The sequence below is a fragment of the Sphaerodactylus townsendi genome, linkage group LG17 (genome assembly GCF_021028975.2).
Source record: "Sphaerodactylus townsendi isolate TG3544 linkage group LG17, MPM_Stown_v2.3, whole genome shotgun sequence".
NCBI lineage: Eukaryota > Metazoa > Chordata > Lepidosauria > Squamata > Sphaerodactylidae > Sphaerodactylus > Sphaerodactylus townsendi.
The window spans coordinates 3,902,271-4,044,857 of NC_059441.1; the positions used below are offsets into that span (position 1 = coordinate 3,902,271).

General features: G+C 51.0%; 1 protein-coding gene across 1 annotated transcript; it reads left to right on the plus strand.

Annotated features, from left to right (window-relative positions):
* The first annotated feature begins 57,324 nt into the window (after positions 1-57,324).
* Positions 57,325-120,713, plus strand: SMAD6 (SMAD family member 6). The gene is made up of 4 exons (XM_048482084.1): positions 57,325-58,015; positions 69,677-69,733; positions 77,549-77,626; positions 120,373-120,713. The coding sequence occupies exons 1-4, from the start codon at positions 57,334-57,336 to the stop codon at positions 120,711-120,713; spliced, it is 1,158 nt and encodes a 385-aa protein (XP_048338041.1). The 5' UTR covers positions 57,325-57,333.
* Positions 120,714-142,587: the final 21,874 nt, after the last annotated feature.

A 142,587-nucleotide genomic window follows, 5' to 3' on the forward strand; every position in this document is an offset into this window, starting at 1 on the left:
GGATCCACAATTTCCATCAGTTTCTGTCCAGCATGGCCACTGCGGTGGCCGTACGGTAGGGGCTGATGGAATTGTAGTTCCTGAACATCTGAGCGCTGGTAGGTCTCTACCGAGAGCCGCATAGTTCCCCACCCCCGATCATGTTGGAATCCAGTGTTCACATCGAAAGCCCTTGGAGTTTCTTTGCTAGGAGTTTCTCAAACCCACTCTGCAAGCAAAGAAGAATTTTGGGACTCTGGCAATATCGCAGACTGTGGTAAATATATGAATTTGAAAATGCAAACTTCTAACAGGACTGCAAAGTAACAATGCTGCTAAATGTTTGCGCGTGTTATTTGGAGTTAAAGAGATAAAGTGTTTTGTTTAGAATTTGGTTCTTTGCAAACTCCTTTCCGGCACCTCGCTGCCCACAGAACCAAGAGTTTCGCGTGGGAGGTCATCAATAGATCCCTGATTCGCCTCAGTCGTACCTCAAGGTGTGAATCGGCCAAGCAAAGCTTCTTGCACCAAGATTTACCTGCTGATTCAGGTGGGGGAAGGTAACTTCTGCTGTTGAATTCAGCAGAAGTTACCTTCCCCCACCCGAATCAGCAGGTAAATCTTGGTAGTTCACAGGGTTTTACATTTCATAACTTTGGTGCTGCTGCCGCCCAAACCTCCTGCAAACTGTAGGTGTGCGCAGCTTTAATCTGGCGAATGTGTTTTTTAAAGAAATGTTTTGAAATAACAAAAGCCTCCACACTGGTACATGAGGTGAGAAGATGCATTTATTTCCGAGAGCGATGGTTGTATCATTGTGTGGGTTCCCTTTGCACAATAAAATTGTGTGTGGGTGTGTTATTGGTGTGAAGGGAACCAAAAGAAAAGCTCCCTGTGCAAAGCAGAAAATCAGGCAGGAACGCATGGCAGGATGCGTTCGGCAATAACTGTTTGGCTCGGAATCCAACGGAGTCTCTCCAAACATTAATCCTGTTTCTCAGGTTAAACTTTCTGTCTCCCCCCCCCCCCCCCCCAGAGATGTTGATAGTGTTGCAAACCTTTGCCAAGGAGCAGAGTCCCTTGCGAGGAGAGCAGGGGTTGTTTAGAAAAACACTGGCCTTAGACCGAGTGTTTTTGGTGGCCACAGCGGCAAGGCTTGGACAAATTTCACAGCAAGGGAATCGGTTTCAACCTGGATGCCAACACATGCTTCTGGTTTAACCCCAGCTGTTACAGCTAATAACAGGAAAGCAAGAGGTGTGCATCCAGATTATGCAAGCCAGGACTTAGGACATAGGTGCCAAACTCGCGGCCCTCCAGATGTTACGCGGACTGATTCCGTCATCCCCCTACGCTGCGCAGATGATGGCAGGGGATGTAGTCCATGAATCAGCATCCGGAATGCTGAAGCCAGCAAAATTCCGTGACTCTAGGATGTTTATGCATTTTACCACTACCTCAAGAGCTGTTTCTTTTGCATTGGGGTTTCCCTGCATTTTTTTCTTTACGCATAGGATTTTCCTCCTTTAGAAAAGGTCCCTGCGTTGAAGCTGATCGGCTTTTACTTCACTGCTACATAGTGTAGCGTTAAGCAAATGCTGAGAGCAGAAATGTATACTAATCGGAAGGACAATTCACTGCTACGTTGGTGGGGATCCAAAAATTTTAGTAACAGGTTCCCATGGTGGTGGATTCAAACTGTATGTAGGGCCAATGGGGCTTTGGCGGGCACGATCACGGGCGGGCGGCGGAGCATTCTGGTGGGCTGGGCATTTCCTGGGCGGGGCTGTGGCAAAGGTCATTAAGGCGGAAACGAACGGCGACGCAGGCGCGCAGGCTGCCACGCCGCGCCGGTGCACCTCCTGCCAGACTGCTTTCAGTTCTGGGCAGCTACCGTTGAAAGGAGTGGGCGAATAAGAGCGTAAAATCACGTGGTGCAAAAATCACTCCATTAGTAACCCTCTCGGCACAATAAATAATTAGTAACCTACTCGGGGAACCTGTAGCGAGAACTCGCTGGTCTCACCTCGATCACAAAGTGTGTAAATGGTGTTAATTTCGGTACCACAATGCAGGGCCCAAAACTTTTAGCCCCGCGAGCAGCTTTGGAATTCTGAACAGAGGGTAAGAGGTTTCAGAACTCAGAATGGCTGCCATAGGACATTCTGGAGAATCAGTCACAAAATGGTCATGCCAATAGAGGGCCCCCCAGGTGGTCCAAGTGCAGGAATGAGAAGAGTAATTCTTTACAAAGGGCTTGGACAGATTTATGGAGGAGAAGTCAATTCCATAATAACAATCTTGATCCTCCTTTGATCTCAGGATTGCAGAGTACTTGTAGCAGACCAGGGTGCTCAGGAGCAGCAGCAGCAGCAGAAGGCCATTTGCTTTTCACCTCCTCCCGCAATATGAGAGCTCCCAAAGGCACCTGGTGGCCACTGCGAGTAGCAGAATGCTGGACTAGATGGACTCTGGTCTGATCCAGCTGGCTCGTTCTTATGTTCTTAAAAAACTGTAAAAAAGTGTGAGAGAGAATAAAACCAACACCATGGCAATAGCTGTCTCGGGAACAACATTATTTCTTTTCTTTAAAAAAAAATTTATTGTATCATTTGACTATTACATTTTATATTAATACTTTTCTTCATTTGTTTTCAAACAATACTTTCCTCTATATTCCCCCCTCCCTGTATTTTCTTCATCATTTTGTCAAAAACAAACAAAGGTGAAGTTTATTCTTTTGTCGGTCTTCTCCATTTCTCCTCATCGGTTCCCGCTTCTTTCATCCAGTCCTTTTGAATATGGTCCAAATCTTCGGCGATTTCGCCTCTGCTTATGCCTTTGCCACAGTTGATTAGTTCATTCCTCGCTCATTACGTAGTAATGCACTCTTCAAACTGCTTTCAGGTGCTCCTTTTGAAGTCGCGAATAGCGTGGCAAAATCCACTTCTGCAAAACAGTTGTGAAAGTGGGTTTGAAAACGCGATTATTTTGCTGCGTAGTGCTGGAAGGGATGGCCTTTATTGTTATTAAGTGCGTCAAAGTAATGTCCGGAGCGCCACTTGTTCCCAGATTGTATTCCAGCCGTTTCTGGATTGTCCATTTCTTTCCGTTTTCCAGCCTAAAGCTATTGTTGCATGTGCTGCTTTTGATCATTATTTTTATAATGAGAAGGCATTTTGCCTCGTCTACCTTTCTATCCTCCATTATCATTGCACCTGGCACTTGAAATCGTTAGAGTCGTTATTTATCCCAATATTAATCATCACTAGTTTCTCGATCCATATAACATTACAGTTGGGGAACGACATTATTTCGATCTGGCGCGGGCAAATCTGGTCTCCAATTACAAATCAAAGCCCTGTTGGGCAGAAGTGTTCCACCACAGCCCACCTATTATCTAGAAATCCATTGTGGGTGGAGTTACCAAGAAAGGTTTGTATGGTGCCCTGGCGTCGGTTGTTACAGAAAAGTCACCTGAGGAAAATCCTCCAGGAGCTTTCCGCACCACAGAAGGGAGTAAGGCTCCACTCGGTTCCCCTTCAATTGGGGGCGATTCCAGGCTGTCCTCACATTGTACCCATTTCAGCCCCTGGAACCGAAAGCTAAGTGGGCTGGATCATCTTTGGTGCCTGTTTCTTCCTCGATCGCGGATTGGAGCTTTTGTGTTACCACATGGGAAGCGGAGCCGCTTCTTTTTTACAGTTTACAATTTACAGTTATACATGCCTGCCATCTATATTTTGCATATGCCACAAAAGCTGCTTTCGATTGCCGTTGAACGGATGAAAGTGTCGCTTTACGCGCCCCGCGACTTCAAAGCTCGCCGGGTATCAACCTTGTTCCAGCTTAAGAAAGGTGCAGTTCCTTAACCGCGATAGGGATGTCGCATATTCTGGAGGGGGGGGATCTTAGAACAAGAAACAACGTTGAGTTCGCCGCAAAAGCCGAGGATACACTGAGGTGAACTGTGATAGAAACCGAGGTACAACTCTTCTTGTCAGTAAGCGAAAGCTCTTGAGTTAAAGCCTTGAAGCCACACTATTAGGGGAAAGGGTATTTAGGGCATGAACAATCTTGAAAGCGGTATTACAGCTTTGATTTGCCCTTCCAAGGACCTATGTAGTTGCATGCAATACGACGACTGGTTATTATTTTATTTATACCCTGCCCGCCCTTGGCCAGGCTGGACTCCAGGGCTGCAACCTGGAAGGGGAAGCGTCTATAGGCCTACAAATTATTTCAGCTGCGTTTGTTTGTTTGTTTTGCATGATTATCATTAGAATTACTCTTTGCAGCCTTCATCGCTATCAACAACAACAGAGAGGCTTCTGGTGGGGAACCAGTTGGCCGGCGCCCAAAGCCGCGAAGCGCATTCCAGTCTGCGTTTGATGCTTTCGCGGGTCTCCAGCGGCAGTGGCTGCATCCCCCTTCTCTTCTCTAAACATGTGTGCTTTGAACGGAAAAAGGTTGCTGCCAGCATGTCTGACTCCTTCGGCCTGACAACATCCGACTGGGCCGCATTATCAAATCTTGCTGGGACTTATCAACAGACATAGTTAAACAAGCTTGTGTTGTTTTATCCTCAGGGCGGGCTGCAGGGAGCTGTATCAATTTACAAACTGGACGAAAAGCTCTCGGGTTCAGCCAATAATTCTCTGGCATGGAAGAGGACAGACTGCTTGGTTTCCACAAAGAGTTGCTGTCAGAGGAAGGCAGGGAATAGAAGAGCCGGTTTCCCAGCCCTCTTGAGCAGTGAGATTCTCCAGGGGTAAAGGGTGCTGTTTGTGTTATCTCTGCAAGGGTGAAGTTACCTCCAGGCTGTCACACGTGAACGAGACCGGTTCTCGCTCCCAGACTTTTTTAGTCCGTCATTAGGTCGTGCAGCAGGTGGATGAAAGACCCCAGGAGACACACGCTAGCCAGAGAAGGCCGTACTGATCTCAAATCCAAAGGACACTTAAGATGACTATCAAGACCCGCGAGTTCCTGTGGTGTAGAGTGAGAAGAAGAAGAAGAAGAAGAAGAAGAAGAAGAAGAAGAAGAAGAAGAAGAAGAAGAAGAAGAAGAAGAGAGAAGAAGAAGAAGAAGAAGAAGAAGAAGAAGAAGAAGAAGAAGAAGAAGAGGAGGAGGAGGGAGGAGGGAGGAGGAGAGGAGCTTGGATTTGATTTATATCCCCCCCTCTCCTGCAGGAGACTCAAAGGGGCTGGTACAATTCGCGCCTTCCCCTCACAACAAACACCCACTGTGAGGTGTGGGTGGGCTGCAGAGAGCTCCGAAGCTGGCGACCAGCCCAAGGTCACCCAGCCATGTATGTACAGTGCTGGGGCTAATCTGAAATTCCCCAGATAAGCTCTCCGCCAGCTCACCAGGGCGGCAGAGCTGGAATCAAACCTCGTTCCACTCCAAGATTAATATCACGAAGCTCTTTAACCTCCTACGCCACTGCATTGCTGCAGTCCAGGCTCTGCTCATGACCTGAGTTCAATCCCCACGGAAGTCAGTTTCAGATAGCCGCATCCGGAAGTTATTCTCGCCTTCCATCCTTCCGCCGGTGGCTCTGCAAATGAGGACCTATTTCAGCACTAGGGTAAAGCGGGCAGGTGACTGGGGAAGGCCATGGAAAACTCCTCTGTAAACACAGCCTGCCTAATAAAGGTGATGTGTTGTCACTCCCGTAGGCCCTTTACCTGTTTACTGCCAGACTCTTTAGCTAGAGGTGCCGGGAATTCAAGGCGGGACTTCCCTACATGTAGCCAATTGGCCTACATGTGGCCAATTGGCCATGTTGGCAGGGGCTGATGGGAATTGTAGTCCATGAACATCTGGAGTGCCATAGGTTTGCCACCACGGTTCTAGATCCTAGTCCACTCCTTTAACCACTGTATCAAGGGTGTCTTACCTGGAGTCAGGGTGATCCCCAACTGCACCACTTGTGTATACATAAAATCCTCTGTGTCAGGAAATGGGATGCAGACCCAGAAAGCGGGGTGGAGTCTGAAATGAAGCAGAATGCTGCACAGAACCTTCGCTCATGAGGTTGGAGGAAAGCTGGCAGACTACCAGGCGCTGGGACCCTTGATTGATTTTATTAAAGCCACTTAACAATCTTGTTTAAAGGTAACTGCAAATGTTGTGGGGGAACTAGTGGGAAGGGAGTTTATTTTTTGCTATATTGTAAATGTGTTAGAATTTATTATGGTTTTGTGTATGCAAATGCGAGTTTTCGGGAACCCTCATCATCTGAAGCCCATTCACCAGTTTTCCCCAGAAGTCTTCAAAACCAACCACCAGCAAAGAAGAATTGGACTTGGCAATATCAGTAGACTGTAAATAAGGACTTGAAAATGCAAACTTAACAGGACTGCAAAGTGTAAATGTTAAATGTTTTAATAGTGTTATTTGTTAAGTAAAGTAAACTGTTTTGTTTAAATTTGGTTCTTTGCAACTCCTTCCAAGTACTGCCCCACAGAACCCACAAGCTGAGGTTACATACACACTGTCATCTTATTTATATGGCTACATGTAAGGAAGTCCCGCCCCTCCGGAGCCACAGTGCCTCCTCCGGAAAAAAGATTCTGCTTCATTTATTATAGGAAACTTTCCATATGCAAAGGCGTACGAGCACGTGGTTTTGCCTCCGACTGAATCAGACCTTTGCCCATCAAAATCCGAATGGAAATGGCTCTCCAGAGTCTCAGGCGGAGGTCTTGCATTTCATCTACTACCTCATCCCTTTTAACTGGAGGTGGCAGGGGTTGAACTTGCCCCGTTCTCCATGCAAATACTCCACCCGTGAGCCACAGCCGCATCCCAAAGAGATACAGCCAGGGGACCGAATCCAGAATCTCTCTTGCATGCAGCCTGTGTGGCCATTAGCGGTGATGGGTCCATGAAAGCTCCGTGTTCAGAGGCATTTTTCCAGAGCCTGCAGTAAAGGAGGAGGAGGAGGAGGAGGAGGAGGAGAAGAGATGGATTTATATCCCCCTTTCTGTCCTGCAGGAGACTCAAAGGGGCTTTCAAACTCCTTTTCCTTCCCCCCCCTCACAACAAACACCCTGTGAGCTGGGTGGGGCTGAGAGAGCTCCGAGAAGCTGTGACTAGCCCAAGGTCACCCAGCTGGCGTGCGTGGGAGTGCACAGGCTAACCTGAATTCCCCAGATAAGCCTCCGCAGCTCAGGCGGCAGAGCGGGGAATCCAACCCGGTTCCTCCAGATTAGAACGCACCTGCTCTTAACCACCACACCACTGCTTCTGAGATGGCATAGACGAGGTGATCAGGATGGGCTGAAGAATTTCTGGAGTGGCAGCTGTGAATGTGGTTTAGCATCAGAGCTCTGATCCTTGAAGAGTCCTGGAGGGCCCAATTCTGCCACATTCATGAGCTCTGGAAGTGATCTGGATTCCCCAATGCATGGCCCAGTTTCTGCTTAGTAGGATGTTAAAGATGCCGGGGTGTGTGTGTCTGCATTCTCTTTCTCCCCATTTTTCTCCCCCTCTCCATCGACACAGAGAAACAACTGTAAGTTTCCAGCTCTGGACGGAAGACGATTTCTTTTCTCTGTCAAAGAGAGAGCTCAGTAATTGAAAAGGGGGCGTCCTACCCAACGAATCATGTCCCTTTATCATCTCATTTCCTCTTGTATATCTGTGCGGGGCAGGTTTGGGTTGAGTCCAAAGCCTCAGATTAATTCAGTTCATGAGGAGGAGGCTCCAAAGATCCTAAGGAGGGGCAGGGGGGCAGGGGCGGGGGGGGGGGGTTGGACGGAGGTGGGAGAAATTCAGAGAAGCTCGGAGAATCAGATAAACCAAACCAGAAAATGCACGTTTTCCTGAACGGCCAATGGGAGACCATCTCAGCTCCTCTTGGAAAACAACACTTTCTTCTGTTCGTGAAAACTTCTGGCTACTTCAATAATAATAATAATAATAATCTAGAGGTCAGGGATGGTTCAGAGTATTTCTGGCAGGGCAATTCGAAGGGGCCCGCTCTTGGTTGGCCTGCATCTGTTCCTCTTCCCAGACAAGAGCGTCTTCCAGATAGGCAGTGAGGCTTGCAAGAAGACGTCTCTTCATATCTGCCGCTCTCTTATCTTCCTGCTGGAGTTGTTTTGACAGCAGGAGGCCTGAGACGGGACAAAGACCTTTCGGGGTGGCGTGAAGTCAGGACTGTCTGTTTGCTGGTGTGGAAAAAACGGCGTGTAGCAGAGAGCGGAGTGTCAAGAGAGGGGCTGCGCTGGGAGGAATAATCAATACAGGCCCCGCAGTTAAAATGCCGGCTTCCAAAAGTGGCAAAATCCCCCAAGGATTTGCTCTCACAACCAAAATCTCTGGCAGCTCCTTCCTCGGGCTTTGCAAATCCCTTTCCTTTAATAGGGTTTTCCCCCACCTGACTTGAAAGGTGCCTTTATAACTGTCCCCTGAATGTTACTAGGGCTGCTCTGTTTCATCTGTTATTGTTATTATCTTATGAAATCACAGCCGCCCAGATCTCCAGCCGGCGTTGGCCTTCATACGCACCGGGTTCTCTGGAAGAATTTAGGATTCCGTAAAGTATCGGCATAGTATATGCTGCGGCTTCAAGCAACGTGGCCTTTTGTAATTGACTGATGGAGGTTTTAGCAATATGGTGCCATCCAAGGTTTTGGGGTATGGTACCCAGAGTACTGATAATCACTGGGACCATAACTGCTGCTTTGTGCCATCATCTCTCAAGAAGAAGAAGAAGAAGAAGAAGAAGAAGAAGAAGAAGAAGAAGAAGAAGAAGAAGAAGAGGAGGAGGAGTTTGGATTTATCTCCCCCCTTTCTCTCCTGCAGGAGACTCAAAGGGGCTGACAATCTCCTTGCCCTTCCCCCCTCACAACAAACACCCTGTGAGGTAGGTGGGGCTGAGAGAGCTCCGAGAAGCTGTGACTAGCCCAAGGTCACCCAGCTGGCGTGTGTGGGAGTGCACAGGCTAATCTGAATTCCCCAGATAAGCCTCCACAGCTCAGGCGGCAGAGTAGGGAATCAAACCCGGTTCCTCCAGATTAGATACACGAGCTCTTAACCTCCTACGCCACTGCTGCTCCTGTTCAAGTTCCATTTTCAGATCCAGTTCTTTTTCTTCGACCTTGCTGTTATTGGGTATTGCTACATCAATTATCCACACTTTTTTTCTCATCAATCACTATTGTTGTTGTTGTTGTTGTTGTTGTTGTTGTTGTTGTTGTTGTTGTAGATTTCACAGCTGCCAGATCTTTAGCTGGTTGTTGGCCTATTTTTTTTTATTATTATTATTATTATTATTATTAATTTATTTCAGAACACTGAAATTATTATTATTATTATTATTATTATTACTGCTGCTGCTGCTACTACTACTACTACTACTTTACTATTATTATTATTATTATTATTATTATTATTATTATTATTATTATTATTATTGTCGATTTACTTCATTTATACCCTGCCTTTCTCTCCAGCTGGGTCTCAAAGGGGCTGATGTCATTCTCCTCTCTTCCATTCTACTCCCACAACAATCCTCTGAGGTAGGTTAGGCTGAGAGTGTACGATTGGCTTGTGGTCACCCACTCTCCCATGGCAGAGTCGGGATTCGAATCTGTGTCTCCTAGATCCTAGTCTAGCATTCTAACCACTACTGTACTGGCTCATTAGCAGGGCTGTGAGCTCTAGAGGGTCTGTAATTCCAGCCACAAACTGAGAAGGAGCTGTTGCAACTTCAACCGTGAAGGAGAAGACGAAGATGTACTGTCGAAGGCTTTCACGGCCGGATTCAACTGGTTGTGATGGGTTTTCCGGGCTGTGTGGATGTGGTCTGGTGGATCTTGTTCCTAACGTTTCGCCTGCATCTGTGGCTGGCATCTTCAGAGGTGTATCACAGAGAGAAGTCTGTTTCATAAGAACATAAGAACATAAGAACTAGCCTGCTGGATCTGACCAGAGTCCATCTAGTCCAGCACTCTGCTACTCGCAGTGGCCCACCAGGTGCCTTTGGGAGCTCACGTGCAGGATGTGAAAGCAACGGCCTTCTGCTGCTGCTGCTCCTGAGCACCTGGTTCACACTGTGTCTAAGTGAGAAGGGAAAGTTTAGTGTGGTATATTGTCCATGTCCCAGGGTGGGGAACCAATCATTAAGTGTGTTGGGTGGAACTTGCTATGTAAAGGTGTGGTTGAGTGCATTGTATTGCGCGTGGGGTTATCAGTCCATTTTTTAAGTACTGGGAGCCAGGCTTTGCTAATTTTCAAAGTCTCTTCTTTCTTATTGAAGTTGTCCTGGTGTTTGTGAATTTCAATGGCCTCCCTGTGCAGTCTGACATAGTAAGCTTCTGAATTGTCCAGAATTTCAGTGTTCTGAAATAAAATATTATGTCCAGTTTTGTTTAACACATGTTCTGCAACTGCAGATTTTCAGGATGGTTAAGCCGACAGTGTCTTTCGTGTTCCTTAATACGGGTCTGAATGCTGTGTTTGTAGAACCACAAAATCTAGAGGAAACAACAGCTTTGGAGTGTGGGCTCCATGACATCACTCCCTTGCTAAGCTTACTCCTCTCCTCAAACTCAGTCCTCCCGACTCTCCAGGAATTCCTACACCCAGAGTTGGCAACCATACAAAGGGAAGAAGACGATGTATGTGCTTTTAATGCATTCCCCATTCAATGTTGGTTTATTTTGCTGCAACAGACACACCCCCCCCCCCGCAATTTCCAAGCCCCAGGGGCAGTGGTGGGATCCAAAAATTTTAGTAACAAGTTCCCATGGTGTTGGGATTCAAACAGTGGCGTAGTGCCAATGGGGCTGGGCGGGGCACGATGGGGGCGTGGCCGGGCATTCCGGGGGTGGGGCATTGCTGGGCGGGGCTGTGGCAAGGACGCAGCTGCTGCGCCGGTCCTTGGGCGGGAAACGAATGCACGCAGGCGCAGGCTGCCACGCACGCCGGTGCACCTCCTGCTAGACTGCTTCAAGTTCTGCGCGCTACTGCTGAGAGGAGGGGCGTAACTAAGGCAAAAACCACGTGGCAAAATCACCAATTAGTAACCCCCTCTCGGCACACACAAATAATTAGTAACCTACTCTCAGGAACCTGTGAGAACCCGAGCTGGATCCCACCTCTGCCCAGGGGAAAGGTGATACCCCCCCCACCCCGCCCCGTTTTTATTGCTGAAACAAGCTTATCTGTGGCCCAAACTGGGGCTTACTTGTCGCTCTTGTCAAAAACCGACCCTTCCTCTTCCTGAACTTTTGACATTTGGCCTTCCCGGCAGCCGGCATTTCATGTGGTTTCAAGGGGCCGTGGAGAGATGAGTTTTGTCAATTTGACATAAATTACATGCTGGGTATTTTTGGACTAGGCGGTGGAGTTAGATGCTTTCTGTCGGTTTGGCAAAAGCTCCTCTCGATCGCAAGAATATGATTTGGATTTCAGCACGGGTAGGGCAGAGATGGGGGACAGCGAAGGCAGGGAACTTTTGGTGCTTCTATTAATCTCAGCTGGGCAAAACTCACTTAACCTCCTCAGCAGTGGCGTAGGAGGTTAAGAGCTCGTGTGTCTAATCTGGAGGAACCGGGTTTGATTCCCAGCTCTGCCGCCTGAGCTGTGGAGGCTTATCTGGGGAATTCAGATTAGCCCGCACACTCCCACACACACCAGCTGGGTGACCTTGGGCTAGTCACAGCTTCTCGGAGCTCTCTCAGCCCCACCCACCTCACAGGGTGTTTGTTGTGAGGGGGGAAGGGCAAGGAGATTGTCAGCCCCTTTGAGTCTCCTGCAGGAGAGAAAGGGGGGAGATAAATCCAAACTCCTCCTCCTCTTCCTCATTTTGAATTTTTATAAATTATGCCTGGAGCTTCGGCCTTTTTCTGAAACTCATTTATCGGGATTGGAGGGGTTGATCCGTTCCTGGGGGATGCTAGTCCTTGGCTGACATCAGTAGCTGCCCATCTGTTTCTGGGCACAATTCAAAGATGGCTGCTACCTTTACAGCCCGAAGCAGCATAGGGCCAGGGTACCTGAAGGACCACCTCATCCTATACTGTCCTGCTTGCCGGTGAAGATCCTCTTCTCAAGCACTGGTCTTTGTGGCCCCACCTTCAGAGACAAATTAGAAGAAGAAGAAGGAGAAGAAGAAGAAGAAGAAGAAGAGGAGGAGGAAGAAGAAGAAGAAGAAGAAGAGGAGGAGGAGGAGTTTGGATTTATATCCCCCCTTTCTCTCCTGCAGTAGACTCAAAGGGGCTTACAAGCTCCTTGCCCTTCCCCCCTCACAACAAACACCCTGTGAGGTGGGTGGGGCTGAGAGAGCCCCGAGAAGCTGTGACTAGCCCAAGGTCACCCAGCTGGCGTGTGTGGGAGTGCACAGGCTAATCTGAATTCCCCAGAGAAGCCTCCACAGCTCAGGCGGCAGAGCTGGGAATCAAACCCGGTTCCTCCAGATTAGATACACGAGCTCTTAACCTCCTATGCCACTGCTGCGTAGTGGTGATTAGAGACAGGGCCTTTTTTAGTGGTGGCTCCGCACCTTTGGAACACCCTGGAAGACTCACCTGGCACCACCCTTATGATCCTTTAGTAGCCAGACCATGATCCCTCCCCGATAATTAGAATCAGAGAGTTGGAAGAGATCTCAAGGGCCATCAAGTCCAACCCCCTGCCATGCAGGAAGACGCAATCAAAACACTCCTGACAGAAGCCCTCCCAGGTCCTCAAAGAACAAACAGGCAGGCCCGCACAAATGCACACAGTGAAAGATATGGTTTGAAGGCCAACCCCCCAGCACAGCAGGGATCTGATCTCACTCTTGGATTTCTGTCTCTCCTGGGTCGATTTCGCATCCTCGCATCCTGGACATAAACTGTTTCAACTCTTACCCTCTAAACGTCGCTACAGAGCACTGCACACCAAGACAACTAGACATAAGAACAGTTTTTTCCCGAATGCCATCACTCTGTTAAACAAATAATTTCCTCGATAATGTTAAACTATTTATTATATACTTATTATATAATTACTGCACTACTTTTTTCATCATTCCTATTACCCATCTCCTCCCACTTATGACTGTATGACTATAGCCTGTGCTGGCATTTTATTTTACATTTTATTTTATTTTATTTTATTTTATGATTTTACATTTTATGTTTTCATTACTACTGATTGTTTCCTGATTGCTTACTAGACCTATATGACAATCATTAGTGCTGTACCTTATGATTCTTGACAAATGTATTTTTCTTTTATGTACACTGAGAGCATATGCACCGGAGACAAATTCCTTGTGTGTCCAATCACACTTGGCCAATAAAGATTCTATTCTATTCTATTCTATTCTATTCACTTGAGTTATCGACCTAAGTTCGAGCTGCGTTCGACCTAAGTGCTCCGCACAGCCACTGGGATCGATGTGGTTTTGTACCAGCTTCGCCCCATGTAATTTCCAACTCCAGTTGGGAACTACTACTTTTTCAGGGAACTCAGCTCGATTCCAGTAAAGTGCGGAATCTCTGGTGCCAGGAGTCCCCCATTCAGCCAATCACAGCTGAGTGCTTCGGGCGTGCATACAGCTGGCCAATCAAAAAACGCCACCTTCGTCCCTCCATTCCTGTGGCAGTTTTTTTTTATAACATGTGTGGGGATAGACGGAACATGGCCATAGAACAATAGCCAATTGGAACGGAGCGGCGAAGAGGCACAGGATGATCCCGCCCTCCGAGCTGGGATCAAGCTGGTTGCAGTGGGGAACAACAATGGCTTCAACCTAGGTTGGTACCCTTCTCAGGGAACTGGGTCGAACCTATTTTACTTGTGTGCGGAATCGCCCCTGGACTCTATGGTACACCATAGAGTCTTCCCTTTGAAGCTGGCATGTCCTGCAGGGAAGTTGACCTCTGTAGTCTGGAGATCCAGGAATACTCCAGGCTCCACCTGAAACCCTAGTGCAGTGGTGGCGAACCTTTGGCACTCCAGATGTTATGGACTACAATTCCCATCAGCCCCTGCCAATTGGCCATACTGGCTGGGGCTGATGGGAATTGTAGTCCATAACATCTGGAGTGCCAAAGGTTCGCCACCACAGCCCTAGCGGCACCCAAACCCAGACCTTAAAGGGCATTCTTCAAATTGGAGCCCTTTCCGTTATGGCCGGAACCCGGAAGGGCCGCAGGCAAACATCTCTACTGGTCAGGCAGAATTTGCTCTGGCCAGCAGCCCTGTCCAATCAGGAGACTCCATCCTGCTTGCCAGTCAAAAGGCTTGATGTTGCACCTGGCTACTCCCTTCTGTGCCTGAAGAGGGCGCTGAGACGTTTAACCAAGATATTTGCCCCAGGCTCTTGATTCCGGCTGTTCAGGAATTTGGGAGTCATGACTTCGCTCTCCGTCCGCAACAACATTAGTGAAACTCTGATGCACCTGCCTCTTCCGAGAGCAGGACGTGCCAAAAGCTGAAAAGCCAGGATGGACCACAGCCAACATTCACGCGCACACACACACACACGTGCGTGCGTGCACACAGATGCAGTCTCTGCATGAAGTTGGAGACTGTGAAGGGCAGTGGTGTCAGGCTAGGATCTGGGAGGACCACGTTCGAATCACTGCTCGGCCATGGAAGCTTGCTGAGTGACCTCGGGTCCGTGGCATGCTCTCTCCCTAACCTACCTGACAATGAACCATGTAAGCTTCTTAGAAGAAGAAGAAGAAGAAGAAGAAGAAGAAGAAGAAGAAGAAGAAGAAGAAGAAGAAGAAGAAGAAGAAGAAGAAGAAGAAGAAGAAGAAGAAGAAGAAGAAGAGGAGGAGTTTGGATTTATATCCCCCCTTTCTCTCCTGTAGGAGACTCAAAGGGTCTTACAATCTCCTTGCCCTTCCCCCCTCACAACAAACACCCTGTGAGGTGGGTGGGGCTGAGAGAGCTCGGAGAAGCTGTGACTAGCCCAAGGTCACCCAGCTGGCGTGTGTGGGAGTGTACAGGCTAATCTGAATTCCCCAGATAAGCCTCCACAGCTCAGGCGGCAGAGCTGGGAATCAAACCCGGGTCCTCCAGGTTAGATACACGAGCTCTTAACCTCCTACGTTTTGGTTCCTTTTATGGACAGAGAGGCCCACCACAACTGAGGCCCTTGGCTGCCTAGCGTGAGGGGAGTCTAGACGGGACAAGCACTTTAACTAGCATTAAGAAAGCAGGTGCACAAATAGTGGACTGGCAGGCAGCTGAGTTACAAGTGGCTACTGCGGTTTGGGGAATTCCTAGAGATCGGGGGTGGCGCCTACAGAGGGCTGGGTTTGGAGAGGTGAGGAGCAGCAGTGGCTTAGGAGGTTAAGAGCTCGTGTATCTAATCTGGAGGAACCGGGTTTGATTCCCAGCTCTGCCGCCTGAGCTGTGGAGGCTTATCTGGGGAATTCAGATTAGCCTGTGCACTCCCACACACGCCAGCTGGGTGACCTTGGGCTAGTCACAGCTTCTCGGAGCTCTCTCAGCCCCACCCACCTCACAGGGTGTTTGTTGTGAGGGGGGAAGGGCAAGGAGATTGTAAGCCCCTTTGAATCTCCTACAGGAGAGAAAGGGGGGATATAAATCCAAACTCTTCTTCTTCTTCTCACTCAGCAGGGTGTGACGCTGTGACATCCCCAAATTTCCTCCAGAATCACAGCTGGTCCACTCCAGCAGTGACACCAGCACCAAATGCCCGCTTGGCCAGTTGTGTTTGCCTCTGTTCAAGTTGTGTTTTTTCAAAAGAACCTTCTCCAGAGACCCCGGGAGATTCCAAAATCATAGATGTTTGCCTGTGTTTGCCTCTGTGTAAGTTGTGTTTGTGTATTCAGCTGAGTTGTCTGTTGTTGCCAGCCAGTCCTGACGCCAGGCGTTTCCTGTTTGAGATTCTGACTTCTGATCCCTCCCCCATGGGTTTGTTTTTCCCCCCTCCCCTTTTTTCTTCCCCAATTGGCCATGCCGGCAGGGGCTGATGGGAATTGTAGTCCATAACATCTGGAGTGCCAAAGGTTCACCACCACTGGTCTAGAAGGTGCTACTGGGCCCGAATCTAGCTGTTTTCCTGCAGAACAACACAGCTACCCTCTGAAACTGCTTTCAAATTGATTCATCTTTTATTTGCGAGTAAATATGTATTGATGTTATTGCTTTTGGTTTTAAATTAGTTTTGTGATGGTTCAGCATATAAAGGGCATTTTACCGGAGGGCTCCTACCTTCCCCCCTTCAGTAAAGGGCTACCAAGGTATTTTTACAATATATCTTCGCCGTACCTCCGGCGTACCCTAATGCTAGCCCGACTGAACGTCCTACCCTCAGCAGTCCTGAGCGGCAGATTTCTCCAGATCCCATACCAACAAAGAACGTGTCCCTGCTCACAAAAAGCCATCGAAACAATCGAGCACATCCTCCTAGATTGCGAACTATATGCTTCATCTAGAAGACAATATATAGACCCATATACTGAGAACTATGCCTACTCATCAGACAAGGTCAAATCTTTCTATCTGCTTTGTGATCAGTCTCCTCAGAGATCCCTAGACGTTGCCAAATTCCTGGCGCTGGCACAACAGATTCGCCACAGATTTTAGTTTATTTATTTATTTATTGTTTTAACTGCTGGAAATGTCTGAACCTACTTATTTTAACTTGATTCTCCTCAACCCCTCTGTTGTATTTTGAACTCATGCCAATAAAAGGTTGTTGATGATGAATTAGTTTTGTGATGGTTTTGAAACATTTTAATTGTCTTGGTGGCCCCAATGGGGCAGGAAGGTGAGACATAAATTTTGTAGACCAATTGGGAAGGAGGAGGGTCACAGGTTATACTGCCGTAAAATCTCCCCTCCAAAACAAACGCTTTCTGCAGAGGAGCTGAGCTTTGTAATCTGGAGAGCTGTAGTAAGTCCAGGAGAGCTCCAGGCCTCCCCTGGAGGTTGGCACTCCTATTTTAGCTGCTCTGGGGTCCTTCTTAAGCAGCTCCATATTTTACCCATCACTCCTGGAGTCAGTTCATGCTCACCTGGGACTTGCCAACACTGGGAGCAGCCGTGTCCGCATTTTCCGGGCAAACAGATGGGAACCAAGCGAGTCTTCCGAATGCCCTGAATGAGCTCATCAGATTCTCAGAAAATAGCCCCCGGTCATTTTCCAAGCTGTTGAATGTTCAGGGGCCAAGATTCCTGTCCTACGAAAAAGATCAGCCAGCATATTTGTCTCCACGAGTCTGGAGAAAAGGATTTTCCACCACCCAAACATAAATTATTCTTCAAGCAAAAAAAAGTTTTGGAATTCAGAAGTCTGCTTTTTCGGTGGCCGGCTGAGTCGAAACTTTTTGGCAACCGGGCTGAGCAAACAAACATGTCGGAAGGAGAAGGGGAAAGGATTCCGAGGAATGGAGGCCTCGTTGGAGGCAAAGAAATTGTTCAGACCTATTCGACGCAGCACTTCTACTTAGCAGAACAGCGCTACCCTGTTTCCCCGAATATAAGACACCCCCTGAAAATAAAACGTAGTAGAGGTTTTGCTGAAGTGCGAAATATAAGGCATCCCCCGAAAGTAAGACGTAGCAAAGTTTTTGTTTGGAAGCATGCCCGACGAACAGAACACAGAAAAATAAGACATCCCCTGAAAATAAGACATAGCGCATCTTGGGGAGCAAAAATTAATATAAGACACACAGGGGAACGGATTCATCCCAAGTGCAGTTAGACTGTTTGAGGCCAAAGCCTTAGCCCAATTGACCTATGGTGCTCCGTTGGCAATGATTTCAGATTTTGTGCCATTGGAGAGAGTCCTATAGATTTTTCTGAGATACTTGTTTAATACACCGAAATGTACAGCCAATGTGGTATTAAGGCAAGAAGCAGGGATGGCCAAAGTTGAGACCATCTTTTGGAAATTAACCATCAAATACTGGCTTAAAGTGCTTTCCTGTCCCCAGGGATTAATGCCTTCATTATTGGCAGCAACACCCTACCCTGGATGGCTAGAAAAGATTACATCAAAACTTAGACAGTGTGGTCTTGATCCAATGCAACTTTTGGAGATTGGAAGTAGCAGAGCAATGGGTATGGTCCACCAACGTCTTACTGACATTGAGATGCAAACAGATTTTCCCCGGCTACCTGTTCTATATAAACCACTAAAATCATGGATAGGTATTTCAGCTGCACCTTATCTATCTGTAATAACATCAGCAAGAAGCCGATGGGCTTTTTCTAGGGCTCGCTTCGATGCCTTCCCGTCAGCTAATCTGATGGGACGATTCCAAAATATTCCAAGGCACAGGAGAACCTGTGTGTGCGGCTCAAGGGAAGTAGACTCAATGTCACATATCTTACTGCACTGCAAGTTACATGAAGGTGAAAGGAAGCTGTTGATCCAACCATTGTTAACTCGTCATGTATATCTATTCATAGATAACTCAGATACGAATTCTGTAAGAATATTATTAGAAGATCGTGTTTCTGCCATTTCACAGAAGGTTGCTAAATTTTGTATATTGGTGCACAACAAGCGTAGTTCCTTATTAAAACAAAGAGCCGCACTGTGTGATGAGGACTGTAATAATGCCTGAAGCTAATGTTATTTATTAATAGATTTTATAATGGATTTTAATTTATATTATATTTTTGTATAAGTGGAGTGCTATGGATTCACATGTACTCTGATTTTAAACTATTGGCTGGCCAAAAGGCCGTAATAATAAATATCTATCATCTATCAATATAAGACACTGTCTTATATTCGGGGAAACACGGTACTCAGAATCTCAGTTTACGCAGAAAGGAAACGTTTGGGTCATTGAATCTGGCTTTAGAGCAGGGGTGGGCAATTATTTTTTCCATGGGGCCGCATAAGAAACAGAAAATATTGTGGAGGGCCGGGCCAAAAGGCAGGGGGGCCAGTCAGGGTCATCCGGCGGGTCGGATGTGGCCCGCGGGCCGTATAATGCCCAGGTGTGCTTTAGAGCACAGTCACGGTGGCCGAGAGCTGGGAGATCAACCCAGAACTTCAGGTGTGACTGGACAGAGACTATGTAAATGTGTCTATATCTGGAGGAGTGTCTGTGAATTGGCAAGATGTTATTGTATTCTGAGCTGCTTTGAGTCTAAGGAGAGTAAGCGTGATAGGAATGTACTAAATCAATCCATCCCTTTTAACTGTTTCAAATCAACAGGTGGCGGTGGGCTTTCTGGGCTGTGTGGTCCGGCTGGCAGTTTGTGCTCCTAACGGTGGGCAAAATGTTAGGAGCAAAAATTACCCGCCCTCGGCCAAACAGCCCGGAAAACCCATAGCACAGTGATGGCGAACCTTTTTGAGACCGAGTGCCCAAATTGCAGCCCAAACCCCACTTATTTATTGCAAAGTGTCGTAGGAGGTTAAGAGCTCGTGTATCTAATCTGGAGGAACCGGGTTTGATTCCCAGCTCTGCCGCCTGAGCTGTGGAGGCTGATCTGGGGAATTCAGATTAGCCTGTGCACTCCCACACACGCCAGCTGGGTGACCTTGGGCTAGTCACAGCTTCTCGGAGCTCTCTCAGCCCCACCTACCTCCCAGGGTGTTTGTTGTGAGGGGGGAAGGGCAAGGAGATTGTCAGCCCCTTTGAGTCTCCTGCAGGAGAAAGGGGGATATAAATCCAAACTCCTCCTCCTCCTCCTCCTCCTCCTCTTCTTCTTCTTCTTCTTCTTCTTCTTCTTCTTCTTCTTCTTCTTCTTCTTCTTCTTCTTCTTCTTCTTCTTCTTCTTCTTCTTCTTAAGTGCCAACCCGGCAATTTAACCTGAATGCTGAGGTTTTAGTTTAGAAAAAAACGGTTGGCTCCCTCTTCCTCTGCCCCCACCGCTCAAGCAGCCTGCTCTAGCAAGTCCCACGCGCACCTCTCTGTGCCCCTCTAGCATCTCTGCCTCCTCGGCGCCCCCCTCAGGCAGCAGCCACCTGGCGCACAAGCACCAAACCCGCCAGCCGAGTCCTCCCTGCTCACCGCGGTGCGCGCACGTCATGCTCAGTGGCCCAGGCCAGCCTAGATGTGTGTGTGTGTGTGTGTGGGTGATTTTCCACCCCCCATGATGAACTCTGTGTGTGCGTGCCCACAGAGAGGGCTCCGAGTGCCACCTCTGGCACCCGTGCCATAGGTTCGCCATCACTGCCCTAGCATGGCCGTTGATTGTGTCCGTGAAAGCTTTCGACAAGGCGTTATTTCAAATTCATTCCCCCGGCTGCTTGCGAAGTTCTGTCTCAGAGATGCCAGCTCTAGGTTCAGAATTTCCCGGGGATTCGGGGTTGGAGTGTAGGGAAGGTGGGGTTTGGGAAAGGTGGGGCAACATTGGCACGGGACAGTGCCCTAGATACCACCTGCAGCAAAACTGATTACTGAAGACTGGAGATCAGTCACAATATTGGGAGACCGCCGGACCTCACCTGGATGTCCCATCCCATTCTCAGCATGTCATTAAAACAGATGTTGAAGGGTCCAGCCTACCCAGATGTTCCTCCACACAAGTACCATTCTAGGCCAGTGGTGGTGAACCTTTGGCACTCCAGATGTTATGGACTACAATTCCCATCATGCTGGCAGGGGCTGATGGGAATTGTAGTCCATAACATCTGGAGTGCCAAAGGTTCGCCACCACAGTTCTAGGCGTTTTACCTGGCTCCTGTTCATTCCAGTGGGAGCTGGATGAGACAACATCTGGGGCAGGAGTCTGCAACCTGTGGCTCTCCAGATGTTCATGGACTACAATTCAACAACTGCAATTGGCCATGCTGGCAGGGGCTGGTGGGAATTGTAGTCCATGAACATCTGGAGAGCCGCAGGTTGCAGACCCCTGAATTCTGGGGGATTGTGTCCAGTGGTGGGATCCAAAGATTTTAGTAACAGGTTCCCATGGTGGTGGGATTCAAACTGGCGTAGCGCCTATGGGGCTGGGCGGGGCACGATGGGGGCGTGGCCGGGCATTCCGGGGGCGGGGCATTCCTGGAGCTGAGGGCGCTGTGGCCAGGGCGCCAGCACTGCACCTGCGGTCGCTTAGGCGGGGAAGCGCGGGCATGCGAAGTAGCGCAGGCTGCCACGCATGCTGGTGCACCTCCTGCTAGACTGCTTCAAGTTCTGCGCGCTACTGCTGAGAGGAGGGGCGTAACTAAGGCAAAAATCACGTGGCAAAATCACCCATGAGTAACCCCCTCTCGGCACACACAAATAATGAGTAACCTACTCTCGGGAACCTGTGAGAACCTGCTGGATCCCACCTCTGATTGTGTCCAAACATTTCTTCTCTGTTCTGCACAGTTATAACCAGTGGCACGCTGCTGTTTGGATTATTCTCAGTTGCAGATTATTCTCAGGGGGTGTCCAGATCCTTTCTTGGGGCGGGGGGGGGATGCCTTCAAAAAAACAACAGCATCCCTTTCCAACGGAGCCTGCGATCCCCAGAAAGCATATCCAGCATTTGAAACCCTCTTTTCGGCTTTTTCGAATGCTCCGATTTGTTGCATCTGGAATGCTCGGCTAGACTCCTTCGTGTACAAGCGGGTGTTTTTGTTGGAGGCGAGGAGAACAATTCGACACGGCGGAACCTCCAGCGGCAGCGAACCTGCCAAAACCGCACACACGGAGCCAACCTGTCCGGCTGAGCCAGGGAGCTTCCCTGGTCTGCCAAGAGTCTCCTCTCTCTCTCCCTCCGTCCCCTGACGTGGCTTCTGGTTGCAGTCGGGGCAGGATCTGGAAGTGCTGATGTTATTTTCCAGCGCAAGAGCATCTGCGTCACTCAGCTTGTGCAACTTGCAAACCGAAGAGGGCCAGGTGTCGTCGCCCTCAACCCAAATCAGCTGCCTTCCCTGCCTGCTCGGGGCTGCCAAAGCCGAGGCGCATGTGTCCAAGGGAGCGCAAAGCCTCAGTGGAGCTTCAAGGCATGCATGGGTGGTTATGCGCGTCCGGCGAAGAGTGTTGCGAGTCGAGCAGGCCTCTGCATGCAAACGCTGTACCTCTCTCACTGCAGCGTCCCGGCGGTTTCCAGGTCTGGAATTGAGTTCATGGCCAACAACAGGGTAGGGGGGAAAAACCAGAAGAAACTTTGAGCCCAGGAGCAGCAGTGGCGTAGGAGGTTAAGAGCTCGTGTATCTAATCTGGAGGAACCGGGTTTGATTCCCTGCTCTGCCGCCTGAGCTGTGGAGGCTTATCTGGGGAATTCAGATCAGCCTGTGCACTCCCACACACGCCAGCTGGGTGACCTTGGGCAAGTCATAGCTTCTCGGAGCTCTCTCAGCCCCACCCACCTCACAGGGTGTTTGTTGTGAGGGAGCAAGGGCAAGGAGAAGAGGGCAGGGATTGGAGAAGGGAAGAACTTCAGTGTTGAATAATACCATAGAATCCACCCTCTGAAGCAGCTGTTTTCTCCAGTGGAAGTTGATCTGTTGTCTGGAGATCAGTTGTGATTCTAGGACATGGGTGTCGAACTCGCGGCCCTCCAGATGTTATGGACTACAGTTCCCTTCATCCCTGGCAGCATGATGCTGGCAGGGGATGATGGGAACTGTAGTCCATAACATCTGGAAGGCCGCAAATTTGACACCTATGTTCTAGGACAGGGGTCTTCAAACTATGGTCCTCCAGATGTTCATGGACTACAATTCCCATCAGCCCCTGCCAGCATGGCCAAGTGGTAGGGCTCATGGGGATTGTAGTCTATGAACATCTGGAGGGCCATAGTTTGAAGATCCCTGTTCTAGGACATAGGTGTCGAACTCGCAGCCCTCCAGATGTTATGGACTACAGTTCCCATATGATGGGAACTGTAGTCCATAACATCTGGAGGACCGCGAGTTCGACACCTATGTTCTGGGAGATTTCCCATCATTACCAAGAGGTTGGCAGAGCTACAACCTAACACAGCTACTTACATGAAAAGGATAATGATAATAACAACGACGGTTATTATGATTAGGATTAAAATATTTTTCGGCTGCCTTTCCACCAGATCAGGGTTTATGAGGGGGCAACCAAAAAAAATATCTGAACAATTAAATACTCACTGGGCCTTTCCCCACTTACCTTAATCCCTCCTATGCCGTGCGCTGCTCTCAGAGCGCGGGGTCATCACAAGGTGCCGTTTAAACAAGCGCCAGGGATGCCACGCGCTGAGGGGGTGCAACAGCGGCAGCGTCGGGGCAGCTGCGCTGTTGGTGCCCCTGTCGTGGGGAGTGTCGGGGGACCCCACGCTACTTTCGGAGAGTAGCGCGGGGCTTAAGGTAAGTGGGGAAAGGCCCACTATGCCCAGAGAGCTTACTGTGCGCAGAAGGAGCATTCTCCGCACAGTCTCTGCTTTGGGACATGTTTGCTATTATTACCCATTGCCCTGTCTCCCCACACTATTCTCCCTGCCTGCAGCAGGGCAGGCATTGCCCTTTACCCTGAGGTTCAGCATTTCTTGTTGCGGAGCTGAACGGCACCATGTTCATCGGATTGATAGTTCTGCCCTATTCTGCCCAGCTCAGCCCAGCTGCACGCGTGTCCCCATTGGATGTGATCGGACACCCACTCCCTCCCCGGAAAAAAAACACCCTTATCTTACTAGTCCAATGGCTATAATTCCAGTATCTTATGCAATATCTTTATATATATACAATGAAGATATCATCAAGTGTTTATTCCTTTAACTTAGTTTTGTTCTGCAAAATTCTCAGAAATAAATATTGAAATCAATTCTGCAAATGAACACCAAGAAATTACGGCCTACATCCACACTACAAACATAATTACTTATAGGCCTGGCATTATTATTTTTTGGCCTCCGACTAAAGAAAGTGTGGGATTATGTTTAAAATAAGGATTGTTTATTAATATTTTATTATTTATTTATTATTGTATTTATGTTATTTGTAGTCCACCTTTCTTACTGAGATTTGAAGAAGACAAAGTAGATACAGTCAACAGCAGTGGTTCTCAACCTTCCAAATACCGCAACCCTTTAATACAGTTCCTCATGTTGTGGTGACCCCCAACCCTAACATTTATCCATTTTACAGATGGAGAACACTTTTTTCCCCCCACTTTCAATAGAAAATTTTATTAAATTTTAAAACATTTTACACATAACGTGAACTTATTACAACGCTTAAATATCCAACATTTTCCGTTTTTGTCTACAAAACATAACATTCATTCATCTCTATTGTCTACAAAACATTCGTTCATCTCTATTGGTCATCTATTGACCTATGTAAATAACAAACAAAATAACGGAATAACAGTCAACAACTCTATTTCACTTTTTTCTTTCAAAGAGACTGGTTTGAGTCTCTATTAGAATTTATTTGTTGATTATTCCAGGTTATACACTCCCTCCCCCTTAATTGACTCCATCTGATATTCCTGACGTTCCAGGTCTGATTCAGTGGGATATATATCCCAGTTATTTCTCGCTCTTTTCTTTCTTTCTTTTTTCTAATCTTTCACTTTTGTGTCTTTACTGCTCTGACTTTTATCATTTTACTGAGAAATACAATAATCTCTCTACTATTACTAAATTCTACATTTCCTATTTCTTAATTCTATATCTTAAAGCAATTACATAACTAATACAATCCTACCCTATTTTCCCGAATATAAGACATCCCTGGAAAATAAGACGTAGTAGAGGTTTTGCTGAAGTGTGAAATATAAGGCATCCCCCAAAAGTAAGAGGCGTATTGCAAAAGTTTTTTGTTTTGGAAGCATGCCCAACGAACAGAACACAGAAAAATAAGACATCCCCTGAAAATAAGACATAGCGCATCTTTGGGAGCAAAAATTAATATAAGACACTGTCTTATTTTCGGGGAAACACGGTATTACTAAACATTGTTTACATAACTTAACACAGACCTCTTGTTAGACAGATGGAGAACACTGATGCAGAGAGTCTTAGGCAACCCCTGTGAAAGGGTCGTTCGACCCCCCCAAAGGTCCCGACCTGGTGGTTGAGAACCACTGGTCAATAACAGGAAGCTGACATCCTTTAATCCAAAGTAATAGTGGAGTAGTGGTAGATGGGGCCCTCAAGTCACAGCTGACTTAACAGCAACCCCGTAGAAGAACAAGAAGAAGAAGAAGAAGAAGAGGAGGAGGAGGAGGAGAAGGAGGAGGAGGAGTTTGGATTTATATCCCCCCCCCTTCTGCCCTGCAGGAGACTCAAAGGGGCTGACAATCTCCTTGCCCTTCCCCCCTCACAACAAACACCCTGTGAGGTGGGTGGGGCTGAGAGAGCTCCGAGAAGCTGTGACTAGCCCAAGGTCACCCAGCTGGCGTGTGTGGGAGTGCACAGGCTAATCTGAATCCCCCAGAGAAGCCTCCACAGCTCAGGCGGCAGAGCTGGGAATCAAACCCGGTCCCTCCAGATTAGAGACATGAGCTCTTAACCTCCTACGCCACGGCTGCTCCAAGTAGAGTTTTTGAGGCAGTGGTTGTTCAGAGGTGGTTTGCCGTTGCTTGCCTCCGCATGCGCCGAAAGAGTTCTGAGAGAACTGTGACTGGCCACCAAGGAGGCTTCATGTGGGGGGAGTGAGGAATCAAACCTCGTTCTCCAGATTAGAGCCTGCTGCTCTCAACCACTGCACTGTGCCGGCTCTCGTAATCGGAGTGGGCTTGCAGAAAGAGCTGGAACGAAGTATAATTAACATGACATGTTACACAATGCAGAGATTACATAGCAGGATAATACATGCAGGCTAGTAGGTACCGTACATAATTCCTTTCCTTTCTGAAGCATTTCATTCCTGCACAGCTCTATTACCTATGTAAAGAACCGCTCTTGAATAATTCAGTTTGGCATCGTTTGCAGGAAGCCAGGACAGTAGGAGCCTTCATAACTTCCTCCATTCATAAAACTGCAAAGAGCGGCATCCCAAATTATCTGAGAGAAGGAATGACAAATAAACTAGTTCCAGACTGGCTTAAAAAGTTTGCGTAAATATTTTTTAACAGCCTGGGATGAGTCAGTTGTTAATATATAGACAGCAAGACAGCAGAATGTACCTTTGGAGGCAAGGGCTCCCAACTCCAGGTTGCGAAATTCCTGGAGATTGGGGAGGGCGAGGTTTGAGGGATCTCAGTGGAGTGATAGAGTTTACTGTCGTAAGCAGCCATTTTTTCCTAGGGCAGTGATGGCGCACCTTCTCGAGACCGAGTGCCCAAATTGCAACCCAAAACCCACTTATTTATCGCAAAGGGCCAACACGGCAATTTAACCTGAATACTGAGGTTTTCGTTTAGGAAAAACGGTTGGCTCCGAGGCGTTCGTTACTCAGGAGTAAGCTTGGTGGTCGTCGGTGGCTTTGCTTTGAAGCAACCGTGCAACTCTTCCAACAGGTGAATCACGAGCCTAGGAGGGTTTACTCAGAAGCAAGCCCCATTGCCAGCAACCGAGCTTACTTCCAGGTAAAGGATCACGCTTTAGTTCTTCCCATGAAAATCAGTGGGGTTTAACAGCGCTTATCAGGGTGACCTACACTTCTTCCCCAAAACTTGGTCTTAGGTTTAATGCGAATAATCGAGCCCAATGGCCTAGGCCAGTCTAGATGTGTGGGGGGGGGGGGGGGGGGTGGACTCTTGTTTAAGGCGGCGTGCCCACAGAGAGGGCTCTGAGTGCCACCTCTGGCACCCGTGCCATAGATTCGCCACCACTGTCCTAGGGGGACTAATTTGCCCCGTAATGCAGAGTAGTAAGCTGAGTTTGACCCTGATGGAAGTCAGTTTCAAGAGCCGGCTCAAGGTTGACTCAGTATTCAATCCTTTGGAGGTTGGTAAAATGTTTACTCAGCTTACTGGGGGTAAAGAACAGACAGGTGCGGAAGGAAATGGCAAACCACCCCATCGATGTAGTCTGCCTAGTAAACGTGATACGACGTCACTCCATGGGTCAGTTATGGCCTGGTGCTTGTACAGGGGACTGCCTTCACCTTTTCACTTAATCTCTGTAGGCTGGAGATAAGAACATAAGAACAAGCCAGCTGGATCAGACCAGAGTCCATCTAGTCCAGCACTCTGCTACTCGCAGTGGCCCAACAGGTGCCTTTGGGAGCTCACAGGCAGGATGTGAAAGCAATGGCCTTCTGCAGCTGTTGCTCCCGATCACCTGGACTGTTAAGGCATTTGCAATCTCAGATCAAAGAGGATCAAGATTGGTAGCCATAAATCGACTTCTCCTCCATAAATCTGTTCAAGCCCCTTTGAAAGCTATCCAGGTTAGTGGCCATCACCACCTCCTGGGGCAGCATATTCCAAACATTCCAATCACACGTTGCGTGAAGAAGAAGAAGAGGAGGAGGAGGAGGAGGAGGAGAAGGAGGAGGAGGAGGAGGAAAAGGAGGAGGAGGAGGAGAAGAAGAAGAAGAAGAAGAAGAAGAAGAAGAAGAAGGAAGAAGAAGAAGAAGAGGAAGAGGAAGAGGAAGAGAGAGGAGTTTGGATTTATATCCCCCCTTTCTCTCCTGTAGGAGACTCCAAAGGCCTTACAATCTCCTTTGCCCTTCCCCCCTGCACAACAAACACCCTGTGGCAAGATTGGGTGGAGACAGAAGGAGGAGCCTCGAAAAGCTGTGACTAGCTCAAGGTCACCCAGCTGGCGTGTGTGGGAGTGCACAGGCTAATCTGAATTCCCCAGATAAGCCTCCACAGCTCAGGCGGCAAAGCTGGGAATCAAACCCAGCTCCTCCAGATCAGAGTGCACCTGCTCTTAGCCACTGCTCTTAGCCACTGCGCCACTGCTACTCCCTTTTTCCTTTTATTAGTCCTAATTCTTCCCCCCAGCATTTTCAATGGATGCCCCCTGGTTCTAGTATTGTGAGAAAGAGAGAAAAATTTTCTCTCTGTCAACATCTGTCCTAATTCTCCTCCAGGTGCACCGAGAAGTTGGTAACCCTGTTTGAGGGACACCTCGCTTCCGTGTTTTGCAGATGCAAGAGACGAGAAAACTATTTAAGCCACCCTTGAGAAAATATGTCTGTTCCAAACAGACATGGGAAAAACTAAGTGCAAAAGCCACAAGAAGAAGAAGAAGAAGAAGAAGAAGAAGAAGAAGAAGAAGAAGAAGAAGAAGAAGAAGAAGAAGAAGAGGAGGAGGAGGAGGAGGAGGAGGAGGAGGAGGAGGAGGAGGAGGTTGGATTTATATCCCCCCCTTTCTCTCCTGCAGGAGACTCAAAGGGGCTGACAATCTCCTTGCCCTTCCCCCCTCACAACAAACACCCTGTGAGGTAGGTGGGGCTGAGAGAGCTCCGAGAAGCTGTGACTAGCCCCAGGTCACCCAGCTGGCGTGTGTGGGAGTGCACAGGCTAATCTGAATTCCTCAGATAAGCCTCCACAGCTCAGGCGGCAGAGCTGGGAATCAAACCCGGTTCCTCCAGATTAGATACACGAGCTCTTAACCTCCTACGCCACTGCTGCTCCGCGGCGTCACGATTATTAATCAAGGATTTTAATCTGCCCAGCTCCAACGGCTGTCCCCAAGATGCCGACACAGTTTCGGCATGAATCTTTAAAGCCCAGCCCTTGGCCCCAGCAGGAAAAATAACTCCACCGAGGGCAAAATGGGGGCCTGGGGCTGCTGCCCAGAGGAGTTTGTCCAGCAGGGAGCCAAAGGAAGGCCCTTATCTTGGAGCAGTCGCTTGAAAGTCTCGCCCCGGCGGCTCTGCAGGGTGTTGCCAAAGACAGCCTGTTCTGGAAACTGGAGAATAGAAGTCTGCTCACGGTGCCACTGAAGCGCCTGCATCTTGCCCATCTCGATTTTGGGCCTCAGCCGGTTGAAAAGTCTGGAACGGTTGGTTGTCGGCGGTGTGTTTTTTTCTTTCCCCCTCCAAAAATCCAGGCAAGCCTGAGCTTCCAGCCCGGACCACGAGCCTCTTGTGAGCGTTAAAAGGTATGCGATTAGATAGCGAACCGGCCCGTCTTCCTCGGCGTCCCTCCCAGGCCGCCTTTGCCGGGGTTAGAATGGGAGCCGTCGGGCTTAACCAGACAGACGCCAGCCCTCTTCATCAAACTGGCCAGCCGCGGATAAGGAGCCCTTCCCAAAGTCACTCTCTATCCACAGCTTGAGCCTTAGCTGGGCTCTGATTGTCATTTCTCCTAGTTTTTCAGGGGAACCAAATGGAATATAATATATACCGTGTTTCCCCCAATATAAGACAGTGTCTTATATTAATTTTTGCTCCCAAAGATGTGCTATGTCTTATTTTCAGGAGATGTCTTATTTTTCTGTGTTCTGTTCGTCGGGCATGCTTCCAAACAAAAACGTTGCTACGTCTTACTTTTGGGGGATGCCTTATATTTCGCACTTCAGCAAAACCTCTGCTACGTCTTATTTTCCGGGGATGTCTTATATTCGGGGAAACAGGGTACCAGGGTCTGCAACCTGCAGCTCTCCAGATGTTCAGGGGCTACAATTCCCAATTGGCCATGCTGACAGGGGCTGATGGGATTTGTAGTCCGTGAATATCTGGAGAGCCGCAGGTTGCAGACCCTGGTACCATGTTTCCCCGAAAATAAGACAGTGCCTTATATTAATTTTTGCTCCCCAAGATGCGCTATGTCTTATTTTCAGGGGATGTCTTATTATTCTGTGTTCTGTTCGTCGGGCATGCTTCCAAACAAAAACTTTGCTACGTCTTACTTTTGGGGGATGCCTTATATTTCACACTTCAGCAAAACCTCTATTACATCTTATTTTCCGGGGATGTCTTATATTCGGGGAAACAGGGTAGTCTACATCAAGGCATCTAAATCCCTAGGTCTGCCCTAGCTGCAGTCCTCATATGATTATCTTCCCAGGATTAAGGTTTACTCCTTCAGCAAAGAGGCCGGTACCTGCAGGCATGTATTTTTAACTTCTAGCCTTGCTGGGAAGCATTCTGTTTGCCCAACACTGTAAAGTCGTGGTGCCCAGTGGCGTATCTGCCTAGGGACAAGGGGCACCCCTTGTCCCCGAGCGCCACTCTTCTGGTCACGTGGGGGTGCAAAATCGGGGGCCCCCCCACATGACCAGGAAGTCCTGCTGTCTTGTCGTTTTCGCGTGCCTCGACCCAACCGAGGCACACAAAAAACGACGAGGCAGCAGAACTTCCTGCTGCCTCCAAGCACCCTCAACCCCACCCTGGACTCCCTCCTCCCTTCCTTCCACCCCCCCCCCTGCAGGCTGCCGGCTGGGAGCCCAGCCAGCAGGGGGAGTCTGTGAGGGGGAGTGGGCACCCGAGATCTTGCCCATGTCCATGGTGACATGAGCAGGATCGAGGGCAGTGGGGGTGGAGCCTGGGGCATCAGGGGCGGAGCTAGGTTGGTGGGGGGGCAGATCCTGGGGAGGTGTCCTGGAGACAATTTGTCTCAGGGCGCCATTTACCCCTGGTACGCTTCTGGTGGTGCCCATGGGTGGGTGTGCCCACTGGTACCCACTGCCTTCTTTCCCAAAGCAAAGCCCTGGCCCTTGGTCTCTTTAGACCAGAGGGTGCTTCAGAAGAGTTTGGGGAGCACCGCCTTTCTGTCTGCAGGGAGCACCTGGACCAAAACAGCTACCTGCATCAGCGAGGGTTGCTAGGCAGCGCAACCACAGAGTTTCTGGCAATTGCTAGAGCTACCCATGCCAAGACTCTCTGATCAAAACTTCTTGGAAATAGACGAGGCCTTATTTTTCTTTTAAATTTTTTTTTCCAGTCCTGCCATTGGGACTACTGATTGGTGCTCTCCATCAAAGTTATGGCGCACTCTGTTTATGTTCAGTTCTGTGACTGGCAGATGGCAGCGGAGTCACCAAGGCGATGAGGAGAGGAGAAAGCGTCTGGGACATGACAGAGGTTTATAAAATGTTGCGTGGAGTGGAGATGGTACACAATGAGCTTTTTCTCCCTTTCCCAAAATTCTGGAACTTGGCAGCATCCAATGAAGCTGAGGGGAAGTATATTCGGGACGGAGAAAAGGAAATATTTATTTTCCCAACGAATAATTAAAATGTGGAATTGTGTAGTGATGGCCACAGGCATAGACCGGTTTAAAAGGGGATTAGACCAGTGATGGCAAACCTTTTCGAGACCAAGTGCCCAAATTGCAAACCAAAACCCACTTATTTATCGCAAAGTGCCAACACGGCAATTTAACCTGAATACTGAGGTTTTAGTATAGAAAAAACGGTTGGCTCTGAAGCGTGCGTTACTCAGGAGTAAGCTTGGTGGTCGTCGGTGGTTTTGCTTTGAAGCAACTGTGCAACTCTTCCAATGGGTGAATCACAACCCTAGGAGGGTTTACTCAGAAGCAAGCCCCATTGCCAGCAACCGAGCTTACTCCCAGGTAAAGGATCGTGCTTTAGTTCTTCGCATGAAAATCAGTGGGGTTTAGCAGCGCTTAACAGGGATACCTACACTGCTTCCCCAAAACTAGGTCTTAGGTTTAACGCTAATAATCGAGCCCAGTGGCCCAGATCAGCCTAGATGTGTTGGGGCAGGCATTCTGTTTGCACGTGCCCACAGAGAGGGCTCTGAGTGCCACCTCTGGCACCCGTGCCATAGGTTCGCCACCACTGGATTAGACCAAGTCATGGTGGAGGTCTATCAGGGGCTACTAGCCATGGTGACTCTCAGTTGGAGAAGCTCTGAATCCCAGTGCCAGCAGGTAACATCAGGGGCAGGCCTTGGCTAGATCTCCAGGCCACCTGGTTGGCCACTTTGTGAGACAGGATGCTGGACCACGTGGACCACTAGTCTGATCCAGCAGAACTCTTCTTATGTTCTTTTGCCGTGGAAGTTGTTTTTGGTGCTGGTTTGCTTGTATCTACAGGTTTTGTTTTCCTGCCTGCTGTGCAGAAGAATGGTGTCTATAATGTGTTGAAGTTAGCCTGAGCACAGCAACTGCCAAACTAGTGGGACTATAGCAGTGATGGCGAACCTTTTCCAGATCGAGTGCCCAAATTGCAACCCAAAACCCACTTATCGCAAAGTGCCGACACGGCAATTTAACCTGAATACTGAGGTTTTCGTTTAGGAAAAACGGTTGGCTCCGAGGCGGCTGGCTTTGCTTTGAAGCAACTGTCCAACTCTTCCAACAGGTGAATCATGACCCTAGGAGGGTTTACTCAGAAGCAAGCCCCATTGCCAGCAACCGAGATTACTCCCAGGTAAAGGATTGTGCGTTAGTTATTCGCATGGAAATCAGTGGGGTTTAACAGCACTTAACAGGGTTACCTACACTGCCTCACCAAAACTAGGTCTTAGGTTTAATGCTAATAATCGAGCCCAGCGGCCCAGGCCAACCTAGATGGGGGGGGGGGGGGACTCTGTCTGCGCGTGCCCACAGAGAGGGCTCTGAGTGCCACCTCTGGCACCCGTGCCATAGGTTCGCCATCACTGGATTATAGGATCAAGGCCCTTTTTCCTCTGCCTGGTGAAGAGTTCTGTGTAACTTGGAAGCTTGCCTTCCAGAAAGCCTCTGGAAGCTGGCCAAAGAGGAGCTGTGTTGTGCGTCTCATGTTTTCACAGGTCCCAGCAGGATCCAAACCCTATCCCTGCTTTTAGGGCTATGTGTTCCAAGCACATAGAAATGAATCACCCTGTTCAAAGGACAAAAGCTTTTCGCAGCCACAAATGTCCAGTCTTTGTTTCTGTACAAATTCTCTACACACAGAAACCTGGCCCACTGATAGCAGCACAAGAACAAGAACTCTCCACGTGGAGATAAAAAAGGCTTGAATGAGAGTCTGGTTCTCCTCTACTCCGGAGCAGAGTTCACTGTCTCTCCTCTCTTCTTTCCTTGGCAAAAACAGAAATGTAAAGAACCCTTTTCCTCTGTTTGTTATTGTTAGTCTTTCAATAGACTGTCTTCATGCCAGCGATTGTGCACTGGAAATCAGTAGATAAAATGAATTCAGGGCAGTTTGTGGGGGGAGAGGGGGAAAAAATCCGAAACAGGAAACTTCTTCAGATTATTTTTCAAAGGTTACGGTGACGCCAAGAGCCAGTGGTCCTGCGTGAGCGCTGCCCATACGCAGACGCAAACCTCTCCGAACAATATCCATCCCTAATCTATGGAACTCCCTGCCACTAAACATGTTGAGAAGAAGGAGAAGGAGAAGAAGAAGAAGAAGAAGAAGAAGAAGAAGAAGAAGAAGAAGAAGAAGAAGAAGAAGAAGAAGAAGAAGAAGAAGAAGAAGAAGAAGAAGAAGAAGAAGAAGAAGAAGAAGAAGAAGAAGAAGAGGTTTGGATCTCATATCCCTTCTCTCCTGCAGGAGACTCAAAGGGGCTGACAATCTCCTTGCCCTTCCCCCCTCACAACAAACACCCTGTGAGGTAGGTGGGGCTGAGAGAGCTCCGAGAAGCTGTGACTAGCCCAAGGTCACCCAGCTGGCGTGTGTGGGAGTGACCAGGCTAATCTGAATTTCCCAGATAAGCCTCCACAGCTCAGGTGGCAGAGCTGGGGATCAAACCCGGTTCCTCCAGATTAGATACACGAGCTCTTAACCTTCTACGCCACTGCTGCTCCAGGGGAATAGACGGAGGAGTTGATGAGATGAGCTGACCAAAGTTCTGGGCCGTGACAAGCAACTACTGGGCAACACAGCGAGGAGGGTGATGGCCTGCCGTGGGCGCTCCTCTGCCATCGGGGGCATAAGAACTGTTCAGTGTTCAGTTCTGGTCGCCACATCTCAAAAAGGATATCGAAGAGATCGAAAAAGTGCCGAGAAGGGCAACTTCACAGGAGCAAGAACATACCTTGAACCAACCCCGCAGAACGGAACGTGGACGCCAGCAGCGTGAAGAGGGCATTTGGTAGCTTGACTGACAGCTGTCCAGAAGCTGAGATCCGGGCCCCAGTTTCCGTGTTGGGTGGGCTGTGTCCATTTTCAGCAGGAGGAGGAGGAGCCACTTCTGTACCCCACAAGAGAAAAAAAACACACACACACACACACACAGCCAACGACAACAACAGCAATCTCTTGAGGCTTTCCTTTCCCTCCCTGGGCCAGCAAAAGAAGGCGACCAAGAATGTGTCGTGAAGGAGTTTGCTGCTTCATGTTACTCCAGGCAGGGGTCTGCAACCTGCGGCTCTCCAGATGTTCATGGACTACAATTCCCATCAGCCCCTGCCATGCTATTGACATGGTCTAGTAAAGTAACATTAGATCAGGGGTGTCCAACTCTGGTGCCCCAGATGTTCATGGACTACGATTCCCATCTGTCCCTGTCAGCATGGCCATTTTTAATGCACGCCATCGGCCATGCTGGCAGGGGCTGATGGGAATTGTAGTCCATGAACATCTGGAGAGCCGCAGGTTGCAGACCCTTCTTCGTCTACCAAGCTTGTCCCTCTATCAAAAAAGCAATAGGATTATTCTGGCCTGACTTTTTTTTTGAGATCCATGTTGACGTTTAGTGATCCTGGCATTCCCTTCCAAACTTGCTCATTTGTTCTCCCGGGCCGAACCCAAGTCCAGCTGGGTGATTTTAGAAACCTCCTGAGCTTTCCCGGAATTTGTGCTAAACACCCAAAGGACAAGGAGTCGTGAACGACTTCTGCCACCCGAGGTTGTTTTTGGAGGAATTCCCCTAACGAAAGACAGTCGGAGGTTTCATTTCCTCGATCTCCTCCGGCTCCGGCTTTGAATGGAGCCAGCCGAGAATCACTGCGAACGACCATTTTCGGTTTGCAAACAAACTTAAAATAGAAAAGAGAGTTTTCCAAGAGGAAGAAACTCTTGGCTTGATGGAAACATTGGGGGACATTCTTTCGCTGTTCTTTTGTGGGGGGGACTATCTCTGTCTCGCATCTCTGCTCTGTTTCCTGCAGGTCTCCTGGGCCTAAATTCCCTCGCATTGTAAGCGGGACATTTTGGAAATGACCTCAGGCTGCTTTTGGTGACTGGCGACCTGTGGTCAGAGTGACTAACCCACCCTGTCTCCATCCTTTGGGCCAGCTCTGTTGACTAAACAAAGGATTGGCGCTGACGTGCATGAAAAAAAAAGTCAGACTGACTGACCCGGAGACCTTAATTCGTCTTAGCAGATGCGCCTGAGTAGGACAAACCAAAGTCGATAAATGCCGCCAGGTGTTTGCTCTCCTTTATGTCACCAGGTTGGTCTGGTGGGCACATGTCCGCATTTCTTGTTGAAGCCTTCGCTAGTGGCTGAGGGTACCAACCTCCAGGCAGGGACTGGAATTCTCCTGGATTTCAGCTCATTTTCAGATCACAAAGGTCCATTTTATATAAAGCAGTGGTGCGACCGCACTTGGAGTACTGTGTCCAGTTCTGGTCGCCACATCTCAAAAAGGATATCGAAGAGATAGAAAAAGTGCCGAGAAGGGCAATGAGGATGATTGAGGGACTGGAGCACCTTCCCTATGAAGAGAGGCTGCAGCGTTTGGGACTCTTTAGTTTGGAGAGGAGGCGGCTGAGGGGGGATATGATTGAAGTCTACAAAATTATGCATGGGGTAGAAAATGTGGACAGAGAGAAATTGTTCTCTCTTTCTCACAATACTAGAACCAGGGGGCATCCATTGAAAATGCTGGGGGGAAGAAGTAGGACTAATAAAAGGAAACACTTCTTCACGCAACGTGTGATGGGTGTTTGGAATATGCTGCCACAGGAGGGGGTGATGGCCACTCACCTGGATAGCTTTAAAAGGAGCTTGGACAGATTGATGGAGAAGTCGATCTATGGCTACCAATCTTGATCCTCCTTGATCTGAGACTTCAAATGCCTTAACAGACCAGGTGCTCGGGAGCAACAGCCGCAGAAGGCCATTGCTTTCACATCCTACATGTGAGCTCCCAAAGGCACTGGTGGGCCACTGCGAGTAGCAGAGAGCTGGACTAGATGGACTCTGGTCTGATCCAGCTGGCTTGTTCTTATGTTCCTATGTTCTTATGTTCATTTCCTTGGAGAAAATGGATGTTTTGGAGGCTGGGCTCTGTGGCCATTTATGCTTTCACTACTTCTTCCGTGGCTGTTTGCTTCACAGTGGGCCTTTCACACTTCTTTTGTTTACAGGGGTGGGGGATTCTCTTCTCCCCCTGCAAAGTGTCCTCAGTCAAGCCGCCATTTTGCCCACTGGCTATTTTCTGGGCGACCTCCTTTTGGAGAGGATCCCGCCCCCTTTCGTATATGTGTGCACGTTTGCCGTCTTTGATTTAGTGCAGGGGAGTCCAACTCTCGTGTCCCAGATGTTCATGGACTACGATTCCCATCCGTCCCTGCCAGCATGGCCAATGGCGTGCATTAAAAATGGCCATGCTGACAGGGACAGATGGGAATTGTAGTCCATGAACATCTGGGGCACCGGAGTTGGACACTCCTGATCTAATGTTACTTTACTAGACCATGTCAATAGCATATCAATTTCAGGATTAATTAGGGAAAAAAACCCTTCTGATCCTTTTGAAATGGTGGCCCGAAGAACTGCTTTGGTGTGAGTGGGGGAGGAATTAGAAAACCCAAAGAAAGCCTCACATGCAGTGATCTCCTTTGCTTTCCCTGTGAAGGGGGGGGGGGGCGGCCACAGGTTTCTGAAACCACAGGGATTTCCCCTGTCCTCCCCAAATCATTAGGACTTGCTCAACTTGGATTGAGCAACCCCAGCCCCTGCCAGTGGCCAGGGGGACCTGGCAGCCCTAACCAAGTCCCCCCCCCCCCCGCAACTCCACCTTCTTCAAGCACCGCCCCCCCCCAAAAAAAAACCTCATGAATTTCCCAAGCCAGAGTTTACAACACAAAACCAGCTTCTTGGTTTTATTCAGTGGTGGGATCCAGCAGGTTCTCACGGGTTCCCGAGAGTAGGTTACTAATTATTTGCGTGTGCCGAGAGAGGGGGTTACTCATGGGTGATTTTGCCATGTGACTTTTGCCTTAGTTACGCCCCTCCTCTCAGCAGTAGCGCCCAGAACTTGCAGCAGTCTGGCAGGAGGTGCACCGGCGTGCGTGGCAGCCTGCGCCTGCGTGCCTTCGTTTCCCGCCCAAGGACCGGCGCAGCGGCTGCGTCCTTGCCACAGCCCCGCCCAGGAATGCCCCGCCCCCGGAATGCCCGGTCACGCCCCCATCGTGCCCTGCCCAGCCCCATTGGCGCTACGCCACAGTTTGAATCCCACCACCATGGGAACCTGTTACTAACATTTTTGGATCCCACCACTGGTTTTATTGTATGCTGCTTAAGAATGTTGGAGTCTCAGACCGGGGGGGGGGGGGGGGGGGGGGGGCAGGAGGGCACTTTGGTTAAAGGCACACTTCCCGATAGTGGGCCTCGGTTACTATAACAACTCCATTGTCTCAGGTGCCTTGTTGCATGCTGGGGGACGAGATGGCGTTGAAGAAGTGTTGCGTTTTGCTTGCCAGAACAACAGAAGATCATTTACAGCATATTGTGGCTAAGAGTGGTAGACTCTAATCCGGAGAACCCGGTTTGATTCTCCATTCCTCCACCTGAGGGGTGAACTCTTATCTGATGCACTTAATTTTTTTCCCCTACTCTTACACATGAAGCCTGCTTGATGACCTTCGGCTAGTCACAGTTCTCTCAGAACTCTCTCAGCTCACCTACCTCACAAGGTGTTCTGTTGTGAGGAAGGGAAGGGAAGGAGTTGTGAACCACCTTGAGGCCAATTCCACACTTCCAATCACACACTTCCAATTCCACAATTCCAATTCCTTTAACCAAAGCTTTGTCCTGCCCTCCTGCTGCCCCCCCCCCTCCCCGGTTGTCCGAGACTCCTTACAGGAGAGAAAGGCAAGGTATAAATCCAAACACTTCTCTTCTAATTCTTGCCTTTGAAAACCCTACAGGGTCAAAATAAGTCAGCTGCAAGTTGATGGAACTTTCCACCACTACGAAGCAGCATTCCTTGTCCGGAGGCAAACGGAACGCCCTGTGTGTTCCCCCCATTTCTGTATATTTGCATGGACTTATTTCAGAGTACCCTGTGGCAGTGGTGGGATTCAAAAATTTTAGTAACAGGTTCTGATGGTGGTGGCAATTCAAACAGTGGTGTAGCGCCAATGGGGCTGGGTGGGACACAACAGGGGCGTGGCCAGGAATTCCAGGGGCGGGGCATTCCTGGGCGGGGCTGTGGCAAGGACGCAGGGGGCGCGCCCCCCAGGTGCCGTTCCCCTTCGCCCCGCCTCTAGATTCAATAATGACTGTTTAAAGTATTTAAAAAGCTATATACCGAAAGGTAGTGTATTATTTCTTTTTCATATAATTATATTGATTGATTTTAAATAACATAAGTAAGGAGAGAAACCAAAAACTGTTTGCAATTGTTAACATATTACAAACATACCTAATTGTCGATCTCTCTCAACCCCCACCACTAAAACATCCTATATTGCCTCCCTCCTTCCCACATTTCCCTCCCTCCCTACTTTCTACTTCACCTTCAGATTCCTATAACTACTTTATCTATTCCACTTGAAAGAAAACTAACAGAGGGAGAGAACCAAAATCCTTAATCTAAAAGAGTAGTTTAAACTTTCCAATATAAATTTCAAGGGAAAAAAAAGAAAATGAAAAATCTTCACCTATAATACTTTCGCAACCTTTATACCAATGAACAAAAAAAAATAGAATTACTATATATTGTATTATTTCATACGGTTCATACACACGTGATGGGGTGCCATAGGGGGCAGGGGGGCCACAGGGGGCCCTGGGGGGCGATTTTGCATCCCCCACTTGATGAGATTTGTTGTACCCAGGGACAGAGATTACCCCCTTGTCCCTAGTGGAGTTAATCATTAATAACCGGTTCTCCGAACTGAGAAATTTTTCTCCATTTTAAGAGTATAGCAGCCGAAAGTGGCTCTTAAACCTTTGTCTCCAGCTGTTGCTTTTGCATCACTAAACAGGAATCTTGGAGCACCTTCGGGGCTGGGCCATTTTGGTAGTCCCTGAAAAAGTCTAGTATAGACATACAACCAGGGGTGGGATTCAGCCGGTTCGCAGAACCGGTTGTTAAACAACCGATTGTTAAATTATTTGAATCCCACCGCCGCACACAACCCCTGATTATTTTTGCTGCAGCAGTCTAACTTGGCCGCCGCTGTGGACCGAATCGCCTTATCAAGGTGTGCTTTCGTTCTTTCCTCGCTGAGGAGGCCTGCCAGGCGACTTGCGCCATTGCCTTTTAAGACGGTCAAGAGCTGCCCTGCAGAAAATATTTACCGAGTTGGTATAAGCGGCTCTCTGCTGGAGTGCCTGGCGTCTGCTCTGAAATGTACCAGACGCCAACCTTTGCAGCAAGAGCTGCCACAACAAAACTTATTGCCCCAGGCGGCTGATAGAGCGAAGAGGGAGGGGGGGGGAAGCCGCCAGGCCGGCCTGTCTGCTTTGTTTTCCAAGGGAGGGAAATTATCCTGTGTGTGTTTTAAAGTAAGTCTGCTTTCGCTGGCTCTGACCTGCTCCTCTGAGCAAATTCCAGCATAATGCATGAGTAAGCTTTTGCAGTGCGGGCAAAGGGAACTTTTCTGCAAGAGGCGAAATTGATTTGCAGGGAGGAAAAAACAAAATCATTCTTGCAACTTTGCTGTTACTGACAAAAACTGGCATTTAGCTTCTGATTTTAAACACCCCACCCCCCACTCCTGCCATTGCAGTTCTGATTGCATCTGAATTTAGGCACATGAAGGTAAACACTTAGGACTGCCAGCCTCCAGGTAATGCAACAATATAGATCTGTATCCAGTGGTGGGATCCAAAAATGTTAGTAACAGGTTTCCCATGGTGGTGGGATTCAAACTGTGGCGTAGCGCCAATGGGGCTGGGCGGGGCAAAACGGGCGTGGCTGGGCATTCCGGGGGCGGGGCATTCCTGGGCGGGGCATTCCTGGGCGGGGCTGTGGCAAGGACGCAGCTACTGCGCCGGTCCTTGGGCGGGAAACGAATGTACGCTGGTGCACCTCCTGCTAGACTGCTTCAAGTTCTGCGCGCTACTGCTGAGAGGAGGGGCGTAACTAAGGCAAAAATCACGTGGCAAAATCACCCATTAGTAACCCCCTCTTGGCACACACAAATAATTAGTAACCTACTCTCGGGAACCTGTGAGAACCTGCTGGATCCCACCTCTGTCTGTATCCAATGGCTTAAACCACAAATAACGTGGGTAATTTTATCCACAATGTACGATACACAATTTCAGAAGCAACAGTTTATATGATGCGATTTTCACAATTTTATACATTTACGATTTATATTGAAATGAGTGCAAATATGTACAAAGTTGTACTTCATATATGAGTTGTTGCTTCAAAATAAACACGAAAGGTGGGGCTAGTTAACCTCTGGTATTGGTTAACCTCGTCATGCCTTCTTAGGCCCTTCCTAAAATAAACAAAAATGCATCAAACATATATGGTTAACACAAAGTCACATATGTTGTCCCAACTCTTATAAATACCGTGGAACCTCGGTTTTCATTGCCTTCGGTTTTCATTGCCTTCGGTTTTCATCGATTTTTTCAGCGAAAAGTTTGTCCTGGTTTTCATTGATTTGCAGTAAAGTGCAGGGGTTTGTGGAGAAAAATCACCCGGACAAAGCTGTTGCAGGCCGTGTCTGCAACTTGTTTAATGACAATGTCTGGCCCCATTTCAGACAAATCTTAAAGAGGCGTCAGAAACAGACCTCTTTGGACAGCTTTCTGGTGCGACATTGGTCCACTGGCTCTGAAGCTGGTCCGAGTGTTATGGTTTGTTACTGCTTTCAGCATTAAGCACTATGTTTATTCACCAAAACATGTGTTTTTGGTATGTTTTTTGAAATGCCTAGAACGGATTCATTGGATTTACATTGATTCCTATGGAGAAGTTTGCCTCGGTTTTCATCGGTTTCGGTTTTCATCGATTCTTTCTGACGGATTACCAACGAAAACCGAGGTTCCGCTGTATCTTACTTGTTATTTTAATTAAATATGTCCTTATTATATGAGTTTATACCCCAAAGGTAATGACTGGATATTTCCTGGAATTAGAAATAGTCTCCAAGCAACAGGGGTCAGTTTGCTAGAGAAAATGGGTGCTTTGGAGGGTGTAGTCTATGCACTCTACGCTGCTGAGGTCCTTTCCCTCCCCAAATTCCACATTTCTCAGGCTCCACCTCCTAAATCTCTAGATATTTCCCAGGCCAGAGCTGACAACACTCCCAAGTCGGCGTACCTCCAGGTATGTAGGGAATGCTGGTATACAAGTACTGAATCTGGCAAGTTAATGCTTATTATCAAGCTGAAGCACAATTGGCAAGATTTTATTTATTACTTTGTTTACTTCATTTATAACCCCCCCTTTCCCTTCAACAGGGAACTAAAGCAATTTGGCACTGTTCTACTCTTCTCCCTTTTATCTTCACAACATTCCTGTGAGGTAGGCTAGGCGGAGTGCGGGTGACTGGCCCAAGGTCACTCAGCAAGCTTTCATGGCAGAGTGGGGATTCAAACCTAGGCTGTAGAGTGTCCAACTCCAGGTCTGGAGATTTCTGGAGCAGATTTTAGGGAGAGCGGGGTTTGGAGAGGAGAGAGGCCTCAGCCAGATATAGTGACGTAGAGTCCACTCTCTAAAGCAGGGGTCTTCAAACTATGGCTCTCCAGATGTTCATAGACTACAATTCCCATCAGCCCCTGTCAGCATGGCCAAGTGGTAGGGCTCATGGGAATTGTAGTCTATGAACATCTGGAGGGCCATAGTTTGAAGACCCCTGCTCTAAAGCAAGAGTTTTCTCTCCACCTTCTACAGTCATAATTCTGGAAAGTCTCCAGATCCTGCCAGGAGGTTGGCAACTAAACCTATCTCCCAGGTCCTAATGCAACACTCGCTAAGGTGTCAAACTCGCGGCCCTTCAGATGTTATGGACTACAGTTCCCATCATCCCCTGCCAGCATCGTGCTGGCAGGGGATGATGGGAACTGTAGTCCATAACATCTGGAGGGCCGCGAGTTTGACACCTACATCATGACAATATGGCCTTGTCCCTTCCAACGGCCTTTTAAAAGAAGAATTGAACCATTTCATAAATATCAGACCGATACTGTAAGTTACTATGGCAGTGATGGCGAACCTTTTTGAGACCGAGTGCCCAAATTGCAACCCAAAACCCACTTATTTATTGCAAAGTGCCAACATGGCAATTTAACCTGAATACTGAGGTTTTAGTTTAGGAAGCGTGTTGGTCTTCGAGTATGCATTACTGCATTGAGTAAGCTTGGTGGTAGTCGGTGGCTTTGCTTTGAAGCGACCGTGCAACTCTTCCAATGGGTGAATCACGACCCTGGGCGGGTTTACTCAGAAGCAAGCCCCATTGCCAGCAACCAAGCTTACTTCCAGGTAAAGGATTGCGCTTTAGTTTAACAGCGCTTAACAGGGTTACCTGCACTGCTTCCCCAAAACTAGGTCTTAGGTTTAATGCTAATAATCGAGCCCAGCGGCCCAGGCCAGCCTAGATGTGTGGAGGGGGCACTCTGTTTGCACGTGCCCACAGAGAGGGCTCTGAGTGCCACCTCTGGCACCTGTGCCATAGGTAAGCCATCACTGTACTATGGCATTTGCAGAAGAAAATTGAGTTGCCAGTTCCTGACGTTAAATTTGGTGGTTTGAACCCACGTCTAATTGCTTTCCACTAGTATGCTTCATGTATGCTTCATGCACCCCTTGGCACATAGAAAGGAGCCATCACAGATCTGACGACGCCGCATTTGAAGCCTGAGTTGCTTCGGCGTCTCATGTCTGGATAGAGTTTGAGGGACTGACTGTCGCCGGACATGACAGGAAGTGGCAGTCGGAAGAGGCATTCCTGGACTTCATGTGGCCTGCTTGGCTGGGATCCCATCTTTACAGTTTCTCATGTTGTGACTATTTCAGTTTGAAACCCGGCATTTGCATTTCTTGGGGATCCAGTTGCGGGGAAATCCAGCCCTTCTAGACAGTATGTAATAGCTTGTTTTGGAAAATGCCATTCAGTCACAACTGACTGAGGGCCACCATGTAGGGTTTTCAAGGCCAGAGACGTTCCGAAGTGTCTTGTTGATTACCTGCCTCTCCATCATGACCCTGGACTTCCGTGGTCTCCCATCTGAGGAATAACCTAGGGCCATGGTGGTGAACCTATGGCATGGGTGCCAGAGGTGGCACTCAGAGCCCTCTCTGTGGGCATGCACAAACAGAGTGCCCCCTCCACACATCTAGGCTGGCCTGGGCCGCTGGGCTCGATTATTAGCATTAAACCTAAGTCCTAGTTTTGGGGAAGCAGTGTAGGTAACCCTGTTAAATGCTGTTAAACCCCACTGATTTTCATTTGAAGAATTAAAGCGCGATCCTTTACCTGGGAGTAAGCTTGGTTGCTGGCAATGGGGCTTGCTTCTGAGTAAACCCTCCTTGGGTCATGATTCACCCGTTGAAAGAGTGGCACAATTGCTTCGAAGCAAAGCCACTGACTATGACCAAGCTTGCTCCTGAGTAATGCACATCTCGGAGCTAACCGTTTTTTCTAAACTAAAACCTCAGTATTCAGGTTAAATTGCCATGTTGGCACTTTGCGATCAATAAGTGGGTTTTGGGTTGCAATTTGGGCACTCGGTCTCAAAAAGGTTTGCCATCACTGACCTAGGGCTAGCCTTTCTTCGTTTCCATGATCTGACAAGATCAGGTGAGCCTAAGTTATCTGGATCAAGGCTATAGAATAGCTACACACACTTTATAGTGAAATGGTTGTAATCTAGAGTTAGACACCAAAACAGCTAGAACAGTCCTTCTTTTTTCATTATGTAGAAAATTGGCCATGCAATCAGCATACTGCCATTAATTACAGAAAAACGATCCCATGGTAGTACATATTATTATGAATTCCACAAGTATTATGGCAAAAGACAATTTAGGTCTCTTTTATCCAGAGGTGGGATCCAGCAGGTTCTCACAGGTTCCCGAGAGTAGGTTACTAATTATTTGTGTGTGCCGAGAGGGGGTTACTAATGGGTGATTTTGCCACGTGATTTTTGCCTTAGTTACGCCCCTCCTCTCAGCAGTAGCGCGCAGAACTTGAAGCAGTCTGGCAGGAGGTGCACCGGCGTGCGTGGCAGCCTGCGCCTGCGTGCATTCGTTTCCCGCCCAAGGACTGGCACAGCAGCTGCGTCCTTGCCACAGCCCCGCCCAGGAATGCCCCGCCCCTGGAATGCCCAGCCACGCCCCCATCGTGCCCCACCCAGCCCCATTGGTGCTACGCCACAGTTTGAATCCCACCACCATGGGAACCTGTTACTAAAATTTTTGAATCCCACCACTGCTTTTATCCCACCTGGGGTTACAACTTCATACAATGTGGTCTTGGTGAGGCTGGTCAACAGATGGCACACTTCTTCTTGTCGCTGGAAGGGCTTCTCCATCGCATACCTCCTGATCGTGGGCCTCGGTTGCTATAAAATTCCATTGTCTCAGGTGCCTTGTTTCATGCCGGGTGATTATGTGGTGTTGAAGAAGTGTTGAGTTTTGCTTGCCCGAACAATAGCAGATCATTTACAGCAGGGGTGTCAAACTCGCGGCCCTCCAGATGTTCATGAACTACAATTCCCATCAGTCCCTCCCAACATGAGCCCTGGCAATACTGGCAAGGGCTGATGGGAATTGCAGTTCATGAACATCTGGAGGGCCGCGAGTTTGACACCTGTGATTTATAGCGTGGTGCTGTGGTTCAGCGTGATTGACTCAGAAACACCAGGTTCGATTCCCCGCTCTTCCACATGAGCCGCAGACTCTAACCTGGTGAACCGGGTTTGATTCCCCGCTCCTCCACATGAAGCCTGCTGGGTGACCTTGGGCCAGTCACAGTTCTCTCAGAACTCTCTCAGCCCCACCTGCCTCACAAGGTGCCTGTTGTGGGGAGAGGGAGGAGTCTGTAAGCTGCTTTGATATGCCTTAAGGTAGAGAAAAAGGGGATATAAATTCAAACTGTTCTACGCAGACAAGGCTGGGGGTTAGATTCTTTTCTGACGAAGTGGCTAGAGTTAGCAGCTACTTGTGTGTAAGACTGGCCCAGTTTAGGTTGCCTGTTAATACGGGTGGGTTGGTCTGGTTTGCTGACTCTGTCAGGTTATGGGTCCAGAGTTTGCTGTTACACAGGAGTAAGGTAGTGCTGAAGAGTGTTGTTGGTGTGAAGTGCACGGGCTGTGTGTGGAACAGAGGCAGCCATGGCGTTTACAGCTACCAGTTTGCCTTTTGAGAGGCTGGCCGGTGCGAACTACATGCCGTGGAGCTGTAAAATGAAGAGTTATCTGATCAGAGATGACCTGTGGGGCATTGTCGAGGCACCCCCCGCCGCCGGAGTCGCAGCGGAAGCGTGCTGGGCCCATAACCTGACAGAGTAGGCGGCTTAACAGCGGAAAGGTGCGTTACCAGAGTAGGATAAGCGCTGCTGTAAACGGCTTGGCACGGCACAAGAACAACTCAACACCACACAGCTGTTTCACTTCAAAGAAGGTTTTTATCTTTTTGGCGCAGGTTATATACAGTGAATCAATGAACAATCCGGCAGCATGCTTCGCAGCAACTAAGAAACCCTAGCGGACAATGTACAATGAATATGCTCTGCCTATATACTATCACTGACCAATCACTGTGAAGGTCAATGGTCTGGATCAAACTGGTTTGGTACAGTTGCATCAGGTTCTGCCAACTGTCTCTGAATGACAGGTGCTGTCATCTAGATCATAATGATCTGCGCACAAGATGCACACCACATTTATTTTTCTTCCCTGACAGTAAAGACACTTATCCTGCCCTGCCCTGCATCTTGGTTTCTTCAGGCATTTTTTGGAATATGCTAAACAAACTTCAGCTGCCAACTGATCGTTGTCAGAGCTGTGCAAAATGGGGAGGGGGCTTTTTCTCCCAACCGGTTTCGCTCCGTCGCTCCAGCCGCTGATATGTGCACCCCTTTAAACATCGAGGCCCCTGCTGTCCCTCCTTTAGGGGAATTTTAAATCACGGGACGTCCTCTGTATTTGTATCTACATTTTACTGTATTGAATGGAAAGGTTATCATTTGAGCGCTGCTTTTAAATTAAGGACCAGTACTATAAGTACGGAATTATCATGGTTTATTGTTTGTGTTTCTGTTGTGAACCGCCCTGAGCCCTTCCGGGGGAGGGCGGTATATAAACCGGATAAATAAATAAAATAAATAAATACAGAAGAGCCCATTCCGACATAGGCACCGGGGCTTCCTTATATGCACATTAAATGCACAGTTTGAGAGAAGATAACAGCAACGAGAGAGAGAGAGAGAGAGAGAGAGAGAGAGAGAGAGAGAGAGATTGGATTTATATCCCCCTTTTCTCGCCTGTCAGGAGACTCAAAAGGGCTTACAATCCCCTTTTTCTTTTCCCCTCTCCCACACAACAAACACCCTGTGAGGTGGGTGGGGCTGAGAGAGCTCAGAAGAACTGTGACTAGCCCAAGGTCACCCAGCTGGCGTGTGTGGGAGTGCACAGGCTAATCTGAATTCCTCAGATAAGCCTCCACAGCTCAAGTGGCAGAGCAGGGATCAAACCCGGTTCCTCCAGATTAGAGTACACCTGCTCTTGACCACTACGCCACTGCTGCTCTGAGCTTTGAAAAACCCTATGAGATCACCACATTGGCTGCAACTTGACGTCACTTTCCACCAATACCGAATATGAAATGGGTAGCCAAAGCCATCACTAATGACTGGACTTTTGACAGCAGGAGAGCACAGAAGAAAGGAGAAAGCCACTGTTTTGCTGTTGGCCTACTTCTGTGGTGGCGAACCTTTGGCACTCCAGATGTTATGGACTACAACTCCCATCAGCCTCTTCCAGCATGGCCAGCATGGCCAATTGGAAGGGGCTGATGGGAATTGTAGTCCATAACATCTGGAGTGCCAAAGGTTTGCCACCACTGGCCCTACTTCCACCAGCTCTTAGCTGCCTGGAGCTTTTGGGAAAGGAAGGTGCAGCGTAACTATAATTAAGGTCATTTGCTTTCTGGGAATAGATGCCTCTTTAAGTACAATGATGGCGATTTGTTTCAGGGGAGTAGATGCAGCTTTAACTGTAAGGATGATCATTTTCTTTGGGAGAGCGGACACGGCTTTAAATCACGACGACGGGCTGTGCTCAAATTTATATTTTCAATTAAAGCGCTGGCATTGAAGAAAAAAAATCAAGGTTACAGTGGTTGTCTCTGCGCATGGAAACCAACTTCCTCCAAGACTCATCTTGGAAGGACTTCTTGCTTGAGGGAGAGCAAAATTATTTTGACAGTTGACTCACCCGGGGAGCCACCCAAGGTCAATCTACTTAGGAATATGACCGAAGCTCCAGAAACTCATTGACCCAACTTACCTTGAGTGAACTCCACCATTCAAACTGGTGCACCATAGTTACAGCAAAGATCGGGGAACTGGGTTATGACAGTGACTCCTTCAATATGCTAACCTTGACTGAAACTTTTGCCCTCATTAAAGAGAGGCTGTTAGCAATGGACTATCAACAACTGCAGAGCTTGGCCAATAAATCTTGTTCACCAACAAATATGTCAATTCCTTTCATGCAGGGATACCCAGCCTATTATATTACAGCGCTCACAAATCCCATACACAGGAGAGCCTATATGCTGGCTAGATTTAACATCATGCCATCTCCGCTACATAGAGGAAGACTTAAAGGTCTTCCAAGCGATAAGAGGTTCTGTACCTGTCGCATAGGACAGCTGGATTCCATCCCACACATTCTCCTGAACTGCGTATTATACCAAGAACTCTGATCCAGCCTGTTATCCCAAGCTATAGACCCTAAGATTGATTATACTGAATCAGATAAAGTAGTTATGCTTTTAAATTGTCAGGATTTTCATTGTTGCCTTATAGTGGCAAAGTTTTTTGTCAGAAGTTTGTAAACTGAATGTATGACAAATGCGAAGTTTTTTACTATTCACTTTTTAACTGGAACGGTATTTTTTTATACTATCGTGTATATGCCAATAAAGGCTTATTGAATTGAATTGAATTGATAAGCATACTTAGGAATATGTCCCAATTTGCTCGATGAGGCTTACTCCCAGGAAAAGTGACTGCGATGTTGTCCAAATACAATTACCTGAGCAAGACCAGATTCATCTTGAGTTTTTCAGTGGCCATGTTTTTTATGATTTGTTTAATGTTAATTATTGCATGCTATTTTTATGACTTTATCGCGCGTTCCTTTGGGAATGGTCTCTGGAGAGGCAGCATCTAGCTTTTCTTTTCAACATGTTTTTATTGTGTTTTGTAAATGACATATAATCGTGTACTTATAATGAAATTCTAAATCTTTTTTTCTCTCTCTTTGTAACTGATCATAACCCTAGACTATAAGCAATTTAATTATAAACAATACTATTGGAAGAGTTCAACATACTACTATTTGATAATAAATGTATATAAATGACATATAAACGCTGACATACAGAAGAAAGCCATATATTTTTTGAGAAGATTGATTATGACGTTCAGAAAAGTAAGAACTATCTAATTTGTAATAAGCTATGAATGCTCATGCGCCCCCCGCCCCCTCCTCTTCTCCAGACTGAGTATTCCCAAGTCTTGTAGCCTTTCCCTCCAGGCTCGATCATCCTCACAACTTAATGTTGAAGGCTTTCACGGCCGGAATCACTGGGGTGCTGTGTGGTTTCCGGGCTGTATGGCCGTGTTCTAGCAGCATTCTCTCCTGACGGTTCGCCTGCATCTGTGGCTGGCATCTTCAGAGGATCTGATATCTCTGAAGGTCCTCTGAAGATGCCAACCACAGATGCAGGCGAACCGTCAGGAGAGAATGCTGCAAGAACTCGGCCATACAGCCCGGAAACCACACAGCACCCCATCCTCACAACTCTTTGTAGCCTCTTTGCCATTTTGTATTTGAATCCTCAAGGCTTTCATGCTGTTTTTCTTAGGTATTTTTCTTTTTTAAATTCTGAATGGGAAGCATTAAAAAAAAAACAGTTCCATAACAGCACAGTGTGAACTTAATCTATCTGCTCACCTACCCCCTAGTGGACAGTATTAACAACACAGAATCCACCCATTTCTGATATAGTCTGTAAAGATAGGCAGGGCCTGTTACTTAGGTTGCTGTCAGTAATTTATCTGACATGTACTTATATACTTGCTTTTAAAATTTACATGCCACCTTTCATTTAAAGCGGTTTCCAAAATATAATAAAAGCAAGTATGATATGAAAGCACCTTAACCACAAATGCATGGCTGTGCATATAAATACAGCAACAGTATAGAATGAATAGAATAGAATAGAATAGAATAGAATCTTTATTGGCCAAGTGTGATTGGACACACAAGGAATTTGTCTCCGGTGCATATGCTCTCAGTGTACATAAAAGAAAATACATTTGTCAAGAATCATAAGGTACAGCACTTAATGATTGTCATATAGGTCTAGTAAGCAATCAGGAAACAATCAATAGTAATAAAAACATAAAATGTAAAATCATAAAATAAAATGAAATGTCAGCACAGGCTATAGTCATACAGTCATAATTGGGAGGAGATGGGTAATAGGAATGATGAAAAAAGTAGTGCAGTAATTATATAATAAATATATAATAAATAGTTTGACATTATCGAGGGAATTATTTGTTTAGCAGAGTGATGGCATTCGGGAAAAAACTGTTCTTATGTCTAGTTGTCTTGGTGTGCAGTGCTCTGTAGCGACGTTTAGAGGGTAAGAGTTGAAACAGTTTATGTTCAGGATGCGAGGGGTCAGTAAATATTTTCACAGCCCTTTTTTTGACCCGTGCAGTATACAGGTCCTCAATGGAAGGCAGGTTAGCAGCAATTGTTTTTTCTGCAGTTCTGATTATTCTCTGAAGTCTGTGTCGATCTTGTTGGGTTGCAGAACCAAACCACACAGTTATAGAGGTGCAGATGACAGACTCAATGATTCCTCTGTAGAACTGTATCAGCAGCTCCTTGGGCAGTTTGAGCTTCCTGAGTTGGCGCAGAAAGAACATTCTTTGTTGTGCTTTTTTGATGACATTTTTGATATTAGGTGACCATTTTAGGTCATGAGATATGATGGAGCCTAGAAAGTTAAAGGTCTCTACTGTTGATACTGTGTTGTCTAGTATTGTGAGAGGAGGTAGGATGGGAGGGTTTCTCCTGAAATCTACCACCATTTCTACGGTTTTAAGTGTGTTCAGTTCTAGATTGTTCCAGTGGCACCACGAGGCTAGTTGTTCAACCTCCCGTCTGTATGCGGTTTCATCGTTGTCTCGAATGAGACCAATCACTGTTGTATCATCTGCAAATTTCAGTATTTTAACAGATGGATCATTTGAGATGCAGTCATTGGTATACAGAGAGAAGAGAAGTGGTGAAAGTACACAGCCTTGGGAATATACCCTGTAAGGAGTTACTTGATCTACTATTTATTTAAAACAGTTATATGCAGCCTTTCAACCCAAATAGGGCCCCCAAGGTGACAAACATAGTGTTAAAAAATCACAGTAGCACTTCAAAGCTGTATATCTAAATGTTTAGCAATACAAGAAGAGCATGTAGACATAGAAACAACAAACCCACACAGACCAAAGAGAAGAACAGGAGTAGATGGTGGTATACCAAAACAAAACACAACTGTCTTCCTCTGGCAACGGCAAGATTTATTTATTTATTTATTTATTTATTCATTCATATATACATACATACATACATACATACATACATACATACATACATACATACATACATACATACATACATACATACATGGATTCCAATCTTGTAAACTGGACTTGTTTCCCCAATCCCTCGCATGAAGCCTGCTGGTGACCTCGGGCCAGTCACAGTTCTCCCAGAACTCTCTCAGCCCCACCTGCCTCAAAAGGTGTCTGTTCTGGGAAGAGGAAGGGAAGGAGTTTGTAAGCCGCCTTGAGTCTCCCTACAGTTGAGACAAGTGGGGAATAAATCCAGGCTTTTCTTTTTCCACACCCATCAGCAATGTGGGATCTGAGCCCTTCGGGGATAGGACGGTATATTAAATTCAATAAATAATAATAATAATAATAATCTAAGAGTACCCCTAAAACAAACATGATCTGCATAGGGGAGTGTCTCTAGGCCAGGGGTCTGCAACCTGTGGCTCTCCAGATGTTCATGGACAACAATTCCCATCAGCCCCTGCCAGCTTGGCCAATTGGCTGATGGGAATTGTAGTCCATGAACATCTGGAGAGCCACAGGTTGCAGACCCCTGCTCTAGGCAACCTTCTCCAGGTATCTTATGTGTCTGTTAATTAGTAATAAGACACAGGCAACTAGTCCACTGGGCCGTCAAGGTCAGAATTGCCTGTTCAGATTACCAATGGGCCTCCAGGGTCTTGTGGCTAATGAAATGTCCAAAGTTCATTCGCAGAAGAGAATGCTTCCACGTTACCCCTGTTCTGGCTTTGCTTCGACCAGGAATGGGTTATTCCACCATGCAACTGAATCAGGTGCTCCCGCTGTAAGCTGCCCTCTGTAAGAGTGCCTGGGGATGCTGAGTGCTGAGCCACGGTCATCTTGAACTGGCGCCTCTCTGCTGTTTGTTTCTGCTTTTCCTCTTTGCTTGCAGTAGCAACTCTGGCCCTCTCCTTCCGGCCCGATGGCTCCCTGTCTCCTGCAACTCTAACACCCTCGCAGGAGGCTGCCTGCTTCCCTGCTTGTACATCAGGTATGCTTGGCTCAGGGACTCATGCAGGGACACAAAGGAGGGACTCTGCATCACTCCTTTTGGACATTCAGCAAAAAAAACCCCAACCTTTTCAGGTGTGACGTCAAAACACGTTTCTAACTTTGAAAAAAAATTGCTCACCTGCAGTCGCAGGCGAGCAATTAAAATGAGTAAAGAGGCTAGTCATTTGCATGCTTACTCGGAAGTAAGTCATACAGAGTGCGGAAGGACTCTCCTGCAATCCTCTCTATCGTTTCTTGGCAATGAAAGAGATTCTTTTGGAGCTCGGTGAGACTTACTTTCGAGTATACCCACGTCTCTAGCCACGGGGCTCCGAGCACCATTTTGCTTTCACCCCTGGCTGCAATTTTGCCCATTAAGAAGCGTGGCCGTGGGCGGGGCAACGTTGCATGACTCTTCCCTTCAGCAGCCAATCAGAGCAGCGGGACGATTTTCATTCAGGATCAATCGGCCAGCGCGACCAAGTCGCCCCAGCCGCCCCGTCGGGCCAATCAGCGCTCCGAGGGGCGGGGCCGCCTTTCCGCGGACAACCAATCAGGGCTTCTCAAGTTTGAACTTTTGCTACCCTAAACTAGAGGCTTCATCCAAGGAGGGGGGCGTGGCCCAGCCTTTGGCTCCGGCCGAGCGGAGACCACCTTAACTCTTCACGTGCCGGGCGGCTCCTGCTTTGCAGAATCCTATTCTCCTCCAAGACAGCCAACCTGTCGCCGTGCTTAATTCCCCCCCCCCCCATCTCTTGAGGCCAAGCGGTTGCCAACTTTTTTACTGGCCCTGGTGCCTGCCGTAAGTGACACCGCCTGTGAGATCTCGCTAGATCCAGGGAGCTGTGATGTCCTAAAGTTAGAAAGGTGATTCTTGCAGAAGGAATTGCCCTCCAGATACAGTGATGATAGATTAGATTAGATTAGATTAGATTAGATTAGATTAGATTAGATTAGATTAGATTAGATTAGAATAGATAGATAGATAGACAGATAGACAGATAGACAGATAGATAGATAGATAGACAGATAGACAGATAGACAGATAGACAGACAGATAGACAGATAGACAGATAGATAGACAGACAGACAGACAGACAGACAGACAGACAGACAGACAGACAGACAGACAGACAGATAGATAGATAGATAGATAGATAGATAGATAGATAGATAGATAGATAGATAGATAGATAGATAGATAGATAGATAGATAGAGTGAGTTTGTTGTTTTCAGCCGTGGGCCTTTACCATTTAAATTATATTAACAATCCAATGCAAATGTAAAAACAATTACAAAATTTAAAAAAAGTTCTAATATTGCGATCGTCATAAATTGTATTGTAAATCAAAAGAAATAAGGATCAGTTCTGGAAGTATAACTATCATTAGGGCCCCTTCCACACATGCAGAATAATGCACTTTCAATCCACTTTCACAGTTGTTTGCAAGTGGATTTGGCTATTCCGCGCAGTCAAATCCAGGTGCAAAATGGATTGAAAGTTCATTGAAAGGGCATTATTTTGAATGTGCAGAAGGGGCCTTAGCATTCTCCATAAGACTATATTTTTTATCATCCCAGAGAGTAAAATTCAGACCAGTTTGCTGCTTTCTTTGCCTGATTTTCCTGGTGGCCAGAGTGAAAAGGGCCACTGGCGAAAGAATCCACGTCTGATTGCAAAAATGTTAATTTACCTGGGTCCGATTCGGAGGATAAAGTTTTCAAAATGTTAGCCAGCTTATTCCTAGGTTCAGTTTATAAAGGACAGGCTGAAACATCGCGGATAAGGTCTTCCATTGGACTGTTGCATATGCAGTTGCAATTCTTTTACATCACCCCACTGCCTGATCCTTTAAACTAAAGAGGCCGGGGGATAGAACCGGAGATGCTCTGTCACTAAGGCACAGCAAGCAAACTTCTGCAGAGGGTATTCGGGGACTGTTTAGCCCTTTTCCTACCTGGGGCCTCTTACAAGGTGGCTTGGAAGTCATGGCCAAGGGTCAGCTGTTGTCGCCAAATGAAGCCACAGATTAGCAGCCATGTATTGCTGCAGGCTTTCACAACAAGAATCGACCGGCTGTTGTGGATTGTCCCGGCCGTGTGGTCGTGGTCTAGTCGTTTTTGCTCTTAACGTTTCACCTGCATCTATGGCTGGCATCTTTAGGGGGCCCGCGTCACAGAGAGAAGCGCATCTTAGAGGCAAAGGAAATGTTAGGAGCAAAAACAACCAGACCACGGCCACACAGCCCAGAAAACTGAGCTCCCAAAGGTACCTGGTGGGCCACTGCGAGTAGCAGAGAGCTGGACTAGATGGACTCTGGTCTGATCCAGCAGGCTAGTTCTTATGTTCTTAAAACCCTCAACAGCCAATTTAGCAGCACCTTAAACGCCAAAAACATTTAGAAGCTTTGGGTCAAAGGTTACATGTTCAGCGATGCGGCAGGAGCACTTGGAGAGCATTTTGGGAGCACTATAGGTGTCAAACTCGCGGCCCGTCAGATGTTATGGACTACAGTTCCCATCATCCCCTGCCAGCATGATGCTCTGTCACTAAGGCACAGCAAGCAAACTTCTGCAGCGGGTATTTGGGGACTGTTGAGCAGATGTGCACCCCAGCTCCTTCTGCGAGCCACCTTCCTGGGTCTCCCAGTACCTGCCCTGTAGCAGGCTCCACATTTGGAGCTGTACAAATCCATGGGTACACTTGCAGCTGACACAGAAATAATGTTATTTAGAAGAAGAAGAAGAAGAAGAAGAAGAAGAAGAAGAAGAAGAAGAAGAAGAAGAAGAAGAAGAAGAAGAAGATGATGCTGGCAGGGGATGATGGGAGCTGTAGTCCATAACATCTGGAGGGCCGTGAGTTTGACACCTGTGAAAGTCTTAGAGGGACTTTACAGAAGGGGTGAAAGAAGAGCTGAGACAAGAGAGAGGTTTGGTAGAAATCTTTCCAAGGTAGACTCTCTTGGGCCAAAGGAGAAGAATGCCTGTTTTCTCCCTAACATACCGAAATTGTTCCAACAGTTCCTGTTGACTCTGCTCTTGTGCTGCTGCATACGCCTTTAACTGAGCCCACTGCACGTCCCAATATTGTTCCCCGTTTATGTTTTTGCGTGTCCTGCAACCGCCCCCAAAGCAATCCAGGCAGATGGAATCAAAGCAGAGCAACCTTTCGACCTGATCTCCGTTCCCACCACTGCCTCCATTCTGCAGGGCTGGCGGTGCACAAAGCACTCCTTTCCAGCAAGAATCTGGGCCCGCCTTGCAGGGTGCTTGTGCACGAAGGCAGCCAAGTCACTGCTACGTGGCTTAATCAGCTGGAGGTGCTCTGCACTCTTTTGTCCAGGTGCTTGGAGGGCAGGGGCAGGTCCCCTTGGGTGCAGATGTGCACCCCAGCTCCTTCTGCGAGCCACCTTCCTGGGTCTCCCAGTACCTGCCCTGTAGCAGGCTCCACATTTGGAGCTGTACAAATCCATGGGTACACTTGCAGCTGACACAGAAATAATTTTATTCAGAAGAAGAAGAAGAAGAAGAAGAAGAGGAGGAGGAGGAGGAGGAGGAGGAGGAGGAGGAGTTTGGATTCATATCCCCCCTTTCTCTCCTGCAGGAGACTCAAAGGGGCTGACAATCTCCTTGCCCTTCCCCCCTCACAACAAACACCCTGTGAGGTAGGTGGGGCTGAGAGAGCTCCGAGAAGCTGTGACTAGCCCAAGGTCACCCAGCTGGCGTGTGTGGGAGTGCACAGGCTGATCTGAAATCCCCAGATAAGCCTCCACAGCTCAGGCGGCAGGGCTGGGAATCAAACCCGGTTCCTCCAGATTAGATACATGAGCTCTTAACCCCCTATGCCACTGCTGCTCTCGTATTTATTTATTGTTTATTGTTTATTTATCTATTGTTTAGTTTTATATACCGCCCTATCCCCGAAGGGCTCTGGTGGCCATCCTTCGGCCCCCTTACTTGGGCCCAAAGCTTGGCAGTGGGCTTCACTGGGGCTTACTTCTGAGTAAGTGTGCCCAGGAATGGCCGGAGCCACAACCCAGGTCATGAAGCCGCCAGTAGCCACAAAACCCAAGCCAGTGCTTCTACAGCGAAGCTAAAAAGAACCTTATGGATTTTTGGGTGGCCTTTTTCGAAAAGGGTTTTTTGGGGGGGAAATTGCAAGTAGGTTTCATTCCATTCACTTTGTGCCATTATTATCTTGTTTCTGGAAAGTGTTTTGGCGAGGATTATTTCTCAGTATTGCACAGGATAACGGGCCATTTGTGAAGGTATCCCGAACGACAGCCGGCGAGGATATTGTTCGGTGTTAATTTGCTGTTGCGGCGGGACAACTTCATTTAGGAATCTTTTTGGCCCCTTCCGCACATGCAAAATAATGCGTTTTCAAACCACTTTCACAACTGTTTGCAAGTGAATTTTGCTATTCCGCACAGCTTCAAAGGGCACTGAAAGCAGTTTGAAAGTGCATTATTTTGCATGTGCGGAATGAGCCTTTGTGTAGATTATCACCCAGCAAGAAGCCAGTGCAGGTATTGTTTACATTACACAGCATAAAAGTTTATTTGTAATTGTTGGAGTGTATGTAGATTGAATATTAGAGGCATTGGTACATTATGAGGCAGGGATCTGCAACCTGTGGCTCTGCAGATGTTCATGGACTACAATTTCCACCAGCCCCTGCTGGTGTGGCCAATTGGCAGGGGCTGATGGGGTTTGTAGTCCATGAACATCTGGAGAGCCACAGGTTGCAGACCCCTGATATGGGGTCTGCAACCTGTGGCTCTGCAGATGTTCATGGACTACAATTCCCATCAGCCCCTGCCAGCATGGGCAATTGGCCATGCTGGCAGGGGCTGATGGGAATTGAAGTCCATGAACATCTGCAGAGCCGCAGGTTGCAGACCTCTATTGGTCTCAGGACTGCTTAAAGTGGTGTCTCTGGGCAGTGCCCCTACCACTGCCAAACCGCCCATGGACAGTGGGGTACCAACTTCCCGCCCGGGCCTGGAGACCTCCGGAATCACCCCTGGCCTCCACGGATCAGCTCTCCAGCAGACCCCTGGCCGCCGCCCCCACCCTCCCCAGTCTACTGGGTCCTCCCGCCCGGGAGTTGGCCAGCCCGGCCGGGCGCCTTCCCCCGCCGCGGGGCTGCTCCCGGCGGGGCGGGGCGGGGCGGGGCGGGTGGGGAAACTTGAGCCGGCCTTTGCGCAACTCGGGGAGCCGCCGAGCGCCGCCGGAGTGTCTAGACGGGCACATGATGGGCCGGAGCCAATGAGGCGGGCGCGCGCGGCGGGGGCGGCCCAACAAAAAGCAGCCCCGGCCGGGAGGAGGCGGAGCAGCAGCAGCAGGAGGCGGAGGCGGAGGCGGCGGCGCGCCCGCAGCCCAGCGGCACCAGCAGCAGCAGAAGTCCCGCGACGCCCGGCACCGGCCCAAGCGCTCCGGGGACCGCCCGTGCCATTATTGCTGCGCGCCCGGCGCCCCAGCCCGGCCATGCGCCGCCCGCCGCGGAGCCCCGCCAGCCCCTGAGGCGGCCCAGCGGCAGGAGGAGGAGGCGGGCGGAGAAGCCGGAGCGGCGCGCCTGGGAGCCCGAATGAGGCGTCGGCGCGGCGGGGCCCCGGGAGGCCGTCGCTGGGGCTGGGACTGGCCGAGGCGGCGGCGCTGAGCGGACGGAGCCTCCTCGCATGTTCCGGTCCAAACGGGCCGGGCTGGTGCGGCGCCTGTGGAGGAGCCGGCTGCCGGCCGCCCCCGACGACCACGACGGCGACGGCGGGAGCCCCGCGCTGAGCCACCGCCGCGGCGCCCTCCAAGAGCCGCCGGCCGGGCCAGCAGGGCGCATGGCGCGCGGAGGAGCAGGAGGAGGCGGCGAGGGCCAGCAGGGCGACTCGGCGGCGCCGGAGGAGGAGGCGGCGGCGGCGGCGGCGGCCGAGGAGGAGGAGGGCGAGGAAGAGGAGGAGGAGGAGGAGGAGGAGGAGGAGGGCCGGGCGGTGTCCTGCTGCCTCTTCGCCGAGCGGGGCCTCCCCGACGCCTGTGCGGCGCCCCTGGACGGCCGCGGCGGGCCGGCGCTGCTGGAGCTGGAGGCCGGCGCCTACGCGCTGCTCAAGCGCCTCAAGGAGCGCTCGCTGGCCAGCCTGCTGGAGGCCGTCGAGTCCCGCGGGGGGCTGCCCGGCGGCTGCGTCCTGGTCCCCCGCGCGGGCACGACTACCCCGCCGCCGCCCCTCCTGCTGGGCCGGCTCTTCCGCTGGCCCGACCTGCGCCACCCCGGCGAGCTGAAGCCCCTCTGCGAGTGCCGCGCCTCCCTCGGCCGGCCCGACGCGCCCACCGTGTGCTGCAACCCCTACCACTTCAGCCGCCTCTGCGGGCCAGGTAAGCGGCTCGGGGGGGCGCAGGGGATCCGCGCTTCCGCCGGGTCAGCTTAGTGGAGCCTCCATGTGCCAGCGCAGTAGACCTCGCTCCTCAGCCCTTCCCTCCCCCTTGCTTCCGGGCTGCCGCTGCTGGGAACAGAGTCTGCAATTATGGGGAACCCTGAATCTGGGGGGTGGGGGGCGATGAGGGGAGTTGCTTGACCAGTGGGGACAGAGCCCTAAAGAGCCTTGCGGGGCAGGCCGGCGGTCAAGGCTTGCAAACGCCTGTCGTGGTTGATTTCAGAGGGGAAGATTTTTTTGCAGCAGGAACCAGAGTTGGGAAAGGGACTTTGGCCCCTTCCGCACATGCAAAATAATGCGCTTTCAAACCGCTTTCACAACTGTTTGCAAGTGGATTTTGCCATTCCGCACAGCTTCAAAGAGCACTGAAAGAGGAAGAAGAGTTTGGATTTATATCCCCCCTTTCTCTCCTGCAAGGAGACTCAAAGGGGCTGACAATCTCCTGGCCCTTCCCCCCTCACAACAAGCCCCCTGTGAGGTCGGTGGGGCTGAGAGAGCGCCGAAGAACTGTGACTAGCCCAAGGTCACCCAGCTGGCGTGTGTGGGAGTGCCCAGGCTAATCTGAATTCCCCAGAGAAGCCTCCACAGCTCAGGCGGCAGAGCAGGGAATCAAACCCGGTTCCTCCAGATTAGATACACAAGCTCTTAACCTCCTACGCCAGTTTGAAAGTGCATTATTCTGCGTGTGCGGAAGGAGCCTTCGGCTCTGGAAAACCCACCACAACTCTCAGTCTTCTGTTGAGAATAAGCGATGGATCCAGGGCTCTGATCCGTGTGGAAAGGCACACGTCTCCCTTCTTTGTAGCATGAGCTCTGGGGTATCTTTCTGTCCCTTGGTTTGAACTGGAGGTGGAGGGGCGGGTGGTTAGTCCCAAACTTGGCTTTGGATACTGCATCCTAGATTTAGGCCTTGTGACGACAAGGTAAACTGGTTGGGGCAGGGATGTTAATTCCTTTGTGAGAAATGTTGGGTATAAGTGAATTGGGATGTGTCTGGCTGAGCCTCTAGGCGGGGAGCACTCTGGGCGTGGCCTGCATGCCTTTGGTTGTAGTTTCCGGGGTAGCTTGGACCCTGATCTCCCCTTCCACCAGTAGACCATGTCTGCCTTGCCTTGCGTCTTGATACCAGGAAGGCTACAGGGGTCAGTGCTATCAGTCACAGACCAGGAAAGGGATTTGGGCGTCTTAGTTGATAGTTCCATGGGAATGTCAACTCAATGTATGGCAGCTGTGAAAAAGGCAAACTCTATGCTGGGGATAATTAGGAAAGGAATTGAGAATAAAACTGCAAAGATTGTCATGCCCTTATATAAAGCTGTGGTGCGAACACCCTTTAGGTACTGTGTTACAATTCACAGTCGCTTACATCTCAAATATTGAAAGAGATAAGAAAAAGAGGTCTACCTTGAAGAAATGGGCGACGAGGATGATTGAGGGACTGGAGCACCTTCCTTATGAGGAGAGGCTGCAGCGTTTGGGACTCTTTAGTTTGGAGGGGAGACGTCTGAGGGGGGATATGAGTGAGGTGTATAAAATTGTGCGTGGGGTAGAAAATGTTGGCAGAGAGAAATTTTTCTCTCTTTCTCTACTGGCTACCATTGAAAATGCTGGAAGGTAGAACTAATGAAACACTTCTTCAGTGTGATTGGTGTTTTGGAATATGCTACCACAGGAGGTGGTGACACTAACCTGGATGCAGCTTTTAAAAGGGGCTTGGACAGATTTATGGAGGAGAAGTCGATTTATGGCTATTGATCCTCTTTGATCCTGAGATTGCAAATGCCTTAACCAGTCGGGTGCTCGGGAGCAACAGCCACAGAAGGCCATTGCTTTCACATCCTACATGTGAACTCCCAAGAGCACCCTGGTGGAGCCTACGAGTAGCAGAGAGGCTTTGGGCACTAGATGTGGACTCTCAAGCTGGCTTGTTCTTATGTTCTGCTTATGTTTCATTAGGGCCGAGGCTAACTTGTTTTGACTGGCACATGTAGGGATCAGAGGCAGTTTTTTAGACTACAACGGGGGTTGTTTTGGGATGAAGGTAACTAGTTTGGCCAAATACTCTCGAGGTGTGTGTGTGGGGGGACTCCTTACCCCCTCTTGCAACCCCTTTGAACTGTGTGGAGTGAGCCGTGAGGAGGGAGCAAGGTTGGCGCACTCGCACAAACAGGTGCTGTTCGGAGCTGTCCTGCAAGCGAGAGTCAAGGTTTGGTCGCGGGACTTGACTGGGTAACGCAAACATGGTGGACAGAACTCGGCCCTCCCTCCGGTGGGGCCACGCTTCATGCTGAGCCATCATTACACGTTCAGCTGCCAGAGGGACAGTGGACTTGCAGAGGGACAGCGGACGTGTGAGAGTGGGGCCTTGACAGGCCGAAGGCACCAGCAAGGACCTCCTTTGTAGCCGGGCCCAGTTCTTAAGAAGAAGAAGAAGAAGAGTTTGGATTTATATCCCCCCTTTCTCTCCTGCAGGAGACTCAAAGGGGCTGACAATCTCCTTGCCCTTCCCCCCTCACAACAAACACCCTGTGATGTAGGCGGGGCTGAGAGAGCTTCGAGAAGCTGTGACTAGCCCAAGGTCACCCAGCTGGCGTGTGTGGGAGTGTACAGGCTAAACTGAATTCCCCAGATAAGCCTCCACAGCTCAGGTGGCAGAGCTGGGAATCAAACCCGGTTCCTCCAGATTAGATACACGAGCTCTTAACCTCCTACACCACTGCTGCCCATCGGGGTCTTGTTATTGAAGCGTAGAGAAGTCCCGTGGATGTGCAAACTGACATTTTGCAGCAAGTGAGGGATTTTGACAGCCAGGGCTGGAACCGCAGGTGTCAAACTCGTGGCCCTCCAGATGTTATGGACTACAGTTCCCATAATCCCCTGCCAGCAGGATGGCTCATCTCTGGGGCCTGCATCATGGCATTCGTGGCGGCATTTCTTGGCCCTTTACAAAACTCTGGCCTAAAACTGTAGGAATCTCATACATATTTCCTAGCTTTGACACCTGGCGTGCCGGGTTTTGTACTCGCCGTGTCACCAGATAGCGTTGAAACATGTGCACCTGAGACAGAATTGGACCATCACTCAGCCCTCCAAAGTCTGTATTGACCTTCTCTGACTTGCTTTCACATCACCTACTGCCTGAGCCTTACGGAAGATGTCTGGGATTGAACCTTGGGTTTTCCGTATGCCAGGCGGATGCTCTACAGCTGAGCCAAAGCCGCCCGAATATTTCCCAATGTTTTGCTTGGATGCACAGTGCCAGCTTGAGCAGAATTATGTGCCCTTCTGAACTCAAAGGTGTGATCCTCCTTGGGATCTATGATATTATACCAGTAGTCGGCAACCTGCGGCTCTCCAGATGTTCATGGACTACAATTCCCGTCAGCCCCTACCAGCATGGCCAATTGGCCATGCTGGCAGGAAGAGCTGATAATTATGTAGCTCCATGAACATCTGGAAAACCGCAAATAACTATGATATCTGGTCTACCGTGAGGGATGTACGACACTTCTTCACACAACGTGTGATTGGTGTTTGGAATATGCTGCCGCAGGAGGTGGTGATGGCCACTAACCTGGATAGCTTTCAAAGGGGCTTGGACAGATTTATGGAGGAGAAGTCGATTTATGGCTACCAATCTTGATCCTCTTTGATCTGAGGTTGCAAATGCCTTAACAGTCCAGGTGCTCAGGAGCAACAGCCACAGAAGGCCATTGCTTTCACATCCTGCCTGTGAGCTCCCAATGGCACCTAGTGGGCCATTGCGAGTAGCAGAGTGCTGGACTAGATGGACTCTGGTCTGATCCAGCTGGCTTGTTCTTATGTTCTTATGATTTGTGGTGGGAGCAAAAACCCGAGTCCCTCAATCACGCAGGTGCACCCCTCCTCACAACATGTCACTTGGCGTAGAAGTTCCATAAAAGTTGGTGTGGCATAAAATCAAACAGGTAACCTAGATAACCAATTCCAGAGTGTTTAGGATCAGGCTGTTCTTTGCCTTTTCTCTAGGACCCTGGTCAGCAACTAGGTGGGCCCTTTTGAGAAACGGGGTCAGAAACAGAAGGGCAAGATCTCTCCTCTGTTCTTCTGTCTCTTGGACTGGTCTCAGAGAGGGGAGAAGCTCGATCCTCCGCTGCAGTCACTACTAATTTCATTCCCCATTTTTGCCTCTAGGTTGGTCCCTGGGCTTCCCATGGCGGCTGGGCAGATTTTGCTGAGTGTCGTCTAGCTGCCAATCCACTCCATAGTCTAGAACCCGTGTCAGCCTCCGAGCAGTACCCTAAAGCTCCAAAGCCGAGTGGAAGGCTCAGAGATTGCGTAAGATCTGCCAGCCTAAAAACCCGGGAGCAGAACAAAATTGGCAGTGGAACACCTTTGCTCATATTTCAGTTCCTCCTTTTTTTGGAATAGATCGCGGCTTAAATTAGGGAAAGCCGTTGGGGTCTATTTATATGCGCAGGGTTCTCTTGTGCAGCGCTAGATTCACGTGTCCATAAGAGACCGTTGTGATTTTTTTTTTAATTAAAAAAGAGCAAATCCTTTCGTAGCGTGGAAGTAACAAGAGACCGTAGGAAAGTCCTAAAGCAGTTTATTTCTACAGCGCGTAGAGCAGGGGTCTTCAAACTATGGCCCTCCAGATGTTCATAGACTACAATTCCCATCAACCCCTGCCAGCATGGCCAAGTGGCAGGGCTGATGGGAATTGTAGTCCATGAACATCTGGAGGGCCGTAGTTTGAAGACCCCTGGCGTAGAGTAACAGAGAAAGCTGAATCTAAGCTCTATTAAATTTAATTAATAATAATAATAATAATAATAATAATAATAATAATAATAATAATAATATCTAATATTCGAGGTCCTTGGGAAGGACTCGATATTCAGAGATGAATTCCAGACACTTGTGCTGTGTTGTTATGTGTATAATAATAATAATAATAATAATAATAATAATAATAATAATAATAATAATAATTAATAAACAGCAGTTGGGTGGGTTTAACACAATGATATCATCATGTCCAGGACTGTGCTTGGGCAGCGTGTCCTGGTCTAGCTGAAATTCGTCCGAAGACTGTTTTGAAGCTATTGCTGGTTCATACAGTGAAATGCATCCTTGATTCTGTGCATGGACTCTACTGGGGGGTGGGGTGGGGGACGCACACAGCACATTTGAGTTCTTTCCTTGGTATTGTTTTGGGGCCTCCTTCGTGCCTGCGCATCAGCCTTGTGATAACCGTGCCCGGGTGAACTGAGCTGGGCTCCGGTCCATTCATGTTTCCAGGGCTACCAGGAACCCCCGGGCGTTAGGCCCTGTTTCTTATTATTTGTCAGTGATTATATTTGTATTAAGGGAAAGCTGTTGGCACAGTTGAGGGAGCTGAAAACCATGACCCTGTGTTCTCCGGTTACAGTTGAGTACTTTTTCAGGTTGGGTGGACTCCAAACAGGGTAGGTGGGTTGCAAGATGGAATGTTCCTCTATAGCACAGGTGTCAAACTCGTGGCCCTCCAGATGTTATGGACTACAGTTCCCATCACCCCCTGCCAGCATCATGCTGGCAGGGGATGGTAACTACGGATCCATAACATCCTGGAAAGGACATCTGTCCGATCTCACCTAACAGTGATAGTAAACCTTTTTTTTGAGACCGAGTGCCCCAAATTGCAACCCAAAACCCGGATTTTATGCATAGAAGTGCCAACCACGGCAGAATTTTAACGGTGGCTGAATACTGAAGAATTTTAGTTTAGAAAAAAAAAGTTGGCTCCAGTGCGTTGCAGGGAGTGCCAAGCTTGGTGGTGAAATCGGTGGCTTTGCTTTGGAAGCAACCGTGCAACTCTTCCAGCGGGTGAACCCACAACGACCTAGGAGGAGTTTACACTCAGAAGCAAGCCCATTATATGCCAGCAACCAAGCTTACCTCCCCAGAGTAAAGATGGGGCTTTAGTTCTTTGCAAGAGAAAAAAAAAATCAGTGGGGTTTAACAGCGCTTAACAGGGTTACCTACACTGCTTCCCCAAAACTAGGTCTTAGGTTTAGTGCTAATAATTGAGCCCAGCAGCCCAGGCCAGCCTAGATGTGTAGGGGGGGAGGCGACTCTGTTTGTGCATGCCCACAGAGAGGGCTCTGAGTGCCACCTCTGGCACCCGTGCCATAGGTTCGCCACCACTGCGCTATAGCCATGGTGGCGAACCTATGGCATTCCAGATGTTCATAGACTACAATTCCCATCAGCCCCTGCCAGCATGTCCAATTGGCAAATAGGTTCACCACCACTGCTCTATAGGATAAAATTCTTTTCATGGAGGAATCTGGTGTTTGTGTATGAGGGGAAGGGAGAGGCAAGTTTTTTCTTTCTACATTTCCTAGCTTTCCCTGTTTGTCCAAACCTCCTCGGCAGAGCCTGGGGCTCTTCACTGTGCTTGTTTTGTGCCACGCCTGGCACACACAGTGCCACAGAAGGTATTAATAGAGGCAGAAATCCAGTGGAGTCCTGTTTTGGCTTCCGAGGTCGCCACACGTGACTTGAAAACTTACAGTCTTATTTCCAGGACCATCTGGGTGTGTGTGTTGAAAGAAAGAAAGAAAGAAAGAAAGAAAGAAAGAAAGAAAGAAAGAAAGAAAGAAAGAAAGAAAGAAAGAAAGAAAGAAAGAGTTGTGAGTTTGGGGTGCAGTGACTCAACCCCGTGCTGCATGCATTTGGGGTGGGCATAAATGCAAATTGTGAATGCGGAGTCCCAGGGGTGTTGGTGAACAGGTTACAGGCAGAAGCTGGCCTGGTCGGTAAGTCTTCCTTGGAAGGTAGGGCAAGGTGAAACTTTCTTCTGACTTTATGGCAGTGGTGGCAAACCTATGGCACGGGTGCCAGAGGTGGCACTCAGGAAAACCCTTTCCTGTGAGCACCGCATAACCAAGAGTCGTCCCCGCCCCCACACACACACATCTAGGGCTGGCCCTGCGGGACTGCTTCTGGGTTCAATTATTAGCATCAAACCTAAGACCTAGTTTTGGGGAAGCAGTATAGGTAACCCTGTTAAGCGCTGTTAAACCCCACTGATTTTCATGCAAAGAACTAAAGCGTGATCCTTTGCTGGCAATGGGGCTTGCTTCTGAGTAAACCCTCCTAGGGTCGTGATTTACCTGTTGGAAGGAGTTTTGCACAGTTGCTTCAAAAGCAAAGCCACCGACTACCGCCAAAGCTTACTCCCGGAAGTAGCACTTGCCTACCGAGCCAATAGTTTTTCCTAAACTAAAACCTCAGTATTCAGGTTAAATTGCCGTGTTGGCACTTTGTGATAAACAAGTGGGTTTTGGCTTGCAATTTGGGCACTTGGTCTCGAAAAGGTTTGCCATCACTGCTTTCGGGGCTCCGTGTGGGGTGAACTCTTTTGTAGGAGTGTTAAAGTCCAGATAGGAAATGTTGGAGAATAAGGGTTATTTTTATATGACTGTGCAGAGAAACCTGTCATTTTTTCCCAGTGCTTTGGCTTGCAGTTGTTGTGTTGACGGGTGAAGGAATGGCTGTTTTTCGCCAGCGTAGTTTTAAAGTCTTGCTTGTGAGCCGCCTGGAGCGAATATCTGGAGAAAGAACCAGGCCTGGTTTAAGTCCATAAATGATCGGGGAAGATGGTTGGTTGGAGGTTGAGAATGTGGGCTCCGGTTTTGACTCGGCCTCGAGCCATAGATAGTTTTTCCATATCCTCAAGTTCTGCTTGAATTTGACTGCAGTAAACCTGATTCCCCCCCCTTGCCCCCCACCCCCACACACAGATTCTCCCCTCTTGAATTTCCTGCAACCATTGCCCAGAGCCCTCCAGGGATTGGGCAGTATATCAAATCAAATAAATAATAATAAAAATAATAATAACAGAGAAAACATGGAAGAGGCAGGCTGAGAAACGTAGAAATCCAGCAAGCTCCAGTCACCCACAGGTTAACTTTTTTGCTTTGGTGATGGGAGTAGGGGGAAAAGAAAAGTCAAGTCAGCATTCCATTGGCGGGGGCCCCTTTGGGAACCCCTTGGATATGCTGGCAGCCCCCTATGGTAATGGGATCTATAGGGCGCCGGGAAATGTGGATAAGGTTACACCCCGATTCCCAACTGGCTGTGTGCGAGTTAATCCAAAACCGAGCTCTGCTTCTCTTTGCGTCCTTTTCCCAGCCGTCAACTCTGCTGAGATTCCCTGCCCGACCCCTCAACTCGCATGGAAAGAGGGCCTCTTTTCGCTGCCCCTCCTCTCGCGTGGGTCAGAGAGAAGCCCCGGAGAGAAGTTTTGTTGGGCACTTTTGGAAGGAGGTCAGGAAACTGTTGGGCCGCAGCCCAGAAGCAAGGGACGGTGAAGGGTGTGGGTCTGGGGGGTGGGGGTGGGGGCTTCCCCTTGGACTGACCCACCCTCAGGAGGCCAGACTCGCCCCCATTTCTGCCTGCATTTTGGGAATACCTGGCGCTCGCTGGAGCATGCTGTGCGAATCCTCCCTCGCCTGCAGAGAAAGGGACCAGAGGCGCCTGGGAGGCTTTTCTCTGCTCTCACAACCAACACTTTGCTTTTTTTTGCTGTTTGTTAAGTGAGCTCTTGGAAAAAAGAAATGTGACTCTCTCTCTCTCTCTCTCTCCCCCCCCCCCCCAATTTTATCCACTTGGAGTTTAGGAGCACCACATCCCAAGGGTTCCAAAGATCTGTCGTTTGTGGTGGGTGGTGAACTGGGCAAAGGGCCCCGATCCTTGGGAAAAGGCTTGGAGGCGCAGCCCCGATCCACCCCTGAGCACGTTTCCTCGTGCACGTGTTTTTCGGAGGGGGGGGGGATCGCTCCCAGGGAAAAGTACCAGAGGCCGGAGGAGTCTCGAATGGCATGTGGGTCTTTCAAGCCACACTTGCGTTGCTGTAACCAAAGCCACGGAATCGCTATGGTTTCAGTTTGTGCCGGAGGAGACACAACTTGTTGAGAAAGGGGTGGGCAGAGGGGGCCAAGAGAGGTCTGTGTGAACCACTGGTTCCTTGCAGCGGAAGGATCTGGGAAGGAGAGAAAGCAACACACAACAGGCGTGCACAAACACACAAATCCCTATTCTTGTGCCCCTTTCAGCTGAGATCACTTTCGAGTTGCGCTTAAAAGCCCTCTCCCCCCCCCCCTCTTTTTCCTTTTTCCTTAGGAGGTTCCCCCTCTTGCTATTTAGGTGAAGAAATGGTGATAATATGCAGTTTGCATTTTGCTGGCGCCGGGCTGACTAGCAGGGAAGCCGGCGGACGGCCTCCCTTAAAGCCGCAGCGCCTCTTTTTCTAACTCCTGTCCTCTTGCGAGTGGGATTTCTTCCTGACTTCTTGTTGTTGTTGTTGTTTTTAAAGTTAAAAGTAGCCAAACCAGTTCCTCTCCAAACCAGCCACCATATCTGACTTTAGAGGAGTCGTTTTTCCCCCTCCCTGAATACTGAAATTCAGGGGAAGGTGGAAAAATGAAAAGTCCAAAGTTTTCTTGGACGCAGAATCTCCTGGATCTCAGCAAAAGTTTGGCATGGGAAGCGAGAGCAGCTTTTTTGTGTGTGTAATTACAAGGGACAAATCCTTAAGGATACAGAAAGGCTTGCTAAAGAAACACCCCCCCCCCCTTTTTTATTTTTGGCAAGAGATCTTTCTTTAATACTTTCTTATTTTGCAATCGCCGTTCCTCCTGATACATTTCGAATTCATTTGCTTGGTATCTTTCCTATAGGGATTGAGTGAATCTCCCCCCAATATTATTGGAACACCAAGTACTGTGTTCTTGTAACAAATGCGCACAAGCTTGGGTGGAATTGACATAGCAGCAGCCACCTCAAAGGGGGTCGAGCTTTCCAAAATCATGACAGCGCTATTGGGGAATGCTCCCACTGCAGGACGAAACTGGGTTTGCGCTACAGACATAAGGCTGTTGGACTGTCTCGGCTCTCCAGGGAGGTCTGGAATTCATAGTTCTTCAGAACTGACGAAAGCTCTTGGAACGGAGAAATGCTCCTCTGCCATGAGAACTACAATTCCCAAGTTTCCTTGGGGCTGGCAGGATGGAGGGCTAAATGGCTGGAACGTTTTTTTGTTTGGAGGGTTGAAGACCTCCTCTCCCATTTCCTTTCTGGAGGTCATATTTTGTTGCGTGGATAATGAGGAAACTCTCAAGTTAGCCTTCCTTGGACCTGCATGGAGGAGAAGTCGATTTATGGCTACCAATCTTGATCCTCTTTGATCTGAGCTTGCAAATGCCTTAACAGTCCAGGTGCTTGGGAACAACAGCCACAGAAGGCCCTTGCTTTCACCTCCTGCATGTGAGCTCCCAAAGGCACCTGGTGGGCCACTGCGAGTAGCAGAGAGCTGGACTAGATGGTCTCTGGTCTGATCCAGCTGGCTGGTTCTTATGTTCTTATGCTAGTATCTTTGCAGCAGTGGCGTAGGAGGTTAAGAGCTCATGTATCTAATCTGGAGGAACCGGGTTTGATTCCCAGCTCTGCCGCCTGAGCTGTGGAGTCTTATCTGGGGAATTCAGATTAGCCTGTACACTCCCACACACGCCAGCTGGGTGACCTTGGGCTAGTCACAGCTTCTCGGAGCTCTCTCAGCCCCACCGACCTCACAGGGTGTTTGTTGTGAGGGGGGAAGAGCAAGGAGATTGTCAGCCCCTTTGAGTCTCCTGCAGGAGAGAAAGGGGGGATATAAATCCAAATTCTTCTTCTTCTTCTTCTTCTTCTTCTTCTTCTTCTTCGCTGATGATTCAGCTCTGGACCGTGAGGATCAGTGGAACTTGGTAGTGGAAAGTCGCAACTGACCTGTGCTGACCCAGGGGTCTGCAACCTGCGGCTCTCCAGATGTTCATGGACTACAATTCCCATCAGCCCCTGCCACCATGGCCATGTAGTCCACGAACATCTGGAGAGCCGCAGGTTGCAGATCCCTGCCGTAGGGTTTTCAAGGAAAGAAACAAACAGAAGTGGTTTGCCACTGCTTGGCTCTGCATCAGAGGCATAGCTGCAGTGGGGACGTCTGGGGCGGCTCGCCCCGGGTGCTGCCATTGTAGTCATGTAGGGGCGTGTCGGGAGCGTGGCATTTTGGGGGCAGGGAGTCTCTTCATTACTGCTCTGCATAGCAACCTTGGGCTTCCTTGGTGGTCTCCCATCCATGTACCAACCAGGGCTTATCCTGCTTAACTTCTGATATCTGATGAGATTTGGCAAGTCTGGGCTGTCCAGGTCAGAATGAAACTTACTTCCTAGTAAACATGTTTAGGTTGTCTTTTTAGCTGCGCCACCCACGACTCTGGCACTAAGGTCCAAGTGCCGTCTTATTGGTTGACCTGAATGATTTTGGGAACCACGCAGGGCTTTCTGTTGCCTGGTTTCCGCTCAGTAAAGAATCTTGTTCTTGGGAAATAATGGGTGAGGAAGTGGAGGCCCGTCTAAAATTTCATGGAACTTCTGGGCCTCGCTCCTCAGTTCTTGATTTTCTTGGGGTAACGACATCAGTGAAGTTCCACCTGATTTCAGCCCAGCTTTTGCGTCCTTAGTGTAAGAGCATATTTTTTCTTTGTTTGCTGTGCAAACCGTTCCACGGTGTTAACGTGAGTTCTTCTTTTTTCAGAATCTCCACCCCCTCCTTATTCTCGGCTATCTCCGAACGACGAACAAAAGCCGTTGGGTAAGTATCTCCTCCGTGTTGTCTTTCTCTGCGGTGGGCCGGACCACAGCTTGTGTGCGCATGGTTTGTTTGCACGTGAAATGTTCAGAACTGGAAAGATGTATTGCGGCCGGTCCTGGAATGTGGTTTGCTCGGCTTGGAAGGGGAAATTATGGTGTTCAGACATACCTACATTACAGTGACACAGAACGCCGGTGGCAAAAGCCGCTACTTGCTAGATCATGCGCTAGAAGTGCGAAAATCAATGCTTCCTGCCCCTTTCATTAAAATAGAGCTTGTTTCCAACTGGGAGTGAGAATCAACAATGGCACGTGGACCACGGCTCCACAATTCTTGGTGGTAGGGAATTCCCGAAGCTTCTTTATGCTATGAATCAGACCCTTGGTCCATCAAAGTTAGTATTGGGGTCTGCAACCTGCGGCTCTCCAGATGTTCATGGACTACAATTCCCATCAGCCCCAATTGACCATGGTGGCAGGGGCTGATGGGAATTGTTGTCCATGAACATGAGGGCCGTAGGTTGCAGACCCCTCAGACTGGCAACTCTGAGGTGCAGGTTTTTTGTATAATTTTCTACTGACTTTTTTCGTTGGAGGTACTGAGAATTGAAACCGGCACCTTCCGCGGGCCACGCAGATCCTTTATGAGTGAGCTACAGCTGATGTGTTGACAGGCTGTTGCCATTCTGACATCCTCCCTCAGTAGCTGATGCAAAATAAAAGGGAATAACATTGGTGTTTGTTTTCAAGTCTGGATCAGTAGATGCACCTCCCACAATGTGGGTTTTATTCAGTGTCATCTTAAGGAGAACCGGGCTCTTCCAAGGCCGTTGAGTTCAGGGGATGGAGCCCTGTTTGGGATTTTACTGCTTTTTAAAAATATCTAATCTGGTTCCTTTGCTTAAATTGAGGGCCAAGCTTTCTTGCCTATGGTCTTGTTGATATCGTGGACACCCCTGACTTCTGTGACCGGAAATTCAGGAAATAAGCATGAGCATTTTATTGTCATTGTGCACGCACAACGAAATTTACAGCAGCATTCCTCGATGCACACAATTTCAGACTCATACCCCATCCTCACTTTCCCCTTCCTCCACCCATCCCTACACAGCCCCAAACACGTCAACACGAAGCTGCGGAGTTCAGCATAGCCACAGCTCTAGAGTAGAAGCTGTCTCTAAGCCTCTTTGTCCTAGTTTTGATAGACCTGTATCGTCCGCCGGATGGTAACAGTTCAAAAAGAGAGTGTGCTGGATGAGACGGGTCTCTCAGAATATTTTGGGCTTTTTTTAGGCTTCAGGAATTATAGAGTTCTTCCAAGGAGGGGAGAGGGCAGCCGATAATCCCCTGTGCAGTTGTGATCGCCCTTTGGAGCGCCTTCCTATCTGCCACTGTGCAACTGGAGAACCATACACAGATGCAGTAGGTTAAGACACTCTCTATAGAATGGAGAAAATGGTATAGAATCATAGAGTTGTAAGGGGCCATACAGGCCCCTCCACCTTGTCCGACCCCCTGCCCAATGCAGGATCAGCCTAGAGCGCCCCTGACGAGTGTTTGTCCAACCGCAGCTTAAAGACTCACATCCTGCATGTGAGCTCCCAAAGACACCTGGTGGGCCACTGCGAGTAGCAGAGAGCTGGACTAGATGGACTCTGGTCTGATCCAGCTGGCTTGTTCTTATGTTCTTAAGACTGCCAGTGTGGGGGAGTCCAGCACCTTCTGAAGCAGCTGATTCTACTGTTGAATTACTCTTACTGTAAAAGATTTTTTTCCTGCTATTCAGCCTGAATCCATCTTCCCATAATTGAAACCCATTATTGTGAGTCCTGACCTTTGCAGCCAACAGGAGCCACTCCTACCTGTGATGTCTATTTTAAAAGTACCTTTGCCAGACCAAGATGGCCACTCCGCCCAAAAGCACTATATTGCAAGGTGCTTTCAGTGGCGTTTCTCCTCACCCTCCCCTCCTTCAAAGACTTCTGTTTTTATATATATATATATATATATTTAAATCAAAGGAAGTGTGGTGGTCAAAGAGACTGGGCATAAAAACCGTGACCTACTTAAAAACTGGCAGAACGCAAGAGCAAGTTGCCATCCAAAGTATATATTGTTGCTGAGGAATTTAAACATCGGTTGGGTGGGTGTGACCCTTGACTTGTGGTCAGGAGGGTGGGAATCCTGGGCACACTTGCTAGATCAGAGCTCTGAACTGTGGGTTTTGGGCCTGCTTGTTCCCAGGAGTAAAGGGTGAGGCGCGTCAGATGAAAAGAGTGTAGCTTGTCGGGGTCTGCAACCTGCGGCTCTCCAGATGTTCATGGACTACATTTCCCATCAGCCCCTGCCAGCATGGCCAATTGGTCCACGAACATCTGGAGAGCCGCAGGTTGCAGACCCTGACAGAAAAGGAAAACGCTCTCTGGTCATTCTTGAAGTCAGGGCACCCGGATTCCGTGAGCTGGGTGCTGAAAGCATTCCTGTGGTACGGAATTGAAAGGGGAGCAGTCAGTCAGTTTTATTACGGCCAGCAAAAAAGAGTAGAGAAGAACAAGAAAAAGGAAGAACAATAAACAAAAGAAAAATCGAATTTGTACAGGAATCCATGATATAAGTCTATACACAAAAAATATCATCAGCTTGTAGCATTATTACGGTCACCTTCATGTGGTCTGGCTCTTGGTCCTAACATGATTCTTCGCTTATGATGTGCCAGCATACAAAATTTAGCTACCTGCTGAGATATAAAAGAAACTCCGTCTTCCAGTAAAATTCTCACAAGAACTGAATCGGAATTAACTCTAGTTAAATTTCTGTACTGAATAAACAATGGATGAATTAAAGCCTCCCTTTCCCCTTTATGGAGTTCACAATGCAATAGAACATGCAATACAGAGTCCACTTCCCCTGAGTTACAAACACATAATCTCCTGTGTCGTGGGATTTTTTGAAATCTGCCCATTAGATTGGCTGATGGAAAAGCATCAAAACGGGCCCTGGAAAAGGCCCAGCGGCATTTCGTAGGGGAGCCATTTCAATAGCTTCTTCCCAAATAAAGTAGACTCTTGGGTTGATGAAATCCAAGTTTACTGATAGAGAAATTGTGATGGGTCTCATAATTGGCTATTGCTGGAACTGGTATGCAATAAGCATAGCAATGGGTATATACCTGGGTGAGTTCCCCCCACCCACCTCCCAAAAGCAAAACAGCTTCCTGCCACATCATTCACGATTCTGTGGAAGGCAGGGCTTGAATGTTTCAGTCAGAAGTCATTTCAAGAAGTAAATAATACTGGCTATTGTGGGTTTTCTGAGCAAGTTCAGACCGCCCCAGATGGTGCTTTAGAAGAAGACAGAAGAAGTAGAGTTGGCTTTTATACCTCTCTTTTCTCTACCTTAAGGATTCTCACAGCGGTTTGCTATCTCAATCCCTCCCTCTCCCCACAACAGGCACCTTGTGAGGCAGGTAGGGCTGAGAGAGTTCAGAGAGAACTGTGACTAGAGCCCAAGGAGCAGCAGTGGTGTAGGAGGTTAAGAGCTCGTGTATCTAATCTGGAGGAACCGGGTTTGATTCCCAGCTCTGCCGCCTGAGCTGTGGAGGCTTATCTGGGGAATTCAGATTAGCCTGTACACTCCCACACACGCCAGCCGGGTGACCTTGGGCTAGTCACAGCTTCTCGGAGCTCTCTCAGCCCCACCTACCTCACAAAGTGTTTGTTGTGAGGGGGGAGGGGCAAGGAGATTGTCAGCCCCTTTGAGTCTCCTGCAGGAGAGAAAGGGGGGATATAAATCCAAACTCTTCTTCTCTTCTTCTTCTTCTTCTCTTCTTTAGAAGGAGACAGAAGTAGTGTTTGCTTTTATACCTCTCTTTTCTCTACCTTAAGGAGTCTCACAGCGGCTTGCTATCTCAATCCCTCCCTCTCCCCACAACAGGCACCTTGTGAGGCAGGTAGGGCTGAGAGAGTTCAGAGAGAACTGTGACTAGAGCCCAAGGTCGCCCGGCAGAATTGATGTGGAGGAGAGGGAAATCGAACCCAGTCCTCCAGATTAGAGTCTATACCTCTTAACCACTACACCACACTGGCTTGCCAGAATCGGCTTCATTCAAGTCCAGCGACATTGTAAAGATCAACAAGATTTTTTTTGGGGGGGGGGGGGCCTATGCATGAAGAGCTTTGGCTCTCAAAAGCTTCTATCCCAAAAATCTTGAACTTGAATCTCACTGTTCCATGGCAGGCCAACATGGCTGCCGTGAGTCTGCATTAGAAGAAGAAGAAGAAGAGTTTGGATTTATATCCCCCCTTTCTCTCCTGCAGGAGACTCAAAGGGGCTTACAATCTCCTTGCCCCTCCCCCCTCACAACAAACACCCTGTGAGGTAGGTGGGGCTGAGAGAGCTCCGAGAAGCTGTGACTAGCCCAAGGTCACCCAGCTGGCGTGTGTGGGAGTGCACAGGCTAATCTGAATTCCCCAGATAAGCCTCCACAGCTCAGGCGGCAGAGCTGGGAATCAAACCCAATTCCTCCAGATTAGATACATGAGCTCTTAACCTCCTACGCCACTACCTGCTTGTCCAGTTCCTTCTTTGCATATTCCGGACAGAGAATTGAATAGAATTTTGCATTTTTGGGGGTTGGAGTAATTGCCAAGTAGGCAACCCGCAAGACACACAGAGTCAATCTTGGAGCAAATGTTTGGAGCGCAGTTTTAATTAGAGGGGCCTCCTTGCCCGGTTTTTGTGCGTGAGCAGGGGAGAGACCAACAAAGGACTTTTAACTTGTTAAAACAAAGTTTCCTTGGTTTCAGCAGGGGGAGGAAGGAAGGAAGGAAACAAGAATAAACAGCTTCAAGAATTTTAATAGTGATAATTAAGTACAGTAACGACGAATTGTTTGGAGGCTTAATGTAACCTTATCCCCTGAGCACCAAGTTCCTACATGTTTCGTTCCTTCAGCCTTGGTTATTTTCGAGGCACTGTAATCTGCTGGATTTGGTGCATCGGGAAAGCGAAGGGGAGCGTTGACTCGGGGGCTGGCGTTCAAAGGAAGAAACTAAAACAGAGTTAGTTAACTCCTGTCCAGGTTGGTCGAGTGGACGTGTCTCTTGCCAGAGAGGTGTACTTTCCCCGCTCCTTCGTTTCAAGGAGGGCAGCGCCCACTGGAACGACGAGAGCATCTCTCGACAGTGTTTTCTGCTCTTCTTAAGGTAGAACTTCCATAAGGACAAGTTTTGAGGAAGGTCTTCCATAAGGTGGGCATCTCCTGCCTTCTGTTCTCTGAGGGTCATCTTGCATTGCCTTAGGGAACTCCTGAAAGAGATTTCAGCCGAAGGAGTCATGGTGGGAGCTCTGGTGGAAGAAGACCAGCAGGGAACTAACCAAACGCTTTGGAATTTGTCGTAGAGCGGGACCTGCAGCTGGAGGGAAGGATTGGGTCCGTGCCATAGGAGTGGGCACCAAGACCCATAGCAGTGGGTGCCTTGCCCCAGATGAAGCTGGTTCATCTTTTCATAGACTGCCTAGTTCAGTGGTGGCGAACCTTTGGCACTCCAGATGTTATGGACTACAATTCCCATCAGCCCCTGCCAGCATGGCCAATTGGCCATGCTGGCAGGGGCTGATGGGAATTGTAGTCCATAACATCTGGAGTGCCAAAGGTTTGCCACCACGGGCCTAGTTGTAGCTGGGACTGGGAATGACGGCACCCAAGAACTCAAGAGCTGCACCATTGCACCATGGGATTCCACTTGGTGTGTGGTTTGATTCAAAGTGGTGTGTTGGACCTTTAAATGCACTGGGTTCGGAGTACGTTACAGAACTCCTTCCATAGAAATCTGCTGAAGCTGTGGGACGCCCTCCCCAAGGAAACGCACTCTGGCACGTTGCTGTTGGCATTCAGGAAGAAGAAGAAGTAGTTTGGATTTATATCCCCCCTTTCTCTCCTGCAGGAGACTCAAAGGGGCTTACAATCTCCTTGCCCTTCCCCCCTCACAACAAACACCCTGTGAGGTGGGTGGGGCTGAGAGAGCTCTGAAAAGCTGTGACTAGCCCAAGGTCACCCAGCTGGCGTGTGTGGGAGTGTACAGGCTAATCTGGATTCCCCAGATCAGCCTCCACAGCTCAGGCGGCAGAGCTGGGAATCAAACCCGGTTCCTCCAGATTAGATACATGAGCTCTTAACCTCCTACGCCACTGCTGCTCCTGCTAGAGTCCAGCAAAGACAGTTTTATTCCAGAGAGTGGTATTTCGTACATGACTGTTGGATGCTGATAATAACGGGCTGCCGAGGGTCTGCAACCTGAGGCTCTCCAGTTGTTCATGGACTACAATTCCCATCAGCCCCTGCCAGCATGGCCAATTGGCTGGTGGGATTTGTAGTCCATGAACATCTGGAGAGCCGCAGGTTGCAGACCCCCGAGCCTCTGCTATTTAATTCCCCGTGCTCATAGTTTTTAACTATTTTGATTATTTCCGACTTGTATTATTTGTATCCGACTGAGAAAGGATTGGGTTTTTTTTAATGTTTGTAAGCTGCCCTCAAGATTCTATGGAAGGCAGGCCATACGTGTTTCTATAATCAGTAATTTCAAGAAGCAAATATCCAGCTGGCAGTTGTGGGTTTTCCGGGCTGTATGGCCATGGGTTTTAGCTTGCGGGCAAAACGTTAGGAGCTGAAACCCACGGCCGCATAGCCCGGAAAACCCACAACCGCCACTTTATTCCAGCCATGGAAGCCTTTGACAGCACATTCGGACAGTACCTTCTTAATGAGAGAGGTTTAATTAAGCCCCTTCCATCTATATTAAATTGAAAGAAGTGAGCGGGCTTCTTTTCTCGGCATGCATCTTGAGTGGCTTTGGCCAAAAATGCTCCCAGCCATGCTGTCCTCGTTCCACATCATGTTCTCCGGGCACAGAAATCTTTCTGTCAGTGGCTACCGTTCCTCAAGGGTTTCCTGCTCCTTCGTATGCGTGAGCTCTCCTCCTTCGTTGTCTTTGCACTGAAATTATGGGATGCATTGAGGGTCGTTGCTTGTCTTCCATAGAGGGTAGCAAATAAGGTAAAGTTTCCCCTTCAGTCGTGTCCATCCCTGGGGTACCACTGCGAGCAGTGATTTCATAGGCAAGCCGTTTTTGTGGGGTCGTTTGCCATTGCTTTCCCCGGCTATTCTTTACCCCCTAGCTATGAGCTAGGTACTCATTTACCGACCAAGGAATGGATGGCTGGCTGAGTTGACCATGAGCCAGCTGCCAGGATATCTGACCCACAGGGGGCTCGAACTCCTGACCGTGTGAGTGGCAGTGCAAGCACTTAAGGAGCAGCAGTGGCATAGTGGTTAAGAGCAGGTGCACTCTAATCTGGAGGAACCGGGTTTGATTCCCAGCTCTGCCGCTTGAGCTGTGGAGGCTTATCTGGGGAATCCAGATTAGCCTGTGCACTCCCATACACGCCAGCTGGATGACCTTGGGCTAGTCACAGCTCTACGGAGCTCTCTGAGCCCCACCCACCTCACAGGGTGTTTGTTGTGAGGGGGGAAGGGCAAGGAGATTGTAAACCCCTTTGAGTCTCCTGCAGGAGAAAAAGGGGGGATATAAATCCAAACTCTTCTTCTTCTTAACCACTACACCACGCGGCTCCTAGCAAATAAATTAGCCCAAATAAGAATAAAGAAGGAGTTTAAAAGTGGTATACCGATTTGCTTGAGCATGTCCTGTTTGTGTGAACATGTCTTTGTTCTCTGGATGGGCGGCAACTTGTTGTGAGCCCTTCGCTCCTCATCTTGCGGAATAACTGTTAATCTTTCTCCTCTCGTTCCCAGATCTTTCCGATTCCACATTGTCCTACACTGAAACAGAGGCCACGAACTTCCCCCGTGTCACGCCCAGAGACTTCTCAGGTTGGCAGACTTTTTTTATTTCTCGATTCCAAGCGGCTATTTGGATGACAGTTTTAGCAAGACAAGTTTTGAGAAATAAACTTCTGAACAATTGAAATTAAAAAACGGAAACCAAGAGGCGACCGACTTCCCAGCAATGGGTTTGCAGCCTCAAAATTAAGTTTGGTGACGGCCTTGCATGTTGAGCATCTATTGAAAACGCCTCTTGCGCCAGCACACCAAGTGACGCAACCGCCCCTGTTGGTTCTGCTCTGTGCCCTTTGCGAGAGTCTCGCTTGTTTCGCAGGAGTGGAGTTTGCCTGAGGCAACTCCTGACGATCGAGATCTCACGCTCCTCTTGCGGTTTGTTGTGGAACTGAGCATCTGGAAAGACGCGGCTCGTTTTAATCCGTCATGGCTGCTTGTGTGTGTGTGTGTGTGTGTGTGTGCGCGCATGTCATCTCATGCCCAATGCTAACATTCAGACTCCCATCCTCCCTTGCACTAAGGCCCGAGTTAGTCCGGCAGCGTTGCAGTTGTTTTCAAAATAGTCTGATTGAAATGTGTTGCTGTTGGCAGAGCAGAGGAAGAATTGGTAAGCAAGAGAGCCTCGATGGATGTTTTTTTGCGTTGCTGAAATAGTTTTGCGGATGAGAGTTGGTAGCTGGGGCCCGCCTTCTCCATGCACTGCTTTTGAAAGCTGTCGTTGGTGCTGTCTAATGCCCTGATGAGGTGGAAGAGTTAACTTTGCTTTTCTGACGTCACTCTGATCAAAGTGGTCGAGTCTGCAGATCAAGTGTATAATGGGTAGCAGACATTATAAAGCAGTGATGGCGAACCTATGGCACGGGTGCCAGAGGTGGCACTCGGAGCCCTCTCTGTGGGCACGCACACACAGAGTTCGTCATGTGGGGGGCAGAAAATCACACACACACCCCACACAAACACACATCTAGGCCGGCTCTGGGCTACTGAGCACAACATGCGCACACTGTGGTGAGGGGGGTTGCAGAGGAGGCAGAGATGCTAGAGAGGCGCAGAGCGGTGCGCACGGGACTTGCTGGTGGCTAGAGCAGGCTGGCCCCTGTTCGAGCAGGTGGAGCGGAGGAAGAGGGAGCCAACCGTTTTTTTCTAAACTAAAACCTCAGCATTCAGGTTAAATTGCCGGGTTGGCACGTTGCAATAAATAAGTGGGATTTAGGTTGCAATTTGGGCACTCGGTCTCGAAAAGGTTCGCCGTCACTGTTATAAAGGAACCCGTTTTCCTTTTTAAGAACATAAGAACATAAGAACAAGCCAGCTGGATCAGACCAGAGTCCATCTAGTCCAGCATTCTGCTTCTCGTAGTGGCCCACCAGGTGCCTTTGGGAGCTCACCTGCAGGATGTGAAAGCAATGGCCTTCTGAGGCTGTTGCTCCCGAGCACCTGGTCTGCTAAGGCATTTGCAATCTGAGATCAAGGAGGATCCAGATTGGTAGCCATTTTCTTGTTCACACGCATGCCGTGCAGGCAGTGATTGGAGCCCACGGAAACAATCCAAGTTGCTTTTGCGCCTTCGCACAGAGACACTTCTCTTTTTTAAAAAAAATCCTGCACCACCTGCGTAGTTGCGTGCGCATACAGAAAAGAACCCCGCAGTCTTGCTGATTGTCCCGCAATACGCTCAGCTGCGCCTGCATAGCTGTGCATGTACAGCACGCGAAATGAAAAGGGACTTCCCTGCAACGGCAGGCAGATTTTTCCCTGACTCTGGACGGTGCTGTGGAAGGGAGGGAAATAATGCACCTCCCGCGTGGCTGTTTGCGCAGGAGCGTCCCCAACCCGGGATTTTGCCAAAGGGTTTCTGGTTTAGCGGTTTTCAAAAATCCTGGGTGGAGGAAAATAAGACGGGGCAGGCTCGTTTCAGGGGCAGAAGCTGTGCAAAGTTGTCACCCCCCCCCCCAAACTGTTTGTATACATCAGTGATGGTGAACCTTTTCGAGACTGAGTGCCCAAATTGCAACCCCAAACCCACTTATTTCTCGCAAAGTGCCAATGCGGCAATTTGACCTGAATACTGAGGTTTTAGTTTAGAAAAAACTGTTGGCTCTGAGGCATGCTGTTGGCTCTGAGGCATGCGTTACTCAGGAGTAAGCTTGGTGGTAGTCGGTGGCTTTGCTTTGGAGCAACCGTGCAACTCTTCCAATGGGTGAATCGCGACCCTAGGAGGGTTGACAGACGCAAGTCCCACTGCTGGCAACTGAGCTTACTCCCAAGTAAAAGATCACGCTTCAGTTCTTCGCATGAAAATCAGTGGGGTTTAGCAGCGCTTAACAGGGTTACCTACACTGCTTCCCCAAAACTAGGTCTTAGGTTTAATGCTAATAATCGAGCCCAGCGGCCCAGGCCAGCCTAGATGGGGGGGCACTCTGTTTGCACGTGCCCACAGAGAGGGCTCTGAGTGCCACCTCTGGCACCCGTGCCAGAGGTTCGCCACCACTGGTATACATCCTGCACCCGAGATATTTGCCCTATGCGGAATCCACCTATGAGAGAGCAGTTCTTATTAGGTGCTGTACATTATTGTGGACGTGGGGGGAGAGGTTAAGTGATTTTCATTTTATGCTGTTGGGCCAAATCTGGGCATTCTGGATCCTGCTGCCACCCGTGCCTGTTCAGGTAGAACAGCCGTTCTCAACCTGGAGGTCGCGACCTCTTGGGGGGTCGGCTAAGACTCTCTGCATCAGTGTTCTCCATTTGTAAAATGGATAAATTTTAGGGTTGGGGGTCACCACAACATGAGGAACTGTATTAAGGGGTCGCGGCATTAGGAAGATTGAGAACCACTGAGGTAGAAGATAAGAGTTTGGATTTATATCCCCCCTTTCTCTCCTGCAGGAGACTCAAAGGGGCTGACAATCTCCTTGCCCTTCCCCCCTCACAACAAACACCCTGTGAGGTGGGTGGGGCTGAGAGAGCTCCGAGAAGCTGTGACTAGCCCAAGGTCACCCAGCTGGCGTGTGTGGGAGTGCACAGGCTAATCTGAATTCCCCAGAGAAGCCTCCACAGCTCAGGCGGCAGAGCGGGGAATCAAACCCGGTTCCTCCAGATTAGATACACAAGCTCTTAACCTCCTACGTCATTGCTGCTCCTACGCCACTGTATCTTAGGACCGTGAGACACTTTGTAGTTGAATGAAAGAGCTAAAGATGGAACCTGCTAAAGCAAGCTCACTTGGCATCCATGTTACCTAGAAAGAGTACAGAAACCTGAAGCCGTCTTCACGTTCTGCTTTGTCCAGGGTGGACCTCGTGCTAACCCTGAGAATAGGGAGGAAGTTCTAGGGAAGCATCCAGAAATTTGATTCTGGCTCATAAGAATTTGAGATACTTTTCTGCCCCACTTCCTGGGAAGGCGTATGGGTTGTTGGATTGGGGTTTGGCTAGTTTTGGCTTCGTGGAGTTTCAATGAATTTCCTTTCAAAGGCAGGAATATGATTGTTAGCAGAAAAGTATCTGTACTTTCAGTCCTGAAATCACGTCTGGACCGACCTGGTTCTAATTCTCTCTTTCTCTCTTTCTCCTGTAAAGACAAAAATACAATAGCCACGCACTGTCAAAGCGGAGGAAGGTGGATTAGTTTCTTTGGTATCTGGTTTCTTGCCGAGCAGACAGAAGAAAAAAGGGGTTTAAACTATTTTACTCGAACAAAATAACTATCACTTTGTGACCAAGATTGCAGTGTAATTGGATATTCCCATCTCCTACTGTGGAATTTGAAGTGGCGCAACCCCTTCATAAGAGTGTAATGCTGCTTATTTATCTTTCCCCAGTGGCCAAGATTACATATATAGGATAAGTGACTCTCTGTAGTTAACCCACAGTGCTCCAAACTGGAGCAACTTTGGTGGTGTTTTGAGTTCTTTGGATGAGAGATTTCTGGGAAATGTTGCGCCTTGTGAACGATGAGCTGTGAGCTGCAAATAAATCGTGGGGGTCTTACCCTGAGAGAACTTCTGCCGTGGGGGGAAAGCTTTCCTCTGGAGAGTTGTTCTTCACAAACGGTGAATTCTGGAAACTTGACCGGAATGCCTTAGTTGCCAGAGGAGAAAGTCAGTGGTCTTGGTGCTCCTCAACCCCACCGTTGAAATGGTCAGAGAGCAGTATTGCAGTTGTATTGTCGAAGGCTTTCACGGCCGGAATCACTGGGGTGCTGTGTGGTTTCCGGGCTGTATGGCCGTGTTCTAGCAGCATTTTCTCCTGACGTTTCGCCTGCATCTGTGGCTGGCATCTTCAGAGGATCTGTGGCTGGCATCTTCAGAGGATCCTCTGAAGATGCCAGCCACAGATGCAGGCGAAACGTCAGGAGAAAATGCTGCTAGAACACGGCCATACAGCCCGGAAACCACACAGCACCCCAGTATTGCAGTTACCAGCTCAGTAGGGGTCAGGTGATACTAGGAGACAGTAGGGTTTTTCCTGGGCCCGGTTGCCTTTTATCTGTAAAGTGCCGGCACGCACATGGCATGATATATACAGCCCAGTGATGGCGAACGTTTTTGAGACCGAGTGCCCAAATTGCCACCCAAACCCCACTTATTGATCGCAAAGTGCCAACCCGGCCATTTAACCTGAATGTTGAGGTTTTGGTTTAGAAAAAACCGGTTGGCTCCCTCTTCCTGCCCCACCCGCTCGAGCAGGGGCCAGCCTGCTCTAGCCTCCAGCAAGTCCCTTGTGCACCGCTCTGCACCTCTCTAGCATCTCTGCCTCCTCTGCGGCCCCCCCTCGGGCAGCAGCCACCCAGAGCACAGGCACTAGGCCCGCCAGCCGAGTCCTCCCTGCTCACTGCGGTGCGCGCACGTCGTGCTCAGTGGCATGTGTGGGGTGGTGGTGGTGTGATTTTCCGCCCCCACATGACAAACTCTGTGTGCGTGCCCACAGAGAGGGCTCAGAGTGCCACCTCTGGCACCCGTGCCATAAGAACATAAGAAAGAGCCTGCTGGATCAGAGTCCATCTAGTCCAGCATTCTGCTACTCGCAGTGGCCCACCAGGTGCCTTTGGTAGCTCACCTGCAAGAGGTGAAAGCAATGGCCTGCTGCTGCTGCTGCTCCTGAGCACCTGGTCTGCTAAGGCATTTGCAACCTCAGATCAAAGAGGATCAAGATTGGTAGCCAGAGATCGACTTCTCCTCCATAAATCTGTCCAAGCCCCTTTTAAAGCTATCCAGGTGAGTGGCCATCACCACCTCCTGTGGCAGCATATTCCAAACACCAATCACCCGTTGCATGAAGAACTGTTTCCTTTTATTAGTCCTAATTCTTCCCCCCAGCATTTTCAATGGATGCCCCCTGGTTCTAGTATTGTGAGAAAGAGAGAACAATTTCTCCCTGTCAACCTTTTCTACCCCATGCATAATTTTATAGACTTCAATCCTATCCCCCCTTAGACTCCTCCTCTCCAAACTAAAGAGTCCCAAACGCTGCAGCCTCTCCTCATAAGGAATCCCCATAGATTCGCCATCACTGATATAGCCTATGAAAGGGGCCCAACAAGGCACCCACCAATACCTGTCCAAGTGTTTTCAGAAAGTGGGCAGGGCATGATGGGGCCTTTGCTCAGGAAGGCTTCTGATAGGCCAGTGGTGGCGAACCTTTGGCACTCCAGATGTTATGGACTACAATTCCCATCAGCCCCTGCCAGCATGGCCAATTGGCCAAAGGTTCGCCACCACGGTGATAGGCCGTGCGGAGTATTAAAAACATGGCGTTGACAGCTGCTGCCATCCCAGCACAGGGATCTTGTGTGCTGGAATTCCAGAGGTGCCCATTGGCTCCCAAAGGTTGAGGACCTGTGGGTGACGAGACGATGGGTCCCTGCGGTGAAAGGGAGGAAACGCCAGGAGGAATTGTCGAAGGCTTTCACAGCCAGATTCAACAGGTTGTTGTGGGTTTTCTGAGCCACACAGCCCGGAAAACCCACAACAACCAGGAGGGATGTTGAGGTTGGGAGCCAATTAATATGTTTGGGAGCCAAGGGGTCTTCGGGGACCTTGAGTTTGATGGCTGGGCCCTGAGCCCTTCGGGGGAGGGTGGCCAATAAATCCAAATAAATAAATAAATATGGGGGGGTTGTCAGGTGTGGCTTCATCTGGTCTCAGAGGTTGTGCAGTCATGACCTTCTTATTGTATTTGGAATTCTTGACACACACCGGTTTTATGCCTAATGAAGGTTTTGGATTTGGATTTGGTCATCCATACCTCTGCCTTTGAGGAGAGACAGGTGTTTGTGCATAAATTGTTTCATCCCTGGAATATTTTTATTTGGAGAAACCGGGTTCCTCCCTCCACCCCATTTCCAGTTTCTTACATCAGTCTGCGACTTACCAATCTTGGGCCAAAAGGTGCCCTACCCATTGCCAAAAGCAGCTACTTCAACGCAAACACAAACAAACAAACCACGAAAACGTTCTGCAGGCCCCTTGGTCAGATGTTTTTATATTAAACATTTTTTTCCTCCACGGACCTATTTTGCCGATGGGGGAGAAAAGTGTATTTCTTTGAGACTTTGCTTTAACAAAAAAAATTCTCTGCCCCTTGTGATAGTTTCTCCCCAAATGGCCTGTGTGGTTCTCTAAACCTTTCGAACGAAAAAAAATCACAGAACTGCAGCATGACTGGGCAGTTTTATTTCTTTTTTATATAAAAGGACAGAGAACTTCTCTCCCCCCCCCCCCCCAATAATAACATTCCTTCTCTTTGTTTTGTAGAACTCTTATCTCTTTTTGAAACTGGCTAGAAACCAGACCTGCGAAGCTAGAATACAGTCTTCTTTTTTCCCCAACGGACACAATTTTAGCCAGCGCAATTAGGGAAAATCAACGTGGATTTCTGAAAGGGTGGGAACGGTTTTTTGTTCTTGCTGCACAAAAGGAGACAAAAGCTCGGAGTCCAGTGGCATTTGGAAGTTTAACAAATAGGTTATAGTTTCAGCTTTTGGGGAGGAGGGGAAAGATACAGGTCACCTTGGTGAAATAATAATAATAATAATAATAATAATAATAATAATAATAATAATAATAATAATAATAATAATAATAATAATAATGGGGCATTCATTGAAAATGCTGGGGGGAAGAATTAGGACTAATAAAAGGAAACACTTCTTCACGCAACGTGTGATTGGTGTTTGGAATATGCTGCCGCAGGAGGAGGTGATTGCCACTAACCTGGATAGCTTTAAAAAGGGGTTGGACAGATTTATGGAGGAGAAGTCGATTTATGGCTCCCAATCTTGAACTTTTTGATCTGAGATTGCAAATGCCTTAACAGACCAGGTGATCGGGAGCAACAGCCGCAGAAGGCCATTGCTTTCACCTCCTGCATGTGAGCTCCCAAAGGCACCTGGTGGGCCACTGCGAGTAGCAGAGAGCTGGACTAGATGGACTCTGGTCTGATCCAGCTGGCTTGTTCTTATGTTCTTCTTCTTCTTCTTCTTCTTCTTCTTCTTCTTCTTCTTCTTCTTCTTCTTCTTCTTCTTCTTCTTCATAATAATAATAATAATAATAATAATAATAATAATAATAATAATAATAATAATAATAATAATAATAAAGGCTGGTTCTGGTGGGTTTTCCGGGCTTCAACAACAAGAAGAAGAATTTGGATTTATACCCCATGTTCTCTCCTGTAGGAGACTCAAAGGGGCTTACAATCTCCTTCCCCCCTCACAACAAACACCCTGTGAGGTGGGTGGGGCTGAGAGAGCTCAGAAGAACTGTGACTAGCCCAAGGTCACCCAGCTGGCATGTGTTGGAGTGCACAAGCTAATCTAGTTTACCAGATAAGCCTCCACAGCTCAAGCAGCAGAGCAAGGAATCAAACCCGGTTCCTCCAGATTAGAGTGCACCTGCTCTTAACCACTACGCCACCGCTGCTCCTTTTGCAGTTTTTGATGGGGAATCGTTCAGAGGTCGTTTCTTTTGTCAAAACCCCACCTACATGCACACCTATGAATGGGAGGAAAAGCCCCCGGTGAAGTTGCGACCCCTTTCTTGTCCCCCTCTGTTAATCCACTCTTATTTCAGGTGGGAAAGGGGACTGTGGGTGGGGCAGCCTTGGTGTATTTCTTCTCCTCTTGGCATGGTGCCTTTTCGTGCTCTTTGGGGCCCCATTCCCTGGATACAACTTTCTTTTGAAGAGAAATGTAAGGTATTACACTTAGGCAGAAAAAAATGAAATGCACAGATCTAGGATGGGGGACACCTGGCTCGACAGCAGTACATGTGAAAGGTGTCTGGGAGTCTGAGCCGACCACAAACTGAACATGAGTCAGCAGTGTGATGCGGCAGCCAGGAAAGCCAATGTGATTCTGGTCTGCATTAGTGGGAGTACAGGGTCTAATTCAAGGGAAGTAATAGTGCCATTGCATTCTGTGTTGGTCAGACCTCACCTGGAATACTGTGTCCAGTTCCGGGCACCACAATTCAAGAAGGATATCGACAAGCTGGAAAGGGTCCAGAGGAGGGCGACCAAAATGGTAAAGGGTCCGGAATCCATGCCCTACGAAGAGAGACTTAGGGAGCTGGGGATGTTTAGTCTGGAGAAGAGAAGGTTAAGGGGTGACATGATAGCCATGTTTCAATATTTGAAGGGATGTCATGTTGGTGAGGGAGCAAACTTGTTTCTGCTGCTCCAGAGAATAGGACAAGGAGTTATGGATTCAAAGTACAGGAAAAGGGATTCCACCTAAACATTAGGAAGAGCTGTTTGACAGTGGAATATGGTGCCTTGGAGGGTGGTGGAGTCTCGTTCTTTGGAGGTTTTTAAACAGGCTGGATCGGTGGTGGAATCCAAAAATTTTAGTAACAGGTTCCCATGGTGGTGGATTCAAACTGTGGTGTAGCGCCAATGGGGCTGGGCGGGACACGACGGGGGTGTGGCCGGGTATTCCGGGGGCGGGGCATTCCTGGGCAGGGCTGTGGCAAGGACGCAGCCACTGCGCCGGTCCTTGGGCGGGAAACGAATGCATGCAGGCTGCCACACACGCCGGTGCACCTCCTGCTAGACTGCTTCCAGTTCTGCGCGCTACTGCTGAGAGGAGGGGCGTAACTAAGACAAAAATCACGTGGCAAAATCACCCATTAGTAACCCCCTCTCGGCACACACAAATAATTAGTAACCTACTCTCGAGAACCTGCGAGAACCTGCTGGATCCCACCTCTGGGCTGGATGGTCATCTGTCAAGGATGCATTGATTGTATATATATGTACAATATATATACCTGCGCAGCCCTTGTGGTCTCTTCCAACTCTATGATTCTGACAGCTCTATCGAGAGCTGCTGGGCAGACGGGGACGGTGCTGCTAGAGCGCCACTCTGTCCGCACCAAAAAGGTAAAAGAAAATCCTGCCTGGAACCCCCCCTTAGGGGAGAATAGAGATATGCCATGAAAATCTCGGCATATCTCTGCTGGCAGCCCTGCCGGCATACGGGGAGCAAGAGGGCTCTGGAGGCCAACTAAGGCAACGCATTCACTATTGCCGGCCCACTGCCAGAAAGTCAATTATTTTTTGGGGTGCTGTGCGGTTTCCGGGCTCTATGGCCGTGTTCTAGCATCATTCTCTCCTGACGTTTCGCCTGCATCTGTGGCTGGCATCTTCAGAGGATCTGATGGTAGTAAAGCAAGTGGAGTATCCTCTAAAGCAGTGGTGGCGAACCTATGGCACGGGTGCCAGAGGTGGCACTCAGAGCCCTCTCTGTGTGCACACACAAACAGAGTGACACCCCCCCCCCCACACACACACATCTAGGCTGGCCTGGGCCACTGGGCTCGATTATTAGCATTAAATCTAAGACCTAGTTTTGGGGACGCAGTGTAGGTAACCCTGTTAAGCGCTGTTAAACCCCACTGATTTCCATGCGAACTAAAATGCGATCCTTTACCTGGTAGTAAGCTCAGTTGCTGGCAATGGGGCTTGCTTCTGAGTAAACCCTCCTAGGGTCGTGATTCACCCGTTGGAAGAGTTGCACAGTTGCTTCAAAGCAAAGCCACCGACTACCACCAAGCTTACTCCCGACTAACGCACACCTCGGAGCCAATCGTTTTTTTCTAAACTAAAACCTCAGTATTCAGGTTAAATTGCTGTGTTGGCACTTTGCGATAAATAAGTGGGTTTGGGGTTGCAATTTGGGCACTCGGACTCGAAAAGGTTCGCTATCACTGCTCTAAAGACACCAGCCACAGATGCAGGCGAAACGTCAGGAGAGAATGCTGCTAGAACACGGCCATTTAGTCCGGAAACCACACAGCACCCCAGAAAATAATTGACTTTCTGGCAGCCAGAGATGTATTTTTTAGGTAGTTAGTCAGCTGTAATATTTCCAATGTACTTAAAATCAAAACCTTTATTGGCATAACAATATCACGGTATTATATACACAGGTCTTTTTAATGTACAAATGTGCTTGGGTCTCGATCCTGCTAAGCTGTTCTAATGTTTGACTTTGAAGTGTAGTTAGAATGGCTTCCTTTATTTTTTCCTCGTGCTCCAGATCATCTTTCTTTAAAAAAAAAATGTAATAAGGTCACAAGTGACTCAAGTTTCATCTTCGTAGCCAAATCGTTCCGTGTTTCCATGCCGGTGGGCAGGAGCCGGAGAGGATGCTGCAGGTTATTAAAAAGTATCTTTGATATAACTCCTTTTGGCTGCGCCTTTTGAAGTGGTCGCCATCTGGTAGGCTTCAGCTGTAGCGTGTTTTAACCGTCTTGCATGTTTGCTTTGCTCTGGGGAAGAGACGCAGGAGATCGTATACCTTTTACGGAGCAGCGGGAGCAGCTCAGCGGCGGCCAGGCACGTTTTAAAAGTTATGCATAAATTTCCATCAGGCGAAATGCATGTTTGGACGGGACAAGCTCTTACACGTCTGTCATGGCCTTAGAATGGGCTGGAAACCAGCATCAAGAATGTGTGGGTGGAATTTGGAGACAGCGAAATTGGGCTGGTCCAGAAAAGGCTGGGCCTTGTATAACTTTTATTTTATGTACATTGTTTATGGTTCGCCTTTCTCATTTAGACATAGACTTAGTCCAGGGATCTGGAGCAGCAGTGGCGTAGTGGCTAAGAGCAGGTGCACTCTGATCTGGAGGAACCAGGTTTGATTCCCATCTCTGCCGCTTGAGCTGTGGAGGCTGATCTGGGGAATTCAGATTAGCCTGTACACTCCCACACACGCCAGCTGGGTGACCTTGGGCTAGTCACAGCTTTTCGGAGCTCTGTCAGCCCCACCCACCTCACAGGGTGTTTGTTGTGAGGGGGGAAGGGCAAGGAGATTGTAAGCCCCTTTGAGTCTCCTACAGGAGAGAAAGGGGGGATATAAATCCAAACTCCTCCTCTCCTCCTCCTCCTCCTCCTTCTCCTTCTCCTTCTCCTTCTTCTTCTTCTTCTTCTTCTTCTTCTTCTTCTTCTTCTTCTTCTTCTTCAACCTTCGGCTCTCCAGATGTTCAGGGGCTGATGGGAATTGTAGTTCATGAACATCTGGAGAGCCGCAGGTTGCAGACCCCTGGACTAAGTCAACGCAAGTGAAAGGAGGAGGCGTTCGGTACAGCAGTAGGATTGGGTCACAGAACCAGCCAGAAGTCTAAAAAACAGCCAAAAGGAGTTATATCAAAGATACTTTTAATAACCTGCAGCATCCTCTCCGGCTCCTGCCCACCGGCATGGAAACACGGAACGATTTGGCTACAGAGATGAAACTTGATTCACTTGTGACCTCATGGCATATTAAATGGTTGCAAAAACTACGCAACTGGGCACTGGTTTCAGCAAGCGACCCACAATAGTATAGACCGCACTCCTTCATAATTTTTCCATGTTACTTTGTGAATCATTTAGCACAGTGCAGTTCTGTTGCCTGGAAACCCTCTTGAAGAATTCAGTTTTGCATAGTTTGCAGAAAGGCAGGAGAGTGGGAGCATTGGGCCAGGCTGTTCCACAAGGCTGGGGCCTCAACCGAGAAGGCCACGTGTACCGGCAGATGTCGGTATTGTGCTCGTTTGCAGATTGGCACCTGCAGAAGCCCCTGCTGACAAGAGCCAAGTGGTTGTGGCAGAGCAGAGGCGTAGCTGGGGCCCTACTGCGGCCAGTGCGCGGTCTGCGTTTTCCTCTGCCGCCCCCCACACACACTCTTACCTTAGTTTAGCCTGAAAGTGGAGGTCGGAAAAAGCGGCCTGTTCACTTGAGGCTGAAAACATCCTGGTGGGAACTACACTTCCCAGGAGACCTTGCGAGCCCCAAGTGGTACAGAACAGCAGTGGTAATATATAGCAGGCTGGTTTCATATATCTTATAGCAGTGATGGCGAACCGAGTGCCCAAATTGCCACCCAAAACCCACTTATATATCGCAAAGTGCCAACACGGCAATTTAACCTGAATACTGAGGTTTTAGTTTAGAAAAAATGGTTGGCTCAAAGGCGTGCATTACTCAGGAGTAAGCTTGGTGGTAGTCGGTGGCTTTGCTTTGAAGCAACCGTGCAACTCTTCCAACGGGTGAATCACGACCCTAGAAGGGTTTACTCAGAAGCAAGCCCCATTGTCAGCAACTGAGCTTACTCCCAGGTAAAGGATCGCGCTTTAGTTCAGTGCATGAAAATCAGTGGGGTTTAACAGTGCTTAACAGGGTTACCTACACTGCTTCCCCAAAACTAGGTCTTAGATTTAATGCTAATAATCGAGCCCAGCAGCCCAGGCCAGCCTAGATGTGTGCCCACAGAGAGGGCTCTGAGTGCCACCTCTGGCACCCGTGCCATAGGTTCGCCACCACTGTCTTATAGCAATTACATTGTGCCAAGAATGTATCTCAATCAACTGGATACAACCCCCCTGACAATTAGCTGGGATTCCTCTGGAAAGAGGCAAAAACAGTTGGCAGCTGAGCGGAGAAAAAGGTAAAACCTGTTATTTTTGAAACGGTCAATCTGCCTCCTCCTTTGCCTCGAGGGCGTTTGTGGCCCCATGTTTCGCTGGGCCTTCTCCGTGTGTACTGAGGACAGACACAGGTTTGCGGCTGCACATTGTGTGAATGGGTTCTTGCTGTTGGATTTCCTGTGGGCAAGAAGGGGGAGGTTCTCGGCGACGCTCAGATCACTGCCTGGTCCACTTGTTTTCTGGGGTGGGGGGGGGGATGGAGGTTTGAATGTTGGCTGGGGCCCTTTGCCACATGTGGAAGTGAGCCCAGTGACATCAGATGAACGCCGTTCTCTTCTGGGAACCTGTTGAGCACAATTCTCCAAAGTTACAGTAAGCGCGGGACAGGCCGGCCTCCCCACCTTTTATGTGGCTTTGACAAGCAGGAGGTGTTTATAAGTTTTGCTTCCAAACGTTGTGACCGAGTTTTTTCCACGGAAATAACTTATTAAAATGTGCCGCGCTCATTGAGGCCACTGAAGTTGGACGGAGGCATCAAAAGTGCCTCCTGCGGATGCCGAATCCAAATTCGGCCTTTTTGGAGAACGTTCGAGTCTCGCAAAGTATGGAGGGGAGGTGGGGGGGGGGGTTGCAGCGGTTTGGGGAGCCAAGAATTGTGGAAGAGGACTTGAAGCTTCCCCAGACGACCTGGAGGGAAGAGATGCCAGGAAAACAGCTATGATTTCCAAGAACTTCTGCTGACTGAAGCCCTCTTCCTTGGAAACACCGGCTATTTGTGTGGATTTGCATCTGCCATGGCTGGTTACACCATCCGAAGCTTTGAACTGCTTCGGAACCACAGGTTGGGTTACCAGCAGAGCCGTTTGAACTATTTAACGGGAACCATTACTATTCTGCTCCTGCCTCCCCTCCCCTTTCAGGTATTTTTTTTTCACCGAAGGAGGTACAGTGTTTGCACTGAGAAAAATCGGCCCTTCCCGGAGATGGTTTATGCAAATGGACGTGACCTTGTTTTTCCACAAACTTGCTCAGCACCACAACGTCTGAACATGATATTTGGAAGGTGGTTTTGTTCGGTAGCATTGGAGAGGGGAAACACAGGGCAGGCGAAGAAGAGGAATAAAACCAATAGGGTATCGGAATGGGAGAGTTTTCCTTTAGCAGAACAGTAGAAGTCCACAGAATTTCTATCCAGGAGCAGCACCGGATGTTTTTGGAGGCTATTTCCCACAAAACTATTACTTCCGGTTAAGGAAGTCGAGGTAGTTACTGCTTGTCGCTGTGAGGACCATGACAAATTATACCTATAGCAAATGCCAAGGTATCGGAAATATTTGGCCTCCCTGCTCAATTTTGTGGCCCTTAATTCGCCGGGACGTGGGCTTCCAACTCTTAGCAAAAATGAGAACTTTAGTTTTAGCATAGTTAATTTCCAGTCTGTTCTCTTCGCAATAATTAGCAAAACTGTACATTAGGCGTTTAAGGCCAATACTGGACAAGGACAATAACACTGCGTCGTCTGCATACAACATTAAAGGAACATGGGTAAGATGTGATTTAGGACTATGCCCATTCACAGACACCAAAGTATGAGGTAAATCATTGAGGAATAAATTGAATAAAGTAGGAGCAGTTAAGGAAGTCTTTCTTGATTCTCCATGCAAGGAACTGGGGATGTTTAGTCTGGAGAAGAGAAGATTTAAGGGGTGACCTGATAGCCATGTTTAAATATTTGAAGGGATGTCATGTTGAAGAGGGAGCAAGCTTGTTTTCTGCTGCTCCAGAGACTGGGACCAGGACTGATGGATTCAAAGTACAGGCAAAGAGATTCCCCAAAAACATTAGGAAGAGCTTCCTGACACTAAGGGCTGTCCGACAGTGGAATACACTGCCTTGGAGTATGGTGGAGTCTCTTTCTCTGGAGGTTTTTAACCAGAGGCTGGGTGGCCATCTGTCAGGAATGCTTTGATTGTATGTTCTTGCATGGCAGGGGGTTGGACTTGATGGCCCTTGGGGTCTCTTCCAACTCTATGATTCTATAAGTATGGAGTTTCCTCTGGAAAAGAATACTCCTAATCCTGTTTTTGACAGTTTCCTCATGAAAATAGTTGCAGCTGGTCGCCATGTCGACCCACGAGCATCTTAGAGACTAACAAGATTTTCAGGATATGAACATTAGAAGAACAGGAGTTTGGATTTATACCCCACCTTTCTTTCCTGTAGGGAGACTCAAGGTGGCTGACAAGCTCCTTTCCCTTCCTCTCCCCACAACAGGCACTTTGTGGGGTAGGTGGGGCTGAGAGTGTTCAGAGAGAACTGTGACTAGGGCCCCTTCCGCACACGCAAAATAATGCGTTTTCAAACCACTTTCACAACTGTTTGCAAGTGGATTTTGCTATTCAAGTCAAGTCAAGTATTCTGCACAGATTTAAAGAGCACTGAAAGCAGTTTTAAAGTGCATTATTCTGCATGTGCGGAATGAGTCTAGCCCACGGTCACCCAGCAGGAATGTAGAAGTGCGGAAACACATCTGGTTCACCAGATAAGCCTCTGCCACTCAGGTGGAGGAGTAGGGAATCAAACCCGGTTCTCCAAATTAGAATCCATCTGGTCTTAACCACTACGCCACGCTGCGTCGAAGTTGCCTTTATCAGAGACGTTATAATGTCAGGGGGTAAGAGAATTCTCCAAAGAGGCTGCAGCTTGATTTGCTTCATATTTCAAAGCTGTACCAGGTCGTAAGTCACCCATAAGGTGCAAACCAATTTTTAACTTGGGAAGGGCTGCTTATCTAAGGCGGGTTCCGCAAGGGCCAAAAACAGTGATGTGAAAACGGTGTAAAATGGTTTAAAACAGTGTAAAAGGGCTTGCACCGTTTTCACACCACTGTTTTTGGCCCATGCGGAACCCGCCTAAGAATGTTTCGGTTGACCCAAAGGCCACGTAATGGCCGAAGTTGGCAGTGGCCACAGCACACTTGTGTGTCACGTGGAGTCTTGTGACATGAACTGGCTCCATATGTCAGCTGACATTCTTGGCAGCCATTTTGTGAGAAGCAGACCAGAATCTACCCAAAGGAGGTAGCAGGCATCCTTTTGTAGTGTGTTCTTACAGCAGATGAAGGCCTGGTAGAATTTTTCATGGAGCTGAGCTATTGAGGCACAGGTGTCAAACTCGCAGCCCTCCAGATGTTATGGACTACAGTTCCCATCATCCAGTGGTGGGATTCAAAAATTTTAGTAACAGGTTCTGATGGTGGTGGGATTCAAACAATGGCGTAGCGCCAATGGGGCTGGGTGGGGCACGACGGGGGCGTGGCCAGGGATTCCATGGGCGGGGCATTCCTGGGTGTGGCTGTGGCAAGGACGCAGGGCGCGCGCGCCCCAGGTGAAGTTCCCCTTTGCCCCGCCTCTAGATTCAAATAATGACTGTTTAAAGTATTAAAAAATCAATACACCAAAAGGTAGTGTATTATTTCTTTTTCATATAATTATATTGATTGATTTTAAATAATAGCATAAGTGAGAGAAAAAAAAACTGTTTACAATTGTTAACATATTACAAACATATCTAATTGTCTATCTCTCTCAAAAAAAAAACCCCACTAAAACATCCTATATTGCCTCCCTCCTTCCCATATTTCCCTCCCTTCCTACTTTCTACTTCGCCTTCAGATTCCTATAACTACTTTATCTATTCCACTTGAAAGAAAACTAACACAGGGAGAGATCCAAAATCCTTAATCTGAAAGAGTAGTTTAAACTCCTCTCTTTCCAATATAAATTTCAAGGGGAAAAAAAGAAAATGAAAAATCTTTGCCTATAATACTTTCCCAACCTTTATACCAATGAACAAAAAAAAATAGAATTACGATATATTGTATTATTTCATACATACGCACGTGGGGGGTGCCATGGGGGGCTGCAGGGGCCCCTGGGGGTGATTTTGCATCCCCCACTTGACGAGATTTGTTGTACCTAGGGACACAGATTACCCCCTTGTCCCTAGTGCCCTTCGGGGGTTGGGCGGGATATAAATTTGAAAAATAAATAAAATAAATAAATAAATAGTGGAGTTAATCATTAATAACCAGTTCTCTGAACTGAGAAAATTTTAATAACCGGTTCTACCGAATAGGTGCGAATTGGCTGCATCCCACCTCTGCCATCATCCCCTGCCAGCATGATGCTGGCAGGGGATGATGGGAACTATAGTCCATAACATCTGGAGGGCCGCGAGTTTGACACCTATGTGTTAAGGGAATTAGCGTTGCTTCACAATGGGGAATTGTCATCGTAATCTTCACTTAATTCATACCCGAGGCCCTCCGTCAAAGAACGGGTTGGTAAGAAAATGGTTAAGAGATATACCTAAAGGAGAATATATCAAAGAGGGAGGTCTGGCGTAACCCATTCCAGATGAGAACAAATTCCATCTTGGAGGACGGCATTTTAATGAGTGGAAATGCCGAGTTGATGTTTAGCTTTTGTGCAAGAACGAAAGCGCTTTGCATAGAAATGCCTATCTTGGCTGACCTTTGAGAGCGAGCGGCTGTGCTCCAAATCCTAGCAGCCCTCTTGTTTTGGAAAGATGTATTTTCTTTGTGGCCAACAAAGCAACTAGAACGTATTCAGATCCTGTTCTGCCGGTTTTTCCCCCAGACTCTGTATTTGAAGATTGAGAGGGAGGGCCAAACGTCACACATTCGCTTGCCCAGAGACTGTTTCCACTCACCCCAGAAGACCCAATGGGGTATAGAAGAAGAAGAAGAGTTTGGATTTATATCCCCCATTTCTCTCCTGCAGGAGACTCAAAGGGGCTTACAATCTCCTTGCCCTTCCCCCCTCACAACAAACACCCTGTGAGGTGGGTGGGGCTGAGAGAGCTCCGAGAAGCTGTGACTAGCCCAAGGTCACCCAGCTGGCGTGTGTGGGAGTGCACAGGCTAATCTGAATTCCCCAGATAAGCCTCCACAGCTCAGGTGGCAGAGCTGGGAATCAAACCCGGTTCCTCCAGATTAGATACACGAGCTCTTAACCTCCTACGCCACTGCTGTATAGTGGTTAAAAGTAGTGGGCTCCAATCTTGAGAACCGGGTTTGATTCCCCGCTCCTCCACATGAGTGGCAGACTCAAATTCAGTGGACTGGAGTTGTTTCCCCACCCCTACACGTAGAGCTTCCCGGGCAATTTTGGGCCCATCACAGTTCTCTCAGAACTCTCACATCCCTGTCTTCCTCATTAGGAGTCTGTTGTGGGGGAGAAGAAGAGAAGGAGTTTGTAGGCCACATAGAGACTCCTTGCGGGAGAGTAAAACCGGAGTATAAAGCCAAATCTCCTTTTCTTCTCCAGGTGAATTGGGGCAGGTCTGCGGCTCAGTGTTAGGGCATTTGCTTTGCATCTAAAAGGTCTCATGTGAAATCCTTGGGATCTCCAGTTGAAAGGACCTGGAAGTAGGTGATATGAGACCCCTACCTGAGACCCTGCCGAGCTGTTGCCAGTAGACCAACGATGGCGAACGTTTTTGAGACCGAGTGCCCAAATTGCAACCCAAAACCCACTTATTTATCGCAAAGTGCCAACACGGCAATTTAACCTGAATACTGAGGTTTTCGTTTAGAAAAAACGGTTGGCTCCGAGGCGTGCGTTACTTCGGAGTAAGCTTGGAGGTAGTCGATGGCTTTGCTTTGAAGCAACCGTGCAACTCTTCCAACGGGTGAGTCACAACCCTAGGAGGGTTTACTCAGAAGCAAACCCCATTGCCAGCAACCGAGCTTACTCCCAGGTGAAGGATCATGCTTTAGTTCTTCGCATGAAAATCAGTGGGGTTTAACAGCGCTTAACAGGGTTACCTACATTGCTTCCCCAAAACTAGGTCTTAGGTCTGATGCTAATAATCGAGCCCAGTGGCCCAGGCCAGTCTAGATGTGGGGGGGCACTCTGTTTGTGTGTGCCCACAGAGAGGGCTCTGAGTGCCACCTCTGGCACCGGTGCCATAGGTTCGCCATCACTGCAGTAGACAGTACTGACTGTGATGGACCAGGGATCTGGTTTAGTAGAACACATCTTCACATGTTCATGTGAGCTGTGGCTGTTTGCCCCTGAGGATCCCAAGGCGTGTTGGCGGAACAGCCCCGGTAGTGCCATCCGACGAACCCGTTGAACCCACTGTCTCTATTGTCTTGCGGAGGATTGCCAACCAAGATCTCCTGCAGATGCCGGCTTTGAAGCCCGTGACGTCTTGGCACGCCCTGGCATCAGAAGCAGCAGTGCATGCCAAAGCAAACAGTCGTGGAGATCCCGAGGCAGATAGCTCGTGGGAAATTTGCATCCAGGAGACGACGGCGTGGGATAAGCATCAGCAGCCGTGGCGGCGCGTTGGCGGGTGCCTTTCCCTGACGCTTTGTTCTTCGCTGGGTTTGCTGCCCAGAGAGAAGCCGGTGTCAGGAGGCCTGGGAGCTTTGCTCGAATTTGGAACTGAATTACCTGTTCAGATTTGGAACTGACTTACCTGTTCAGATTTGGAACTGAATTGCACCCCCCCAACCTGTCCTGCGTTCTCCCACGCTGACTTTGGCTTCTCTGATGGTGGCCGCTCTTGCCGCTCTTAGTGTAGGGCAGGGGTCTGCAACCTGAGGCTCTCCAGAGGTTCATGGACTACAAATCCCATCAGCCCCTGCCAGCATGGCCAATTGACTGGGGCTGATGGGATTTGTAGTCTATGAACCTCTGGAGAGCCGCAGGCTGCAGACCCCTGCTGTAGGGGCATATGCAGTGGTGGGATTCAAATAATTTTAACAACCGGTTGTTTACAAGCACTATTTTAATAACCAGTTCTACCGAATTCCTGCTGAATTCTACCACTGGGCATATGTCACAATAACTTAGTCCAGGGGAATTTGATTGAAGGGAATGAATGACTATAGCTTATACACAGCTAATATAGTATATTATCCTGTCCTACCGGGTCTCTTGCCTGAATTTGTGGCGTGTTGCCCGTATGAGGTCATAAAAATCCAAGATGGCTGCCGTCTCATCCGGCACACTCTCTTTTTGAACTGTGACCATCCGGCAGACGATACAGGTCTATCAAAACTAGGACAAAGAGGCTTAGAGACAGCTTCTACTCTAGAGCTGTGGCGATGCTGAACTCCGCGGCTTCGTGTTGATGTGTTTGGGGCTGTGTAGGGATGGGGGGAGGAAGGGGACAGTGAGGATGGGGTAGGAGTGTAAATTTTGTTGTGTGTGCACAATGACAATAAAATGCTTATGCTTATGGACATTCGTTTGCATTCCGGGCTATAACTCCCTTCAGACTGGTCCTATCAACAGTTTACTCCGGACATTTTTTGTGAAACATAAAAAAGGAACGAAAAAAAGGGTTATTAACAATATTTCAATATTGTTAACCGTTAATGACATCTAGACTGTTTTATGGTTAATGCCAACTGTTATGGTCAGTCTGATTGTAGGGTTGCCAACTCCAGTGTGGGAAATACCTGGAGATTTTAGGGGCGGGGCTTCAGGAAGGTGGGGTTTGGGGGAGGGACCTTAGCAGGGTATAATTCCATGGAGCCCTTTTTCCAAAGCAGCATTTTGCTCCACAGGAACTGATCTCGTCATCTGGAAATCAGCTTTAATTCCAGGAGGTCACCAGGCGTCTACTTGGAAATGGCAAATGTAGTTGTCTCCAAATCCAGTCCGGGTGTGTGCATTAAGAACATAAGAACTAGCCTGCTGGATCAGACCAGAGTCCATCTAGTCCAGCACTCTGCTACTCACAGTGGCCCACCAGGTGCCTTTGGGAGCTCACCTGCAGGAGGTGAAATCAATGGCCTTCTGCTGCTGCTGCTGCTGCTGCTCCCGAGCACCTGGTCTGCTAAAGCACTTGGAGTCCTGTGTTCAGTTCTGGTCGCCACATCTCAAAAAGGATATCGAAGAGATAGAAAAAGTGCCGAGAAGGGCAACGAGGATGATTGAGGGACTGGAGCACCTTCCTTATGAGGAGAGGCTGCAGCGTTTGGGACTCTTTAGTTTGGAGAGGAGACGTCTGAGGGGGGATATGATTGAAGTCTATAAAATTATGCATGGGGTAGAAAATGTTGACACAGAGACATTTTTCTCTCTTTCTCACAATACTAGAACCAGGGGCATCCATTGAAAATGCTGGGGGGAAGAATTAGGACTAATAAAAGGAAACACTTCTTCACGCAATGTGTGATTGGTGTTTGGAATATGCTGCCACAGGAGGTGGTGATGGCCACTCACCTGGATAGCTTTAAAAGGGCTTGGACAGATTTATGGAGGAGAAGTCGATCTATGGCTCCCAATCTTGATCCTCCTTGTTCTGAGACTTCAAATGCCTTAACAGTCCAGGTGATCGGGAGCAACAGCCGCAGCAGAAGGCCCTTGCTTTCACATCCTGCCTGTGAGCTCCCAAAGGCACCTGGTGGGCCACTTCGAGTAGCAGAGTGCTGGACTAGATGGACTCTGGTCTGATACAGCAGGCTAGTTCTTGTGTTCTTGTGTTCTTATGTCTTTTACGACATTCTAGCTTAAAAAATGAAACCAGGACTTTTTTGTCTTTCAGAAAAGAAGGGAATGTGTTGCGCTTTTCTCCCCTCAGCAGGATAGATCCATCTGGGCTTTTACCTCAGGTGTCTGAGAATCAATTGTGCCAATCTGGGTCCACCTTGGTTATTTTTCCTCTTCTGGCTCTTGCCAAGCTCACGTGCCTCCCACATCCTCGTGGAATAAAGTGGCCCCCGCTTCTTTTTAAGACCTAGACAAGGACATGTTTGTTGATGGAGTTGTATTGATGGAGCAGGCCAGTGATGGCGAACCTTTTCGAGACCGAGTGCCCAAATTGCAACCCAAGACCCACTTATTTATCGCAAAGTGCCAACACGGCAATTTGATCCGAATACTGAGGTTTTAGTTTAGAAAAAACGGTTGGCTCCAAGACGTGCGTTACTTGGGAGTAAGCTTGGTGGTAGTTGTTGGCTTTGCTTTGAAACAACCGTGCAACTCTTCCAACGGGTGAATCACGACCCTAGGAGGGTTTACTCTGAAGCAAGCCCCATTGCCAGCAACCGAGCTTACTCCCAGGTGAAGGATTGCGCTTTAGTTCTTTGCATGAACATCAGTGGGGTTTAACAGCGCTTAACAGGGTTACCTACACTGCTTCCCCAAAACTAGGTCTTAGGTTTAATGCTAACAATCGAGCCCAGTGGCCCAGGCCAGTCTAGATGTGGGGGTGGGGTGGGGGCGACTCTGTTTGCGTGTGCCCACAGAGAGGGCTCTGAGTGCCACCTCTGGCACCCGTGCCATAGGTTCTCCACCACTGGAGTAGGGGACCGTGGGTAAAGGACAATTTTATTTATTTATTTATTACATTTATATACCGCCCTCCCCCGAAGGGCTCAGGGCAGTGAGCATGAATATACAAATAGAGCACAAAATAAAATCAATAAATCTCAGATCATTAAATAAATCATAGTAAATGGCTCTATAGTCTTTGAATCATTAAAACCCCATTAAAAGCAGCGTATTAATATCAAATACAATAAATAATACAATAAGAGGCAACCTACTAACCAATCCCCTAAAAGAGGGGAGGGACGGCAGGATCCACAGATGTTAACGGGGGGAGGGGGAATCTGCGTCTGCAAGTGACTCGGTTGGTTTATTCTTGCCCCAGCTGTTGTCTCTGGACAGCCTCCCACAACTCCGCTTTGGAGTCCGTGGCTAAAAAGGAACATAAACACTTATTGACGGTCATCCTTGTAAACTCTCTTCCGTCTCTGTTTGGAGACGAATCCTGAATGAATGCTCTTTCATCCACAACCAAGGGCTGGACGATGCTCCGCATGGCTCATAGGTGTCTCCATCAAATGCTAACAGGAGCACACAAAGTGCCTTTTATGTGAATCTTGGCAGATGATTCGGAGGTCACGAGGAGGATGAGAAGCGGGGGAAGAGGTTCCGAGCAGATTCCCCCAGCCCGAATGAAGATCCTTGGCCTCCGTTTCCTTGTTTATTTCCGTGTGTGGCCTGCCCGGTGTCACGCCCTCAAATCCTGTGCAGACCTGGCCGAAGACCGTGCACACTGCCCGAGCGACTGCTGCACGATGTCTGAACGATAGTTCCTAGAAGATGCTGGAATGGCGTTTTAAAAGTGATACAGCCCCAGCCTAGCATCTGCTGCGACGTTGCAAGGGAACTTGGGACTCGCCCCCTTCTGTTGCATGGTAGGATGTCACTGAGATAGATATGCCAAGCTTTTAGCCGATTCCTGCTGATGCTCACCAATGCCTTGGGCTCTGGGAGGAATGGGCCCTGAGGAAACGGCAAAGATTGTCATGCCCTTATATAAAGCAGTGGTGCGACCGCACTTGGAGTACTGTGTTCAGTTCTGGTCACCGCATCTCAAAAAGGATATCGAAGAGATAGAAAAAGTGCCGAGAAGGGCAACGAGGATGATTGAGGGACTGGAGCGCCTTCCTTATGAGAAGAGGCTGCAGCGTTTGGGACTCTTTAGTTTGGAGAGGAGACGGCTGAGGGGGGATATGGTTGAAGTCTATAAAATTATGCATGGGGTAGAAAATGTTGACAGAGAGAAATGTTTCTCTCTTTCTCACAATACTATGGGGGGTGGGGGGGGGGGGGGGTGGGGGGGGGGGGGGGTGGGGGGGGGGGGGGGTGGGGGGGGGGGGGGGTGGGGGGGGGGGGGGGTGGGGGGGGGGGGGGGTGGGGGGGGGGGGGGGTGGGGGGGGGGGGGGGTGGGGGGGGGGGGGGGTGGGGGGGGGGGGGGGTGGGGGGGGGGGGGGGTGGGGGGGGGGGGGGGTGGGGGGGGGGGGGGGTGGGGGGGGGGGGGGGTGGGGGGGGGGGGGGGTGGGGGGGGGGGGGGGTGGGGGGGGGGGGGGGTGGGGGGGGGGGGGGGTGGGGGGGGGGGGGGGTGGGGGGGGGGGGGGGTGGGGGGGGGGGGGGGTGGGGGGGGGGGGGGGTGGGGGGGGGGGGGGGTGGGGGGGGGGGGGGGTGGGGGGGGGGGGGGGTGGGGGGGGGGGGGGGTGGGGGGGGGGGGGGGTGGGGGGGGGGGGGGGTGGGGGGGGGGGGGGGTGGGGGGGGGGGGGGGTGGGGGGGGGGGGGGGTGGGGGGGGGGGGGGGTGGGGGGGGGGGGGGGTGGGGGGGGGGGGGGGTGGGGGGGGGGGGGGGTGGGGGGGGGGGGGGGTGGGGGGGGGGGGGGGTGGGGGGGGGGGGGGGTGGGGGGGGGGGGGGGTGGGGGGGGGGGGGGGTGGGGGGGGGGGGGGGTGGGGGGGGGGGGGGGTGGGGGGGGGGGGGGGTGGGGGGGGGGGGGGGTGGGGGGGGGGGGGGGTGGGGGGGGGGGGGGGTGGGGGGGGGGGGGGGTGGGGGGGGGGGGGGGTGGGGGGGGGGGGGGGTGGGGGGGGGGGGGGGTGGGGGGGGGGGGGGGTGGGGGGGGGGGGGGGTGGGGGGGGGGGGGGGTGGGGGGGGGGGGGGGTGGGGGGGGGGGGGGGTGGGGGGGGGGGGGGGTGGGGGGGGGGGGGGGTGGGGGGGGGGGGGGGTGGGGGGGGGGGGGGGTGGGGGGGGGGGGGGGTGGGGGGGGGGGGGGGTGGGGGGGGGGGGGGGTGGGGGGGGGGGGGGGTGGGGGGGGGGGGGGGTGGGGGGGGGGGGGGGTGGGGGGGGGGGGGGGTGGGGGGGGGGGGGGGTGGGGGGGGGGGGGGGTGGGGGGGGGGGGGGGTGGGGGGGGGGGGGGGTGGGGGGGGGGGGGGGTGGGGGGGGGGGGGGGTGGGGGGGGGGGGGGGTGGGGGGGGGGGGGGGTGGGGGGGGGGGGGGGTGGGGGGGGGGGGGGGTGGGGGGGGGGGGGGGTGGGGGGGGGGGGGGGTGGGGGGGGGGGGGGGTGGGGGGGGGGGGGGGTGGGGGGGGGGGGGGGTGGGGGGGGGGGGGGGTGGGGGGGGGGGGGGGTGGGGGGGGGGGGGGGTGGGGGGGGGGGGGGGTGGGGGGGGGGGGGGGTGGGGGGGGGGGGGGGTGGGGGGGGGGGGGGGTGGGGGGGGGGGGGGGTGGGGGGGGGGGGGGGTGGGGGGGGGGGGGGGTGGGGGGGGGGGGGGGTGGGGGGGGGGGGGGGTGGGGGGGGGGGGGGGTGGGGGGGGGGGGGGGTGGGGGGGGGGGGGGGTGGGGGGGGGGGGGGGTGGGGGGGGGGGGGGGTGGGGGGGGGGGGGGGTGGGGGGGGGGGGGGGTGGGGGGGGGGGGGGGTGGGGGGGGGGGGGGGTGGGGGGGGGGGGGGGTGGGGGGGGGGGGGGGTGGGGGGGGGGGGGGGTGGGGGGGGGGGGGGGTGGGGGGGGGGGGGGGTGGGGGGGGGGGGGGGTGGGGGGGGGGGGGGGTGGGGGGGGGGGGGGGTGGGGGGGGGGGGGGGTGGGGGGGGGGGGGGGTGGGGGGGGGGGGGGGTGGGGGGGGGGGGGGGTGGGGGGGGGGGGGGGTGGGGGGGGGGGGGGGTGGGGGGGGGGGGGGGTGGGGGGGGGGGGGGGTGGGGGGGGGGGGGGGTGGGGGGGGGGGGGGGTGGGGGGGGGGGGGGGTGGGGGGGGGGGGGGGTGGGGGGGGGGGGGGGTGGGGGGGGGGGGGGGTGGGGGGGGGGGGGGGTGGGGGGGGGGGGGGGTGGGGGGGGGGGGGGGTGGGGGGGGGGGGGGGTGGGGGGGGGGGGGGGTGGGGGGGGGGGGGGGTGGGGGGGGGGGGGGGTGGGGGGGGGGGGGGGTGGGGGGGGGGGGGGGTGGGGGGGGGGGGGGGTGGGGGGGGGGGGGGGTGGGGGGGGGGGGGGGTGGGGGGGGGGGGGGGTGGGGGGGGGGGGGGGTGGGGGGGGGGGGGGGTGGGGGGGGGGGGGGGTGGGGGGGGGGGGGGGTGGGGGGGGGGGGGGGTGGGGGGGGGGGGGGGTGGGGGGGGGGGGGGGTGGGGGGGGGGGGGGGTGGGGGGGGGGGGGGGTGGGGGGGGGGGGGGGTGGGGGGGGGGGGGGGTGGGGGGGGGGGGGGGTGGGGGGGGGGGGGGGTGGGGGGGGGGGGGGGTGGGGGGGGGGGGGGGTGGGGGGGGGGGGGGGTGGGGGGGGGGGGGGGTGGGGGGGGGGGGGGGTGGGGGGGGGGGGGGGTGGGGGGGGGGGGGGGTGGGGGGGGGGGGGGGTGGGGGGGGGGGGGGGTGGGGGGGGGGGGGGGTGGGGGGGGGGGGGGGTGGGGGGGGGGGGGGGTGGGGGGGGGGGGGGGTGGGGGGGGGGGGGGGTGGGGGGGGGGGGGGGTGGGGGGGGGGGGGGGTGGGGGGGGGGGGGGGTGGGGGGGGGGGGGGGTGGGGGGGGGGGGGGGTGGGGGGGGGGGGGGGTGGGGGGGGGGGGGGGTGGGGGGGGGGGGGGGTGGGGGGGGGGGGGGGTGGGGGGGGGGGGGGGTGGGGGGGGGGGGGGGTGGGGGGGGGGGGGGGTGGGGGGGGGGGGGGGTGGGGGGTGGGGGGTGTGCGGGGGGGGGGGGGGGGGGGGGCGGGGGGGGGGGGGGGGGGGTGGGGGGGGAAGGGGGGGGGGGGGGGGGGGGGGGTGGGGGGGGGGGGGGGGTGGGAGGGGGTGGGGGGTGGGGGGGGGGTTGGGGGGGGGGGGTGGGGGGGGGTATGCTGGCAGGGGATGATGGGAACTGTAGTCCATAACATCAGGAGGGCCGCGAGTTTGACACCTATGGCCTAGATTCTAGCCTAATGGTATAACTCTTACATGTGACTAGTTAGATACTTAGAAATGGAAACAGGGTCAAAAACCTCAATCTACATCTTCTCCAAGTTGATAGATTTGGCTGCTGATGTCATTCCCTGACCTGGATCCTTTGCTTTGAGGGACTGGAGCACCTTCCTTATGAGGAGAGGCTGCAGCGTTTGGGACTCTTTAGTTTGGAGAGGAGACGTCTGAGGGGGGATAGGATCGAAGTCTATAAAATTATGCATGGGGTAGAAAATGTTGACAGAGAGATTTTTCTCTCTTTCTCACAATACTAGAACCAGGGGGCATACATTGAAAATGCTGGGGGGAAGAATTAGGACTAATAAAAGGAAACACTTCTTCACGCAACGTGTGATTGGTGTTTGGAATATGCTGCCACAGGAGGTGGTGATGGCCACTTACCTGGATAGCTTTAAAAGGGGCTTGGACAGATTTATGGAGGAGAAGTCTATCTATGGCTACCAATCTTGATCCTCCTTGATCTGAGATTGCAAATGCCTTAGCAGACCAGGTGCTCGGGAGCAGCAGCCGCAGAAGGCCATTGCTTTCACCTCCTGCCTGTGAGCTCCCAAAGGCACCTGGTGGGCCACTGCGAGTAGCAGAGAGCTGGACTAGATGGACTCTGGTCTGATCCAGCTGGCTTGTTCTTATGTTCTTATGCTCTTATGCCTTCCTCACCCACCCACCCCTGTCCCCAATCACTTCTTGCTTTGGTTCACTGGCTATCAAGAATCTTGTACTGTTTCTCCTGATCGGTGTTACAAGTGTCTCCATCCCTCACATACAGAAATGTAAAGGGCAATTTTTTTCCTTACACACTTCCCCAAGCAAGTTCACCAAATCCCCTTTTAATGAAGGCTTTCTTGTGACATCTGAAAAGCATTACCAAATCTAAAACTTCCAGGAGGCTGCTTGGAAGTTGCAAACGCGACTCTTTGTTGATAGCGATCTGTTTCGGAGGAGTGGGGGGCAGGTACAGGAAGGACCCCTGACTCGCCCTGTTTCTAAACGAGACAATTAAATAAAGTATTTCTAAGGTCCAGAGATGGTCTTTTTTCCTGCTTGACTTGGCTCACGCCCTACTCACGGGTAGCAGTTGTCTGAACCAAATGAGCTGGTATGCCATAACTGCCTCCCCCGATTCAGTTTCTAATGTGACTCAGTGGCAGAGCAGCAGTGGCTTAGGAGGTTAAGAGCTCGTGTATCTAATCTGGAGGAACCGGGTTTGATTCCCAGCTCTGCCGCCTGAGCTGTGGAGGCTTATCTGGGGAATTCAGATTAGCCTGTGCACTCCCACACACGCCAGCTGAGTGACCTTGGGCTAGTCACAGCTTCTCGGAGCTCTCTCAGCCCCACCTACCTCACAGGGTGTTTGTTGTGAGGGGGGAAGGGCAAGGAGATTGTCAGCTCCTTTGAGTCTTCTCCTCCTCCTCCTCCTCCTCCTCCTCCTCCTCCTCCTCCTCCTCCTCCTCCTCCTCTTCTGGGCAGTGTTTCAGAGCAATCTGAAGGGCTTCCTTTTTTAACACTGAGGATCTGAAAAAATAAAAAAGCGGTAGTCAACTTCTCCATAGGGAGACTGCACAGAAACAACCAGAATCAAGGAAGCGGCAGGTGGCCATTTTGGTGGCTTGACTTTGCTGTGGAGGATCCCTTACAAACAAAAACCGTAGGAAAAACCCACTGCGAAACCAACACCTGTGGATGACGTACTCCATGCATAAATGGGCGTCCATTTTCTTCTCAGCTGCCCTGCTGAGTACCTGTTCGTGCACACGCATTTTCATATAACCTCATAAGAACTATAGTGCCCACCGCCAGCGGGTTCCTAAATCTTTCACACAGCATCTCAGCACGGCTTGCAAGTACAACACACTATGTCTGATGTGGGTTGCTCCTGTTGAACGCTAAAAGGAAAGGTAGCAGCATTGTCCTGGCTGGAAATCAATTGATGCGTGAGCATTTGCACTGCCTCATGGAATATGTAGTTATTTCTCTGGTGAAGAGCTGCTCTGGCTGCTTAACAAGGTGGCAATGAAGACTCGCAAGCATAGCTGCGGTATCCTTCTCCGGCAATGCCGAAGGACCATTCAGCCGAGGCTCTTCTGACTGCCTGCTGGAGCTTTGATTGGCTGTGCAGATGTAACAAAACATTGCTTTGCCGGCAGCTGCCACCACAGCACGAGGTTCTTTGCTGTGTGGTTTTGAAGGGAAGTGGGAGCAGTCAGTTTGCGGCTGCGCCCACCCCGCAGTGTCAGAATTATAAAGGTGCTCTCAGGCTCTCACCCCCAAAAGCAAACAATGTGTCCGCTGTCAGTCATATCAAGGACGCACCTGACTGTGCAGGCTCAAGAGAGCGCAGAACTGTGGGAAACATTTTGCTTAAGACGACGGCCTCCTGACAGTGGTGGGATTCAAATAATTTAACAACCGGTGGTGGGATTCAAATAACTTTAACAACTGGTTGTTTGCAAGCACCATTTTAACAAACGTTCTGCCGAAGTGGTGCGAACCGGCTGAAATCCCACCGCTGCCACCTGCGCAGGAGAAAAGCGGATGGAAATGGTGCTGAGTCAAACCCCAAACAACATCAAGGGATCCCAGTGTATGTGACTGCTCAGGTACCTACAATACCACTTGAGTATTTTCGGTCTGCATGCAGCTGGGGGAACGCTGGTCACTGTTGTTTGTTTGTTTGTTTGTTTGTTTGTTTGTTTGTTTGTTTGTTTGTTTGTTTGTTTATGGGATTTTTATACCGCCCAACCCCCGAAGGGCTCTGGGCGGTGCACAACACAAACTTCATATAACATGTACAAGCAAACCCCATTAATTAATTAATGTAAATATAAATTAAAAACATTTAAAACACAGCGGTAAATTCAATAAAATGGCGTCAGCAATAACCCCAATTAAACCCTCCCAAAGAGGGGGAGAAAGTGGGTCCCCTAGATGACAAGGGGGCTCCAAAACCGGAGGAATGGAAGGGGCACCTCATCAGCGGCTAGACGCTCCAAAAGCCCGGTGCCACAACTCAGTCTTACAGGCCCTGCGGAATTCACCAAGGTCCCGCAGGGCCCAGACAGCTGGAGGAAGAGTGTTCCACCAGGCAGGGGCCAAGGCAGAGAAGGCCCTGGCCCGAGTGGAGGCCAGCCGCATCATTGAGGGGCAAGAACCACCAGTAAATTGGTGGGGACATATGGGGTAATGCGGTCCCGAAGGTACGAGGGTCCTAGGCCGCGTAAGGCCTTAGAGGTCAATACCCACACCTTGAAGACGATTCGGAATTCAACCGGGAGCCAGTGCAGGCTACGCAGCACAGGTTGGATGTGATCACGGAAGGCGCCCCCTGTGAGCAAGCGTGCCGCCGCGTGCTGGACCAGTTTCAACTTCCGGATCAAGTGCAAGGGAAGGCCCGCGTAGAGCGAGTTACAATAGCCTAACCTGGAGGTGACCGTTGCATGGATCACAGTGGCCAGATCCGCCACTTGGGGTGTGTGTGCAAAAAGCAACTATCCAGATTCTCCCGTTCTTAACAAAAACTCTTTTCTCCTGCCTCTGCCTTCACCTGGAGCAAAAGGCTAAGTTCTGGTCTTTGGCCATGCTGGCAGGGGCTGATGGGAATCGTCGTCCATGAACATCTGGGGCACCAGAATTGGCCACCCCTGCTCTAGACCACAGGTGTCAAACTCGCGGCCCTCCAGATGTTATGGACTACAGTCCCCATCATCCCCTGCCAGCATGATGCTGACAGGGGATGATGGGAACTGTAGTCCATAACATCTGGAGGGCCGCGAGTTTGACACCTATGCTCTAGACTGATCCTACACTGAACAGGGAGTTAGACCAGATGGCCCCTTCCAATTCCACGACTGATCCCACCTCCTTGTTTGATCGACAGCTCTATCCACCAAGGAGCCTCTGTGCTGTGGAAACAGCTTGGGGTCACCCTGAAAAAGGGGGGAGGGGGAAGAGGGGGGCAAGAACACCCTCCACTGACTTACAATTATATTAGATTCTATTAAATTAAAACACATAGCACATCTATTTCACAATAAACCACAGCTATTTCGTGGCTCAAATTAAGTTTTATATGGGCGAATTACAAGGTTTCTTACAGTTGGGCCTTTGTAAAGGCAGCCCCCTTTAAAAAATAATAATGAAAAAATGCAAGCATCTTTGGCAGGCACCCTTCCAGTGTGTATTCCCCCCCCCCCGCCCCCCAATAACTTCATGCTCTCCGTAGTGTGTCATGCACGCAGCCGCGCATGTTCTGGGTTGTGGGACTAATTATCTTCTCTTGTTGGGGATGTGTTCCAACAAAGGTGATTCCTACCGCTTCTTCACCCTCTTAGGCGGATTAAAAAAAGAAAGGGAGAAAGAAACGGACCCCGTTTTTATTAGCTTGGCTATGGAAAGACCCCAGCAAAACACTCGCTCATTAAACAGCAGCTTCGCTTTTTCCCAGAATTCTTGAGGAAATATGACTCACCCAGATACTTGCTAGTGGCTGTATTGCTGGTACTGTTTGAACAAAAAGTAAAACAGTATATCATGCGGAGGGGAGAAGGGGAAAGACTGTGTGAGAGCAGTATTGTCTAGCGGTTAGAGCGTGGGGCTAGACCCAGATTCCAATCCTCACATTACCACGGCAACTTGCAAGGTGAGCTTGGGCCGGTGACAACACACTTGCAGCCTGACCTTGCCCATAGGACAGTGGTGGCGAACTTTTGGCACTCCAGATGTTATGGACTACAATTCCCATCAGCCCCTGCCAGCATGGCCAATTGGCCATTGTGGAAGGGGCTGATGGGAATTGTAGTCCATAACATCTGGAGTGCCAAAGGTTCGCCACCATGGCCATAGGATGTTGTTGTGTAGATAGAGGATGAAGAGGAAAGCCGATGTAATTCTGGGATGCATTAACAGGAATATGTTATTATTATTATTTGTTTAATTTAATATACCGCCCTATCCCCGAAGGGCTCAGGACGGTGAACAGCATAAAATACCATACATAAAATCATCGCAAAATTAATTACCATAAATACAATTAAAACAACAGTTAATACCTAACACAGCGTCCCACGAAACCCTTGCTTAAACCCTCCCCAGAAATATATATATATATATGATGGGTCCTGATAGAATAAGGGACCCATATGGGGCAAAAAGGAGGGGCAGGGGTGTCCAACTCTGGCGCCCCAGTGTTCATGGACTACGATTCCCATCAGCCCCTGCCAGCGTGGCCAAATTGGCCCCAACAGGGGCTGATGGGAATCGTAGCCCATGAAGATCTGAGGCGTCAAGAGTTGGACATCCCTGGTCTAAATCAAGGATTGTAATAGTGCCACTCTTTTCTACATCATCTGGAATACTGTGGTTAGTTAGAAATCTTCATCAGGCCAGATATCACAATTTTTAAAAAGTTTCAAAGAGCAAGGTGTCAGGGGGATGCTCTCTAGGTGACTGAGATACATTCCTAACTCAATTCTTGCAACTATATATCAATGCTGCTACCAGATATATGTAACCAGCCTGCTTTATATTACCACTGCCATTTGCAGCATTCTTTCCTGGATCTTTACTTTATGGCTTCACATGCTTTGTAGATAACTAGGCTTCCCCCTGACTCCTTGGTCTCATGAGATATGGGATTGTTTCTGTTGTCTTGTGGGGGCAGGAAGCCAGGTGCATAAAAATCCGGGTGAAAAGTTGGGATGTCTTGGCTTGGCATTGAGATTTGTTTTAGCACACAATTCTGTCAAATCAGACAGTGTTGGAGGGGGTCCTCATTGGCTGGGCTGTAAAGTCCAAAACATCAGAATGCCAGTCCAAGCAATACCTTTTCTTCGAAGCAACCAAATGACTCCAAACGGTGTGCATGTTTTAGAGTTTATGAGAAATCTTCATCAGGCCAGATATCACAATTTTTAAAAAGTTTCAAAGAGCAAGGTGTCAGGGGGATGCTATCTAGGTGACTGAGATGCGTTCCTAACTCAATGCTTGCAACTATATATCAATGCTGCTACAAGATATATGTAACCAGCCTGCTTTATATTACCACTGCCATTTGCAGCATTCTTTCCTGGATCTTTACTTTATGGCTTCACATGCTTTGTAGGTAACTAGGCTTCCCCCTGACTCCTTGGTCTCATGAGATATGGGATTGTTTCTGTTGTCTTGTGGGGGCAGGAAGCCAGGCGCTCTCTGTCATTATCTGTCGCCGACCTTGGGGCGACTCTGCTTCACAGACTCTTTGTTTCAATACTTCTTGGGGAAACAGGAGGGAGGGACTGACAACGGGGATAAAGGAGATGGCAAAGGCCAGATTCACCAGAACTGGCTTTGCCAAGCTTTGGTGCTCGGAGCTTATCGATAAACACTGATGATCAACAACACAGAGTCCGTTGGTTCGAGACCTAGCATAAGGAAACTTCCTCAGGATGTGATGGTAAGTTCCAGTCAAATCTACATTTTGCCTGGATCTGCTTCAAATGGGATCGGGGGCGGGGGGAGGCTTCAAGTACGACTCATGCTATGCAACCCCACAGGTAACCCTTGTGACAGGAAGGGTGCCAACCTCCAGGTGAGTCCACCATATAATTGTAAAGTTGCTGCTTAACCTTGGAAGGTTCTCTTCTGACAAGGTTGGCGGGACGCCCAGAACGGGGAATGTTTCTATTATCTGTATCTCCTGTTTCTTTTGCCTGTCTATGTGAAACTGTTCCAAGGAGGTTTTTGGATGGGAACTAAAGGTGTTTATCTAACTTTGGCGGGAACTGGTGGGGAGCCCGTAAAAGAGGCTGTTCGGACGTTGTGGGGTCAGTTCCCGCATTGCTCGTGATCGACTTAAAATGCCAGCTCAATAAAGAACTTGAAAAGTTACTTTTGGCCTGGACTTTACCGGTTCCTTACATTATGCGGGAACTCACTATTTTCGCTCAGTGTACGTTTCGATTTTTTCCAAAACTTCTTGTCGGGCTCTGCTGCTCGCAGACATGAAGAGGTTGGGGTTCAGGGGTCCGTGCAATTCGGAATATGAGGTTAAGACGGTGGTCCGCAAAGAGGACCCTGTTACTAACCCCCCTGACCCCAGCAGCCCAGAGGGTTCGGTGGTGGAAACAGAACCTCTGTCCTTGGTAGCTCTGTCTCGGCCTCGGCTCAGTCGGAGTGTTGCTTTCCTTCAACTGCAGGAACAGGTCGACCAAGCTACCTTGACGGCGACCCGCCGCACTGTTTCGCCGGGGTGCCTTGCATCGCATCGAGAGCTCTTGGATACTAGTGGCGGTGCGGCCATGGATCGTGCCCCCATGAATAATAGGGGGTGGATGCATTACACATTAGTAAACCAATCCACTCTGCACCCAAGACCAACACACTTGTATGAGGTTTGTTTCAACTATTTTTTTTATAATATAAGAATATTTCAGTTTGTTTACAAAATGTGGACATTCAGTTTCTCTTATTCAAACTTATTCGTTCATACATCAGCTTTCAGCATGATAGTAAAGCATAGCAAACCTGGTAAACCAAAAATAAAATTATGACGTGGTCACCTTAAATGGTTTGTAAATCCTTACAAATCGAACACGTTTGCTTGAAACATAACAGAATATGTATAGTAATTTTCCTGCAGGCTAACCAAACTCTGGTAGGTTTGGTATGGGCTTGGCCCGATTACCTTAATATTAGAGCTTGGCCCAATTACCTTAATATTAGAGAATCATAATATCAGAAAACATTCCTATATAAGTATGAGTTTGGATCATTACTCACTTGCATAAATATCTCTAGTAGACACTCCAATATTAGTGTTAACAAGATTTAGTTCCTGCTGTCCTAAGAATAGAAAAAGTACAATCAGGACAACATACCATTACAAAATGAAAATATCGTTGGTTAATTTTAAATGAGGGTTTATATTTTAATACCTATGGACTGTTTGAACTATGTTGTAAGTCGCCCAGAGTCCTTCGGGGATAGGACGGGATATAAATCCAAAAATAAATAGATAAAATACAATCAAAATAGAGAATTCCCTAATTGTCTATGCAAAGTTCCCGGGACCGCAGACTCTCATGCAGACTGCGTTCTCTCATGTCTAGCATTTGTCTTCAAAGAGCACTGATACTTTGCTCAGCTTCTCTCGATAACAGGTGCAGTCAATAACCCCGCAGCACCTGTGTGCTCCTTAGAGGAATGCTGAAAAATCAATGTTCTGATTGAACCCGAATGGCTCCCTATGTCAAGGGGATTGTATCTCGGTGATTGAGATGCATTCCCAGCTCAATGTAATTGCTCCAAGATATACGTAGCCAGCCTGCTATATGTCACCACTGCCATTCTGGGGCATTCTTTCCCTGATCTTTATGGCTTCACACACTGAGTAGATAACTAGGCTTTCCCCTGACACTTTGGTCTCATGAGAACTGGGACTTTTTACATTATCTCATGGGGACAGGATGCCCGGGGGCTCTCTATCTATCGCCGACCTTGGGGTGCCTCAGCTCCAAACTAACTCTTTCTCACATTTCTTGAGAAAATGTGGGGGGACTAATATCAGAATAAAGGGGATAGCAAAAGGCAGGTTCGCCAGAACTGACTTTGTCAAACTGGGTGCTTCGATGCCTATCAATAAACGCAATTGATCAACAATACAGAGTCTGTTTATTGTTGCAAGGTTCGAGCCCTAACACCCTGGAATTTACGTGAAATATGTATTTTCCTTCCAATTGTAATAATCTCTGCTTGATGGTTTTCATGGTGGTTAGAGTTGTACTCTTGAAGGTGTCTGGAGGATGTTGTTTTTCAATAAAGTGTTGAACCAGGGGGGCATCATAAACTTGATTTCGGATCCTGGAGTTGTGCTCTACTAATCTGATCCACAATTTCCTTGTGGTTTGTCCAACATACAGTACATTACATTCACAATGTAATAAGTAAATTATGTTACTGGCGTTACAATTCAAGAATCATTCCAGTCTTTTTTTAATGCCCAATTCCTCTATTATCACCTCATTACACTCTAGTGTCCTTCTACAAATAGAGCATTTGTAGTGTCCAGTGATATTTGGAATATTTCTATTCCAGTGGCTATTTCAAGGTGAGTGCGTCAAGTGTCCACCTCACAGGTGTTTCTCATTAAAGGTGTACAGATTATAGATATGATAAGTCCCGGCTGGAGTGAAGTCCCAGGGGCAAACTGTCCGCAATCTGTAGATGTAGTAAGTTCCTGTTGTATGCGAGAGGCTCGGTGAGCAATAATAGTAAGTATAATGGAAAGTCCAATCATTATGTATAAGTTTTTGGATTTAACATTTATCAACAGGAATATGAACATTATTGCTTAAATTGTAGATATTCTGAGCCGGCGAAGATTCAACGACATCAGACACCAACCCAGGAACCAACAAGCTTGATACAATTGTTCGATACAAACTTATTTCAAACCTAAGAATCTGTCGCACCCACAAAAAGATGATTGGTTGGGTTTATACTACTGAGAAACAAATTGTACTTATATGGAAAGGAGGATATATGTGTTGTTTTATGTGTGACAGTCCCACACAAGTGTTCTGTGTATTGATACTTGAGAGACTTTCGGTGGATATGTTTTGGTGTAAAGCGTTTAAAGCCAGGATGTCCAACTCTGGCGCTTCAGATGTTCATGGACTACAATTCCCATCAGCCCCTGCTGGCATGGCCAATTGGCTGATGGGAATTGTAGTCCAGGACCATCTGAAGCGCCAGAGTTGGACAGCCCCTGGTTTAAAGATAATCAGTCTTGTGGGGCGCTGTGTGGTTTCCGGGCTGTCGGGCCGTGTTCTAGCAGCATTCTCTCCTGACGTTTCGCCTGCATCTGTGGCTGGCATCTTCAGAGGAGCTGATGGTAGGAATGGAAAGCAAGTGGAGTATATATACTGTGAGGTCAAAAGGTGACGCCATCTGAATAGAGTAGCCTGGCATGTGAGTCACAGAGAAGTCACGCTACAGACTTCTCTGTGACTCATGCTACAGACTTCTCTGTGACTCATGCTACAGACTTCTCTGTGACTCATGCTACAGACTTCTCTGTGACTCATGCTACAGACTTCTCTGTGACTCACATGCCAGGCTACTCTATTCAGATGGCGTCACCTTTTGACCTCACAGTATATATACTCCACTTGCTTTCCATTCCTACCATCAGCTCCTCTGAAGATGCCAGCCACAGATGCAGGCGAAACGTCAGGAGAGAATGCTGCTAGAACACGGCCAGACAGCCCGGAAACCACACAGCACCCCAGTGATTCCGGCCGTGAAAGCCTTCGACAATACAATCAGTCTTGTGACTGACAGCCTTTTTCTGTGCAATTGGCATTAGCTTTGTTTGTGTTGCACAAACTCCCAAGTGTTTTAATATGGCGGACAACCCAGAGTTGGCAACTTGGCAGGGCCAGTGTGGTGACTGAATCTCTCTGGAAGTTGCACCACCTGACGTAAACTGCTTCGGTTTTGTTGACCAGTTTTCTTCTGTAAGTCCTAATCTCTCCCATGTCCCTTTTCGAAGAGTACGGCTCGGAACTCTGCGCCATTCCCCAAAGAGAGCGAAGCTTCTGTTTTTGTTTAATGTGCAACATGTGAACCTTTAGCTCCCCCGCCCACCTCCCTAGCATGCGCGTTCCATTACTCTGTGGTGTTTGGGGGGTTGTTCAATAGTGTAGTTTAAAAAAAAATCCACTTTGGCGCTGAAGCCTGGATCCAGTTACAAAGTGAAGGCATCAGATCATCTGGAAGAAGGAGTGCCCCCTCCCCTTCCCTCCCCCCCCCCATTTTATCAAGGGGATGCCAAAACAGAGCGAGGCCTGCTTTTTATCAGTGGGTCCCCTACCTTGACTTTCTCCCCCTTCATGTCAAAGAAAGCGATTAACCACACTTAACGAATATGACAAAGCCATTAGCATTCACAATGACGGAATCATGGCAGTTTTTTAAGGAGGAGAAGAAGAAGGAGGAGGAGGAGGAGGAGGAGGAGGAGAAGAAGAAGAAGAAGAAGAAGAGGGGGAGTTTGGATTTATATCCCCCCTTTCTCTCCTGCAGGAGACTCAAAGGGGCTGACAATCTCCTTGCCCTTCCCCCGTCACAACAAACACCCTGTGAGGTAGGTGGGGCTGGAGAGAGCTCCGAGAAGCTGTGACTAGCCCAAGGTCACCCAGCTGGCGTGTGTGGGAGTGTACAGGCTAACCTGAATTCCCCAGATGAGCCTCCACAGCTCAGGTGGCAGAGCGGGGAATCAAACCCGGTTCCTCCAGATTAGATACACGAGCTCTTAACCTCCTACGCCACTGCTGCTCCAATGTCACTGCTGCTAAATATCAAAACAAAGGCCAGCTTTCTCGGAAACCCCCATTCATACATTTGTAGTGTTTCCTTAGAGTTGCTGGAGAATTTGGGAGCAGAGCCTGGGGAAGAAGGGGGGGGGACATTGGTGGAGTGCTGGGCTGGAGCCCCCCCTCCAAAGCTGACCTCAGTAGTCTGAAGTAAACTGTAATTCCAGGAGTCCCACCTGGAGGCTGGTAACCCTATTGGAAGTCCAGTCATGATAGGGTGAATTTTATCCAGGACTTGTGGGGCCCTGGCAGCGCAAGGCCTTGAAGGGGGGGGGGGGCAGCTTTCTTTGTGTTCCTCCCTCTCCCTCAGCTTGCATTGATGCCTCTTCCAGCAAACAGAGAGCCCCCCCAGCAGGCGTCTTGGAAATGTCACCCCCAATTACAGGCTTGGCCTTCAAATCCCTTTCCCAACACAGTCATGCTGAGAAGTGCTTCTTATCTTATGAACTTCCAAGGGGCCCGGCCGTGCCAAGCAGGGGAGCTCCGTGAGCTGGCTTAAAGGGGCTTTGCCGGGCAGCCGGGCAGCAGAAATGGCTCCATTTGGGCGGGCGGCTTTTCTCTGGAGGGTCGGTGCGGTTTGACTCTTCTACCCAGCAGAGAAACACTGCGGAAATCCATCAGCGTGCCGAACATCTAGTCCAGGCCTGGAGATCTCATGCAGTGACAACTGGTTTCCAGTCTACGGATCAGTTTCCCTAGCGCAGTGATGGCGAACCTTTTTGAGACCGAGTGCCCGAATTGCAACCCAATTCCCACTTATTTATCGCAAAGGGCCAACACGGCAATTTAACCCGAGTGCTGAGGTTTTAGAAGAAGAAGAAGAGTTTGGATTTATATCCCCCCTTTCTCTCCTATAGGAGACTCAAAGGGACTTACAATCTCCTTGCCCTTCCCCCCTCACAACAAACACCCTGTCAGGTGGGTGGGGCCGAGAGAGCTCCGAGAAGCTGTGACTAGCCCAAGGTCACCCAGCTGGCGTGTGTGGGAGTGTACAGGCTAATCTGAATTCCCCAGATCAGCCTCCACAGCTCAGGCGGCAGAGCTGGGAATCAAACCCGGTTCCTCCAGATTAGATAGACGAGCTCTTAACCTCCTACGCCACTGCTGCTTTTTTTTTAGTTTAGAAAAAAACGGTTGGCTCTCTCTTCCTCTGCCCCACCCGCTCGAGCAGGGGCCAGCTTGCTCTAGCCTCTAGCAAGTCCTGCGTGCACCGCTCTGTCCCCCCGCGCAGGCAACAGCCACCCTGAGCACAGGCACCAGGCCCGCCAGCCAAGTCCTCCCTGCTCACCGTGGTGCACGCACGTCGTGCTCAGTGGCCCAAGCCAGCCTAGATGTGGGGGGGGGGTGATTTTCTGCCCCCCCACATGATGAACTCTGTGTGCACATGCCCACAGAGAGAGCTCCGAGTGCCACCTCTGGCACCCGTGCCATAGGTTCGCCATCACTGCCCTAGCACAAGGGTCTGCAACCTGTGGCTCTTTAGATGCTCGTGGACTACAATTCCCATCAGCCTGATGGGAATTGTTGTCCATGGACATCTGGAGAGCCACAGGTTGCAGACTCCTGAGCGGAGCACCTTAATCTGGGAGGGAATGAAATATTCTGAGAAGTAGAGCCAGAGAGTTGTCAAACTGCACCAGGTAGGACAAAAAACACCCAGCGTACCAATTATTTAAGAGTTTGGAGTTTGGATTTATATCCCCTCTTTCTCTCCTGCAGGAGACTCAAAGGGGCTGACAATCTCCTGGCCCTTCCCCCCTCACAACAAACACCCTGTGAGGTAGGTGGGGCTGAGAGAGCACCGAGAAGCTGTGACTAGCCCAAGGTCACCCAGCCGGCGTATGTGAAAGTGCACAGGCTAATCTGAATTCCCCAGATAAGCCTCCACAGCTCAGGCGGCAGAGCGGGGAATCAAACCCGGTTCCTCCAGATTAGATACACGAGCTCTTAACCTCCTACGCCTTCTGGAGAATCAAAATCTCTTCTCTGTTCAGCTCCAGTGTTGAGGCCAACATTAAAAAGAAAATCTGTGGTGTCCAAGCTGCGGTTGTGGTCGGCTGTTTCTGCTTTGCCGTCATTAACCGAAGAGACTCGCCCGGCTGGGATTTTGTGTCCCGTGAAAACTGAGCCGCTCAGCCTCTCTCTTTTTTGGGGTAGTTTTATTCATGAAACAGGAGTTTCGTTTTGTCTCTTCCAGGCCGAGGTGTTTGGCGTTGGTCTATTCTGGGCGATTTGGGACCAGACGTGTCGCTTCGTCTCCTTACATTCATTGAGATCAAATCATTTTTTATTTTGAAAGTCATTTTCAAAGAAGGGATTTCTGCCAAGAGAGTGACCCCTTGTGGATTATATGACTATATTTTTTTTAGTTTTAATTATTTGCTTTGAAAAAATCAAACTCTCGCTATAGACCAGTGGTGGCGAACCTTTGGCACTCCAGATGTTATGGACTACAATTCCCATCAGCCCCTGCCAGCATGGCCAATTGGCCGTGCTGGCAGGGGCTGATGGGAATTGTAGTCCATAACATCTGTAGTGCCAAAGGTTCGCCACCACTGGTCTATAGCCAATTGGCCATGCTGGCAGGGGCTGATGGGAATTGTAGTCCATAACATCTGGAGTGCTAAAGGTTTGCCACCAGGGCTATAGACTCTTTCCCCCCTCCCACTCTGAATTATCAGAAGATTTATTGTTAAACGGAGGCGCCACAGTGATTTATGACTCGATTCAGTCCACCAGCTCCATACAGAAGAAAGAGGCCGTGAGTCAGATGCTCCACCAAACGGTAGGTATATATTACACTGTTGGGAAAAGGAAAGCCAAAAACCAGCTGGCCGACTGTAACAATTGGAGAGATCCTTTCTTTTGATGACAGGATAATCTACATCCCCGAAACATGATGGGCTGACCGGAGCTTGGAGCTGTCAGGTGCAGCTTGAAAAATGTTCGGAGGCGCAAGGATTAGGGCAGCTCACCAGTTTCAGCCGGGGTTACTCTCCTGCATCACAGTCCTCTTGAAATTAGCCCTGCACACGTCCCAGTGCACAAACTTGGGCATTAGGAGGAGGAGGAGAGTTGGAATTACATCCCCCTTTCTCTCCTGCAGGAGACTCGAAGGGGCTGGCAAACTCCTTGCCCTTCCCCCCCTCACAACAAACACCCTGTGAGGCAGGTGGGGCTGAGAGAGCTCCGAGAAGCTGTGACTAGCCCAAGGTCACCCAGCTGGCATGTGTCGGAGTGTACAGCCTAATCCAGTGGTGGCGAACCTATGGCACGGGTGCCAGAGGTGGCACTCAGAGCCCTCTCTGTGGGCACATGCAAACAAAGTCCCCCCCACACACACACATCTGGGCCTCTGGGCTCAATTATTAGCATTAAACCTAAGACCTAGTTTTGGGGAAGCAGTGTAGGCAACCCTGTTAAGCGCTGTTAAGCCCCACTGATTTTCATGCAAAGAACTAAAGCACGATCCTTTACTTGGCAGTAAGCTCGGTTGCTGGCAATGGGGCTTGCTTCTGAGTAAACCCTCCTAGGGTCGTGATTCACCCGTTGGAAGAGTTGCATGGTTGCTTCAAAGGAAAGCCACCCACTACCACCAAGCTTACTCCCAAGGAACGCACCCTCAGAGCCAACCGTTTTTTCTAAACTAAAACCTCAGTATTCAGGTTAAATTGCCGTGTTGGCACTTTGCGATAACTAAGTGGGTTTTGGGTTGCAATTTGGGCACTCGGTCTCAAAAAGGTTCGCCATCACTGGGCTAATCTGAATTCCCCAAATAAACCTCCATGCCTCAGGCGGCAGAGTGAGGAATCAAACCCGGTTCCTCCGGATTAGAGTGCACCTGCTCTTAACCACTACGCCACTGCACTGGAGCTTGGGGCATGCAGTGCTCCGGTTCAGTTAAATGGGATGTGCATCATGAACTTGTAGTTTTTCAGGCTCTTTCAGCCTGATCCTGCGCTGCCACCTTCCCCCCTTTCCTGCCTCCTCCTCTGTCTCCCTCCTCTCCACTTGTCCAGCTTCTCTTGATGCCATTGGCTGGCATGCTGTGACATCATGAGGGCGGGACTCTCCTGGCAGGAGAATCATGTTTTCCTTTGGCTCAGATTCACTGAGTCATAGAAGCACAGCCATAGAACACGTCAGTCATGATTTCAGATCCTGAATTCCAACCCCTGGCATGAAGCCATATGCCCTCGGTCACGGCCAGGACACCTCTAGGGAAAGACTCGCCAGGTAAAGGAGCATATGGTACCGAGTGTGGCACTCGCCAGCATCGTTCCTGGTTCCTGTCAAGTGTTTCAGCAAGAAGGTGAGGCCAGGTGTAGCTTTTGCCCAGGAAGGCTTCTGATTGGTTGTGCAAATTAAAATAACATTGGGGTGCTGTGTGGTTTCCGGGCTGTATGGCCGTGTTCTAGCAGCATTCTCTCCTGACGTTTCGCCTGCATCTGTGGCTGGCATCTTCAGAGGATCATGCAGGCGAAACGTCAGGAGAGAATGCTGCTAGAACACGGCCATACAGCCCGGAAACCACACAGCACCCCAATGATTCCGGCCTTGAAAGCCTTCGACAACACTGCGTGTGCTGCTCTGATCATTATTTTATACATTGGTTCCAAAGTTCTATTTACTCTTATATCATCTTTTATCCCCACTATTAATAAATTATTGCTTACATCAATTTTTACTTTTACTAACTGTTCTACATATTTCATCTCTCTCTCTCTCTCTCTCACTGTTTGCAGGAACTCAGCCGTGTGAACTACATCCCGGACTCCAAGGTCTCTCTGGAGAAATGGCACCAGAATATAAGCTCTTCCCTCCCCTCTGGAACAGGACAGAAACCACATTTTTGCCCATTGTCGCTACTCTCTTCGAGTGGGGGAAAGACCCCCCCCCCAAAAAAAACCCAAAGCAGATGGCCCCCGCATTCAGTCCCTGGAAAAGACCCCTACCCCAAATGAGAGCGGCTGCCAGTTGGGACTCCAAGAACAGGGCTGCCTCCAGGGAACTTCTGGAGATCTTCCAGACCTTAGAGATCATTAACCCTGGGGAAATTGGTTGCTTTGGACAGGGAATTCTGTAGCATTATACGCTGCCTTGCCCAATATTAGACAGATTGGAGAAGATACCTATCTTTTATAAGAAGTTCTAAGGTTTGTTTTAAGTATCATATTTGATATTTCTCCAATCTGTCTAATATTCGGCATGGTAGGATACCTATTGCTGTATTATTTTGCTTTTAACTTGCTAAACAGATCTAATTTTATTGCAATTTTATATTAGGTTGTATTTTTACATTGATGTGTAGGGGTATTTACTGTCATTTTCTCTGGCTATTTCTTTTTTTTTTAAATCTGAAGTGATTCGAATCCCTCGAAGTCAACCGTCAAGCTATGTGGACTATTTCCTTGCTACTGAACTATACTTGAGACTGCAGAATGTGTCTGTGTAAATCCTGATCTATCTATGCCTATTAAAGGTCAATAAAGATAAAGATATACACTGCCAATGTCCGTCCCTCCCCAAATCCTGCTCTCTCTGGGCTTCGCCCCCAACCTCCAGGAATTTCCTAGCTTGGAGTTGGCAACCTAACATAGGATAAGGAAAATACCTTATGAAAAATACAAAGAAAGATGGGAACCTTGGTTTATCTACTTTAAGGAAACAAATGATATCAAACATCACTATATTACGTACTGAACATTATATTAAGTATAAAAGTGAATACAGGAAGAAATGGATGAATGGCACCAATTGTTCTCTAAGTGATAAATAGCTAAAAATGACTTTCTGGATGATCAATGTTACAGGAGGAAACAAAGGGGGGGATACTACTCATCTAGTGTAATATGGGGGACTTTGAACTTGTCTTAGTCTGCTGATAGTTGTCTTGCTGGTGTATTACAGAAGGTTTACGAATTGTTATAGATAGCGAATAGTAGTGGATATAGTAAACAGGATTTTTTGGGGGGTAAATATTTGTGTAATTAATAACAATATGTAAAGTATTGTCGAAGGCTTTCACGGCCGGAATCACTGGGGTGCTGTGTGGTTTCCGGGCTGTATGGCCGTGTTCTAGCAGCATTCTCTCCTGACGTTTCGCCTGCATCTGTGGCTGGCATCTTCAGAGGATCCGATGTTGGGAAGTCTTCATTGTTGTAGTCTTCATTGTTACTCATACTTCTATTCAGATGCCCTCAACTATTGACCTGGTTGCCTTCTTTGTTACTCACAGACAATGTTTCTCCACCCACCCTGGACACTCCAACAAATATATATACTCCACTTGCTTTCCCAACATCAGATCCTCTGAAGATGCCAGCCACAGATGCAGGCGAAACGTCAGGAGAGAATGCTGCTAGAACACGGCCATACAGCCCGGAAACTACACAGCACCCAATATGTAAAGTTTTAATATTAGATAATAATCTATATTTAGTAAGGATTGTTAAATTGTTATATATTTATGTTGTGTAACAGCTTGATTATTGATGTATATATTAGTAATCTTTGGTTGGAACTAAAAAATAAAATTAAAAAAAAGAACAGATAGTGCTGGGCCCCCATTGGCTCACTGACCTGGCAAGCAAGAAGTCTCTTTCACGTGTTGTGGAGGTGATTCATGGCTAGTGGAAGCCTTTTGACTTCCTGCCATTCTCCCCAATGTAGGTTGCTATTTTCAGGCACCCTGTTTTGAGTTCTTGGAAGCCACGTTCTAGTCTGAGCTCTACCCACGTAAACTCTGTGGTGGTGGTGAACCTGTGGCACTCCAGATGTTCATGGGCTACAATTCCCATCAGCCCCTGCCACAGAGGAAGCCATTCGACCCATCAACTTGGAACACCCAAGGAGCTTGGCTTCGAATTCTGGTATCATGAACAGGATGGGAGAGTACACTATAAAATTTTTGGAACGCCAAGAAATTCTGGCGAGGCCCTACTTGTTCTCATACCGTTACAAAATCCTGACATGGATATCTCTGAGACACTAATTAGGGATGGGCGAAGCAGAGGAGAAAAAACAAAGAATCTCCCTTTGCTCTCTTTTTGGAGGAGGTGGGGGGAAGTTCAGCAAATGGCTTGAACACGGGTTCATTTAAACCGTTGCCGTTGCCCGTGCAGAATCAACCATACAAAGACCTTTATGGACTTGGCCCCTCCTATTTGTGGGACTGCCTCTCTCCCTGCATATCGCTTGTCTGAGCTGGGTCTTTGGCAGGGACCAACCTGCAAATGGGCCAAATCAGCAACTTCCTGCAGCCGTGTTTCCTCTGTTGTGACCCCCACCCTGTGGAATGGCCTTACTGTGGACAAACAGTGCAAAACTGAATTGTTCAAGAGGCACAGGTAATAAGGTTGCGCTGCCCAAAATGATTTACAAACTCACTTGAATAAACGATTTAGGGACTGCGATCTATGCATCGGTGGGACCGTCCCGCATCCGGCAGATATTTGAAGCCATCACAAACTCTGCACCAAAATTTTGTCTCGAGCTCGACACAAAATATGTTTGCAGCTTTTCTCTACTCTCCCATTTTTAACAGGATCAGAAGTCTGAGAGCTCTCTTGTCTCTTCCTGAATATGTGCCCAGACAGTATCCAGAGGCTGGTGCAACAAAACCCTACAAAAACACTGGTTACGATAGCCCTCAACCCAGAAGCAAACCTCTCCGTACAGGGCAAAAACGCCCACCTCTCGTCTTCGCCTGTGCTCCTAATGGAAGAGCACGCTGTTGTACATCTGCAGAGTTTTACCGCAAAGCAAACTGGCCATCTGTCTGAAGAGCCCTGACTCTGGATTAAATTAGATCAAAGTGAGCCCAGAAGTAAAAATAAGGGCTTAGAAGTGAAATCATGGAAAGCGCAGCAGCTTTGCTTGTTTTGACAGCCATTTGAAAAGGTTACTTTATTTAATTTCCTGTGGGTAAGAGATACTAGCATGGAGAGCAAAACCCAACAGAGCTTCCTTCTGTGTGCAAAATCTGGTGAAAAGCACAATTAGGGCACTTGAGCTTATGGAAGACGTGGATTTAGCCACTAATGGGTTCCACATTTGAAGCCCAGGATTACCCCCTTTCTTTCTTTTCTTTCTTTTCTTTCTTTCTTTCTTTCTTTCTTTCTTTCTTTCTTTCTTTCTTTCTTTCTTTCCTTCCTTCTTTCCTTCCTTCCTTCCTTCCTTCCTTCCTTCCTTCCTTCCTTCCTTCCTTCTTTCTTTCTTTCTTTCTTTCTTCCTTCCTTTCTTCCTTTCTTTCTTTCCTTCCTTCTTTCTTTCTTTCCTTCTTTCTTCCTTCCTTCTTTCTTTCTTTCTTTCTTTCCTTCTTTCTTCCTTCCTTCTTTCTTTCTTTCTTTCTTTCCTTCCTTCCTTCCTTCCTTTCCTTCCTTCCTTCTTTCTTTCTTTCTTTCTTTCCTTCCTTTCTTTCCTTCTTTCTTTCCTTCCTTCCTTCCTTCCTTCCTTCCTTCTTTCTTTCTTTCCTTCTTTCTTCCTTCCTTCCTTCCTTCCTTCCTTCCTTCTTTCTTTCTTTCTTTCTTTCCTTCTTTCTTTCCTTCTTCCTTCCTTCCTTCCTCTTCGCTTCGCCCTTCCCGCTTCCCTTCCCTTCGCTTCCTTCCCTTCCTTCGCTTCCAGCACCGCTTCCCTTCCTTCCTTGCTTCCTTCCTTCCTTCCTTCCTTCCTTCTTTTCGCTTCCACCTTCCTTCCTTCCTTCAGCGCTTCCTTTTTTTTTCCTTCCTTCCTGCCTTCCTTCCTTCCTTGCTTCCTTCCTTCCTTCCTTCCTTCCTTCCTTCCTTCCTTCCGCTTCCTTCGCTTCGCTTCCTTCCTTCCTTCCTTCCTTCCTTCCTTCCTTCCTTCCTCCTTCCTTCCTTCCTTCCTTCCTTCTTTTTCTTTTTTCCCTTCCTTTACCTTTTCTTTTCTTTCTTTCCTTCCTTCCTTCCTTCCTTCCTTCCTTCCTTCCTTCCTTCCTTCCTTCCTTTCTTTCTTTCTTTCCTTCCTTCCTTCCTTCCTTCCTTCCTTCCTTCCTTCCTTCCTTCCTTCCTTCCTTCCTTCCTTCCTTCTTTCTTTCTTTCTTTCCTTCTTTCTTTCCTTCTTTCTTTCTTCCTTCCTTCCTTCCTTCCTTCCTTCCTTCCTTCCTTCCTTCCTTCCTTCCTTCCTTCCTTCCTTTTTCTTTCTTTCTTTCTTTCTTTCTTTCTTTTTTCCTTCCTTCCTTCCTTCCTTCCCTTCCTTCCCTTCCCTCCTTCCTCCCTCCCTTCCTTCCTTCCTTCCTTCCTTCCTTCCTTCCTTCCTTCCTTCCTTCCTTCCTTCCTTCCTTCCTTCCTTCCTTCCTTTCTTTCTTTCTTTTGAGGTGTGGCAACAAAAGGCTGTGTTCAAAGATATTTGTCAGGCCTGTCTGTAAACAAAAAATGCTTTTAAACCGCTCCAATTGCACATTTTATTTTGGCACATGGATCGGGCCCTCATTGGCTGCTACTCACTGTGTAAGTGCCTGCTGCAAATTCAGGTTGACCCGGCCCAGCTGAGTCAACACGAAACATCTTGACAAAGGGTTCTGTGTGGTTTAAAAGTTTGCATCCGTGATTTCTCTATGCCATGCAGGTAATTCCCATTGCAAATGCCTTCCATTCATAGACTCAAGAATGTGTGCGCAACACTTGATTGCTCGCCACTGGATGAGTCCCAGAGGAACATGTGTACAGTCTCCAGAGAGTCCTGAGGGCGGAGGAAAAAAGAAGAAGAAGAAGAAGAAGAAGAAGAAGAAGAAGAAGAAGAAGAAGAAGAAGAAGAAGAAGAAGAAGAGGAGGAGGAGGAGGAGGAGGAGTTTGGATTTATATCCCCCCTTTCTCTCCTGCAGGAGACTCAAAGGGGCTTGCCCTTCCCCCCTCACAACAAACACCCTGTGAGGTAGGTGGGGCTGAGAGAGCTCCGAGAAGCCGTGACTAGCCCAAGGTCACCCAGCTGGCGTGTGTGGGAGTGTACAGGCTAATCTGAATTCCCCAGAGAAGCCTCCACAGCTCAGGTGGCAGAGCTGGGAATCAAACCCGGTTCCTCCAGATTAGATACACCAGCTCTTAACCTCCTACGCCACTGCTGCTCCTAAGCACCAAAAGCACCAATGATAACTATGCATTGATGGTTGTGTTTCAAAATTTTGTTGCGTTGTGTTCAATTGTTTTAGCATTAGCCACCCTAAGCCTGGCTTTTGCTGGGAAAGGTAGAGAAATAAACCAGATCGTAAACAAATGAACCATTAACTTCAATCGCCTTTGAAGAGTGTATTGCCTCCAGTGTATTTTGAATGTCAGCTCAAACCTCACATATGTACACAGGATCAAGTAAAACAAGATGGCTTGTTCTTTTCAACTTTGCAAGAGGGACCGTTTTTGAAAGGCAGATCCTAAGCTCGTGGGATGGCTTTAAAGAGTGGATTTTCCCAGAATCCCAGGGAGCATTCTGGGAGGCAGCAAAGATGTGGATCTACATAATTTCCACAATGTGTGTGATATTGCTGCTTCTTCACGCAACGTGTGATTGGTGTTTGGAATATGCTGCCCCAGGAGGTGGTGATGGCCACTAACCTGGATAGCTTTAAAAAGGGCTTGGACAGATTTATGGAGGAGAAGTCGATCTATGGCTACCAATCTTGATCCTCCTTGATCTCAGATTGCAAATGCCTTAGAACATAAGAACATAAGAACAAGCCAGCTGGATCAGACCAGAGTCCATCTAGTCCAGCTCTCTGCTACTCGCAGTGGCCCACCAGGTGCCTTTGGGAGCTCACATGTAGGATGTGAAAAACAAGCGGCCTTCTCGCGGCTGCTGCTCGAGCACCCTGGTCTGTTAAAACATTTGCAATCTCAGATCAAAGGGAGGGATCAAGATTGGTAGCCATAAAATCGACACTTCTCCTCCATAAATCTGTCCAAGCCCCTTTTAAACCTATCCAGGTTAGTGGCCATAACCACCTCCTGTAGCGAAGCATATTCCAACCTGTCACCTACTAGCGAATGAAGAAGTGTTCAGCTCGCATTAGTCCTAATTCTTCCCCCAGCATTTTCAATGAGATGCCCCCTGGTTCTATGAGTATTGTGAGAAGAGAGAGAAAAATTTCTCTCTGGCTCAGCATTTTCACCACCCCATGCACATAATTTTGTAGAGCTTCAATCCCTTATCCCCACCTCAGGCCGCCTCCTCTCCAAACTAAAAAAGAGTCCCCAAGCGGCTGCAGCCTCTCTCCTCATAGGGAAGGTGCTCCAGCCCCTCAATCATCCCTCATTGCCCCTTCTCTGCACTTTTTCTATCTCTTCAATATCCCTTTTTTTGAGGATGTGGTGACCAAGAGACTGAACACAGTGCTCAAGATGCGGTCGCACCACTGCTTTATATAAAAGGCATGACAATCTTTGCAGTTTATTCTCAATTCCTTTCCTAATTTTTCCCCCAGCATAGAGTTTGCCTTCTTTCACAGCTGCCATGCATTGAGTTGACATTCCCATGGAACTATCAACTAAGACGCCTAAATCCCTTTCCTGGTCTGTGACTGATAGCACTGACCCTCTGTAGCGTGTATGTGACGTTTGGATTTTTTGCCCCTATGTGCATCACTTTACATTTAGCTACATTGAACTGCATTTGCCATTTCTTAGCCCACTCACCTAATTTATCAAGGTCCGCTTGGAGCTCTTCTCGCAATCGCTTTGGCGGTTCTCACCCACCCTACGTGAATTTTGGTAGTATCATCTCCAAACTTGGCCACCACGCTACCCACCCCTACTTCCAGGTCATTTATGAATAGGTTAAAAAGCACTGGTCCCAAAACGGATCCTTGGGGGACACCACTCCCGACATCTCTCCATTGTGAGAACTTCCCATTTACACCCACTCTTTGCTTCCTGTTTCTCAACCAGTTTTTAATCCATAGGAGGACTTCCCCTCTTATTCCTTCATTGCTGAGTTTTCTCAACAGTCTCTGGTGAGGAACTTTGTCAAAAGCCTTTTGGAAATCCAAGTGGCCTTAGCAGACCAGGTGCTCAGGAGCAGCAGCAGCCACAGAAGGCCATTGCTTTCACATCCTGCAGGTGAGCTCCCAAAGGCACCTGGTGGGCCATTGCAAGAAGCAGAATGCTGGACTAGATGGACTCTGGTCTGATCCAGCAGGCTAGTTGTTATGTTCTTATATTCACCATTCATTTGTGGTCAACTGATGGCGACCCTGTGAATGAATGACCTCCAAAACGCCCCACCGCTAGCAGCTTTGCTCAAGTCTTGCAGACTGAATGCTGTGGTTTCCTTCGAGTACGTCAGTCCCAGAGGTGGGATCCAACCAGTTCTCTCCACTTCTCTAGAAGTGGTTACTAGTTTTTTCTGAGCGCCGAGAAGGGGTCACTAAAGCAACCTCCCTGCCCAATAGGGACTGGAGGTGCGTGTGTGCGGCGGCGGCGCTGTTTGAATCCCACCACCATCGGAACCGGTTATTAAAATTTTTGGATCCCATCACTGGTCAGTCCCCCTCACGTTGGGTCTTCCAGCTCGGTGTCGTGGTTAAGAGCAGGTGGACTCTAATCTGGACAACAGGGTTTCATTCCCCACTCCTCCACATGAGCGGCGGATAAGAAGCTGGTGAATTAGGCTCAATTCCCCGCTTTTCCACGTGAAGTCTGTTGGGTGACCCTGGGAGCTAGTCACAGTTTCCTCCAGCAGCTGTGGCGTAGGAGGTTAAGAGCTCGTGTATCTAATCTGGAGGAACCGGGTTTGATTCCCAGCTCTGCCGCCTGAGCTGTGGAGGCTTATCTGGGGAATTCGGATTAGCCTGTGCACTCCCACACACGCCAGTCACAGCTTCTTGGAGCTCTCTCAGCCCCACCTACCTCACAGGGTGTTTGTTGTGAGGGGAGAAGGGCAAGGAGATTATAAGCCCCTTTGAGTCTCCTGCAGGAGAGAAAGGGGGGATATAACTCCAAACTCCTCCTCCTCCTCCTCCTCCTCTTCTTCTTCTTCTTCTTCTTCTTCTTCTTCTTCTTCTTCTTCTTCTGTGGAGGGGTGGGGAATCAAATGTGGTTCTCCAGATTAAAGTCCACTGCTCTTGAACCACACCACGGCTGTCTCCACCACGTTTTGATAGTTTCTTCTGCGTGTTTCAGCTTCCACCACCCACCTCAACCAGTGGCTTGGGTTTTTCTGGTTTTGTGTTTCAAAATTCTCCCCCGATTCCTATACGAGTCTGTAAATTTTTCAGTCCCGTTCCTGACAGAATTTGAGAATGATTCAAAAGAATTAGATGGAATTGGTGTCAGGTCACGTTCTCCTTGAATGTGTGAGATTTTCACCCTCTTTCAAACTTTTTAAGAGTTCTAGTACACCCTCTTCACTTTTTTAAAGTTCTAAGTGACCCTCTACTTTGGCCTAAATTTGGACAGTTAGAGTTGTTTTTGGTGATCGGCCATTGGGCACTTTGAAGAGATAGAAAAAGTGCCGAGAAGGGCAACGAGGATGATTGAGGGACTGGAGCACCTTTCTTATGAGGAGAGGCTGCAGCGTTTGGGACTCTTTAGTTTGGAGAGGAGACGTCTGAGGGGGGATAGGATTGAAGTCTATAAAATTATGCCTGGGGTAGAAAATGTTGACAGAGAGACATTTTTCTCTCTTTCTCACAATACTCGAACCAGGGGGCAGCCATTGAAAATGCTGGGGGGAAGAATTAGGACTAATAAAAGGAAACACTTCTTCACGCAACGTGTGATTGGTGTTTGGAATATACTGCCACAGGAGGGGGTGATGGCCACTAACCTGGATAGCTTTAAAAGGGGCTTGGACAGATTTATGGAGGAGAAGTCGATCTATGGCTACCAATTTTGATCCTCTTTGATCTGAGGTTGCAAATGCCTTAACAGACCAGGTGATCGGAAGCAACAGCCGCAGAAGGCCATTGCTTTCACATCCTGCCTGTGAGCTCCCAAAGGCACCTGGTGGGCCACTGCGAGTAGCAGAGAGCTGGACTAGATGGACTCTGGTCTGATCCAGCTGGCTTGTTCTTATGTTCTTATGTTCTTATGCTGTGTTTCCCTCAGAGGGTAGATTCACCTGAAACTCTGTGAATGGTGGCTCGTGCTGAAATTTATGTTCAAAGATTCTGTGCTGTTTGATGAGAGCTAAAATATTTCTCCGCTGGCTAATCTTTGGGGCAGGTTTTTGAGCTTCACGGGACTCTTCAGCAAGCAGATAGCAGGACGGATTGAGAGTGCGTCCCATCCGTTCCTTTTCGCCCTGCAAAAAGGGCACGTTAAACAGATTCCCGGCAAGGTATTTTAACACTTCTCCAAAAGAATCTGGTGCGGGACTTTCCAGCCACTCGGTAGAAAGACGTGAAGTAATATTAATCCCCAAATCTACGATTTTGGAGGAGCCGCCGTGACAGATGCCGACTCCTCACACCCTATAAACTGGCTATTAATTCCAAACGGGTTGTAAATTTGGGGTGACCTCAAACGAACTGCAAGGAGGAACTCAGCGGCTGGAGGGAGGGAGCTGTTTGCAAGCTGCACCCTCTCCTGTTTTTTGGGGAAAGCATTCGTCATCCACAAATTGCTTCCACCGGCTTTCTTGCAAACTACCTTTTGGTCGCTTGGCCCCTTCGGATGTGATTTGTTGGAGGAAACAGCAGTCCTTCAAACGGGCTGCCAAAATGAAAGCAAGCAAACACGGGGAGATCTTCTGGCATTTCCAGTGTGCTGGGAGCATAGAAGAAGAAGGAGAAGGAGAAGGAGAAGGAGAAGAAGAAGAAGAAGAGGAAGAAGAAGAAGAAGAAGAAGAAGAAGAAGAAGAAGAAGAGGAGGAGGAGGAGGAGGAGGAGGAGGAGGAGGAGGAGGAGGAGGAGGAGGAGGAGGAGGAGGAGGAGGAGGAGGAGGAGGTGGAGGTGGAGGTGGAGGTGGAGGTGGAGGAGGAGGAGGAGGAGGAGGTGGAGGTGGAGGTGGAGGTGGAGGTGGAGGTGGAGGAGGAGTTTGGATTTATATCCCCCCTTTCTCTCCTGCAGGAGACTCAAAGGGGCTCTTTGATCTGAGATTGCAAATGCCTTAACAGACCAGGTGCTCGGGAGCAACAGCCGCAGAAGGCCCTTGCTTTCACATCCTTCACGTGAGCTCCCAAAGGCACCTGGTGGGCCACTGCGAGTAGCAGAGAGCTGGACTAGATGGACTCTGGTCTGATCCAGCTGGCTTGTTCTTATGTTCTTATGTTCTTATCACTTGGGTAAAGTCCAATGGGGACCAAAAACATTTTTACTTTGCTTGTATCCTGGCTTTCTCCCCAACGGAGACCTGAAGTGACTTACATTGTTCTCCTGTCTTCAGTTTTATCCTCACAACAGCCCGAGGTCACGCAGCAAGCTCCCGCGGCATCATGAGCAGGGATTCAAACTCGGGTCTTCTCGATCCACTGACACTTTAACCCACAGGTGTCAAACTTGCGGCCCTCCAGATGTTCATGAACTACAGTTCCCATCAGCCCTTGCCAGTATACCCAATGCTCATGTTGGGAGGGACTGATGGGAATTGTAGTTCATGAACATCTGGAGGGGGCGCGAGATTGACACCCCTGCTTTAACCACTACGCCAAACTGACTCTCACAGATGCCTGTTTCCACCCCAGGCGGAGACAGAGGTGGCCAAGAACGACAAGGCCTGGTTTCATACAAGAGGCCATGAATTTCCTGGCCAACTTCTGCGTTGTTTTTGAAATGGAAAAGGATAGATCTGAGGAGAGCCTCCGTGCCCTCCCACCCGCTCGCCTCTGGGTGAACTTGGGACTTGGGTTTCACTGTTCACAGAGGAGAGCGATTGTTCCACCCCGGCCCTCCCCGGCGAGATACAAATATCTAGAGAATGTTCCTCTTTAAAACGCCGGGGTCAGTTTCTCCCCCCGTCGGGAACGACTTTAGACAGAAGCAGCCGCAGAGTTGCCTCAAGACGGGGCCAGACGCTTTATCAACAGCTGTCGCCAGTTTTATCTTGGCGCATAATGCCAGAGAGAAAGGGAAAGGTTTAATCTGTACACTGGAGCTCCCCATGCGCGGCGCGGCGCGCCCGCCCTCTGTCCCCTCCTTTGGAAATTGTTCTTCTCACGCTGGGAACAAGCAGTTCCGTGGAAGCTCGGCCAGGCCTGGCCTGAGAGGACGACTGGTGGGCATTTCTTTCCCGAGGCCAACAAGGCCTCCGTGTATCTTTGGCTCCTGCCCACGCGTGCCCTGTCTGGCGACGTGAGGTCTGTTGGCCGCTCTGGTGCCCACAGAAAGCCCCTTTCTGGCTCCAGTGGCGCTCCACGCCGTACCCGGCTGTCCCGGAGTCAGCTCGCGTAACATGCCCCGCTGGCGACAATGCCACCCAGTCTTCGATAAGGCGCCTACGAGCGCCGCCTCGGAGGAACAGTGTCAGAGACGGAACTGTCAACAAGCCACCGACACTGAAGGGCTTGTCCGGGGAACAATTGGCAATATGTGGGTCCCAGAGTTTGTGCCAAGGGAGCCACGTCAAATGATTGCTCCGTGCCGCGGCCTTTTTTCTAAGAATCTAGAAATCCCCAAAGTTTTAAAGGAGCAGCAGTGGCGCAGGAGGTTAAGAGCTCGTGTCTCTAATCTGGAGGAACCGGGTTTGATTCCCTGCTCTGCCGCCTGAGCTGTGGGGGCTTATCTGGGGAATTCAGATTAGCCTGGGCACTCCCACACACGCCAGCTGGGTGACCTTGGGCTAGTCACAGCTTCTCGGAGCTCTCTCAGCCCCACCTACCTCACAGGGTGTTTGTTGTGAGGGGGGAGGGGAAAGGAGATTGTCAGCCCCTTTGAGTCTCCTGCAGGAGAGAAAGGGGGGATATGGAACCAAACTCCTCTTCTTTCTTCTTTCTTCTTCTTCTCTTCTTCTTCTTCTTCTTCTTCTTCTTCTTCTTCTTCTTCTTCTTCTTCTTCTTCTTCTTCTTCTTCTTCTTCTTCTTCTTCTTCTTCTTCTTCTTCTTCTTCTTCTTCTTCTTCTTCTTCTTAAGAACATAAGAACATAAGAACAAGCTAGCTGGATCAGACCAAAGTCCATCTAGTCCAGCTCTCTGCTACTTGCAGTGGCCCACCAGGTGCCTTTGGGAGCTCACATGTAGGATGTGAACGCAATGGCCTTCTTCTTCTTCTTCTTCTTCTTCTTCTTCTTCTTCTTCTTCTTCTTCTTCTTCTTCTTCTTCTTCTTCTTCTTCTTCTTCTTCTTCTTCTTCTTCTTCTTCTTCTTCTTCTTCTTCTTCTTCTTCTTCTTCTTCTTCTTCTTCTTCTTCTTCTTCTTAAGAACATAAGAACATAAGAACAAGCCAGCTGGATCAGACCAAAGTCCATCTAGTCCAGCTCTCTGCCACTGTGAGTGGCTCCACCAGGGTGCCTTTGGGAGCTCACATGTAGGATGTGAACGCAATGGCCTTCTTCTTCTTCTTCTTCTTCTTCTTCTTCTTCTTCTTCTTGGGGGGGGGTGGGGGGGGGGGGGGGTGGGGGGGGGGGGGGGTGGGGGGGGGGGGGGGTGGGGGGGGGGGGGGGTGGGGGGGGGGGGGGGTGGGGGGGGGGGGGGGTGGGGGGGGGGGGGGGTGGGGGGGGGGGGGGGTGGGGGGGGGGGGGGGTGGGGGGGGGGGGGGGTGGGGGGGGGGGGGGGTGGGGGGGGGGGGGGGTGGGGGGGGGGGGGGGTGGGGGGGGGGGGGGGTGGGGGGGGGGGGGGGTGGGGGGGGGGGGGGGTGGGGGGGGGGGGGGGTGGGGGGGGGGGGGGGTGGGGGGGGGGGGGGGTGGGGGGGGGGGGGGGTGGGGGGGGGGGGGGGTGGGGGGGGGGGGGGGTGGGGGGGGGGGGGGGTGGGGGGGGGGGGGGGTGGGGGGGGGGGGGGGTGGGGGGGGGGGGGGGTGGGGGGGGGGGGGGGTGGGGGGGGGGGGGGGTGGGGGGGGGGGGGGGTGGGGGGGGGGGGGGGTGGGGGGGGGGGGGGGTGGGGGGGGGGGGGGGTGGGGGGGGGGGGGGGTGGGGGGGGGGGGGGGTGGGGGGGGGGGGGGGTGGGGGGGGGGGGGGGTGGGGGGGGGGGGGGGTGGGGGGGGGGGGGGGTGGGGGGGGGGGGGGGTGGGGGGGGGGGGGGGTGGGGGGGGGGGGGGGTGGGGGGGGGGGGGGGTGGGGGGGGGGGGGGGTGGGGGGGGGGGGGGGTGGGGGGGGGGGGGGGTGGGGGGGGGGGGGGGTGGGGGGGGGGGGGGGTGGGGGGGGGGGGGGGTGGGGGGGGGGGGGGGTGGGGGGGGGGGGGGGTGGGGGGGGGGGGGGGTGGGGGGGGGGGGGGGTGGGGGGGGGGGGGGGTGGGGGGGGGGGGGGGTGGGGGGGGGGGGGGGTGGGGGGGGGGGGGGGTGGGGGGGGGGGGGGGTGGGGGGGGGGGGGGGTGGGGGGGGGGGGGGGTGGGGGGGGGGGGGGGTGGGGGGGGGGGGGGGTGGGGGGGGGGGGGGGTGGGGGGGGGGGGGGGTGGGGGGGGGGGGGGGTGGGGGGGGGGGGGGGTGGGGGGGGGGGGGGGTGGGGGGGGGGGGGGGTGGGGGGGGGGGGGGGTGGGGGGGGGGGGGGGTGGGGGGGGGGGGGGGTGGGGGGGGGGGGGGGTGGGGGGGGGGGGGGGTGGGGGGGGGGGGGGGTGGGGGGGGGGGGGGGTGGGGGGGGGGGGGGGTGGGGGGGGGGGGGGGTGGGGGGGGGGGGGGGTGGGGGGGGGGGGGGGTGGGGGGGGGGGGGGGTGGGGGGGGGGGGGGGTGGGGGGGGGGGGGGGTGGGGGGGGGGGGGGGTGGGGGGGGGGGGGGGTGGGGGGGGGGGGGGGTGGGGGGGGGGGGGGGTGGGGGGGGGGGGGGGTGGGGGGGGGGGGGGGTGGGGGGGGGGGGGGGTGGGGGGGGGGGGGGGTGGGGGGGGGGGGGGGTGGGGGGGGGGGGGGGTGGGGGGGGGGGGGGGTGGGGGGGGGGGGGGGTGGGGGGGGGGGGGGGTGGGGGGGGGGGGGGGTGGGGGGGGGGGGGGGTGGGGGGGGGGGGGGGTGGGGGGGGGGGGGGGTGGGGGGGGGGGGGGGTGGGGGGGGGGGGGGGTGGGGGGGGGGGGGGGTGGGGGGGGGGGGGGGTGGGGGGGGGGGGGGGTGGGGGGGGGGGGGGGTGGGGGGGGGGGGGGGTGGGGGGGGGGGGGGGTGGGGGGGGGGGGGGGTGGGGGGGGGGGGGGGTGGGGGGGGGGGGGGGTGGGGGGGGGGGGGGGTGGGGGGGGGGGGGGGTGGGGGGGGGGGGGGGTGGGGGGGGGGGGGGGTGGGGGGGGGGGGGGGTGGGGGGGGGGGGGGGTGGGGGGGGGGGGGGGTGGGGGGGGGGGGGGGTGGGGGGGGGGGGGGGTGGGGGGGGGGGGGGGTGGGGGGGGGGGGGGGTGGGGGGGGGGGGGGGTGGGGGGGGGGGGGGGTGGGGGGGGGGGGGGGTGGGGGGGGGGGGGGGTGGGGGGGGGGGGGGGTGGGGGGGGGGGGGGGTGGGGGGGGGGGGGGGTGGGGGGGGGGGGGGGTGGGGGGGGGGGGGGGTGGGGGGGGGGGGGGGTGGGGGGGGGGGGGGGTGGGGGGGGGGGGGGGTGGGGGGGGGGGGGGGTGGGGGGGGGGGGGGGTGGGGGGGGGGGGGGGTGGGGGGGGGGGGGGGTGGGGGGGGGGGGGGGTGGGGGGGGGGGGGGGTGGGGGGGGGGGGGGGTGGGGGGGGGGGGGGGTGGGGGGGGGGGGGGGTGGGGGGGGGGGGGGGTGGGGGGGGGGGGGGGTGGGGGGGGGGGGGGGTGGGGGGGGGGGGGGGTGGGGGGGGGGGGGGGTGGGGGGGGGGGGGGGTGGGGGGGGGGGGGGGTGGGGGGGGGGGGGGGTGGGGGGGGGGGGGGGTGGGGGGGGGGGGGGGTGGGGGGGGGGGGGGGTGGGGGGGGGGGGGGGTGGGGGGGGGGGGGGGTGGGGGGGGGGGGGGGTGGGGGGGGGGGGGGGTGGGGGGGGGGGGGGGTGGGGGGGGGGGGGGGTGGGGGGGGGGGGGGGTGGGGGGGGGGGGGGGTGGGGGGGGGGGGGGGTGGGGGGGGGGGGGGGTGGGGGGGGGGGGGGGTGGGGGGGGGGGGGGGTGGGGGGGGGGGGGGGTGGGGGGGGGGGGGGGTGGGGGGGGGGGGGGGTGGGGGGGGGGGGGGGTGGGGGGGGGGGGGGGTGGGGGGGGGGGGGGGTGGGGGGGGGGGGGGGTGGGGGGGGGGGGGGGTGGGGGGGGGGGGGGGTGGGGGGGGGGGGGGGTGGGGGGGGGGGGGGGTGGGGGGGGGGGGGGGTGGGGGGGGGGGGGGGTGGGGGGGGGGGGGGGTGGGGGGGGGGGGGGGTGGGGGGGGGGGGGGGTGGGGGGGGGGGGGGGTGGGGGGGGGGGGGGGTGGGGGGGGGGGGGGGTGGGGGGGGGGGGGGGTGGGGGGGGGGGGGGGTGGGGGGGGGGGGGGGTGGGGGGGGGGGGGGGTGGGGGGGGGGGGGGGTGGGGGGGGGGGGGGGTGGGGGGGGGGGGGGGTGGGGGGGGGGGGGGGTGGGGGGGGGGGGGGGTGGGGGGGGGGGGGGGTGGGGGGGGGGGGGGGTGGGGGGGGGGGGGGGTGGGGGGGGGGGGGGGTGGGGGGGGGGGGGGGTGGGGGGGGGGGGGGGTGGGGGGGGGGGGGGGTGGGGGGGGGGGGGGGTGGGGGGGGGGGGGGGTGGGGGGGGGGGGGGGTGGGGGGGGGGGGGGGTGGGGGGGGGGGGGGGTGGGGGGGGGGGGGGGTGGGGGGGGGGGGGGGTGGGGGGGGGGGGGGGTGGGGGGGGGGGGGGGTGGGGGGGGGGGGGGGTGGGGGGGGGGGGGGGTGGGGGGGGGGGGGGGTGGGGGGGGGGGGGGGTGGGGGGGGGGGGGGGTGGGGGGGGGGGGGGGTGGGGGGGGGGGGGGGTGGGGGGGGGGGGGGGTGGGGGGGGGGGGGGGTGGGGGGGGGGGGGGGTGGGGGGGGGGGGGGGTGGGGGGGGGGGGGGGTGGGGGGGGGGGGGGGTGGGGGGGGGGGGGGGTGGGGGGGGGGGGGGGTGGGGGGGGGGGGGGGTGGGGGGGGGGGGGGGTGGGGGGGGGGGGGGGTGGGGGGGGGGGGGGGTGGGGGGGGGGGGGGGTGGGGGGGGGGGGGGGTGGGGGGGGGGGGGGGTGGGGGGGGGGGGGGGTGGGGGGGGGGGGGGGTGGGGGGGGGGGGGGGTGGGGGGGGGGGGGGGTGGGGGGGGGGGGGGGTGGGGGGGGGGGGGGGTGGGGGGGGGGGGGGGTGGGGGGGGGGGGGGGTGGGGGGGGGGGGGGGTGGGGGGGGGGGGGGGTGGGGGGGGGGGGGGGTGGGGGGGGGGGGGGGTGGGGGGGGGGGGGGGTGGGGGGGGGGGGGGGTGGGGGGGGGGGGGGGTGGGGGGGGGGGGGGGTGGGGGGGGGGGGGGGTGGGGGGGGGGGGGGGTGGGGGGGGGGGGGGGTGGGGGGGGGGGGGGGTGGGGGGGGGGGGGGGTGGGGGGGGGGGGGGGTGGGGGGGGGGGGGGGTGGGGGGGGGGGGGGGTGGGGGGGGGGGGGGGTGGGGGGGGGGGGGGGTGGGGGGGGGGGGGGGTGGGGGGGGGGGGGGGTGGGGGGGGGGGGGGGTGGGGGGGGGGGGGGGTGGGGGGGGGGGGGGGTGGGGGGGGGGGGGGGTGGGGGGGGGGGGGGGTGGGGGGGGGGGGGGGTGGGGGGGGGGGGGGGTGGGGGGGGGGGGGGGTGGGGGGGGGGGGGGGTGGGGGGGGGGGGGGGTGGGGGGGGGGGGGGGTGGGGGGGGGGGGGGGTGGGGGGGGGGGGGGGTGGGGGGGGGGGGGGGTGGGGGGGGGGGGGGGTGGGGGGGGGGGGGGGTGGGGGGGGGGGGGGGTGGGGGGGGGGGGGGGTGGGGGGGGGGGGGGGTGGGGGGGGGGGGGGGTGGGGGGGGGGGGGGGTGGGGGGGGGGGGGGGTGGGGGGGGGGGGGGGTGGGGGGGGGGGGGGGTGGGGGGGGGGGGGGGTGGGGGGGGGGGGGGGTGGGGGGGGGGGGGGGTGGGGGGGGGGGGGGGTGGGGGGGGGGGGGGGTGGGGGGGGGGGGGGGTGGGGGGGGGGGGGGGTGGGGGGGGGGGGGGGTGGGGGGGGGGGGGGGTGGGGGGGGGGGGGGGTGGGGGGGGGGGGGGGTGGGGGGGGGGGGGGGTGGGGGGGGGGGGGGGTGGGGGGGGGGGGGGGTGGGGGGGGGGGGGGGTGGGGGGGGGGGGGGGTGGGGGGGGGGGGGGGTGGGGGGGGGGGGGGGTGGGGGGGGGGGGGGGTGGGGGGGGGGGGGGGTGGGGGGGGGGGGGGGTGGGGGGGGGGGGGGGTGGGGGGGGGGGGGGGTGGGGGGGGGGGGGGGTGGGGGGGGGGGGGGGTGGGGGGGGGGGGGGGTGGGGGGGGGGGGGGGTGGGGGGGGGGGGGGGTGGGGGGGGGGGGGGGTGGGGGGGGGGGGGGGTTAAGAGCTCGTGTATCTAATCTGGAAGGAACCGGGTTCTTTGATTCCCAGCTCTGCCGCCTGAGCTGTGGAGGCTTCAGAATTCAGATTAGCCTGTGCACTCCCACACACGCCAGCTGGGTGACCTTGGGCTAGTCACAGCTTCTCAGAGCTCTCTCAGCCCCACCTACCTCACAGGGTGTTTGTTGTGAGCGGGGAAGGGCAAGGAGATTGTAAACCCCTTTGAATCTCCTGCAGGAGAGAAAGGGGGGATATAAATCCAAACTCCTCCTCTTCTTCTTCTTCTTCTTCTTCTTCTTCTTCTTCTTCTTCTTCTTCTTCTTCTTCTTCTTCTTCTTCTTCTTCTTCTTCTTCTTCTTCTTCTTCAGTGCTATGAATTGTGCTGGAGAGTAATAAGAGAAATTGATATTTGCTAAAAACTCCGCTGCCATTTTAGGCCGAGCTCTCCACCACGCAGCGAATGTTCCCGCAGGTGCCGCGAACCAGATGGCTGCGCTCTCTCTGAGCCGGGAGCTGTGCGGGGGCCCTTGCCTGTTTTCACTTTGTTTAACACCTGCCCTTTGAGCGCTGGCTCAAATCACAGGTAGTAGCAGATGAAGGGAAGCGTGTCGCGGAACAGACCCAAACGTTTAAACGGCTCTCCTCTGATTCAAAGCACTTTGGGCTGGGAAGGGGGGCCGGGGGGGCCCCGCAAAGCCTTCCCGCCCCAGCCCCCGAGGGTCGCAAATCAAGAAAACCGGGCCTGACAGGCCAGAGATGGAGTTTGTGTATGTCTCTCCCAGGCGCCTGTGCAGAAGTTAGCTGTGCTACCGGATCGAGGCTGGATCACAGCCTTGGTAAACAAGCCCCTTTGAGGACACACTGAGGTTACCAACTCCAAATGGGGAAACACCAAATGGAGATTTGTGGGGTTTGGAGAGGGGAGAGACCTCATTATAGTGTAATGCCATCCAGCCCATCTACAGCCACCATTTTCTCCAAGGGAACGGATCTTTTCCTCTTGGAAATCAGTTGTCATTCTAGGAAGAAGGAGAAGGAGAAGGAGAAGGAGAAGGAAAAAGGGAAGAAGAAGAAGAAGAAGAAGAAGAAGAAGAAGAAGAAGAAGAAGAAGAAGAAGAAGAAGAAGAAGAAGAAGAAGAAGAAGAAGAAGAAGAAGAAGAAGAAGAAGAAGAAGAAAGGAAAAGGAAAAGGAAAAAAGGAGAAGGAAAAGGAAAAGAGGAAAAGGAAAAGGAAATGGAAAAGAGGAGAAGGAAAAGGAAGAGGAGGAGGGTTTGGATTCATATCCCCCCTTTCTCTCCTGCAGGAGGCTCAAAGGGGCTGACAATCTCCTTGCCCTTCCCCCCTCACAACAAACACCCTGTGAGGTAGGTGGGGCTGAGAGAGCTCCGAGAAGCTGTGACTAGCCCAAGGTCACCCAGCTGGCGTGTGTGGGAGTGTACAGGCTAACCTGATTCCCCAGATAAGCCTCCACAGCTCAGGCGGCAGAGCTGGGAATCAAACCCGGTTCCTCCAGATTAGAGACACGAGCTCTTAACCTCCTACGCCACTGCTGCTCCAGGTTCCGGCTGGAGGCTGGCAACCCTAGAACTCACACTCTGCAGCTTGTGGTTGATTCGATGCCTGGCCAGGCAACACAAAACAGCTCTTTCCTTGTATTGTCGAAGGCCTTCACAGCCGGAATCACTGGGGTGTTGTGTGGTTTCCCGGGCTGTGTGGCCGTGTTCTAGTAGCATTCTCTCCTGATGTTTCTTTCCTTGCAAGCCCCGATCCCTTAATGTCCCGAGAGGGTCATTAAAATGCCAAACATCAAATCGCGTTCCTCTCTGTCGTTGTGCCTGGGCAGTGGGATGCCTCATTAGTGGTACCTCATTCCGCAGGGCCTGCAAGACAGAGTTATTCCGCCGGGCTTTTGGGGAGACCAGCCGTTGAGGGGGCCGTCCTCTGTACCTCCGTATTCCATCTTTGGAGCCCACACCTGTTGTGTAGCCGCCCCGATGAGCTGGGATGTGGAATCTGAAATCTTTTTAGAGTTAAGGTTGGAGTGTTTGTTTTGGAGTGGTTTTAACTGAGACTTAAATTCAAATTGTGCTTTTATTGACTTATACGCCGCCCAGAGCCCTTCGGGGCTGGGGCGGTATATCGAAACCAACCAACAAATAAATAAATAGTGCATGCAAATAAGGATCTCTTGGCCGCCTTTCTCTTTAGCTTCCAAGGTGATGATTCTGCGCTTTCCTTTCCCTCTATCAGATCCTCTGAAGATGCCAGCCACAGATGCAGGCGAAACGTCAGGAGAGAATGCTGCTAGAAGTCGGCCGTACAGCCCGGAAACCACACATCCCCCCAGTGATTCCGGCCGTGAAAGCCTTCGACAATAGATTCTGTGATAGTCGTACAGCAGCAAAAATGTACCCATTTTTTAAAAATCAGGGTTCCCCAACATGGTGCCGGTGGGAGCCATGACCCCCACCCCCAGTACTTCCCTAAACACTCCCCAAACATTTCAGTAAGACAGTGAGGCCACTTTAAGGTAGAGCATGTTATTGGCTGCTGTCATTCACAGGCAAGAGTTTTCTGCTGGAGGCAGTGGTGGGATTCAAAAATGTTACTAACAGGTTCCAATGGTGGTGGGATTCAAACAGTGGCGTAGCGCCAATGGGGCTGGGCGGGGCACGACGGGGGCGTGGCCAGGCATTCCGGGGCGAGGCTGTGGCAAGGACGCAGGGCGTGCGTGCCCCAGGTGCAGTTCCCCTTGCCTTGCCTCTAGATTCAAATAATGACTGTTAAAGTATTAAAAAAGCAATATACTGAAAGGTAGTGTATTATTTCTTTTTTATATAATTATATTGATTGATTTTAAATAATAACATAAGTAAGGAGAGAAACCAAAAACTGTTTACAATTGTTAACATATTACAAACATATCTAATTGTCTATCCCTCTCAACCCCCCCCCTCAACTAAAACATCCTATATTGCCTCCCTCCTTTCCATATTTCCCTCCCTCCCTCCTTTCTACTTCCCCTTCAGATTCCTATAACTACTTTATCTATTCCACTTGAAAGAAAACTAACAGAGGGAGAGATCCAAAATCCTTTATACCAAAATCCTTTATACCAATGAACAACAAAAAAATAGAATTACTATATATTGTATTATTTCATACATACGCACGTGGGGGTGCCATGGGGGGCCATAGGGGGCCCTGGGGGGTGATTTTGCATCCCCCACTTGACGAGATTTGTTGTACCCAGGGACAGAGATTACCCCCTTGTCCCTAGTGGAGTTAATCATTAATAACCGGTTCTCCGAACTGAGAAAATTTTAGTAACCGGTTCTACCGAATAGGTGCGAATAGGCTGCATCCCACCTCTGGCTGGAGGATGTGAAGGACTGGTAGGTATCTGGGCCTTCCTTATTCAGTGTTTGGTTCCTGTCCCCCATCCCTTCTTCCCAGGAGTGGTGAGGAGGGAACTATTCCATTTGGTTCTGCCTCCTGAGGCAGCGATTTGGGGGTTCGTTCTGCCTCCCGTGGAAGCCATGTTGGGACGGCAGCTACCCTTACCCCCTTCCAAAATTCCCCAAACAAATCAGGGCCGTTTTATTCCCCTCAACCCAGGATTTTCGAAAATCGCTAAGCCAGCGATCCGTTTGCACAATCCCGGGTTCAAAATATCCGGGAATTTCCCATCCTGGAGCTTACCTGTATTGCTTAATAAACCCTGTTCAAAGGAGAGCCATAATGCTCGCCAGGTTTAATGTTATGCCTTCTGCCTTGTTACATGGCAGATTTAATAAGCAAGAAAAGGCTAAAAGATTGTGCCCGTGTAACGATGGCTCAGTTGAATCTCTGGCCCACCGATTACTTCACTGTCTCAGATTCAAGGAAATCAGATCCAAGTATGTGAATCTCACTCCTTTACATTTACCCCATCTCCCCGATTTAATTAGATTACACTACTTGTTGGACAACCCTGATCCTTCTCTCTGTATGATAGTGGCAGACTTTCTCCTGGAAATTACTAAACGCCAGTAGATTTCCTTCGTCCTATCATGTATATCCTGTATTGTATATGCTTTTTAACCATCCTGGAGCTAGTAACCCAAACAGGTAGGAGGGGTTGAGGCTATCCCCCAACTGCTTTGTGTGTGTGTTTCATTTTCTCCTTACGGTACAACTCCAATGGAGCACAGTGTCGTGTTGTTCCAAGTTTTGGCACAACTGTCCGGAGTGATTTTGCTCAAAACCACATGTTGTGTATACTCAGGGCTTCCCATGAAACCTGATCGATGGAGTTTTCCTTTAAATCCCCCTCTCAATTGGCTGCATTATTCACATCACCCCTGAGGGCATCTTTAAGCACAAAGGTTGGAGCCAGGTAGGGGCAGTTTATGCAAGGGGGAGCAAAGAGTGAAGGTGCGATACTGGGGGAGCTGTTATTTGTCCTGCCACAAAAATGAGAGCACTTTTGTCATTTTGGTCATGCT

Coding starts and splice junctions, on each gene's coding strand:
- SMAD6 (XM_048482084.1), top strand. CDS start 57,334: ATGTTCCGGTCCAAACGGGCCGGGCTGGTGCGGCGCCTGTGGAGGAGC. Junction 58,016..69,676: donor CAGCCGCCTCTGCGGGCCAG/GTAAGCGGCTCG, acceptor TTCTTTTTTCAG/AATCTCCACCCCCTCCTTAT. Junction 77,627..120,372: donor CACGCCCAGAGACTTCTCAG/GTTGGCAGACTT, acceptor CACTGTTTGCAG/GAACTCAGCCGTGTGAACTA.